The 144,179-nt window shown below is 43.2% G+C and overlaps 1 protein-coding gene and 1 pseudogene across 1 annotated transcript; one reads left to right on the forward strand and one right to left on the reverse strand.

The window, feature by feature from the left end:
* Positions 1–5,579: 5,579 nt before the first annotated feature.
* On the forward strand, positions 5,580–72,205 carry LOC147459579 (uncharacterized; annotated as a pseudogene).
* A 23,695-nt stretch (positions 72,206–95,900) lies between these two features.
* On the reverse strand, positions 95,901–143,900 carry LOC147459580 (uncharacterized). The gene is made up of 3 exons (XM_086510818.1): positions 143,599–143,900; positions 142,753–143,149; positions 95,901–97,761 (listed from the first exon to the last, which is right to left on the reverse strand). Exons 1-3 carry the CDS (start codon positions 143,816–143,818, stop codon positions 96,429–96,431), a joined length of 1,950 nt encoding a protein of 649 aa, XP_086366944.1. The 5' UTR covers positions 143,819–143,900; the 3' UTR covers positions 95,901–96,428.
* Between the last annotated feature and the right edge of the window lie 279 nt (positions 143,901–144,179).

Genomic DNA, 144,179 nt, shown 5'->3' on the forward strand with positions numbered 1-144,179 from the left:
TAGTGTTTCCAAGTATATTTCGAAGTGAAATTATCATTGGATAATTTTTAGCTTTATTAACCCCTTTGTAACATTTTAATTCTTTGTGATGTATGTATGAAAAATAAAGTGATTGCCAACAACAAACCCTCACAACTTACTACAAAAACTTATTCATATGCAACACCATAGTTTTATCTTATAAACTTCAAAATATGGAGTACAAAAAACATGAGTAGCGCACTACAAAAAAGGCTAGCAGTGTTCACAAAATACAAGGATATGTAGGTGTTCACACTCTTGCGAGGGCAGTATGAAGCTCATCTTTTGTTAAAGCAGATTGGTGGACTAGCTTATTGGTTTCCAACTCAAGTTTCAAGTGGCATAAGAAGACACAATAGATGTGTTTACATGGCATGTAGCGTTCTGCTATGCATGATCGACACAGAAAATCATCACATGTACATGACGGAAACACACAAATAGTAACATTGTGTGGAGCTCCTTTTCTCTTTGACCCTTGTGTAGTCAAAATGAACTCAACATATTCCCGTTGCTGAACCACATTTGTTTGCACTACCTGATATTCCATAGACATTGTAGCATCAATTCTTGTTTGCATTTCCTTACTAATTGCTCTTCTAAAGATGAATTTTTGACCCTCTCTGTATTCTGGCCGTGCTCCCTTGTTTGCAATGCTTTGTTTTGGACATGTAGGGGATTTAACAACACATGTCTGTGTTACGCCTTCCAAAATAAATCCTGCTTTTTGAAGACAAAGAATCTCATTAGGATTGAAACATGTTCCAACTGCCACAACCCATTTTTCTAGTGCAAGTGATAGTAACCCATAAATTGCAGCTGTTGGTTCCCAAGTGTGCTCCACACAATCACCACAAAACCATAGCATTTGTGGTTGAATATCGGATTCATCCTTTGAGACATGAATTCTTCCATAGAAAGAAGGGGCAGGGACTCCCTCCTTCCCAACACGCCCCTTTGAATCTATGTATTTTTGACACTTTGCTTTTATGGTTCTAATATATCCCTGACATCGTACCATGCTTCCGGGATTGGTACGTCGTATAGCCCACAATGTTAGACTAACATCCACCTCGCTTATTTGTGTAGTCACTTCATTTTGACTAGCGCTTGCGGCTGGATAAGAGTGCCTTCGGGGCACTGGCTTAGTGATCCTTTGAAACTCTGGCCGATGAGAATCAAACTCATGAGTTGGTGACACAATTGATCTAGGTCTCTTTTTTCTCTCTATTGCAGTATTCTCATATCCAATGTCTGCCTCTTCTCCAACTCCAATTTCCTCTGCAACTTCATTTGTGAGGTCTATTATTTTTCTTTGTGAGTATGATCTTTTAGTCCACATTGCATCTCTTTGTTGCAGCTTACAAAGGCTTGGTCCAGATCCTATGTGTTGCCCTTTCAAAAATGCAGCATGCCTAGCCCCTTGCAAACAAGAGGCTATGAGGTCTGAGAGACATGCTTCATACAAAGACATGTATTTGGCCCCAATGTTTGTAGCCAAACAACTCCCATGAATGGACTCTGACAAGTTACTCCTTGGAACCAAATATCTATCATCTTCCTCCATTGCCTGCAAAAATGTTTACATTGTTAGTGACAACAAGAAGTAATCATGTGTGGATGTACTATTTGTGAATAGAAAATATGTACCTTCAAAATGTATTCTCCCCAATGAAAAACCCTTGCACGCCACCATGAAATCCAAGTCTCAAGCATCCTTTCATTGTTGGGTCTAGCATTACCCATTTCCAACCACTCACAAAGAGAATCTAGTTCATTTTTTGCACTCTCAGCAGTAGGCGATTTTTCCAAGATCTGCACTTAATTTTGAATTTCTCTTGGTTCTCTGGAGAAATGCACTTTCTAGAAATCTTCACCAAGTTGTCCCCCAATGCCACAAACAAGTTCTTTCCTTACCTTCCATAACATTCTGAGGACCTCCATTAAATACTATCCTCACAGCCAACCAATTTTGTTGATCCTCATCAGCCATAAAACCATGGAACTCAGCATCACTAAAACCCTCCTTTTCCATGACCTCAGTCAACAAATTCCAAAATAGTACTTGAGCCTCTGTGTCCTCACTCTTGAACTCCCCAATGGCTATAGTTTGGAGCTCCTGCATAAATGGATTATAGACATGCCAAGCCATGGAGTGCCAATCCCTTATCCTCTTGACATGATCATAGCAAACCAACAATTTCCTAATTCTCCTGATGGCCGCATTTTGTTCACAAGATCTACTCCTGAGCATGGAACCTTGGTTGTCATCTTAAACACGTGACATCTAAGGTAGTTTGTGGATGATAGTTGACCTCAGAAAATAACTCCATGAATAAATTGCAACCTACTTTTGATTTTAGGTTCAAGATTCTCTCTAGTCCATCATTGAGATCCTTATCATCCCTCCTCCATCTTGCAATCCTACAAGAAAAGGAAACAAGCAAGTTTAGAATGAATTAGCAGATTATCAAAAGAAGATATTTTCATACATCAATTCAAGTATCTGATTCTTCAAGTACAAATTTACCTTTTTGATGATAGCACTGGCAAGAGTTTCTCAAACAAAGCATTAAGCTCAATGTTTGTAAGTTGAAGGTTGTTTTCTCGAGATATAATTGCCTCTAGCACCAAGTCTTCTGCCACTTGCTTTTGCAAACTTTTAGGCCTTGAACTTGTGCCTTGTTCCACTATGTTCTGCACCTTCTGCTTTATATCATCAAGTTCCTTTTTTGATGATCCATCACCAACCCTATGCATATGATATCCTAAATGTATTACACACCGGGTTACTGGCTCCATCTCACTATCATGTGGAAGACATAAGTACATCTTGCAGCCACACAAGGCTATACAAAATGGAGGACAGCTGCAATACAGGCACTTCAAAGATCCATTTGTAGTATTTCCAACATTTGGGACCTTCTGTACACGACCTTTCCAATGGCAATCATTCTTTGTACCCATCCTTTGAAGATAATGACATAGTCCATTCTCACACAACAGGTGGCCTGCACATTTTCTTATCCTGACTATCCCTTTGAAGGCTGAAGCTCGTGATGTTACATCTTCACTCCACACATGTCCACTGAACTTTGTTTCCATACCTTTACTTTTTGGTCCATCCACAGAAGGTGGAAACTCAAACAAAATATTTCCATCATATCTTCGTGGTAGCTCAGTAGCCTGTTGATTTGAAGATAGTGACTTAATTGCAATGTTGAGGACATTTTGTGAAGGCAAAAACTTAATAAGGTCAACAATGCTGTGAGGAGAACCTGTGGATAGTGGTTGAGATCCTGATCTAAAAAAAATCTTTCCAAACATAATGTCTAAATGATATTCTCTACCATTAGGACCAGTAGTGCTTTGAACCCCATATTGTAGCTCAGTATCATCACTCTCGTCTGCCTGTTGATGCAGTTCAACTGTGTTTTTAGCAAATTGAAGTATGAAGACAGGTATGAAAGAGAGAGAATAGCGGCACCATTAGTACATTCTATGTTTAGCATTAAACCCTTGGAGTCTTCTATAGTGGCCATAAGACATTCATCCGCCATTCTGTAGTTGGTAATGCAGCCAATCGAGGACAAGGGTTAAATACAAAGATGAATACAACATGCTTTAAGGTTTAGTGGATTTAAATTTAATAAGTTAATCAATTATTAAAGAAAAATGGTTTTAAATTTATTAAGTTAAAAATTTAATTATTAACGTTGAGTGGCTTTAATGTTAATAAAATAATTAATTATTAAAGTTTAAAGGCTTTAATGAGTCAGATATGGTTCAATATCCAACGCGATTCTTAAAATTATGATATGGAGACACATTTTAAGATATACACTTATCTCCGGATATATAAGATATACACTTATATCCAGCGCATAAGGAACACACGCGTTCCTTGTTCTCTCTCTCTATCTCTCTCTCTCTCTCTCTCTCTCTCTCTCTCTCTCTCTCTCTCTCTCTCTCTCTCTCAGCACAACACACACACACACACACAAGTGCCGAGGGAGAGAGATTGAAGAGCCCCTCAGTGAGAGATTGAAGAGGCTGAAGAGGTTAACTCAAAAGACTCCTTGCTATTTCGCCAACGAAATTAATGAGGTATGACAGTCTCCTTCTAGCTTTGCATTTCTTGCTCCCAGGTGCACTAGCCTATTTTGCCAGTGAAATTATGGTGGGTTACCAATCGAACCAGCATTAGCCTGTTGTCAGAGTGGTACTTCCGCTTACAACGCCATACCTCTTTGAACATGGCTATGATATGCAACATGGAGGGGCGCTGCGAGGGGACATCATTCAAGCTATTGTTGCTTGCCCCGGTACCATGCAACATGGGGTCAAGCACCTCCAAGCTATTGTTGCTTGCCACATGAAGCTACACCCATCCTACAAGATTGTTGTCCCCAAGCACGTGTGAAAGAGGATTCAGCGCATAAGTAACACATGCGTCAATCTCTCTCTCTCTCTCTCTCTCTCTCTCTCTCTCTCTCTCTCTCTCTCTCTCTCTCTCTCTCTCTCTCTCTCTCTCTCTCTCATCCACCCTCATCACAACACACACACACACACACACACACACACACACAAGTGCCGAGGGAGAGAGATTGAAGAGCCTCCTTGCTATTTTGCCAACGAAATTAAGGAACACACGCATTCAATCTCTCTCTCATCCACCCTTAGCACAACACACACACACACACAAGTGCCAAGGGAGACAGATTGAAGAGCCTCCTTGCTATTTCACCAACAAAATTAATGAGGTATGAGTCTCCATCTAGCTTTGCGTTCCTTGCTATTTCGCCAGCGAAATTATGAGAGGAGCTGTCTGTCGTGAGCATGTGCGGAGCCTATCTGCTGCTGCAGGCATTGCTACTCTGGTTTTCCCAAATTATTGCCATGTGCTCTTTATTGCCATGTGTATTCATGGTTGTCTTTGTGTTGTTGTATTGATGAAGATTTCTTTCTGAATTTTGTTATCCCTAGGGGTCTTTTCACCCTGGTTTTCTTGTGCTAAATCTAACTGGAAGGAAGAGAGAGAGAGAGAGAGAGAGAGAGAGAGAGAGAGAGAGAGAGAGAGAGAGAGAGAGAGAGAGAGAGAGAGAGAGAGAGAAAGAGAGAGAGAGAGAGAGAGAGAGAGAGAGAGATCCATATCTTGGTTTGGGAAGGTAACCATAGAACTGCATCTTGGATGGAAGTTATTAAGGAGTTCTGGTCAAGAGATAAGGAAAGACATGCTAGAATCAGAACAGAGTTCATTGATCCAGAGCCAAAACATGAAGTCAAACTCTTGGCCACTCTTCAGAGATTTAATATGTAATTTCTAATTTGATTTTATTAAGTGACATATCAAATCTTTTAATCTCTTTTATAGTTGTTAATTCCCTTTTACGTGCATCTAAGGAGAGTGTGGCAGTTCTAGAATCTGACTACATCAATCTTGTATTTGTTGCATTTAAATTTAAAGGCAAGTGTTGTGTTCTGAAGCTCGTCATAGATAATACTTCAATTTGATCAAAGTATTTATTTTTGCCTGATTTTGTATTTTGGTCATTAGAATGACCCGTGCAGGTGGCCACAAAAAGGCAAAACCGGTTGGAAGTTCAAGTTCTCAGCCCAAATCTAAGAAGGCTACAAAATGTGCGACAAGAATAAGTTTAGAGAAAGAGCCTCAACCTCTGGAGGTGACTCCTATGGAACTCGAGGGAGAGACACAAATCCTAGAAGATGTGGAGCATGATGAGAATGAGAACTAGGTTGTGGATCATGATGGAGAATGAGAACCAGGTTGTGGATCATGACATTGAGCAAGAAATAGATGAGCATGTGCCAGCTATCATTGACAAGCCATTGGGATCCGACATTTTAAAAGCTCTTACAATACATAGGGGTAAGGCAGTTCCTGAAGTACCCTTATGTCGTTGTTTAATAAACACCAGGGTTCGGGAGTTGAGACCAGATCTCTCAAATCTGAAAAGAGCTTTCATCCACGAAGGATATGTTCCCATCAAAGGTCTTTTTATTCTATCTCTACATCTTCCTGATGGCACAACTAAACTAGTGGATGCCGATATCCAATCCACATGGGACAAGCATTGGGTTGTTGTCAATGAGGAGTTTGAGAGAGAGATTGTGGAAGACCCAGTCTGGTCGTGTTTGTCTGGAAAGATGTTTTACGTTTGGGAAGGTAACCATAGAACTGCATCTTGGATGGAAGTGATTAAGGAGGTCTGGTCAAGAGTGTAAGGTCTCTGACCCCGATCAAAAAGAGCACCATTGTACCTTGAAATGAACATAATGAAAAAAGTTACTATTTTTAGCAATTTTCCAAATTCTGTCAATACCATGATGTTTAGAATATTTTTAAGCTTCGAAATGTGAATTAAAATAATTTTTGTAAGAAAAATTCCAAAAATAGCAACTTTTTGGTCACATGACCCATCCAGTTTTGACCGTCTCGAAAAACTACACACGTACCCCAAATTTGAAAAATGCAATTTCGGACCCCGGGGGCTGCTAAATATGGCAGGTACTCGAGCCAGTACGCCTTAGTTAGAGCTTGCTATAGCAATTTTCGGCATCAAAATGACCCGTTTTAACGTAGAACCAAATTTTCCCAAAATTGTCCGGGGAGGCATCGGGGGCCCGAGGCTGTGTGGGAACAGGTTCCAGCCCACTCCAGCTCAGCTTTAGCAGCTAGGGGGCGCCTTCTCTCTTTGCGGGAGTCCTAGGAGAGTTTCCAAGCCAGTAACTAAGTGTCAGAGCCAGTTAACCAAGCCAACTGGACACTTGGTGCGTAGGGGAACTTGACTTGCTAATGCAGAGACTCAGTGCTCCCCCAAATGCAAATAGCAAGGCTGGTCGATTTTCAGCCTGTAGGAGCCTATTTAAAGGCCAGTGCACACACACACACACACATGCTCACACACTCACTCAGTACACACACACATACCTACACACACCTTGGGGAGGTGGTGCCAGTACACACATCCTTTGAAGGAGAAGCAAGGAGGGAGGTGTTGTCGAATTCTCACCTCAAGAAGCTTGATTAAATCAAAAAATCAAGAGGGTTATCAGCCCTTAATCACGGTAACCACGGTTTAATTAATGCCTTCTGTAAATTCTTTTCATTACCATCTAAATTCCTCGTCTATTATGCTTATTCCTAGTCGTAGTTCTCTATAATTACTCTCTAATTTCTCCTTAACCATATTCTATTATGTAATCATCACACCATAGCTAAATTATCAGCCATCCATGATCTTTAATTAATGATTAGTGCATGATTAATAGGATTTCTCTCTCTAGGTAGCATAGTAATTAACCAGTAAGCCGGTAATTGTGTAGACTGATGAGAATCACACTCTTTTATCACTCATTAATATTGTAGCTGAATTAGATTCATTTCTCTTATGCATTAAGATATAATTAAGTTAAGATTAATCTGTCATTAAGTCTCTAAGAGGTGGTTTTTCTCACACCTATGCATGCGGTGATTCTGCACCCTCTAATTGCTAGGAAAGAGATTAATCATGCTTAATTCATCTCTCTGGTAATTCCATTAGTGAAATCATATTATTCTTAATCATCTAAGCCGAGTGATTATCTTTAGGGCCGGTTCCCATAGGATTAAATATCATCCATAATCTAAATCTCACATATAGGAGGGATTGTTTAATGTTGCTAATCTATCATTTGGTTTGTTATGACGCTTGCGGACTTAGCTCTTTTCTCCAAGCTAATTATTTAAAGTAGTGAGTAAAATGGCCCCGGTTAAGAGAACTCGCTTCGGTGGTGCCCACGACCGCGAGGCGGGAACAAGCAATGTCAATGGAAAGGGAAAAGCTCCCATGGACGAACAAATACCGGCCATCTCACGGGCCATTGACGAAGGAATGGAAGAGTTAGGTCATAATTTTATTCAAGTCGTTTGAATTGACATTGCACACGTTTAGTTAGGAATGAACATATCCCCAAAACAAGTTGGAGAAATCCGACGGAAACCTTGGCACTAAACTCATTTGTACATTAAAGTCTAAAGTAGGAAAGAAATGGTTGAAGGGCATAGTATGCTGTTTGCAATAGGAAAGAATGTCTGCTAGGGAAAATTTAGCTCGACATGTTCATTTTATTTCCAATGTTGAATCAGTCCTGACCCCCCTACTGATCACAGGGGGCAGAGTTCCACGGTAAGGGTTCTTGAATCCACGACTTGCTTTTTATGTGGTGGATACCCACGACTTGCTTTCTATGCGGTGGGAACCCACGTCTTGCTTTCTATGCGGTGGGAGTGTCCATGTCGTGCTTTCTATGCGGTGGACATACCTAGTTGTATGGGCCTCTAGGCGAGAACGGGAGGAGTAAACTCTCGCTGGAGGGGGGATGTTGTACCTCCAGAACATTGGAATTTTAATGAATAAGTTTGAGTAGAATTTTTACTAGAATACTGTCTTGGTGTTGTTTGCAATACTGGTTGAAGGGCTGCCTTAACGAACAATGTGATTCGAAATTATCAAGGAATGTTTATGTTGAACAATCATTGTGGTAGTAATTAGGTCACACAAGGAAGTGTGAGTGTGGGGGTGGAAAGTGGGGGCTTGGCTCAGGTTGCCAATGCCTATGAGATGGGTGGTCCCAATTGGTCGAGAGCTCTCTGTCCCCATAGTGCTTATTTCGATATTAGTAATACTCATTGGCCCTAGAGCGGTGAAATCTCGAGAGTACGTGCTTCTGAAACATGGGGAAAAAGGCACTCAAGGTTTCTCTCCTCTTGGAAGGTGGGTCTTAGGATCGCTAGATAGTTTAAGTACGCTTCCCCTGTGAGGTGGAGCTAGATCTCCTTGCTAGTAGGCTCGAACTCGATTCACTTTGTGATGAGAGATCGTCCGCTAGTTGAACCCTGAACCACTTTGTTTGCTCCCGTTATAGATCTAGTGGCCACTAGGTTCACCATCAGATCCTCCGTTTGTTACGGTGGGGTGGGGACCTCACAAAGAGATAAGGAAAGACATGTTAGAATCAGAGCAGAGTTCATTGATCCAGAGCCAAAACATGAAGTCAAACTCTTGGCCGCTCTTTAGATATTTAATATGTAAGTTCTACCTTGCTTTTATTAAGTAACATATCAAATCTTTTAATCTCTTTTATAGTTGTTAATTCTTGTGACAGAATGAATGAGAATGCCATTGTACTCACAAGTTTAAGGGACTATCTACAATACACAAGCACTCTTTGCTCTTGTGATGTGGATGATTTTATGGAGGATTTTACACCCATTGAGAAAATGGCTATTGAAAAAGCACGTGTGAAAGAGGCTTCGGGAGGTCGTAAAGTTTGGTATCCTCTTACACAATCCTTGCTCGCTCGGATGGTTTTCTCGGTGAGTGTATATACCACATCATTTGTTATGCATATAAAGTCAAAACGTTTTATCATGTTCTAATGCATTATCTTTTTAACTCTTAGGCAAGCTACAAAAGGAATGTGGAGAAGGATGAGAAGAGGATCCCAAGTAATCTACCCCAAGAAGAACTGGAGCACAAGCTCATGGTCATAAGAAAGGCTGTGACCAAAACATTTGTGCGAAAGATTCATAGAGTGAGTTTTTAAAGCAAGTGCTTTTTAGTGCTTCTGTGTATGACATTTGTAGTACACTTGTATTAATTGAAGTTAATCACTTACTTGCAAATGTTGTGTATCATCATTCCAAGCTTGGGAAAGCCTTGGTTTGATGTGCTTTGGGGATTGCCAATGTTTGATGCCTCTAGGAAGATCATATTGGATAAATTATACCAAGTTTCAATTGCAGCATGCTCTCATGAGAAGAAAATTTCTATGCTTTCTTTGCTTGGTGCTGATGATAATTTGAAAAGCTCTTATGGTATGCTTCGAGGTGACCATGAGTTCATTAGATGGTGTGCAAAAGAGGTATGGATGGATCAGCTTTTGACTGAAGCCTCAAGAATGCTTTCACAAGTGGTGGAGAAAAATATTGGAGGGGAGCTCTTAACTTTGCCAGAGCATCCGACATTGAGCGAGTACTTCAATGATATTCTGTTCTGGTTTAGAGATACCCTTTTTGAGCCTCTTTCAAAGGAAATGACCGTGGCTAGTCCAGCAATAAATCAAGTTGATCTACCAAATGCAGCTCGAAGAGTTGTTTACAGGTATCTATAATTGATCTCTTTTTTAACGTTAGTTGATACTTTGAGAGGCCTTGCCTAATCTCAATTGTTTTAATATATTGTGAAGATTTCTCCTATCAGTGATGAGTAGTAAGAAGATATACACTCTCCCTCATATTTGTAAAGCATGGCCAATGCTTTCACCTCCATTGTTTTGCATGTATACTTCTACTATTTTCAGAGAGGATAAGAAGTCCTCAGGTGCATTTCTTCTTAGTGATTGGGAGAGAAAGCATTGTCCATGGTGGGTTGATATGAAGAAAGTATGTTGTATTGAGGAGGAAAATGAAGCATATGTAAGGCATCAAAAAGGAGAGTGTAGATCTAACTCAGGGTCAATTGGAAATATGAATGAAGATACATTGAGACAGGTGCAAGAACAACAAAGAACTATTTTAGAAGCCGAGAAACTTCAACTAGAAAAGCTGCCTGCAAAGACAGGACGACCAAAGGTTACTCTTGCTGACCCACGAGGTATAGAGACTCACCTTGCATGCATATTTTGTGTTGTACATTGCATAATAGTTTATAATTTGGTCATGTATTGTTTTGTAAATAAATGTAGGGAAAGAAAGTGTTGATGTCGATATTACACATGCTAAGAAGAGAAAGAAGAGCTACACCACTGACATTATATACTTGCCAATTCAATCCTTCTCTCAACTCTCTCATCGTGCATCTAAGGAGAGTGCGGCACTTCTAGAATCTGACTACATCATCTTGGGTAAGGACATTCTTGCGGGAAAGCTAGGTGGGGATTTTGAAAAGATACAGCTGTTGGACGGATACGCCGTGACGGACGTCAACACAACGAGAACTCACCTAACAAGATTTATCAGCTAAGGACGAAGCTCGACCCACAGGCACGTGGAAGCAAGTATAAGGTGTCAACCTACACTCGACGGACTCCTAACTAATTCCTACAGAGGTCTCTACCCAATGTCTAAGTCACAGCCTTCAAGAGTGCATAAGAGGAAACTTCCTACAACGCTTTCTAGAGCCGAACACCCATCAAACAATCTCGAAACACCACAGAACTTGAAGGAGACCCTACTATCACCAATAGGTCACTCTCCCTAAGGTCTATGAACCAAAACCCCAACCCAAAAAACCCGGTGCAAATTCACGTAGGATGTCACTCTCCCTAAGGTCTATGAACCAAAACCCCAACCCAAAACACCAGGTGCAAAATCACGTAGGATGTCTAACCGAAATTTGCAGGTCTTCGTTTCCAAAATCTTAAGTGCCTAATGTGTAGCTCTACTCAATGGGAACGCGTGGATATGCTGCAATGCAAAATCGGACAATGTATGCTCACAGAATCACCATATGAAGCTCGTAGAAGGAGCTCGCAAAACCGGACCGTACGCGCGCAATGTAGGTATCGATGCGTAGCTCTCATCGGGGGAAACACGCTACACTTCTCTGCACTCGATTCCGACCACTGGTGCACACTTAGCGTCAAGATGAAGCTCACACTCTCTCTCGTACACAGTATGCTCACTCACAGACTTCAAAACTTCTTTTAAAAAATGACAAAAGGTTTTTCATTAAGGTCAAAAAGTGGTATATATACCTTACAATTCTCAAACCCTAAAGTTCCAAATCAACCATCTACTCAATCTAACTATCAAAACTGGGATACAATCTGGAAACCTCTGTAAGCCCCAATATTTACAAGGTGAAATGTCGATTTTTCTCAATAAATGAATAATTACAAAATATGATAATCTGCCGAGAAGTCAGTTTCCGTAGGGTGTGTCCAGCTTCTAACACTCCCTCCCTCCTTGCTCATGTCATCCCCGACATGGTCGTTGAGCTGCTTCTTCATCGTATGGTTTCGCGCTGTCAAGAAGTAGGCGGTCTTGCCAGGAAGGCACCGGGCCTCTTGCTGTGAGAGTTCGTGAGGAAGCTCAAGGGTTATGAGGCAGAGCTAAGATGTAGATAACATAGCTTCTAGAGCTAAAGAAGAAATGTAGCCAATGAAGCCGCTCACTTTTCCTTACAAACACACACGTGATGGAGAGAACTCATGAAAGATAGTCAGAGCAAAACAAAAATGAAAACATCGAGATTACGATCATATCGTATCATGGGTAGGATAAAAGGGTTAATGGATGAGTTAATGATATTTAATCTTTGTTGTCCAAATAAGCTGCGGATTGCTCTTTGGAACTGTAGCTTTGTGCTTACTATAATGTATATGTTTTGTCTAGCAATTGGGATAAGTTGTGAGTACAAATCCTCTTGATTCATAATAAAATAACCACATTCACATCAAAAGGGAATTCATAGTCAATAATAGGTAGTATGATGGGATCTGGTGAGAGAAGTATTTCATTGAGCCTTTCAAGAGCAAATAGAAACACTATGCGTTGCTGAAAGTGAATCTTGCGACTAATCCAAATGTTGACTCTGATAGATTGCACTGAATGGAATTGAAATAAATTATCTCTATGTGGATTATGGTTATTCATCAATTATATACTTAGTATGTTCAAAGATAAAGGTGTGAAAGAAGTGAAAGGAGAAGAAGAAGAGAGTTTCTCTCCCAAGCCCTATTGTTGCCCTTAGGCAATAAGGATACTGTCGGGAGAGAAGTACCTGTAGCAAGGAGATTCTAGAGTTTGTGGAAGATAATGAGAACCTTAAGAGAGAGAGATGCTTGTGGAAGATGAAGATATGGTTACTAACCCTGTGCTCATAATTGTTTCCCGCAAGAAGGTTGTACTCATTACATTGACAAGGTTGTTGCTTGAATACCTTCCAATGAAACAATTAGGACACAACAAGAGAGATCAAAGGAGTAGTAAGATAGAATTAGAGATAGATCTAAGTGTGGTGGTGTTATTAAAGATAGATAATGAGAGATAGAGATGGAGTTAGAGACAAGTATTGGATTAGATATGCAAATGAAAGTAAAACTAGCAACATATATCTTACATGAGAGCAATCGCCACCACCTTAATGGAGAGAGAAGATGAGGCAAGACTTCAGCCTTTCTTCAAGAGAAAGTGTGGCACTAAGATGAGTGTGTCACTATGGAATTGAGCTATTCTCACTCACTCATAACTTGCCCCCAATGAAGAGAAGGCTGCCCTTTTTATAGGTGAGGGAGCCATGTTTTACATAATCACTTGATTAGGCTAAAGAGTTAGCCCAAATCAAATGTTCTTTGGATATTTCTTAAAATGGGTAATATTAGGACTCAAAATATCTTGAAATTCAGGATTTTTGGTCGTTGAGGCTCCATGTGGATGCATGATGTATGTGGGCCCCACCTAGGCATCTTCTGTGTGGCTCCAGCAGGGGGTCCCAACTTGTGTGTCTTGTCTTTCAAGCATCTTTGAGGTGTCACATTCACATTCTTGTGTATTTTATCCTCCAAATATATTATTTTATGGAAAAATACCAAGATTACCTCTTTTCACTTGATTCACTTGTTTACCATCTCTTCTTGCAGTGTAGTTGTGATAGGATTTTTCACTGGTTTCCCTGCAACTTTTGACCTGTAACTCGGATTGGCATGCTTCAAAAGGAAAAATTGGCCTACTAAAAGAGCTTGAGTTGGGTTTGGCCTTTTCTCCACGCCCTTAGGTTGGGATTTTCAAATTGGGATAGTCCAAGAAGCTTTGGATCTTCCTTTTCATAAAGTCTTGTAGTAGGTCCTTCCCTCTTGTATGTATCCAAGAAGGTATGCATTATTGAAGGGTTATATTATTAAATAAATCTGAAAAGAAGAAAAGAATTTATATATGGTAGGATATAGCTAAGATATTAGAAGAAATATACAAATGCTTTTTCCCCAGACAAAAAGAGACACAATCATTGATACTTCTCTTGCAGCACTTTCTAATAGTAATGTACATTTATATTACTTCAAAGGTAATACTAAGGTATGGTAGAAAGCTTTTATTTATGCATATGAGTATTATATGAAGTATACTTATACGTCAAAAAGTCACAAGATAAATCGTGTAATGCCCGTTTCCACTATATACGTGCCACAGCACGACATCCACCCCCTCTAAACATGCACATCCTCCGGTATGTGCCATATTGTCTCTTTGTAAGATCAGCCCTCTTGTACATCTTCCTTGCTTTCTTCTTCATTGGATGATTCCAGAGCTTCATGTTCACTTTGATCTTCACCTGTGTTTTGCTCTTCTTTCTCATCAACATCTTCTAGATCATGGTCTCCTCTTCTCTTAAACATTTTGATCCTTTTTCCTGCAATGGGAATCTTTACTTTTGTACCATCTAGTTCAGACAAGCTGTAAGTAGCATTTTCATGCACATGCTTTACAAAATACGGTCCAAACCATCTTTTTGAGAACTTACGCATGACTGTGTGCTGGTTATCAAGGCTACTATCATAGACTAAAACCTAGTCACCTTTGTCAATTGCTTTTCTCCTGAGTCGATGTCGCTTATCAAAGTAGTCCTTGTTTTTCAACCTTGCATTTTTGAGTTGTTCTTTTGCAGCTTTAATGTTTCCAGGTCTTCTCTCTAGTTGCCTTATACGCAGTGCAAGGAGATCTTCCCTGCTAAGCCAATCTTGCCAAGGTAGTACATTCCATGTGGGAATTGTATCTTCAATCGGCATCATTGGATTTTGACCATACATTGGATCCGCAAGCATGTAGCCAGTTATTGAGCTATGTGTTATACGATCAGCCCATAAAGCATATGGTAACAGTTTTGGCCACTCACCAACTCTTCCTTCACAAGCCTTGGCCAAAGCTTTGATGATAGGAGGATGCCCTGTTTCACTCTTTCCATTGCCTTCAGGGTTGTAAGCTGTAGTAAGAGAAATCTTGATTCCTAATCTAGAAAATAACTCCCTTGCTTCTTCGGCATCCAGCTCACCTCTTTCTGCAGTGATCTTTCTCACACAACCATAACGGCAAATCACCTCATCAAGAAGGAATTTGCACACAGCTTCTGTAGTTTTAGCTCTTAATACTCTTCCTTCAGCTTGGTTAGTTAGGTCCTCTCATGCAAGAACCAAGTATCTCATCTGTCAAAGTCCTAAAGGCATTGTGACTAGATCCACAACCCATTTATAGTGCATGGCTAGTGGATATGTAGGGTGCAATCTATCATGATTTCGGACATTTGAATACGTTTGACAAGCTACACACGACTCTACAAACTGAGATACATCTTTATACATACCCTTCCACCAATATTTTTCTTTCAACTTGGAGAAGGTTGCCCACACACCTCTGTGTCCAGCCCATAGACTCTCATGAAACTCTTGCATGAGCTTTACTTGAGTCTCTTTTTTACATATAACCCGTTGTGGTGTAGCACCCTTTTGTTTATGATGCTTCCACAAGTAGCCATCCCTCAAAAAGTACCCATATGTTTTCCTGTGTATCATCTTGAATTCTTGTTCAAACCAATCATCCTGTTTTGTTAGAGTACTCAAGTAGCTTCCAATAAGAAGCCAATCACCTTCATAAAGCTCTTTCAAGAATGATTCAATTAGATTAGTCATGCAGACATTGTTACCTTTGACAAGAGAGATAGAATAGAACTTTGTGCCTACATCATCTCCCTCGTCAATCATTTGTGACTCATCTTCATACCTTGCCCTTGATAGCATATCTGCCACTGTATTGTCTATACTTGCAATGTGCTTAAACTCAGGATTTAAGGACTTAATGTAGGCAATCCACCGCAACATAGCAATGTCTGGCTTTGAGCAGCTTGTAATCATCCCAAGAAGTGGTAGACAATCTGTTTCTACAACCACACATACACCAATTAGGTACTCTTTCCCACTTTTGAAGGCTGTAACCATACCCCATAACTCTGTTTATCTATGGATAGTTTCTTTGGCGAGCACTTAGTACCTTTGCTCCAAATCTTACCACATACCTATGTCCTTCTTTGTCATCTTGCCCTATTGCCCATCCAATCCCTGTAGGACTGGTGTCTATTGTCACAATTTCTGGCCTTTGACACTCATAGTCTACCTTTCTCAAAGTTGTTGCTAACTGGAGCAACTCCTTTAGCTTTTTCATGGATTTTACATGTGCTTCTGTCCATTTAAACTTCTGATTCTTTCTAAGAAGCTGATAAAGAGGATCAGCTACATGTGCATCATGTGGAATCCAAATAACATAGAAGACACATGCTCCCAGAAACCTTCTAAGATCAGTGATGCTAGTGCACGTTTCTTTCATTCTTTGGATGGCATCTACCTTTGTTGGACAAGGTTTCCTACCATATGGCCCGCACATGTGCCCCACAATGAGCACTTAATTGACACCAAACATAGACTTTTTTCCTGACAATGTAAGATTCACTTCTTCCAACCTAGACAAAATTTTATCACATTCATTTATGTGATCTACCACAAACCTACGACATCCCTTGAGATCCAAAGCTTCATCTTTGTCATTTTCTTCACATGCTTTGATAGGCAAATCATCAATGAAAGGCATTGTGATTTGAGGAATAAAGTCACGTAAGACCTTATTCATCCTATTCATCATATGTGCAACCAAGTTGGTTGCTCCCTGTGGCAAGGTACACATCCTTACCAAACCCAAAGGTGTCCTCATGGTTGTCAAGTCTCTGCTTTCGATTGCAAGCTGAAATTGATCTTACCCTGAGTAGAGATCCCCCATTGAGTAGATTGCCCTCCCTGCAAACGCCTCTGCAAACTCATCCACAATTGGACCTGTACCTACATTTCTAATTGTCACCTTGTTTACTGGTTGCATATCTTGGATGAAGCGTAGAGAACCATTCTTCTTTGGAACTGTGAACCACCTGTTTGAGTACGGAGCATAAGAAGGCTCCAAGATTCCCATTTTGATTTTCTCATTCAGTAGCTCTACGAACTTTGGCAAATGAGCCTTTGGAACTGGAATAGGCCGCAGATTCCAAGGCACATGAGGTATTGTGAAAATTACCATAGGAGCTACAATAGAAGGATCAACACATCCTATCTCATGTGGCTCAAATGCAAAAGCCTTACCATGCTTTGAAAGCATTTCTTTGAAGCACTTTGTCTCCTCCTGTGTTAGAAACTCCTCGCAACCAATCTGCAACTCTTGAAAAGACTCCTTTGTGAAGGTATGCCCGATCTTTTTAGGATTCCTCAAACTTGGTTGTAAAGAAGCCTGCTCAATCTTTTCCCTGTTGTTGGGTGGTAAGGGTGAAGCTACTGGTTTCACCTTCTTTGCTACACTCTTGTATTTAGTTTCAACATGGACTTCTGGGCCAACTGTTTGGCTTTCTTTAAAGGCTTCTATTACTTGATACATTTCCATAGAGAAAACTTCCACAACTTCATTTTCAAGATGCAAACTAGACCTCATTATAGCATCAAGCTCACCCATAGTATCTACAAAAGAAACTTGTTCACACAAACCCAAAACATTTTCAGTAGGCTCTAGCAACCCACTCTTTATCATGCCTATTTGTACATTATGCACATATTTCCTCTCACATCTCTTCAAATCTTCAAGTTTTGTAAAACATACTGATCCATTCCTTGTTACCAAGGATCTCGTTGAGAAAGTTTCACCTATTTTTGGATCAGGCGAGACCCTTTTTCTTTCTGTACCACTGCAATCCCGCTTTACAATGGTACTTGGCCAAAACCCATCATTTCTCTATGATCATGAAACTCTTTGCTCACCTTTGGTAGAGGATGTTCTCTGAGGTTGTCACGGTTTCTTTCATGGTTTACACAAACTATGAGAAATTGGACAACTCGTTTACCATCTTTGCTATGTATCCTAGCATATGCTGAACCATCATCCATTACCTGTGTTTCCATTCGAACTCCCACAATGTAGGGTTGTCCAAGGATGAGATGATATGAAGATGTATCCTGTACAAAGAAGTTTTGGTCAATCTTTACATCACCTATTGTCACCTTCACACCTAGACATGCTGCATACAATTCACCGGATGAATTGTTTGCCACTTTCACCATCCAACCATGATCTATGTCCATCGGCCATTTGCACTTGTTGTAGAGACTCTTTGACATTATGTTTATGTCTGAACCATGGTCAATCAAGGCAACAAATGGCTCTTCAAGATCACCTACCTTGACCAAAGTTTTTGTAGTAGCCCTTGCCCAGTGACTTCGTGAATAGTAGCTCCTAGGAATATCTTGAACTTCTTCATCATCATTTGAGAAATGCACTTGCTTCACTCTCCCACTAGATTGGTAGCATCCTACCACAGCTCCATCATCCTCCTTATTTAGCAGCTGCATCCCTTGTGTCTTTGAGGTTTCCCCTTCAACCTGTGGACGAGAAACTTCAGCAAGGGTTTGCCTCTTCCTCTTGATGATGTCAATGATCTCCTCATGGAATTCACGCTTTGAAATGCCAAGAACTTCTCCCATAGTAAACTCAATCTTGCTATTCAAGATCCTTTCCTCCAAGACTTTCTTTAAATCTATAGCAACCTCAATATCAGATTGTAGTTTATAAGTTGGGCCTTTTGTCTTACCTTTTGTTGGCTCTTTCTTCTTTCCTGTTGTAGACTCCTCCATGAGTACTTCAGGTGGAGATGCTCCTTGTGTCGAGGGTTTTTGAGAAGGCATTGAGTCGCTTCTTCCCCCACTTCTAGAAGATCTTTTTGATGGTCCTTCATCAGCATTTTCACGTCTGCGCTTCTCTTCTACAATTGCCTCATTTTGTTGGCATTTTGTAATGTAGGCATGCACTGACAATGAGTCCACTGGATCATTCCATCCTGTTTCTAGACGTATGCAATCACCTGCTTCATGTAGAATATCTTTTGTAAGATTTTCCTTTTTAGCTAATTGCATGACATTTGGCCAAATTTGACCATGATGGTCAATCACCTCTTCATCACAAAAATGCTCAATTTTTACTCCATAAGTAGCTACCTCAACTGAAGAGCTGGCACGGTTAGTTGCCATATCTTCAACTATGGTTTGCATTCCCCCCTTCCCAAAGTTAGTTCTCAAGGGTAGACCTGTCTCTCTTAAGTGGATTTTACCATCCTTAAAAAAGACAACATCTTTTGACAAAGCATCACTAAAATCATGACAATCCCTTCTTACATGGTCTGTACTATCACACCAAATACATCTATTAACAAACCCTTCTTTGGGCTGTTGTCTTTGCCTAGGAAGTGGCCCTGATGGTTGGCCTTTTTCTTCAAGCTTTGCAAGCTTCACCTTCAAGTCACGCATTCCCTTCACAAGTTCATCTAGCATGGACTCATCAAACTTAGGAGCTATATAAGTAGGCTTTACCATTTTGTCAGAACTTGAGGTTGAAGGACTTGTAGTGTTTACTGCCATCTTGTCCCTTCTTCTTTGTCGTTTGGCAAGCAACAAGACAGCACCTTCAACTTCATTCCAGTCGGTCTTTAGTCCTTGCTCAGCATCTTTATCTTCAAGAAGAAGCTCCAAATTTTCTTGAAACTCTTTACCTGCGGCTTGTAAGAAAAGATATGTCTTCTCTGCATCTAGTGTGGCCCTTTCTGTCCTAGTGAGTTGTGCATAGCGCCGCTCAAATTCCCTAAGTAGCTCTGTTATTGATAGTCCTTGCTTTGGCTTGACTACCCATTCTAAGAATGTCCTTTTGGTCACTCTCTCCGAATCCTCCATGAAATATTCCTCATTTAAAGCTACTTTGAGTTCTTTCCAATTTCTCCTATGCCCATATTTAATTGCCCTAACATGCTCCCCAATTTCTGGAGCAACAACTAGCTCAAAGCTTTGAATCATCTCACCTTCTGACACGCGATGCAGCTCCATCTCCTTCACATACTCGCATAAGTACTTGGTTACATCTTTGCCATTGAACTGATCCATTCTGTTGACGACCACTTGTATGGCCTTCGTTGCTAAAATCTCCCTTCTTTCAGTAGCATGTTGTTGTTGCATGAACATTGCAAATGCTTGAAAGATTTGCATTGTTGTTGGGTCAAAATGCATACCCTGCTGCTCAACATGATCACCCATGGTTACCCACAAACTCTCACCCTAGCAGATTTGCATCGGGTTCACCAAAAATATGTCAAGAAGTAGGCGGTCTTGCCAGGAAGGCACCAGGCCTCTTGCTATGAGAGTTTGTGAGGAAGCTCAAGGGTTATGAGGAAGAGCTAAGATGTAGATAACATAGCTTCTAGAGCTAAAGAAGAAATGTAGCCAAAGAAGCCGCTCACTTTTCCTTACAAACACACACGTGATGGAGAGAACTCATGAAAGATAGTCAGAGCAAAACAAAAATGAAAACATCGAGATTACGATCATATCGTATCATGGGTAGGATAAAAGGGTTAATGGATGAGTTAATGATACACTACAAGAGGTTGTGTGCTCTTGTGACGCTCTTAGCGACGGAAATACACTGGGTTTTTATAACCCCCGGCGTCGCTAAAACCGTCGCTAACAGCGTCGCTACGAGAGCGTCGCTATCTGCGTCGCTATCTGCGTCGCTATAGGCGTCGCTATATAGCGACGCTCATAGCGACGCCTATAGCGACGCAGATAGCGACGCTCTCACAGAAGAGTATAGCGACGCATATAGCGACGCTACAGAGCCATAAATAGCGACGCTTATAGCGACGCCTGAGAGAATATTTTTTTGGTGGCAGGGCATTGAATGCCCTGCCACCCATCAACCATATTGTACTTGATTCACTTTTTTAAAAAAGTGCAAAGGTAAATAATAGACCCAAAATAGTCACCGACAAGACGCATTGTTTGCAAAATTGACAATTGTACACATCATAGACAAACTGAATTGATTGGCAAATGTAATAATGACAATTGTACAACATCATAGGCATAAAGAATTGATTGGCAAAAGGAATTGCGGTGACAAATGTAATAATATACATGGTTCAAAAAGACGTATAAAATCCGTCTCATGATACATAAGCTATGAGAAACCCTAAACTAATGCTATCTAGCTACGGCTAAACTGACGACGTCTAATCAGACGTCTCATCGCGTCCAAGCGGCGTATCTGTCGGATTCTGCAAAAGAAGACAATAAGACAGCTTTCAGTAAGTATAAACATATAACGACATTTATAAAACAATACAAAAAATAAAAAAGAGTAAACCCTAATACTAACCATGCCACCGCGAGAACTGAGAATGTCCATCAGGGCGTTTAAGCCCTTCCTGCCTGTGTACTCGCGCTCGTACGGTGTGGGATCACGTCCTGTCATCGACCACTGTCAAAACATACAAAGATTTCATTATGTTAGAACTAAAAAACTCATAAACCCTAAACTATCGAACATGCATAAAGAGCAATGTGAAAAGACTTACAAAATCGGCCTCAAATGATGCCCATCCACCGCTCCCCAAGTGGTGCGAGCTCCCTGCCTCTACTCGCGCTCTGGCTGCATCCTTTTGTTGCTTCCACTTGTCGGGATTCTCGCGCGCTGCTTTCTTCGCATTCTTCCAATCTTCTTTGGCCAGCCAATCTGGCCTATTCCACCCATTCTTGATTGCTTTTTGCACTTCGGAACGCTTGTGTTTGCAGTATTCGCGCATTCGAATCTTCATCAGGTCTTCATTGAAGCGCTGATCCCGTGTTGGAACGGGAAACTCATCATGAAGTATGCTGATGACTCTGTTTTTTAAATCACTTGGTACTTCACTCCATTTGTTTAGTATATAGTGTCTAAACAGCTGAGAGCAAAGACCACGCATGCGCGAGATCACCTTCTTGCCGTCATCATCCATGATGATGCCGCCGCTGATGTCGACGGAGTAAGGCAAGCCCTCTGGCCGGTGACGCGTGAACCTGGGTGTCCCGGCAGGGATCTCTAGCGGCGTGTCGATGGGGGTACGGACGTCAGGTGTCTCCACCGGCGTCTGGGCCCCGAAGCGAGGAGTGTCGAGTGGGGTGGCTCCTGGCGGAGTAGGTAGAGGTGTGTAGCTTCTAGGAACAGTCAGTCGTGCAAAACCTGGCGTAGATGGCGATGCTGTGGCTGGTGTGGGGGCGGGCAAAGAAGGGGAGGGTAAAGAGCCTCGTCGAACACGAGGCGGTGTGGAGGCATCGGTGGCGGAATCCCCACAACAACCGCCACCGCCACCACTAGAGCGCCGGTGTCTAGACGAGTGTGACGCTCGTCTCGTCGACGCCGAAGCTTCGGAGCGCGCCGAATGCTCCGAAAGAGAGGGAGATGCGGATGGTGTAGGAACGCGCGATGATGCGCCAGAGCGATGACGCTCCACGTACCACTGTCTCTGCTGCGGTGACAAAGAAGAAAGAAACTCCTCATCATCCATACCTGCATTAAACACACGAATATTTAAACTTAATATTGAATGAATAGAGTAGACAATGACGCAAAGACCATTAAATACAATGACGTAATGACGCATATAAATACAATGACGCAATGAATCGAGTGGTAGAAGAGGCAAGTCGAAAACTCAGAATTTTCAATCAAAAGATGTGAGCGCGAGTAGAAAAGAGCGTTACACACCATGGAAGCTACTTAGAGAGCCAGAGCTTTTACAGCACGGAGCAAAATTGTTCAAATACAATATTTGTGGCTTTAAGAGATCTCTCTCTCATCCTCGCATAACTCAGCATAACTTCCTATATCTATATAGAGCTCTCCGTTTAAACACATATCCTCTGTTTCATTTTGTAGCTCCTCTGCATGCACCCCATATAGAGTAGTAGCATCTTGATGCTCGTCTGGCACCACCGCAGCGGCTTCTGATTGAGCATCTTCTCTGATCTCCTCCATTGATGTCGTTGTGATTGGCACATGGTAGCCTTCATACGTCCTTGCACTACGAGGGGCTACCTCTATGACGTACCACCAGTTTGATGTAGACTTTGTAGGATGAAATACTACCTGCCAGAGCCACATAACTTACATGAGAGCTTTCAAGCACATAACTTGTAAAAGGGGGATGTTAACTATTTATATACTTACTTGTTCACAATGCTCGGGTAGTACGAAAGTGTCTCTTAGGTCAGTCCATTTCTTAGTAGAATCCACCTCAAGAAAACCAGACTCTCCTCTACGCACAGTAGCGTTTCGACCCTCCATGATTATCTTGAACCATTGCACGTCGAACAAGTCGACAAAAAATCCTCTTTAATCGATCCTCAAAATCTCTTGCAGCGTGCCGAAGTAAGTGAGTTCCGCCACCACGGGATCTGCATCAGAGGAACGTCGTCGACTAGACTGTTCAAATTTTGCCATGATTCCACAATCTTGAGTAAAACGCTTTTTGTCGATTCGTTCCACCCTAAAATGTCGACCTTTACACCATGCTGCTGTGTATGACTTATACTACAACGAACAAAGATTATGAGTGGCCGTTCAAACGTTTATAAATAAAGTCACTTGCTAGTCGTACATTGCAAACTTACCTTGGTCGCGCAACCCCGAGAGTACTCCCACTCTTCTTCAGTCACTTCGTCACCGCATTGTTGTGCGCTTTTCAATTGGTTGTGCAACCATCTTAAGCTCATGAAGGTTGGTAGGCTCTCCAGAACCGCTGGATAGTGCATCGGTGGTCGTCTTCCCCGTCTCCACTCGATTCGTGCCCTTTGTCGCTCTTGCTTTGCATCCTCATATTGTGAAATCCACTTTTGCATCACTGGATTGTGAAGCATGCAAAATCGGTTGATTTTAGCCTCTAGATCTTCCGTCATCTTCTTCTCAACACCGAGATTGCACATGACAATCCCAGATATGCGCTCATCATCTATGGTTCGCCATAGCGTGTCCCGGGATTTATCAAATCCGTCTAGCCACTCTCCAATGTACACTAGGGACTCTGATACCAACCAACCTTCTGCCATGCTACCCTTCGGACGTGCCTTTTGACGCACATATCCCTTAAGCGTTTTCATGAAACGCTCTAAGAAGAACATCCATCTGGAATGAACTGTGCCAGCTATTTCCACCTCATCAACTATGTGAATAAGAAGATGCACCTGAATGGTTAGCATTGTAGTAGGAAAATGTTTCTCAAACATGCACACAAGCTCCGCAGCATTTAGTTTGGCGAATGGTATGGAGTCTACGTCGATCTCCTTTTGTGAGATCCATTGCACCAGCTTTGCAAGTTTGTAGATTGTGTTACGGATGTCGAGAGACAAACATCCCTCAATGGCAACCGGTAAAATAAACTGTAAAGTATGTGCAGCAATGATATTAAAGTCCACATTTTATGCAATGATATTAAAGTCCACTATGAACGTACCTGACACATTTTATGCCAATCGTGTGACTTCAAACCGGTAAGCTTTCCTTCTTTAGTAAAACACGTTCGGAGCGAGTGCATTACGCCAGTGGGGGTCCGCAAAGATCGAATGGCCTCTTTTACTTTGCGTTCTTGGGCTCCTGTGAAAATCCATGGTGCTTTAGGAAGTTTTATCGATCCATCAGACGCTGTTTGCGGCCAATATTGCTCCATACGATCCACATTTCTAAGGTCAACTCTGGCTCCCAAAGTATCTTTCTTGCCGGTCAAATGGTCCCATAGTAGATTACCCACATTCTTGAATATGTGCATTGGATCGAGCAAGTGATTGATCACGAGTCGGGGCCAGTATGGTAACTCGTACCATAGAGATAGTCTCTTCATCCCTGGAGGCAATCCGTCATCGCACATCTCCTTCTGCTCTAACCATGCTTGTGCAGACATCCTTGGTGGCTCTCTTCCCAAAAAGCCGTCGCGTAACACATGATTCTCCGGAAGATACGCTTGATGACCTTCGTAGATTTGCTTCTTCAGTGAGGGTGCCCTACGTGCATTCAGTCTAGGTCCACATGTGACACATGCTCTGTATCCGCTTGTTTGAAGCCCTGCATGTATACACATGATAATAGATCAACTATGGGGAAAAACAAGATTTACAGTGTCTGAGAGAGGAGTGTCAATAGATCACCTGAGCATTCTGTTAGCCCGGGATAGTCATGCATGGTCCACATTAGAATACCTCTGATCAAAGCATTCCGTCGTCCTGTGTGTCGGCTCATATCCACCACCTCTATGCCAATCCACAATTGTTGTAGCTCTTCCAATAGTGGACGAAGATACACATCCATATTCCCCACTTTATATCGCCCTGGCACAATCAAGCTTAGCCATAGGTGCCCCTTCTTCGTAGTCAACCACGGGGGAATGTTGTAGTTGACGATGACAACGGGCCATACACTGTAAGATGTTGATCTTTGACCAAAAGGATTTACGCCATCCATAGCCAGGCCTAAGCGCAAATTTCGAGCTTCCCTGGCAAAATCCGACCATGTTCCATCTATATGTTTCCAGGCTGCGCAATCTGCAGGAATTCGTAGCACACCATCCGAAGATTTATTCTCCTCATGCCATGATGCTAGGGCGGCCATGGACTTACATTCGAAGAAATGCTTGATGCGAGGAAGCAAAGGAAAATGTCGCAAAACCTTTTGTGGAATTTTTGTCCCGTGGAGATCTACTCGATATCTTTCGGAATCACATTTCGGACACTTCTCCATGTCTGTGTATTCCCCTCTGAAAAGAATGCAGTCAGTAGGACAAGCGTGGATAGAATTGTAATCCATCCCCAAGTTTCGCAAAATCTTTCTTGCTTCATCTCGGGAATCTGGCATCACATTGTCAGCTGGTAGAATGTGCTCTTTCAGCAATCTACACAACATAAAAATATGATACAGTCGTGTAAAAATCTATCAGATCATTATACATTTAGAGTTCTATTAAAGTAAACTAATTGTAATAGATCACCTGAAAAGCGCTGTGACGCTAGTGTCACTCCATCCAAACTTTGCCTGCATGTTGAGAAGAACCAGGAGTGCTTTCAATCTAGACATACGTGCTCCATTATACAATGATGTATCGGCTTCACTTTTCATATCATCATAGATAAGCCTTTCTGAATCCATGATCGTCTCGATCATTTCATCAATCTCGGGCTCAAACATTGTCTCGTTGGGAATGTGCTCTGCATGATCATCCCCCGAGCTGTCAGAGGCTACATCTTGTGGCCTCACATATGCTGCTTGACCAAAGCGCCTGCGAATACGTCTATTGGGTTGCAAGATTGCTGCTTGTTGGCCAGCGTCAGAGTCCGACGAGTTATAATTGGCAACAACTCGATCTATAATAGATGGATCGAACTCGCCAAATTCGCGAACGTGCTGCAAAGAAACACGTCTTGTCCGTCGCACAGCATGCTTGCATTGATTACAAGGACATAAGACCCTCGTTGAGAGATAGGTGTTTCGGTTGGACGGTCCCACATCCTCGTCGCTACTCATAATTAGGATAAAAAACTTATAACCTAAACAACAAATTTAATATTCTATTGGCATTCTTCGTCTTATCTCTCTCTCTCTCTCTCTCTCTCTCTCTCTCTCTTTACCTCACATTCTCTAGTCATGTCCAATCCCCGCACACCTCGGTCTAGAGGTGCACGGAGATCAGAACCACCAGGTTATAATCTCGTCTTTATTGGTCAATACCTATATTTGTGGGTACAAGAAATCTAGACACCCACGTCTACATGATACTGCATGTAGTGGACAAAATCCCTTTGCCTCTTCTCTAGCTGTAGCACTTCACTTCATCTTAACATCTTTTCACAGTAGATCTCTTCACTGTTCGTCTAACTCTAAACCCTAAACCGTAAGTAATTCTTGCGTGGACTCGATCTAACGTAAATAAGCGTAAATCTAAATAAACGTAAATCTAACTAAAAATAAAGCTAAATCTAATTTAACGTAAGTCTAATGACTAGAGGTTGTCTAGATGGTCATTGTGTCGGGGATGTAGTGACTCTTGCCGCCCTGAAGATCCACCTTCTTCCCTATCTTCTGAAGACATTTCACCAGTACTTTTGGATCGACGGAGCCCACCATGAGTGAAGGCAGCAATACCCTATATTCCATTGAGGGCTTTCTTCACCCGCTTCATGCAGGCATCGCAGTCTATGGAGACCCGCATCTAATCTAATATAACGTAAATCTAAATCTAACTTAAATAAACGTAAATCTAGTTAAAAATAAACCTAAATCTAATTTAATGTAAGTCTACATATAACCTAATCTTTAACGTCGTTTAAGATAGTTTCCTACGACGTTATAACTCTCTTCTTCCTGTGTGTGTACGCGTGTGTGGATGTGTGTGCCAATAAAAAGAGATAAATGGTATAACCTTTCTATCACCCATGCCAAGTATGATAGATTGATTATGCCATTTCTCTCTTGAATAATAGGTCTTCAGTTCAACTCCTCGTCGGCTAGATCTTTAGGTCTTTTAATTTTAATTAGTTTCCTACGACGCTCCCTTAGTTTCTCTTTCTTTCTCTCTCAATGTGTGTGCGTTTTTTTGGATCATATGCATGTTTTCTTTCTCTTTTCCTCTTTCAATGTGTGCGTTTTTTGTTTATGCATGTTCTCTCTCTCTTTTCCTCTCTCAATGCGTGCGTTTTTTGTTTATGCATGCTCTCTCTCTCTTTTTCTCTCTCAATGTGTGTGTGCATTCTTTGTTTACGTATGTGTGTGCGTTTTTGCACTCTCTCTCGCTCTCTCTCTCTCTCTCTCTCTCTCTCTCTCTCAAAAACACTATGTGTGTGTGTGTATGTGTGTGTGTGAGAGAGAGAGCGAGGGAGAGAGAAATAGGGGAAGGGAACATGAGAATGAGGAGAGGGAAGGAGCATACCTGGCTCTCCTTCCTCTCCTCGTGTGTGTGTGTGTGTGTGTGTGTGTGTAAAAGAAAAAGAGAGAGAGAGAGAGAGAGAAAGAGTGAGGGAGAGCGTTACCTGCTCTTTGCTTGAGGGCGTCGAAAAACTCAGATCTGAGATCTGAGTTTTTGGGCGCGCTCGGTTATTTTTTTTACCCCAGCTGGCGTCGCTATGAGCGTCGCTATGAGCGTCACAAACTTCTTTGTAAATTTGCGACGCTCATAGCGACGCTCATAGCGACGCCGGGATTTTTTTTTTTGAGCGTCGCTGTGTGAGCGTCGCTAATGTGAAGAGTCTCTTGTAGTGATATTTAATCTTTGTTGTCCAAATAAGCTGTGGATTGCTCTTTGGAACTGTAGCTTTGTGCTTACTATAATGTATATGTTTTGTCTAGCGATTGGGATTAGTTGTGAGTACAAATCCTCTTGATTCATAATAAAATAACCACATTCACATCAAAAGAGAATTCATAGTCAATAATAGGTAGTATCATGGGATCTGGTGAGAGAAGTATTTCGTTGAGCCTTTCAAGAGAAAATAGAAACACTATGCGTTGCTGAAAGTGAATCTTGCGACTAATCCAAATGTTGACTCTAATAGATTGCACTGAATGGAATTGAAAGAAATTACCTCTATGTGGATTATGGTTATTCATCAATTATATACTTAGTATGTTCAAAGATAAAGGTGTGAAAGAAGTGAAAGGAGAAGAAGAAGAGAGTTTCTCTCCCAAACCCTATTGTTGCCCTTAGGCAATAAGGATACTGCGGGGAGAGAAGTACCTGTAGCAAGGAGATTCTAGAGTTTGTGGAAGAGAATGAGAACCTTAAGAGAGAGAGAGAGAGAGATGCTTGTGGAAGATGAAGATATGGTTACTAACCTTGTGCTAATAATTGTTTCCCGCAAGAAGGTTGTACTCATTACATTGACAAGGTTGTTGCTTGAATACCTTCCAATGAAACAATTAGGACACAACAAGAGAGATCAAAGGAGGAGTAAGATAGAATTAGAGATAGATCTAAGTGTGGTGGTGGTATTAAAGATAGATAATGAGAGATAGAGATAGAGTTAGAGACAAGTATTGGACTAGATATGCAAATGAAAGTAAAACTAGCAACATATATCTTACATGAGAGCAATCGCCACCACCTTAATGGAGAGAGAAGATGAGGCAAGACTTCAGCCTTTCTTCAAGAGAAAGTGTGGCACTAAGATGAGTGTGTCACTATGGAATTGCGCTATTCTCACTCACTCATAACTTGCCCCCAATGAAGAGAAGGTTGCCCTTTTTATAGGTGAGGGAGCCATGTTTTACATAATCACTTGATTAGGCTAAAGAGTTAGCCCAAATCAAATGTTCTTTGGATATTTCTTAAAATGGGCAATATTAGGACTCAAAATATCTTGAAATTCAGGATTTTTTGTCGTTGAGGCTCCATGTGGATGCATGATGTATGTGGGCCCCACCTAGGCATCTTCTGTGTGGCTCCAGTAGGGGGTCCCAACTTGTGTGTCTTGTCCTTCAAGCATCTTTGAGGTGTCACATTCACATTCTTGTGTATTTTATCCTCCAAATATCTTATTTTATGGAAAAAGACCAAGATTACCTCTTTTCACTTGATTCACGTGTTTACCATCTCTTCTTGCAGTGTAGTTGTGAGAGGATTTTTCATTGGTTTCCCTGTAACTTTTGACCTGTAACTCGGATGGACATGCTTCAAAAGGAAAAATTGGGCTACTAAAATATTTTGACTTGGTTTTGGCCTTTTCTCCACACCCTTAGGTTGGGATTTTCAAATTGGGATGGTCCAAGAAGCTTTGGATCTTCCTTTTCATAAAGTCTTGTAGTAGGCCCTTCCCTCTTGTATGTATCCAAGAAGGTATGCATTATTGAAGGGTTATATTATTAAATAAATGTGAAAAGAAGAAAATAATTTATATATGGTAAGGTATAGTTGAGATATTAGAAGAAATATACAAATGCTTTTTCCCCATACAAAAAGAGACACAATCATTGATACTTCTCTTGCAGTACTTTCTAATAGTAATGTACATTTATATTACTTCAAAGGTAATACTAAGGTATGGTAGAAAGCTTTTATTTATGCATATGAGTATTATATGAAGTATACTTATGCGTCAAAAAGTCAGAAGATAAATCGTTTAATGCCCGTTCCCACTATATACGTGGCACAGCACGACAGCGCATCTTGATCAGTGATTCATATCTTGCATGTAGATTCATCATTGTTGGGCCAAAAATATCATTGTTTATGGTGAAGAAGCCAATTTAGAACGCTTCTTCAAAGGCCTGGAGGTGATAGGATGGCATAAACATTATCCTTTGATACAATGCATGTATCACCTCCTTGGAAGGCTGACCAGACAGATCATATGCACATCTGTAAGTATCTTGGAAGAAGAAGATATTGTCTGTCACCTGGCCTTGCTTGATTGTCTCAAATACTGCTAAAAGAGTTTTGCAAATTTTCTTCATCATGATGCACGTAAGGTCAGGTGAGCCAATGAACAATTTGATGGCGCCCGTTAGGGTTTTCACCATGTATTAGACACTTATTCTCTCACCTGCCTTCAAGCCTGGGAGCTTAGGATAATTCATCCAAGTGGGTGGCTCCTTTGTAATATCTCCTGGGCCTTCCACGTCCTGATCCTTGGTAGAGGAAAAAAGCTTAGGTTGTCTCTGATGTTTTTGGGTGCCTCTACCGAGCCTCTACCAAATGGATTACGTACTGTGGGTACTTCGTCAACCACGCCTTCCTTCATTTGGCTGAGAGTCAACTATTAACCTGGCCCCTTCTGGCTAGGAGATATTTGCGTTGTAGAGTGGCACTTTCGGCTCTTCTCTAATCCTCTTATTGATGGTGGAGGCTTCATACTTTAGCCATGGGAGAGAGGGCTGAAGCCATTCGTGCCTGAAGTTGCTGGCGTCAATCTTCTGGATGGTTATGGATTTGAAAACCCTCTGCTCCCATTCCAAGGCTTCCTTAGTCGTCTCTCTGATCTCCACCTCTATTGCTTTATGTAGCTTTTCTTCCTCTTCCTGTGTCAGATCTTGTGGCTCTTGAGAGGATCCTACTAGGATTTCCTCTTGCATAGGTGTTTCCACAGGATCTGCCACATTTTCTAAATCTATGCCCTCATTGGCTACTGGCCCTATGCCTTCTTGCTCTCCAGCTTGTTTTCCTCTCAGCTCCTCAATCTGCTTTAGGAGTTTCTATTTTTCTGTTTCAGCTTCTTCTCCCATGTTCATTAGGAGGTCGTTCAACTCGGCGTTTATCTTCTCCGCCTCCTCGAGCTTTCTTTTGATACTTTCTAAGTCCTCTTGCATGGCTTTTTGTTCTTCTTTCATTCGTGTTTGCATAACAATTGACCCTTCTGCCATCATCAATCGTTGCTTTTTCTCTAGAGTTAGCTCTGTCTGAAGTTCTTTCATCTGTTCTTCATAAATTTGGATTTCCGTAGTGATGTGAGTCGAGCTAGTAGCTCTGACTCTGGCAGGAGATGCCCGTAGCCTCTGGATGGTTTGATCTTTCACTTTAAGCTTGTCCTTGAGCTCAAGGACCTCATCCTGGCTAGCTTATTGATCTAACTCCGCCTTTTCTTTGGTGTTTCGCATTGCTTCAACTTCTTTGGACTCCTCAGCCAGCTGTAGGGTCAGGTTATCCCTTTCCCTCTCTGGATCTATCAATGATTTACTAAGTTTCTTACACTCCTCTTCGACTCCTTGCATTCTTTGGGCTGCTGCCTAATTTTCTTTTTCCATTTCTTGGCATCTTTGCAATGCCTTTGCTAGACTGGCCTGCAGCTCCGCTTCTCTCTCTTTCTGCCTTTGACTTTGTCTTTGTAAAGAGTCTACTTCCAGCTTTATCTTCACTTCAGTGGCCTTGAGAGTTGCCATATCACTTTCTGAGGCCATGGACTGCTCTCTTAACCTGGTTAACTTTGTCATCACCACATCCCAATCGTTGGAGGGCGGGTGCAGGTCCACTGTATCTGTGGCCATCTCCTTTAGTTCTACTAACCTGATGCTTTGCATTTGCTCTTTAGGCCCTATGCTTGCCAAGTCGAATGCGATTGTGGCAGCCTCCTCTTTTGTGTATCCTACAGCTAGCAGGTCCAAAAATGTGTTGTATGCTTCATGTGGCTTTGGCTTCTCACTCTTGGGTTTAACCTCTTCCCTCTCCTGGCTTTGTTCTTTCTTGGACTCTTCATGGCCTTCGTGTTCGTCTTCCTTCTCTTTATCTTCTTGTGGAGGGCTGCGTGGAGGTGGTGAGGGTGGTGGGCTGGCCAGTAGAGATGTAGGCTTTTTCTTTAAATCTCGGTCTGCCTTTGTCTTCCTTTCTCTTTCTTGGCCCTCCTGCTTGTCTAGCAGTTTCTGTCGTACTTGCTCCACTTCCTCTCCTGTAAAAGGTACATGTGGACTATTTTCTGATGTGGCATCAAGAATCTCAAAATTTTTAATGTAATCTTCGAATTTGTCCCTTTGCACCCTTCGAGATGATCCCGACATTGCTTCTAGAGACGGCTTCCAGAGCTCACTCAAATCGCCTTTAAGGGCCCTATCAGCTCTAAAGCTCTCCATCAGCCGCTCTGGTCTTGCCTCTTTTTGTAATTTTGTCTCTTTTTTCGACACTTGGACAAATTCTTTCTTTCCCTTCTTTTGCTGTGGCTGCTCTTCTTGAACAGGCTCTAGCCGTCTTTTCAATCTTGTGGCAACCCTTGGTGCTTTGGACTGTTCCTCCTCCTTGTCTTCTTTGAGCCTCAGCTAGTCGTTCTATGATGGGGGGTGAGGCCATCTTCCTTTTGCGTGCAATGCCCCATAAATCACCTTAGTGATTAGTTCTCCAGGCACAATATATGTGGGCTTCTTCTTACCCATATTCACTAGGTTGTCATGTATATATGTTGCATAATTGGTTAGCTTTGGACTGCTCTTCATCATTGCCCAAGTGGATGTCGTGGCAATTGCTCCTGGAGGCATTCTGTACTTTTGTGGCCGCTTCGTACACATATGGAAGTATTGTTTGTACAACTGACTCATGATTGCCACTTTTGGGTTGGTAATATCTTCAAAAGTGTAGTTACTTTTCTTCTCAGTGTACACCTTGACATCATCTCTTCTTTTAGTTACACTATCCCCCTTGTTGGAGAGGTCTAGTGCATCTGCTACAACTTTCTCGGTGATGACTATTTATGCTTCTGTCCTGCCTTGCAGATCTGTTACTCTAGCCACTCCATCTTCTTTTATTGTTGTCACAAATTCTCAGACTCTCTTTATGTCAACCCCCACCGGCACTGCTTCAAAGTAATTGTGAAGATCAATCTTCTTCAAGTACCCGGCCATCTTGCTTCTTACGAACTCATTGAGTTCCCGCGGTAGCATTGGCTCGATCACATTCCCTTCAGTGTCTTTTAACACTCCTTGGTAGATCTTTAGGTCGTTGGACTCTAGCAGATCTTCTTGGATCCATGTGCTGGTGGGCTTTAGTGTTCCTTCTGGTATGATGAAGGGCTCCACTTCTTCTAGGTAATCCTTAATGGTCATTCTTTTCTTCTTTGCCGGTGACTTCGCGGCTGCCATAGATCCTGCTCCACTCAGTAGTTCGAAGTTAGCGTATTTTTTCATATTAGCTGAGAAACTGAGTTCTATCTATCCAAATGACTTGAAAATTGAAAATAAAGCTTAAAAGGAACTCTTGAAACTGTGCATGTGCTCACAGTGTAATTCTGGCCAAAAATTTCCATTTAGACATCCTACGCGTAGGATGTCTTTTTTATCAGAATTGGGTGATACTTGACATGCTGGTAGTCCTTGGCCTATGGAACATGGCTATGTACTTGGATATGGATTTGGGCATCAAAAAGTGGATTTTTTGGGCTGTTTCAGGATTTAGGTCACAAATTGGGTAGAAAGTCCATAACAGGTAGCAAGTGATGTCCAAATGGGTTGAAAATTGATATATGGGCTAATTGCACCATGGTATTGGCTCCCATGATGTCACTCTTTGCACAGAAGGTCTAAATTATGCTGGAGACATCCTACGCGTAGGATGTCTATTTCATCAAAATGGCATGGGATTTGTTATGTGAGTAGTCCTTGGCCTATGGAATATGGCCATGCTCTTGGATTTGGATTTGGGCAAGAATTGATGCTTGTAAGAGCCTGTGTAGTGTTTTTGGGCTCAAAAAGTGTATCTTGAAGGTGTTGGGAGTTAAAAATGATTAGAATGGCTTCAAAATTGGTATATGAGCTCTTGAAGGTGATGTGATTGGATCTGAAATGGACAAACATCCTCTGTAGGCCAAAAATGTCAAATAGACATCCTACGCGTAGGATGTCTACTTCATCAATTTTTGCTTCTGACCACACAGATTGGTTGGTTATGTGCTTGTGAATGTGTTGTGCAAGTTTCATGTGATTTGGACAAGATTTGGTAGGTCTATGGCCCATTATTGCCTCTATGCCCTAACTTTACATTTTTCATGCATATGAGGTCAATTTTGGTCCAAATGTGATGAAACTTGGTGGCTAGCATGTAAAGGTCATTCAGAAAATGTGTGTGATGAAAAATGTTGGGATCTGTGCCCAAAAATTCCCTTGAGACATCCTACGCGTAGGATGTCTCGTGATGATTTTTTCATGGATTTTGTCACTAGTGCTTGCCCTTGGTCCCCCTTAGTCCCTTTTAAGCCTAATTTCAACAAAAAAGTCAAATGGATAGAAAGTAACTCCCTATGTGGATTTAGAGCCTCCGATCCATTTTCTGACTTTTGGAGTGCTTTTTGGCGATGAAATTTCTTGATGTTGGTCTCCATAGCTTCCCGATCCCTTGGGGATCCTTGCCGTATGGTTTTTGTCGACTTTGGCTTCACTGGAGCTCCTTTTGGCAATTTGTCGCTCTAGAAGCACCCGTGGTTACGTTTACATATCTTCGATGGTTTGTGGTGGTCTACCACCGTAGGACTTGCTTGTTGATGGTCTAGGAAAGCCGCTCATGAAGTTTGGTGGCAAACGGACATGCGGTTTGGCCGCGAGAGCTTTTTGATGCTTTGTGTGTCTGATGCCGTTTCTGAAGTTTAGTGCCACTTCGGGTCACTTTTTGGTCATGTGGGCCACATAGACTTGTCGAGCATGTCGAGATGCTCCTACCCATGAATTTTGGTAGCATTTGGGCACCTTTTTGCCGATTTCCCATTTGGTGGCCTCTTGCGGGATTCTAGGAATTAGGGTTTTTCCCGATGGTTTTCTACTGCCTTTGGACATCCAAGACTGGTCTCCTATGCTAGGGTAAGCTGCCGATGAAGTCTCGTTACTTTTGGGTTTAGCCGTTAGGTGGCCGCTTCTACTTATAGGTCTCTACCGTCCGCTTTGTGTGTGAACCCTGCGCTAGTTTTCATGACAAAACGACAAACATGCGCGAAAAGCTCAACGTGGTGAGCCTACCTCTCATGTCTGAAGCCCGTCGGGTAGTCGTGCGCGTCGTAGAAGCTGCTAGAAGTTCCGCTCGCTCTAGGTGGTGATAGCCGTTTTTCGGCTTTCCATAATTTCCATAGTAAGCTACCTCACCCTATCAAATCACTCAAACATTTTGGTTATCCCTACTATTTCACTGTACATAGGCGTGTGTGAGTTAGGGGACTTTCCCTATATTTTCTTAAAAACCCTTAATTAGCTAATCACTGGGCTAGTTGAGCCAAAAAATTAAAAAAAATTAAAATTATAAGTATATTATGGCCCATTTGTGTGTAAATATTTCATTGTATATAGGGTCTAAATAAAAGGGTTTTTCATAATTATTTTGGTATTTATTTAAATATTTCTACCTATGGTGTGTTATTTATGCTATGTATATTGACTCACCATTACCATATTTTTTCTTACCATTTTGCATACTCTTTATTCCATATAAAAATAATTTCATGCAAGCTTCTCTTATTTTTGGTGTAACTCCATCCCAACAAAAATCCAAAAAGACTAGTTTATTTATGTGTATATTTTTTCACTATTGTCATTTTTCCTTCCTACATCTATTCTCTATTACTCTCATAAATTAGACCACCAAAAATATTCATCTTTTTATGGTAGACTTATAATGAGAGAGATTTATTTTGGCCCCTTTATATTTTTTCCACCTATATTATTTATATTTGACATATACATATTTTTTTAGACCCCTCAATATTTGATTTTCTTAGTTGTACTATTCACTTATATCATGATCTCAACAATATCTTCAATTATAAACCTAACAAATAAGGTCAAGGATATGTGGCATGCATGCATACATCATGGGGAGCTCACTCTTGGACATATTCAAAAGAATCATCCAAAGAAGGACCTCACAAGGACCTTGTGCAGTGGAAAAAACAGTCGGTTTTACTGAATTTTTAAAGATCACATGCTCCCCAAATTTGAAAAGGTGATACAAACCAAAGTTGTAGCTCGTGAGCTGAACTTTCGCCTCAAATTTTTTCATATTTTTTTGAGCTACGAACTGTGAGCTATGATTTTATTGGTGGACCCCAGTTTGCCCATGCTATGCAGCCACACTCCCTCTTCCACTTTATCATTTTCCTCTTTCACACACACTCCTCCCTCTCCTTCCCACTCTCAAACCTGCAACTCCCATGTCCTAATTCACCCTCTTCACCATTGCCACATCTCTCACACCTCCATAGCCTTCATCCTCCATTTCTACACCCTATGTGTCCCCCTTTCTCTTTACATATATGTCCATATTACCATACTCTCTTCAGCTTTGTAAAGAACTTCAAAAAATCAGCAAAAATCTAAGGATAACCTCTGCAAATGAAGGCTTTTATCATGAATTTTCCAAGGTTTGAAATAACATAGCTTCATCGACACGCGTTACTTCGCCATGCTGACCGCTTCTTCTACCAGTGCTGTAAAGAGGTGAATGTCAACTTCTCCAAGCTTCAACCTTGCTTTACAAGCTTATCCCTTCTCTAACTTTTCTCATCATATATCACACGATTTGGTGAATGATTTTGTAAATATTTTTTAGTGATAATTACTAACTATTAACCACTAACCTTATTGTAAAATGCACCCTCTACTAGAGTAGGCACTCCCAAATTATTCACTCAATCCTCTCTCCTTTCATCCTCAAAAATTCTCTTCCCTTGAGCCCACATCCATGTGACTCAAAGGACAAGAGAGACCCACCCTCATTAAAAAAAAATAAAAATATGCATAATCTTTTATTCCTTCAAATAAACTTGATTAGGCCTAATCCAAATCGGGGCTTCTAAAACCTATAAATAGAGCCCTTCTCTCCCTTGTAAATCATCACATGATCACACTACACCACACCATTCTCAACACATAACACACCACTCTTCAAGCCTAGTTGTGTAGAGTGTATGCATTGTGAGTGCTCTATTCCATCACTACACATAGGTGCATGGAGAAGCTTGAAGTTAGTTATGCCATCTAGAGGAGTGGAGTGATACTATACTCTGCAATCACACTTGTATCCTACTCTTGTCCATAAATAAGATTCATAGTTTTGGGTGCAATTGTATGCTGCAACTACGACTCTTCTCTCCAAATTGACTTGATAAGTTGGCTCATCAGGTGGTTGAAGGTATATTGTCCTTGAAGTTTGTTGTGTCATTTCATGCTTGGTGGTTTGAGGGCTTGTTGAATTGTTTGCCTAAAAGATAAATTGTAAAAGGGTGCTCGGTGAGAGGGCTCCCGTGACCCTAAGACAATTTGTGTATTGGCAACAAGGTCAAATTTTGTGTTGTCTCTCTATTTCTCATCAAGCTTTGTGTGAATCTAGTCTTTAAGGCTAAGAATGAGTTGCTCAAGTTTATTTGTGCTCTTTACCTCTCTCTGGCGTGGTGAATGTTTGTGTTTGGTGTGTGTGGCTATCTTGCATTCCCCTCTCTTTGTGCGTTTGAGTACAAGGAGAAATCACGTGATTCCTAGTTCGCATCTACAACTAGGTGGTGCCCCTTTTCTTGTTTGGTTTCGGGCTATGGGTTGTTGTTGTCTCTGATTGTGCTTGCCCCAGCCCCAATTGAGCAGCACGGGAGCCTCGAAGGGTGTTTAGAGGCCACTCTTCTTGTTGCCCGCCCCGGACCGCCTCAGTGGCAGAAGCTCTCTCTCAAATGTCAATAGTAAAAATGAGGTGAAAATTTCTTATAATGGAGGTCCCCGAACCATTTTTCATGAAATTTGACATGTGCTCTCAACTTGTTGCGAGATGCGGTTAGTCTCAAGAATTTCTTGATTTGGACTCCATTTGCTCTGTTTACCAGAAATTTGGCATTTCGGTCAAAATCTCTCCAAAACACGCTTTCCGCTCCAGTCTCATAATTGCACCCTGTACCATAGGTTGTCCTATAGTACTCACTGATCATCCCCATATTTTTTTTGTTTTTTATTACGACCGTTTTTCACTTGCTTTTTGTATTTTTGAAGTTTTTTGCTGAAAATTAGCAAAATTAAAAGGAAAATAGAAAATCAAACCCAAAAAATCCCCAAAATCATAATAAATCACAAACATCACACCGCCAAACATTATATACACTCACATGCAATTTTTTATGGCCGGATTCCTCCGTTATACCAATATTTTTCCCGAAAAATGGCTATTTCTACTTATATACACACACCTAGGGGCTTGATTTGGCGTTTGGCCCCATATACCTATAGATACATGTTGTATAAGGGCATATGTACTTGGGTTAGTCTAGAAAATTTTGCAATCAAACAACAACCCTTAAAATAGTCGAAAATCATGCCCTTTTTTGCTCTTTCTGCTATTGAGTCCGCATTTGAGAATGCCTCCCCCCCCCCCCCCCCCCCCTAGCCGGAGTCCTCCGGGACGACAAGTTATTTCCGCGGGGTATGTACCGTGCATAGGTTGAAAAATTTGTGCTAATGCTTGGCCGATTTATGTGGCCCTAATTTATGCATACTCGGTGAATGCATGGAAAAATTAATGTTGTGCAAGAGAAGGGAATAAGCAAGATGCTTATTGGCATTCGTCGTCGAGGTTTCCTGTTTTCTTTGCAAGTAATAGCTGTAACTCTATTGCTCTCTGTTTAATTGTCTTTTTTGCAAAAGGCAATCGCTCTGCCGCTACTATTGATATAGCCGTAGTTGTTTCTATGGAGAGGATTGGCTTGGCCGGAATGGCCGTGGACCGTATTTCTTTGCTTTCCATTGGTAGCTTGTTTTTGCCGGTTTTTGTAGGTGTTTTGCTACTTCCTTTGTTGCCAGTGTTTTGTTGCGGATTGGAATCCACATAAGTCGCTTGTCCTTTTTCAAATGCAGTTGTCTGCCTTCCGTTGTTGCTTGTACTGAAGGGAGTTCCTTTTGCTTTTGTTTCGGTATCCAAATGCGAGTAACATTGGGGTTATTTCTGAGCATTTTCTTTGGGATCCATATCTGTTTCATGCCCTTGGTTTTTGGTAGAACTATCTGCTTCGGTTGAATTCTTTCGTTGCATTGTTTTTGGTCTGCCATGTCATTTCTATCCTTCCGCATCCATACTTGTTTCCCTTGTTTTGGTAACCTAGATCTTTGCACTGCGGTCGGCGACTTCGTATGTATGTAGTTAGCATGGTTGGCTTGTACCTGTTTGTTAGCCTTGGGTATCATGTTGTTCTTTGGTCGCATTCTTGCTTTTGGCTCTTTTTCCAGTGATTGCATTGCTGGCAGCTGATTATTCTGGTATTGTTGAGCAAAGGCTATTACCTGTTGTTCTTGTGCATGCTGAATTCTGACTGCATTAGCATTCCAATATATCTGCACATTGTACTCTTTTTGCCAAGGTTGTCCCAATAACATTGGGTGTTGTGTGCATTCATCCTCGACTACATAAAATTTTTGTGGGTAAATATATTGATGTACTTGTACATGCAATGTAGTCCAGCCCAATGTTTTCAACGAGTGTGATGTACTACTTTTCAGTATTTGAGGAGTAGGATGAAGTTGACCTGTGGACTTGAGCTGATGGTATAATCCGTAAGATATCAAATTTTCTTGAGCTCCAAAATCAAGCAATGCCGTTGATTCAACTTTATTGCTCCCTACTTTGACTGCAATTATGGGCTCCATTGTGTCTTCATCCAACTTCGTTAGTCGAATGGCATTGATTCGCAATGGTGCTCCACTTTGTTGTTGTTGTCGGAGAAGTCTTCGTTTTGCAATGCGTTCTTTTGCTTCTGCTTGAGCTTCTTCTCGTACTCTCTGTTTTTCCTTCATTCGTTGTTTTCCTTGATGAATTTGTTGCAGCATATCCTGTGTGAGTGGTAAATGATATTTCTTCAGTCGACATCCACTAATCCAGTTCGGCATTTCTTCACCTGCTAATGTAGCAAGCTTGACAGCTCTGTTTTGTGATAGATCACTAATCACAAAGGGTCCCATCCCTCGCTTTTTAAGTTTCTTGGCATGTTGCTTCAAAGTATAAACAAGTACATAATCACCTGTTTTGAACTCTTTAGTGCGCACATGTCTATCAAAAAACTATTTTTGTCTTCTTTTTTTAGCATAGATTGAAGCTACAGCTCTCAAGCGGAGTTCATCTAGCTTTTCAAGATCATCTATTCTAGAAGAGAGCTCATCCCCTGCCATTCTAAGCGTTTCGCTACTTGTAGAGTTGGAATTAAAAACTATATGGGTAGTATAGCATTTAGGCCAAACACCATGTTGTACGGTGTTATTCCTATCGATGTTTTGTAAGCTACCCTGTATGCCCATAGTGTGGAGTGTAGCTGTTGATCCCAATCTGTTCTTGACTCTGACACAATTTTAGTGAGAACCGTGCATAGTGTTTTATTTGTGGCCTCAGCTTGTCCATTTACCTGTGGATGGTATGGAGCAGATTTTCTATGTATGACCATGAATTCCTCTAGCAGATATCCAATGACTTCATTAAGAAAATGTGTCCCACGATCACTGACAATTTCTATTGATAAACCGTATCGTACAAAAATATTCTCATACAAAAATTGGGCAGTGGTCCGTGCATCTGCTTTTCGCGTTGCCTTGGCTTCCGCCCATTTTGTGAGATAGTCCGTAGCCACAATGATATATTGGGTATGGGTAGGCCACCATATTCCTGCGGTTAAGACAATTTTTGCCGTCTTATCGCCCGAAAAATGGCCTCCACTTATTCCGCTATGTGCATGTTGAGCCAACAGAGGATCACACCCACATTTTTGCTCACACTCATCATTTTTGTAACCATTGATTGTAATAAATGTCTTTCCGACATTGATTTTGATTGGAGCCATTCATTAAGTAACGGGACTCAATTGAGTTTCCAGCTTGTAATTCCGAAGTAATTTCACTTGCTGATGTAATTAGTTAGAGATGTTCTCACCTCCAAGGCTGAAGTATATAAGCCAAAGTTTTGTAACCTAAACATAGAGTTTTATTTTAATCAAAGTGAGTTTTTTGGAGTGCCGTGACTGTGTCTGAGAGAGAGAGAGAGAGAGAGAGAGAGTCTTATCTACTTGCTACGCGAGCTACGAAGCCGCCATTGGAGAAGCGACACCGCCATTGTGTTAGCAACGGCGAGAGCTACGCACAGATACAAAGAGTGCGCGCTATCGGCTTCTATGTGTGGTAAGTTCCTACGAGCTTCAGTGTGAGTTTTCTTCCAACTCGTGTGTCGGAATGGAGCGTGCAGCATATCTATAGAACCACAACGAGTAGAGCTATGCATTAGTACCATCGGGGTCAAGTTTCGGTCACCTGTATTTTTCGGCCTGTCTTCATACGCGTTTACCGCACGGAGTGATTATAGGTTGATTTTGTAGTTCAAGTCTTTAGGGTGTTGTTCTTACCTAGTGTATAGACTTCCCCTTGAGATTGAGATCGATTCAATGATTCTAGATCCTTTTTCGTATAGCATTCGTTCGTAGTACGGATTTCAGTCACTTGCGTATTTTAGAACTTAGATTTGATTTCCTTAGTAGTGATTGTCATTAGAAGGTCAAGTAGGTGATTTGACACCCACCTAGTTGTTTCCATGCGCCTGCGGGTCAAGCTCCATCCTCGTCTGACAAATTCTGTTGTTGGTTGAGTTCTCGCAATTTAGCTTCCGCTAGCGGCATAACCGCCTTAACATTTGGCGCCGCTGCCGGGGACGAGAGGCCTAAGTAGGTGACCTTAGACTAATCCTACGAGGTGAGTCGTATAAACTACTTTGTATACTTTAGTTAGAAAAGATCTAGGAGTGGTGGACTCCGAAGATCTCGAGAGATACTAGGAAGTGGGGTATTCCTGGGTCTTCCGTGTTGACAGTATTTTTAGATTAGCTTAGATTTGTTTGTTGTTTTGTTGGTGTTGAGTAGTTGTTGATAGAAGAAGAATTTGCTAGTCCATGAGTGGCAGTGGATCTCTTTAAAATCACAATTACCAAACCCATTTTATGATTAGGAATAGCTTAGGTAGGACTTCATTTGATCCTGATCTGGAGCTAGTAATCATTGGAGTATTTGCTTGATATGGTTGATTGCATCTTAGATCACTAAACCGTCGAGTTAGTAGTGAAACTTGCAATAAACAAAAGCCAGAGAAATTTTCTGTGTATCTGGGAGTTGCTGAGCACTTGAGAAAGCTTTAGGAAGGATTCTGTGCCAAAAAACTGGAAATCTGCAACTTTAGACATCATACGTGTATGATGTCTAAATGACCAAACAGATACCAAAACAGAAATTTTGACTTTACCAGAGTGTTCAAAAGGGGAGTTATACCCTAATTTCAACTTAAAACAAGAGCATTAACACTCAAAGAAACCCAAAAAGACAAGTCGGAGTCCAAGAAACGCAAAGAATAGGAAATTTTGGATTCAGATCTTGTTTTTACATTCAAACCTGACAAAAACACTTGAAACTCAATTATAAACATTGGAGAAGGCTTAAAACCAAAAATAATCAAAATCTGGGAAAAAAGACATCATACGCGTATAATGTCTTTTAGCACATCCACTGCTTAATTTTGATATCTGACCTGACAAGATTGTTACAAACACTGTAGAAAGCATAAATATCAAGTCTTGACCCAAATTGAGGAAAAAGACATCATACGCGTATGATGTCTTTGACCTAATTTTGGACATATTTTGATACTTTGCCAACACAGATCCATTGTAATAGCTGTCTAGAGGTTATATTTCAAGTTTCATCCCATTTGGATCACAATTGACCCAAAACAAGTCAAAAGCAGAAAATTGCCAAGAAAAGCCTAAATTAGCCATAACTTGCTCAAACAGAGTTCAAACTGAATTTTGTGAGTGGACAGAGCATAAGGGGGCTACTGAGAGTGAGCATAACCAAAATAGTCCAAATCTGTGAAAAAAGACATCATACGCGTATAATGTCTTTTTCAGCATAACTGCAACAAAATTCTCACTTGATGAAACAGAAGTTGTCCAACTGACAAGATTAAACAATTGACCAAGTATCAATCAGTTTGGATCAATTCTGACCACAAAAACTTGGGAACACAAATTGCCGAGACGGAGAAGTTAAAGTCCTTTAGGGGAATTGATGAATTTGAGATCGGGCAGGAATCTCCAGAATAACCAACCAAAACAAGGGGAACAAGCAAGTGTCATATCAACCGAGGGAAGTGTAAACCAAAGTTGGGTGCAACCATTAGGGCCGATCTTTGAAGGAAGTGTTTCTGATACTTCTTCGGAGAGATCTTACGAGATTTTCACCGAACACTTGGAACACTTGAACCTGAACAACAGAGAAAATATGGCAGCAGGATCATCAAACCCTTCCGCCACAATGAAGCTATTGTTCATAAAATACCAGTACGACAATGAGCAAGGTGCCAAGATCTACAAAGATGGAATGGACCGCTATTGTGTAAAGATAGAGGAGAGACCTAGTGAGTTCAAGGACTTAGTGCCTGTGAGCTATAGCGGAGATAGATATCTAGATGACGAGGGTACCATGTACTTGGTAGTCCTAAACCCTAACATTGTGGACAAGTGGGGATTGATGGGCACCAAAGCCAAAGTAGATGAAGAACTTGAGGAGAAAGCACCAATAATGAACTTCCCTGATGCGAGGTTAAGAAGAGAGAATGAAACTACAAGGATCAACACTGATAACATCTATGTGGGGCTATACAAATATAATAATGGGGAGCAAGATCTCTATTATAGATGTGAAGAACCCTACACCGGAGAGTTGACAGACCAAAAAAGACTTTATGTCTTTACCTACACAGAGGGATCGAAAGTGAAAATTGCCGCTTACGACAAGTATGGGAGGCAATACTCAACAATGGGCAAGAAAGAATTAGAAGGATATACATACTTTGGGGGACCACTACATCAGTATTATGTTACTTCTAGCTCACAAAGACTAGCACCAACAAATGGAGGGCAAAACCCAATGATGACAGGAGGACAAAGAACTCAGGCTGCTAACTCTTTCAGTCAACCTCAGTACTCGAAGCCCGGACCAATGGGATCATTACATTCCAGAGAGTCAATGGATACGAATCGAGGTAGTGCAGTTCCAATCCCCACATATACCACTCCAGGTCCAAGGTTCGAAGCGGAACCATCACATTTACCTCCTAGTAGTAGACTCAGGGCAGGGGGGTAACCCATGAAGCCCATGATGCTAGAGAAAGCTTTAGCCGGGACACAGGAGCAATGAGATAGACGTATGAGACCATCTCAAGTAGCCAAGTGTATGCCAAAGAAGTATGGTGATTCAGGAGATCTGTATGCACATGTGTCACTCTTTAAGCAAGTCTTAAGAGCTGAGCAGATAACAGTTTCCATACACAATACGAGGGATTTGGTCTTACTCTAGAAGGTACGGCATTGACATGGTTTCAACCACTGAACATGGGGGGATTCCATGACATTGACCATTTGCTAAGAGAGTTTGCTGAGGAATTCTCAAAACGAGGGATTAAGCACAATACGGTCTCACAAATATATGCTTTTAAACAGAGAGAACACGAAAAAGTGAAGGAAGCTTCACTTCGCTTCAAACAATACATTGAGAGATGTCCAGTACGTGAACGACCACAAGATGACAGACTATCTGTTCTCTTTATTGAGGGACTGAGAAACGACACTCTCAAGAAGGACTTGCACTTGAAAGCTTGTACAAGTTTCGAGCAAGTAACGAGAGAGGCATTGTACTTAGTGGATAACTGTACGGTTTATGGAGAGGTGTCAGCGGATACAGATTTTGCATCCAGTAGCTCCTCCTCCGTAGCGAGCGAGACTACCACTAAAAAGAATGTTCAAACAACAACCATGCCAAATGTAGAGCAAATGATAGAAGATGCTCTAAAAAGGATGGCACCATACCAAAAACCATTGCCAAAAACACTGAAATGGTGTGCTATTGAACAAAAATGGACAAACCATCCAACAGAGGAGTGCTATTACAACAAAGGGTATGTAAGGGAGCGTCAGTATGCACCTCCTACTCAATTAGCACCACCTCAAGTACATCCAGTACCTCGATACCCAACGGGAAATGTACCAGGACCTATGGGGATAGAAAGACCGCAACCAGTATTGGGACAACAACCACCTTTACCAGGAGCAAGACCAGTAGGCATTAGATATGCACCAACCTTAGAGAATCAGGAAGAACAAGCCTTAGTGCCTGTTCAAGCCTATTATGAAGAATCTGGTGCACACATGTCTCCAACTGTGTATTACCCACCAGAAGAACCCAAACAACCAGAACCATGGGGCATGATTGGGAATGTTGGAATACCAACAGTTACAAGTGCTTCTGATGAAGAGAGATACAATTTGGACGCAAGAACATTGATGTTCATAGCTCATGGAGGGTTAACAGGACAAAGACCATCCTATCCACAAAGGACGAATCAAATGGGACCAAGACCAGCACTAGGACCCTGTTACAAGTGTGGAGGTGACCATCTGATGAATGTTTGTCTACATACGGAAATCATTAGAATTAACGCTTATTGCACTGAGTGTGGGGTTACTCACTTCATTGAGGATTGTTCAAAGAATCCAAACAAAGTTCAAAAGACGACATTGAATATGCTAGAAACTATTCCTACCAGCAGTGGGTCTGAAAATGAAACTCTGATACCAACGCAAGTTGTTACTAGAGCTCAAGCTAAGAAAACCACTAGGGAACCTGAGAATGGAAAGTTAGCGACTGAAGTGGTTAGTCAAGGACCGCGGAGTCAGAGAAACACATGGAAAGCTAGAAAAGCACGCATGAAGTTGAGAAAAGAACGTGAAGACGCTATTCTAACTAAGGAACTAAAGCAAACTAAAGCTAGATTAGAAAAACTTGAGAGTCAAAACGGGAAACGAGAGATGAGCCCGGAAAGAACGAAACAAAAGAGTATCAAAGAAACAACGAGCTTAAGCTCAGGGGGATCAGTGCTAGTCGACAAAGTACACGAACCATTGGACGCACTGATGAGAGCTTACGAAGCTAGGTTTAAAGACCAACCAAACACAAGAACAGAGGTGGATGACATACCCAAATGCGGAATTGGAAAAGCAGAGACTTGAAATGTGCCAGAGAATGATCGAGACTGCACAAGCCTTATTAGAACCACCAAAAGAAACAATGAATTGTGGAACGGAAAACCCAATTCAGCAAGAGACTATCGTTTCACGGGTAGCTGAAAAGACTCCCAGTGCACAAAAGCCTGAAAATACACACAAGGATGACCACATAGTATTGAACACAACCGATCACGAGATAGAAAGTTTTCATCCTGTCATACAGAGGTCTTACGGAAGAGATGAGGATTACAATGAATTTTGGAAACAAGTGAGAGGCAAACTTTGCAAACGAGCTAAGTTGCCAAGCTAATCAGACAAATTGGGAAAAGGACATCAGGAATCCTCCCATAGTGGAATTTGAGGCAAGATCTCAAGTGGACTTGGATCTGCAATCTTACTGGGGAGATGGGGGCTCTGTTAGAACAATGGAGAGAAAACCTCACTCACTGAATACCTTACCTTCATACTTAGGAGAGTATGAAGCAAAATCCGAGACTAGAGCACTTCCCTCACGAAGAATCTCATCAGAAAAAGCCATGGACTCGCAAGGATTGATAGAGATCTTGTCAACACCAGTGACATGCACTATCACTCTAGCTGAGCTTTTGAGGCTAAGACCACATATGTGGACCACTGTAGGAAAATGCTTGGAGAAATTTGGGATAAAAGACCCAACATTGAGACTACAAGAGGGTATACAAGAGCTGAGTAAACCACAAAAGAACGCTAAGCCTATACCCTTAAACAAGGTCGGAGAGTATTGCGAAGGTGAAGAGGGGAATACAACCTTACCAGTTGAATTCCAAGGAGTGAACACGATGGCAATACTAGACAGCGGAGCTGGGGTAGCCATTGCTACAAAAGAAATTTGGAAAAAATGGGGGAAACCAGCAATAAGGAAGACTAGGTTGAAACTCCAATTAGCAGATGGACACATGGAGAAACCTATGGGGTTATTAGAGAAAGTCGTAGTGACTTCTTGCGGCATTGAATACGAACATACTTTTGCTATTGTCAATTTTGGCAAGGAGAATAACTATGATATCATACTGGGAAGACCATTCATGAGACAGTTGAAAATGGTCCAGGATTGGGGCTACGATCACATATACCTGAGAAATATGGAAACCACTACACGTGTGAACCTGAAAGACCATAGCTACAAAGATGTGAACCGAACACCGGTAGAGGAGTTTGATTCAACTACTTTGGCGGGATCCGAATTTCCGGCCTGGTTAGGTAAGCCCAAGGAGTTATGGATGTGTGGAGCCTCGAAATGTGGAAGTCTGAGGCGAGAAGAATGTGTTTTAGAAAGGGCTATCGAAGACGAAGATTATATAGGAGAACCCTTTCCAGAGGACACGCTTGAACCATTAGAATGGACACACATTCTAGCAACCCTAGATGTTTGTGCAATTCCGGATGGTCCCACAACGAAATTTTGCGACAAGGACGGGTACGACGTGGTTCCGTACTTCATGTTGAGAACTGTACTCGAAAAAGAAACTGAAAATAACGATACACTGGAAAAGGAAGATGAAGAGGAGGTGTTTCACGACATTCCCGATCATCCTGAGTGGGGAAATGAAGCAGACAACGAGTCAACGGACAATTCAAGCGGAAACGAAGAAACTATAATGGATGTCCGATTTTATGATTTTCCGAACCAAACTAAACAACGCCAGAAACGCTATAGAGCAAAGAGAAAAACAAAGGGGGTTAGAACCAATCCGATGCCTAGAATAAGAGGAAAAAATCAATTCCTAATACTAGTAAAGGCGGAAGATTGTGTTAAGGACAAGATTTCTGGAAGAATGAGAGGCAATAAACAAAAGAGCTTACGAAAAGACAAAAGAGGCTCAAGAAATCAAGTTCAAAGGAATGGAACGAAAACAGAAACAGAAAAATCAGAAAAGAACAAGCGCAACAGAGAACACACGGAGTCCAAGTTAGAACGTAGAAACAAGTACAGAGAGCTCAAGAAAACTCTGAAAGAAGTTTGGACGACAGAATTTGAGAGTGGAGAGGACGAAAACGCCAAAATCAAGGAAAACATGGATGTTCCCTCTCACTATAGGAAATTCACAATAGAGGATAGGAAGGTGGTATTAACCCAACCTATTCGAGAGAGAAGGGAGAACGAATCTTATGACGGACCGGAGGATGCAAAAAAAGTTGATTTAGCAGCTCCAGGTGAGACACCTAGACCGGTGTACATAGCCACAGATTTGTCTCCAGGCGAGGAAGAGAGACTTTTGAGTCTTCTCAGAGAGTATAGGGATGTGTTTGCATGGTCTTATAAGGACTTAAAGGGAGTTGACCCATCGATATGCCAACACACAATCCCACTGAAACAAGACGCAAAGCCTAGCAGACAGAGACCATACACATATAATGATACATTTGCTAAGCGAATCAAAGAAGAGATAGATAAGCTAATGGAAGCTGAATTCATATACGAGATTGAACACACCGATTGGGTATCTCCGATTGTGGTAGTACCCAAGAAGAACGGAAAACTCCGAGTGTGTGTCAACTTAAAGAAAGTGAATGCTGCAACAATCAGGGACAATTATCCCTTGCCGATAACTGATCATGTTCTAGAGCGTGTATCAGGGAAAACAGCATACTCCTTTCTTGATGGTTTTTCAGGATATAACCAGCTAGCCATAGCACTGGAAGATCAACATAAAACAGCTTTTGCAACGGAGTGGGGAATTTATGCTTATCGGGTTATGCCTTTTGGTCTAACCAATGCTCCCGCAACCTTCCAGAGGCTGATGACGCATGCTTTCAAAGAATACTTAAGGTTGTTTCTAGAAATATACATGGATGACTTATGTGTACATTCTCTTCTGAGAGATGAGCATCTAGAACACCTAAGAAAAGTATTTGAGAAATGTAGGACATATCGCATTTGTCTCAATCCTGAGAAATGTGTGTTTATGGTCCGACAGGGCAAATTCTGGGACATATTGTCTCACAAAACGGAATATCCACGGATTTAGAGAAGATAAAAGTTATAGTGGATATGCCTAGACCAACCAATGCGAAACAAGTACAGAGCTTTATGGGACATTGCGGATATTATAGACGATTCATTTACATGTACGCTATAATAGGCCAACCACTTTACAGGCTAATAGTGAACTTTGAATGGACAGAGGAGTGTGAGGAATCGTTCAAGAAATTGAAAGAGGCACTCATTACTGCTCCAATCTTGAAATCACTAGATTGGGAGAAGATATTCCATGTGCATATAGATGCTTCGGCATATGCAATAGGATGCATTCTGGCTCAGCCAGAAGAAGGAAACATGGATTTTCCTATCTGTTACGCCAGTCGACAGCTCAACAATGCAGAGAAGAATTACACCACAACAGAGCGAGAAGGATTAGGAATGATATATGCTGTGAAGAAATTTCGGCATTATCTTCTAGCCAACAAGTTTGTGTTTTTTACGGATCACCAAGCCTTGCTCTACCTAGTGAATAAACCATGCAATACCGGGAGAATAGTGAGATGGTTCATTATCTTACTGGAATTCGACTTCACGGTAGTAGTAAAGAAAGGAAAAACACATCTTAGAGCTGATCATCTTTCGCGATTGACGAATGGAGAAGACCCTATAGGAGTAGATGACGACATGCCAGACGCGTACTTGTTCAACATAGAAATGATACCGAAGTGGTCTCAAAATGTCGTTAACCTATTAACCTATGGAGGAGAGTTCGATAGAAGAGAATACAACCAGAAACATATTGCTATTCAGCAATCCAAGAATCTTCAATTGGTTGCAGGAAGGTTGTATCAATTGGAAATGATCATGTTTTACGACTATGCATCAATCCTGAGGAATATAATATATATCTGCGCGAAGCACATGTTCAGGAATGTGCATTTCATTGTTCAAGAAGGAACACATATAGGAATTTGTTACAATTGGGAGTCTATTGGCCAGGAATGAAAGAAAGCGTACATGAATATGTCACTGTATGTATTGTATGTTCATCAAAACCGCCAGCAGAGTATTCGACATTATATCAGATAATGATCGCTCCAGAATGGAGTCAGTATATTGTTGAATATCTCACAAATAGAACTTTCCCAGAAGGAACGTCAAAAGCTCGTCAGAAATCTGTAGAGACAGAAGCTAGAGATTACGCTTTAATAGGAGATCAACTCTATAAGAGAGGTAAAGACAACCAGCTTAGGATTTGCGCATCAGAGACTGAGTATGTGATAATACTAGAGCAAGCTCATGGAGGAGTAGGTGGAGGCCATTTCTCAGTGATAAGACAGCAAAACTTGTCTTAGCCGCAGGAATATGGTGGCCAACATTACATATGGACGCTGAGGAATACGTTAAACGGTGCGATGACTGTCAGCGGACCAAAGTACCACTTAAAAGAGATGATATGCCGCTTAGACCAATGATGGGGGCAAGAGCTTTTGCAAAATGGGGGATTGATTATGTCGGACCCATTTCACCTCCTGCATATAAGACTCATGCACAATACATCGTTGTGGCTACAGACTATCTAACAAAGTGGGTCGAAGCAAAGGCAACTCAAAAAGCGGATGCCAGGACCACGGCACAATTTCTATATGAATACATCTTTGTACAATATGGATTGCCAATAGAAATTGTGAGTGATCGAGGCACACATTTTATAAATGAAGTGATAGAGATCCTTCTAGATGAATTCTTGGTAATCCATAGGAAATCAGCCCCGTATCATGCACAAGCAAACGGACAAGCTGAAGCAACAAACAAAACCATATGCACGGTCCTCACGAAGATTGCATCTGAGTCGAGAACTGACTGGGACCAGAAGTTGCATTCAACATTATGGGCATATAGGGTAGCATATAAAACATCAATAGGAACAACCCCATATAACATGGTTTTTGGGCTAAATGCTATCTTACCAATAGAATTCTTGATTTCAACCTTAAGGGTGGCTAAGGATCTAGAGTGGACAGGACACGAGCTTTCTGATAGAATAGATGACCTGGAAAAGCTAGACGAGCTTCGCCTAAAAGCAGTAGCTTCTATCTACACTCAAAAAAGGCGACAAAAGGAATTTTTTGATAAGCATGTGCGGACTAAAGAGTTTAAGGTTGGGGACTATGTCCTAGTTTACACTCTGAAACAGCATGCTAAGAAGCTTAAAAAGCGAGGGATGGGACCTCTGGTGATTAAAGATCTATCACCAAGTGGAGCCGTCAAGCTTGCTACATTAGACGGAGAAGAAATGCCCAATTGGATTAGTGGATGCAGAGTGAGAAAGTATCTTTTGCCCCTAACCCAAGACATGCTTCTCAAAATACATCAAGAAAAGCTGCGTGTCCAGAAAAAGAAAATGATTTTGGAGGAAGCGCAAGCCGAGGCGAAGGAAAGAATGGAGAAAAGAAGACTACTACGTCAGAAACAGCGCAATGAAGGAGCAATACGAATAAACGCAGTCAGTATAACAGAAATGGATAATGACAAAGAAGAACCCATCATTGAATGCAAAGTAGGAACCAACCAAATCAAAGCCAGAGCACTATTGGATTCAGGAGCTCAAACTAACCTACTTTCACTCAGTTTGTATAGACAATTGACAAATGACACTAAATTGGAAACTGCCAAGCAAGAGTTAAAGAGTTACTCTGAGAATTCAATCAAACCTGTCGGATGCACAGTTTTACATATACAGATTAACCAGTATGTGTATCCTCATATGTTTTACATGGTTGAAGACCAAGCTACACAACATCCATTATTGCTAGGACAACCATGGCAGAAGCAATACAATGCAATGATTGACTGGAGTTCTAAATCAGTGCTTATCAAATACGAAGGTGAAAGTCAATCAGTTAAGTTCACCAAAGGAGAAGAGCCAACTCCAAAGGACGAATCCAAAGACAAAGGTAAAAAACAACCAGAGAAAAAGAAGAAGCAATGGCAACCAAAAGTTTCTTTACAACCGGATTACTCTTCGACGAGGAATTCTCAACAGTGGATAAAGAAGACAAGCAATAATATAACAGCTCAACCTTGGGAAAAAACGGAGTCAAAGTTGGTATGGAGACCAAAAAAGGTTGTGCCAGAGAACACAAAGGTGGAAAACAGAGTCTTCAATACCAGACAACAGAGTGATTCCAGACAATCAAGGATAGTGAAACAGATCTGGATTCCAAAGAAGTTCACGACGGCACAAAGCTATAGCAAGCAATTTTGGATCCCAAAGATTTGTAAACAGGAACTCCCTTCAGTACAATCAACGGAAACTCCTAGGTATTTCAAGTCGAGGAAATCAACACAAAGAACAAAGCAGGTTTGGGTCGCAAAGAGTTTGTGGCAAGCACAAGTGAAGCGGAAGCAGATTTGGATTGTAAAAAAGAACAACAAAGTAAAGAAGAATCCATCTACTGATTCTACTACCGAAGTGCCAAAACCAACCCAAAACCCGACCACCAATCCTTCAATCAAACAAAGAGCAGCTTTATTGGAAAGACTGTTGTATCATCGCTCTACAATTGCATTGGGAACTTATGACCAAAACAACTACAATGCTTCGCCCACAGACACTTCATAGTCGCCCGGGAGGACTCAGACTAGGAGGGGGGAAGGTATACAGGAGTTACAAAGCAGCTACAAGCGCCAAAAACAAAGAAAAACAAAAATTATATTACAAGGGCAGTGTCTTACATGATTTTGCAATTTTTATGTTTGATTGCGGATATGGATAATATTTATGCCCTTATATACCTTGTTTTGCAACAAGAAGAGATCAAATGATGAATTTGGGTCTCTAGACGTGTAAATATCACTAAATAAGAGTGTTTTTGGAGCTAAAAAGTGAAAAAAAGTGGTAATCCAAGTCCAAAAATCACAAATAATTGTATATTCATATACACAGAGTTACCAGCTATTTATTGTGTATGTTTGGAATTTTTTGGCTTCAATTTGCTATTTTTCTTTATTTTTTATGATTTTCTTAATAAAAGTAAAAGAAAAATAAAAAAGCAGGTGAAACGAGATCAGAAAAAAGAAAAGAATAGATGGTGATGATCCTAATGACAAGGGCAACCCATGGTAAAAATTGAGTACAATTCGGGAAATGTTGCAGAAAGCCCGAAATGACAGAATTTTGGCAAAGTGGACAGATTTCTCAGAAACAGGTCAAACGGAGTCCAAATTGAGAAATTTCAAGTCCTAAAGTGCATTTCACGACGAGATAGGAGCACATGTCAAATTTGGTAACAAGTGATCCGGGAAGTCCGAAGTTAAGTATTTTTCACATCACTTTCAAGCTCATTTCCACTATTACCTTCTTGGAGAGAGCAAAGAGCACACAGGAGCATCCGACCTTCTACAGCCTTCTACGACTGCTACGAGAGCTCAGAGGACACCAGACATGAGAGGTAGACTCGTTGCCATAAGCTTTTGATGCTTATCGTTAACTTTTGTCGCGAAAACTGACCAAAACCAAGAAACAAGAGCAGACGGGGAATGCGGTAGAATGCTAGGTAGTGGCACAACCGCCTAATCAAACCTTGCAAGAACTTATAGGTGGGTTACCCTAGTATAGAAGATGGGTTTCTAACACTCAAAGCTCGAGAAAGAACGACTGGAAAAACCCTAGGTCAACAGAGCCTGCAAGAGGCAAACAGGAAAAAGTTGTCGAAACGACACAAAACTTCTCACGAAGCTTAACAACATCGAGGGCAATGCAACCATGGAGCATCTCCAGGTTTGGACCACCAAAAGTAGGTCGGAACAACCGATTCGGCTGTGGACACACAAAGCGTCATTTTGGCATAACGGCTGAAATTGACGACCGAATGAAATGAAACTTCACAAGCAGTTTCAAATATACATGGATGACTTATGTTTGCAAGCAAAACCCAAAAGAAAGCTGATTCACTTACCGATGGTGAAAAAGACGCTTTCGGGCAACCAAAAGGAGAAAGATGGAGAACGGGAAGCCAAAGTCAAGTTCAACCAAATAGATGGCTTCACAACATATCCAATGAGCTGGAAATGCAACTCTCGAGAAGAAAAGTTGAAGAAATTCAACTCCAAGGCAAAAAGACGACTTCGGAGACTGAAATGCCTATAAGGGGGCTTTTTAGCTAAACTGATGACTTTTTAAGTTGAAAACTAGTTAGCAGGGCTTAGGGCACTAGCACAAAGCATTCTTTGCACAAAAAGACCAACATTTCAAGAAAAGACATCATACGCGTATGATGTCTCACAGCATGAATTTCACATCCATTTCAATAGTTGAGTGCATAGCCTCATTCCACATGTTAATCACATCCTATGAACCAAGTATCATGAGAATTGGAGTTAGAAAACCCAAGGAAAACCAAAAAGACGCAAAGTAGGCCATAAAATTGATTTTTGGTCCTAATTTTGTCAAAATAACTCCAAACTCATTGAAACTTTGTAGGATTGTTGATTAACACATCTACAAGCTATCTGGAACCAAAAAGCACCATTTTGACACAAAAGACATCATACGCATATGATGTCTATTTGCACTTACAGAGCCAAAACTGCTCATTTGTCATCATACATCCATTATATATACCTAATACATGCTACATATGAAATTTGGAACCATTTGGTCAAGAGGATCACCCCATTAGCCCAATTGAAGGAAAATCCTTCACCTAAAGCCTATTTTTGGCCCAAATCCAACATACTCAAGTCCAAACCAAGATTTGAGTAGATATAGTCCTTCACTAGTACATGGGGAGTCCACAGAACCAATCCCATGCAAAATTGATGAAAAAGACATCATACGCGTATGATGTCTCCAGAGCCATTTTTAGCCCAAAATCTATCCAAACTTCATAAATCCACTAAATAAGCCTATCTAAAGCCAAATCCAAGCTTCTAGAGAAATTTGGTCCAAAAATACACTAAAGACATCATACGCGTATGATGTCTCACTATGTGATTTTGCCACCTCAGGGCTTCAACCACCAAACAGAAGTGATCTACATGCCATTTAAAAGTGAACCACCAAGTTTTATCCAATTTGGATCATAAAATCCAAATCCCTTTTAAAATTTTGCGAAGAGCCGGAACTGGACTAAACTGGCCAAAACTTGACCAAATGGGATCCAAACTCAAATCCAAGCATATGATACTCATGTATACACTATCAGCTACAAGCACAACCAATATGAAGTCATTTTGACATAAAAAACATCATACGCGTATGATGTTTTTTGTGTCAAAATGACTTCATATTGGTTGAAGCATGATGTCTCCAGCATGATTTTGAGCCCATTTTGCATATTTTTTCATCTACCTTGCATCCTTAGGCCCTGAATAGCTCATGTTTCAATTTTCAAGTCATTTGGATAGTTAAAAGCTTCATTTCGGCTTTCAGTACTAAAAAGACGCTAACTTCTGAAATTGGAGTTACAGGATCCATGGATTCCGCCAAGTTATCGGCAACGAAGAGAAAAAGACCAACAATCAAAGATGCTCTTGCAGAAGCGGAACCCTTTGACATTCCAGCAAAAACCCTCAAGCCAACCAAAACTTGGGTGGAGGAAGCAGTATTGGAGAAAGAGGGAATAAAGATCTACCAGGGGACTTTCAGAGACCCTCAAGGGCAAGCGGTGGATGTACCGATGATCCCACAGGAATTGGTAGATTATAGCAGGTCAGAAGACATCAGCAGGTACCTGGAAAGGGCAGACTTGCACAGTTTCTTCACCTCGAGAACATCAGGTGTGGATACAAGAAGAGTGTACGAGTTGGCAACATCCATTCAGAAGGATGGGAAAGCCACATTGACAGCCATGGATGGAGAGAAAGTAGAAGTACAGATCACTCCACAGCTCATTGCAGACGCATTGAAGCTGCACAACAAAGGGAGCTCTGTCAGGGAAAGAAGGGAGGCCATAGAGGTCTATGGATCCAAGAAACAGAATGCAACCTATGGAGATATGGCGGACCAAAGAGCGGCAACCCTTTGCCGACTGTACAACCAGTTTCTCCATGTTTGCAGTAAAAGACCGCAAAAGTATACGACACCGCCCCATGCCATTGCGACCACCATCACATGGGCATTAAAGAGCAATATGCCAAAAGAGGTGAATTACGCTCAACACATCCACGAGCAAGTAATTGCCATGCACAACAAGAAGCCAAAGTACATAGGAGGAGCGGAAATTCTGACAAGAATAGCTTATGAAGCTATTGGAGCTAGAGATCAGTGGCCAAAGGGTCCCTCCCAGAATGAGTGGCTTAGAGAAGCCGACGAGGAGGAAGAACAACCCGAAGTATCCAAGAGGGCGTCCACAAGAGCACGCCGGAAACTAGAAATAGTTTCAGAACCTGAAGAGGAGCTAGACGAGCCGCTTATGAAGAAAGTAAAGAAGAAGGTGGCTCCCAAGCAAACCAAAAGTCAGAAAGTGGCAAGAATGGAAAGACTAGTGGAGCAGTTTAGAGCAGAAAGAGCTCTAAAGAGTGACTTTGAAGAAAAGTGGGTGCCAGACCCCACCAAAGTCGGAACTAGCTCAGCCAGGCCACATGTTGATCAATACGATCAATATATTAAAGCTTATGAGGAGTCAGAGGCTATACTAGAGCAGCAACTTGTCGAGCCATACACTGAAGAGGAGGTACAGCTTTTAAAAGCTGAGCTGAAAAAGGACGACAAGGGGAAAGGGAAAGTAGATGAGTCTACTAAATCTCAAGAGAAAGACGGGCAAGCCGACAAGGGGAAAGCCAAGGAAGCTGAGGACAGATACCCCTCTATGACTGATGTACCAAGCCCGAAGAAGACGAAAAATATCTTGGAAGAGACCACAATAGAGATGGACACAGATGATTTGGAAAAGCCGAAGGCCGAGACCAAAGAAAAGGAGATAGATCCAGTTCATCAAAAGAGAAATGATTATGAGGATCTGGTAGCAATAGGATACACTGAAGCAGAGGCCCTTGAGGAAGTTTATGGGATCACCCTACAAAAACAAGATGATCGGAGAGGGACGGAGGAAAAAACAAAGAGTACAAAAGAAAGTGAAGAGAAACTGGTCGAACAGAACGTACTAGAAGAGCCGAAGCCAGTGGAGGTGGTGGCAGAAAGAGCTTTAGAGTTGACAGATGAAGATGAAAAAGACATGCACATGGTGCATGAACTGCTAGGCAAGATCAAAGAAAGATCCACGGCAAAGGAAGTAGAGATTGAGACAGCCAAACAAAGGGAAGCAGAGTTGCAGAGGAAATTAGAGAATGCTATGACTGAATCTGAAAGTTATAAAGCATCACTCTATGACGCGGAAAACGAGAGAGACGGCTTGATACTCCAGCTAGCCGAGGCTTCAAGAGAGGTAACAAGTGCACAAGAAGCAAAGGAGCGGATAGAAGATGAGTTGGAGGCAGCCAAGGATGAGCTCATTGAGCTAAGGGAAAGAGTCGAGCTCCAAGAAAGAACAATCACTAGACTTAGGACTACCCCTAGAGCTAGCAGAGTAGGAACCGAACAAGAAGGAGTTATCATACCAGCTTTGGAAGACCAGGTCCGAAGCTTACAAAGAGAGCTGAGATTAGAGCAAGTGTAAAGGTTGCACATTGCGGAGGGATCATTGGCCTCAGAGGAGAGGCTCACATTAGAAAATCAAACACTACGGACAGAGAATGAGGCCCTCCGCAAACAGCTCCAAGATCTACAAGAGCAACAAAGAAGAGAGACAGAGACACCACACGAAGAATCAGGTGGAGCAGCCATAGAGCTACCAGAAACTGGAGAGGCAACCACAATTGAAGATCCAGCCCCAGCTCATGAGGTGGCCTCGACTTCAGGAATCTCTGAAGAAGAAGAACAAATGCTCCATGACCAAATAGAAAAGTCAGCAGAGGAGAGTGCCAAGGCGGAAATGGAATGGGAGAGGAGACTCCTTATCTCCATTAGACTTCAGGGATTAGACACAAAAGTGCTCCATGAAGAGTGGATGCAACCCAGCCTGCCTTTCCCTTTGATGAAATTTGAAGTGCTAAAGACGAAAAAGAGAATAGAGGAGGAGCAGTATGTCGCTCTTTACGAAGGCGACATCACAAAGGAGGAACAGTCAAAGAAGATAGTAGATTCACAACCTAGATGGAGGAAAGGTTGGCTGAACAAATACCCAGCCTACCTAATCTACTTGGTGGAGGCACCAAAGGAGATTCGGGAGAATGCAACCTTCTGCCCGGTGCCAAGAGTCAGAAACTGGAAAGAGCATGGCAAGATTGCAGAAAAGAAGCCAAATTGGCTTAATTATCCCAGGATGCCAGGACCAAAGGCAGGAGAGAGAATAGGTAAAGCCTACATGGTGAAAACCCTAACGGGCACCATCAAGCTCTTTACTGGCTCTCCTGACCTTTCGTGTCAGATGCTCAAGAAAATCTGCAGGACTCTCTTAGCTTGCATTGAAGTGTTCGCGCCAGATAAAGCCACAACCTCGAGTTTACTATCGACGGCCGACACAGTGACTGATATGATATATGATCTTTCATTGCAGCCTTCTCCAAAAGTGTTGCACCTCCTATACCGAAGGATTATGTTTTTGCCTAGCTTCCACATGCAAACATTCGAAGAAGCTTTCTACACCGGCTTTTTCACCCACGAAAGCAAAATATTCGGCCCAACCTTGACCATCGGCAACCTACGATACGAATCACAATTGCAGATGCTCAAGACGACAGGACTTTATTGACCAAGCATAAAAGTCATGTCAGGGACGACATGAACGCAGAGGGGGGGAGTGTTGAGCCAGCAGAGGATCACACCCACATTTTTGCTCACACTCATCATTTTTGTAACCATTGATTGTAATAAATGTCTTTCCGACATTGATTTTGATTGGAGCCATTCATTAAGTAACGGGACTCAATTGAGTTTCCAGCTTGTAATTCCGAAGTAATTTCACTTGCTCATGTAATTAGTTAGAGATGTTCTCACCTCCAAGGCTGAGGTATATAAGCCAAAGTTTTGTAACCTAAACATAGAGTTTTATTTTAATCAAAGTGAGTTTTTTGGAGCGCCGTGACTGTGTCTGAGAGAGAGAGAGAGAGAGAGTCTTATCTACTTGCTACGCGAGCTACGGAGCCGCCATTGGATAAGAGACACCGCCATTGTGTTAGCAACGGCGAGAGCTACGCACAGATACAAAGAGTGCGCGCTATCGGCTTCTATGTGTGGTAAGTTCCTACGAGCTTCGGTGTGAGTTTTCTTCCAACTCGTGTGTCGGAATGGAGTGTGCAGCATATCTATAGAACCACAACGAGTAGAGCTACGCATTAGTACCATCGGGGTCAAGTTTCGGTCACCTGTATTTTTCGGCCTGTCTTCATACGCATTTACCGCACGGAGTGATTATAGGTTGATTTTGCAGTTCAAGTCTTTAGGGTGTTGTTCTTACCTAGTGTATAGACTTCCCCTTGAGATTGAGATCGATTCAATGATTCTAGATCCTGTTTCGTATAGCATTCGTTCGTAGTACGGATTTCAGTCACTTGCGTATTTTAGAACTTAGATTTGATTTCCTTAGTAGTGATTGTCATTAGAAGGTCGAGTAGGTGATTTGACACCCACCTAGTTGTTTCCATGCGCCTGCGGGTCAAGCTCCGTCCTCGTCTGACAAATTCTGTTGGTGGTTGAGTTCTCGCTATTTAGCTTCCGTTAGCGGCGTAACCGCCTTAACAGTGCATGTTCTAGAATCAATAGGTATTCGCTTTCACTTGCACGGATTCTAAGTTGATTGTCCTTTCCTCGCTTATAGAGTTGGTTCCCAATTAATTGAAAGTCGCGAGCTTCTAGCTCTATAGCTTTTTTTCGTGCTCTTGTTATGTTCTCAGAAAATGTTCTGGTGGTTAATAAATCAATGGTATATTGACTCCATGCAGGTGCAATGTTTACCTGAAACAATGTCGCGTGATCCACTAGTCGTTTGGCACTACATATAGTACAATTGGTAACATAAGAATGTGTGTACGCATACATAGTTGGCCAATAAACCCCTAACTGTTTCAGTCTCTGGTGTGTTTTCACTGTTGAACAATGAAATGCACAATCCTAGACATGTGCTTCTTCAAGGTACCACTCGAATTGTTCCGGATCTATACATAATCGTAGAAGTTGATCCGATCCTAGATGATACAGCCGTCCTGCTATCAACTGGAATTTTTTTGTTTGTCGAATTGTTTGTTGTTTGGATCTGTATTCCGTATTACCAAACCTACTTCCATAGGAAAGAATGCTAATAATTTCCTAAGACCATTTGGGTATCATTTCAATATTGAAATGATAAGCATCTGGTATGTCATCATCTACTCCTTCAGAAGCTTCCCCATTGTGTATCCTTGAAAGATGGTCCACTCGTAGATGGGTTTTACCCTTTTTGACCACCACTGTGAAATCAAACTCTAGCAATATAATAAACCAGCGTACAATTCTCCCTGTACTGCATGGTTTATTTACCAGATACAAAAGAGCTTGATGATCTGTGAAGAACACAAATTTGTTTGCGAGCAAATAATGCCGAAATTTCTTTACACCATAAATTATTCCTAACCCTTCTCGTTCTGTGGTTGTGTAGTTCTTTTCCGCAGTGTTTAACTGTCGGCTTGCATAACAAACTGGAAAATCCATTGTTCCGTCTCCAGGTTGAGCCAGAATACTCCCGATTGCATATGCAGAAGCATCAATGTGAACATGGAATATCTTTTCCCAATCCGGTGCTTTAAGTACAAGTGTTGATATAAGGTTTTCCTTCAGCTTTTGGAATGAAGTTTCACACTCCTTGGTCCAATCGAAATTTACTAGCAAACGATACAAAGGTTGTGCGATGACCGCATACATGTATATGAATCTTCGATAATATCCGCAGTGTCCCATGAAGGATTGCACTTGTTTCGCGTTAGTGGGCCTGGGTAGGTCTACTATGACTTTGACTTTGTCTAGGTCAGTGGTTATGCCATTTCTTGAGACAATGTGTCCTAAGATGCGGCCTTGCTTAACCATAAAGATACACTTTTCCAAGTTAAGACAGATTCGATATGTTCTGCATTTTTCAAAGACCTTTTGCAAATGGTCAATATGTTCCTCTCGTAGTAGAGAGTGTACACAAAGATCATCTATGTATATTTCTATGAATATTCTTAGGTATTCTTTGAACGCATGCATCATTAATCTTTGGAAGGTAGCTGGGGCATTAGTTAGGCCAAACGGCATAACTTGATATGCATAAATTCCCCATTCTATGGCAAACGCTGTTTTGTGTTGATCCTCCCTTGCAATTGCCAGTTGGTTGTATCCTGAAAACCCGTCCAAAAAGGAATAAGCCGTTTTTCGGCCACCCGCTCAAGCACATGTTGTGTGATTGGCAAGGGATAATTATCCCTTATGGTGGCTGCATTTACCTTTTTGAGGTTTACACACACTCGCAGTTTTCTGTTCTTTTTGGGAACTACCACAATGGGTGACACCCAATCTGTAATTTCAATTTCATAGATGAATTCAACTTCCATCAGCTTGTCAATCTCCTCTTTGATTTGTTTAGCAAATGTGTCATTATATGTATAAGGACGTTGTTTGCTAGGTTTTGCATCCGATTTCAAAGGAATTGTATATTGGCATATCGATGGATCAACTCCTTTGAGGTCTTTATAGGACCATGCAAACAAATCTTTATATTTCTTGAGAACTTGTGTTAGCCGTTCTTCTTCTTCGGGCTCTAAATCGTTTGCTATATAGACCGGCTGAGGCTTCTCACCCGGTTCCGCGAGGTCTATCCTTTTTGCATTTTCAGGCCCATCGTAAGATTCTTGGTTTGTTCTTTCCCTGACTGGTGGATTCATGATTATTTTTCTATTCTGGATGGTAAATTTCCGATAGTGTGATGGTACATTCATGTTTCCCTTCTTTGACTCCCCTTTACCATCACTATCTTCTTCTGTAGTCCATATCTAACGTAAAGACTGTTTCAGTTCTTGGCATTTCTGTTTACGCTCCAGTTTGGTCCACTCTTGGTCTTTTGTTGTTTCTTTTTTTTATTTTTGAGATTTTTGTGATTTTGTTTCTGTTTTAGCTTTTCATTCCTGTTTTATTTCTTCTCGCGTTCTTTCCCTTCGATCTTTTGAGAATCTTCTTGATATTTGATCTTTTACACAATCGTCTGCTTTTACAAGCATCAAATAGTGAGTTTTACCTTTTATCCTGGGCATTAGGTTCTTTTTCGCTTTGTTTCCTGCGCGTTTCCTCCTATAGCGTTCCTGGCGTTTAGGGTGCTGATTAGCAAAATCATAAAACTTGATATTCTCGGTTTCCCTTCCACGCTCGCTTGAGGTGTCTGAACACTCATTATCTGCATCATCATTTACTTCCAGATGTTCAGAGGAGTTATAAAACTCTTCTTTTCCTGGTGGTTCCATAGTCTCATCTTCTCCTGGTATAATGCTTACCATATAGTAGGGTAGCACATCATAGCCATCCTTATCGCAAAATTTTGTTGTTGGACTATCTGTAATGGTACAGACATCCAATGTTGCTAGTATGTGTTCCCATTCTAGAGGTTCCAAGGAATCTTCAGGGAAAGGTTCCAGAATATACTCCTTGTCCTCTATCGCTCTTTCTAAGACTCATTCCTCTCTTCTTAAGCTTCCACAATGTGAAGCTCCGCACATCCATAGCTCTTTTTGTTTCCCTAACCATGCTGGGAGTTCTAATCCTGCTACTGTAGCTGAATCAAACTCCTCCATAGGTGTTTGGTTCACATCTTTGTAACTATGGTCTTTCAGGTGGTATTTTAGTTGTTGTCTCGCCATGTCTGAGGTATATGTGGTCGTAAACCCAATCTTGGACCATCTTCAATTGTCGCATGAATGGTCTTCCCAAAATGATCTCATAATTGTTCTTTTTGTCGAAATCGACTATCGCAAATGTATGCTCATACTCGATCCCGCACGAAGTGACAATCACTTTTTCTAAGAGTCCTAGAGGCTTCTCCATGAACCCGTCTGCCAATTGCAATTTCATTCTTGTAGCTCTTAAAGCTGGTTTTCCCCATTTTTTCTAGATTTCCTTGGTGGCGATAGCAACTCCCGCTCCACTGTCAAGAATAACTTTGGAAACTACTCCTTGGAATTCTACTGGTAGCGTGGTGTTTCCATCTTCTCCCTCGCAATACTCTCCAACCTTGTTTAATGGTATTGGCTTAGTGTTTAGTTGAGGTCTGTCCAACTCTCTGATCCCTTCTTGTAGCCTCAAGGTGGGGTCTTTCACTCCAAATTTTTCTAGGCATTTACCCACTGTGGTCCACATGTTTGGTCGTAACCTTAGGAGTTTGGCTAATGTGATTGTGCATGCCACCTGGGTGGACAATAACTCAATCAATCCTTGTGAATCCATCACTTTGTTAGAAGAAAGTCTTTGAGATGGGATTTCTCTCACTTCAAACTTGGCTTCATACTCTCCTAGGTAAGAGGGTAAAGTTTTCAACGAGTTTGGTTGGCTGTGCCCCGAACTAATTGATCCCTGGTCTCCCCCTTGTGAGTGTATCTCAAAGTTCATTTGTGACCTTGCCTCAAATTCTTCAATAGGAGGTAAGATCACATTCTTCTCTTTTCTCGTGCTATTCATGTGGTTACTCATCCTGTTAGCCTCGTTGGCCTCACGGATTTGCTTCCACAGATCGTCTAGACCATTACAGTCCTTACCCATTTTTGTCAATGTTTTAGGCTGGAACCCGTCACTTGTCTCATCTGTTGTATTTGGCACTATGATAGGCTCTCCTCTGGACTCATAGGCATTCGTGAGTCTTTTCTTTGTTTCTCCTTGTTCCTCTAAAGTTGGTTGGATAGGGGTTGGAGCTGGTACTTCATGCCAATTTACAGGTTTACCAAGCGGGTCTTCCATCAATGATTGAGCTGTTTCAATCATCTTTTTACACATTTCCAACCTTTGTTTTTCTATTTTAGCATATGGATAAGTCATCCACCTTTGCTCCTGGGTTTGGTTCTTTTTTAGTTTGGCTTCATAAGCTTTTAGAAGCGCATCCAATTGCTCATTTACCTTGTCTGCCAGTACAGATCCTCCTGATCCTGCACTTTTGGGCTCTGCCATTTCCTCGGGTGTTATAGTTGCCGTGGTGTGTGAACTTAAGATAGCTAGATCCTCTAACCTCTCTAATCTATCCTTTGTATGTTTTAACTCCTCGGATAGAGCTATTTGCTCTTGTTCTTTCCTGGCTTTCATACGTGCCTTTCTAGCGTTCCAAGTGCTTCTCTGATTTTTCATTTCTGAACTTTGGGCATCGGTTTTTGGCTCTTCAATCATGGGTTCGCTCGTCATTCTTTGAGCTTGGGCTCGTGCCACCGCCTGAATAGGTATGATTGTTTCATTTTCTGACCCTCCACTGGAAGGTACTATTTCTAGCATGTTCAAGGTGGTTTTTGCTCCATTGCTCGGGTTTTTAGGGCAATCGGGAATCAAATGAGTAACTCCACACTCGGTGCAATATGCATTGACTCTAATGATTTCATCATGAGGACAGTCTCTTAGCCAATGGTCTCCACCACACTTGTAGCAAGGTCCCTTGGGTTGTTGAGGTGCTCCTTGAGCTCCCCTTTGTTGGTATGCATATCTCTGTCCGCCCATGTCTCCGTTGGCTATGAACAACAATGTTCGTTCATCTAAGCTATATCTTCCTTCTCCTGTTGCATGTGCAGCTGTTGGTGGTCCTGTACTTCCTATCATGCTCCATGGTTCTGGTGTTGAGGGTTCTTCCGATGGATAATAGACAGAGTTTTCCGCATATCCATTGGGATCTTCATAATATGCATGCATAGGCACCAAAGCCTTATCCTCTGATTTGGTTACGGTTGGTGTGTATCTTATACCGACTGGTTGTAATCCTGGTAGGGGTGGTTGTTGCCCCAACACCGGTTGTGGTCTTTCTACACCTACAGGTCCTAGTAGGTTGCCTGCTTGATACCTAGGCATGGGTGGAACTTGAGGAGAAGCTACCTGAGCTTGGGGAGCGTAAGGTCTCTCTCTCACATATCCCTTGTTATAATAACATTCCTCGGTCCCATGGTTTGTCCATTTTTATTCAATAGCACACCACTTGGGCTGTTTAGCCTACGGTTTGGCGTACAAGTTAATCTTTTTTAGCACTTCATCTACAAGCAGCTTTTGGTTTACAGCTACTTCTCCCTTTGGTGTTGTCTTAGAAGACTTGCTTCCACTTTGTTGTGAAGATGAATCATCGTCAAGGTCCTTGAACTCCCCCTCTTTGTAGACCACACAATTGTCCACAAGGTAAAGAGCCTCCTTGGTCAATTCATTCAACGTCGTGATTCTCTTCATATGTAAGTCTTTCTGGAGATCCACATTCCTTAGTCCTTGGATGAATATAAGCATAAGTCTGGATTGAGTTGGCAGTTCTTCCACAGGATAGAACTTAACATATCTTTTTAGTCTTAGGGCTGCCCTTCGTACAGATTCCCCATCTTTCTGTTTGAATTTATGGATTTGTGAGACGGTATTATGAGCTATCCCCCTTTGTGAGAATTCCTCGATAAAATCGTCAAACACTTCCTCCATAGACTCAAAGTCTCTATGCTCTACAGAGTCAAACCAAGTAGCAGCGTCATCCTTTAGGGTTAGTCCAAACCTTGTAAATTAGGTAGGGAAGTCTAACATCTCTTCAGCTCTAATTACACGCACAAAGGCTTCTACAAGATCTCTTCGATCTCTGTTTCCTGTGTATTTCTTGTTTACCCATTTTTGCACTTGAGAAGGTCTAATTCTACGATGGTCTCCAAACCTCATCATTGGATCTCCACGTCCTAATCGATATACCTCCTCAGGTCTTCTGCAGTAGACTAGTTCCTCTCCCAGTGGTGCTCCTAAGCCATAATTTCTAACAGTTCTCGACAGAGATGGTTCATCTCTTCGAACTCGTTCTATGGGTGGTCCTCCAGGCTCTCTTGACCCTTGACTCTTTGGCTTACTCTCTCCTTGATACCTTGAATAGAGTGGTGGTTCGCGCAAATCCCTTAGCCCTCGTGCGGCTTGATAACCATCTTGGTTTTGGTCTTGCTCCATTGTTGTCGACTGTCGAAGCCATGCCTGCAATGATGGCTGGTTTGCTGGTTGGTTTTGATTGTTGAACGTCTGTGGTCGGGTAGAATGTGAGGTGGCATCATAATCTTATGAAAAGGGATTCATCGACTTGCTAGGGGTGTAGGTGGCTCTTGGCACTTCGTCTGGGGCGTATGTTGATGCTCCTGGAACTGTCGCCTTTTCTACCTTCTCTGGGAGAATACGTTGGTATTCTCGCCCGTATCTATTAACAAAAACTATACCCTTCTCCATAGCAGTTTCATAGGAGAATAAGTAAAGAACCTTGTCTTTGCTCAATTCGTTTAAGTATGGTTCTTTGCTGAGAAAGTGAGCGACTATTCCCTCACTCTCATGCTTGTAGATTCCCACGTTCTCATTACAAGTTAAAACCCTGGTTGTTTTCATATCATACATAAAAATAGCTCTAGGCCGATCAATGTTTGGTGGCGGTTCTTGAGCTTCTGAAACCATTTTCCCTTTCGCCACGTTATCTCCATATCTGTTGTAATCTTCAGGGTTACTAACTATCAGATAGTGGTTCCCCTTTTCGTCTCGGAATCTATCTCCATCATCATAGACTCGAATTATCTCCAATCTCTGAGTCGGCCTCTCTTCGATACAAATGCACTTGCATCCTCGATAGTCAGAATAGACTAGGGCTCCCCTCGAGTTTGTTCCCTCTAAGAAGATCACAGTGAGCTTGGAATCATTCAAAGGATTTAGGGAGGTGCTTCCTCCTGGCATTGGTCCATCATAGGTGAAACCTCCTGGCTGTTGACTACCCATTATGAAGAAAGATTTGGCTGAAGAAGTGTCAGTATCACTACCTTCCTCAATAATCGGTGCTAGTGGATCTATGAGTTACACTCTCCTCGGTGGCCCCACTAAGCTACCTTGGTCACCTGCCACCTTATGGTCTCTAAAAATGTATCTTCCTAATCTTAAATTCATCAAACTTATCAATGCAATTTATCACAAATCCAACCACTCACCTCGCAAAGGATCAGTCTACGCACAACTTCTTTCTTTGCTGCTGAATATACCTGTACACAAGCATTTAATTTTGGCAATTGAATCAAAGCATTTATCTGCTAGAGGTTATCTTAATAATGATTGGTATAACTGGAGAGTTAATCTCAACCACTAGTGTATTTTATACATTGTTGATGTTCTGGATTAGGTCTACTAATCTAGAACTGTACTTCCCTCGGATGTTGGTCAATTTATGTGAAAAAATCTGAATTCAGTCTTTGCTCCGTCAAATGGACAAACAAGGTCCAAATTCACTTCTGAAAGAACTTCTGGAACCCTTAAGCCAAATGGAATCTCACTGTCTAAGCCCAGTCAAATTTTCTCTTCAGTAGGCCCCAACAGACATTCTACACATAGGATGTCTCTTGCTTTGTTTTGCCTTGATTTTTGCACTATGGATTCCCCTTGATGTGTTGAGTCCACAGCTGTTTTTACTTTTTGATTTGGACACCTATAAGCTGGTCAATGGATCAGAAATCTGTTTCGACAGCCTGTTGCTGATCTTGATCAGTCTAATCAACTCCAATTTGGACCAAAATTGACTAGGGGGCTTGCCTCGGGCTATACAACACCTTGCTATGCCCACTTTCAGTATCTGGCTTTAATTTCTTACTGTATTTTATACACTGCTGATGTTCTGGATTAGGTCTACTAATCTGGAACTGTACTTCCCTCGGATGTTGGTCAATTTATGTGAAAAAATCTGAATTCGGTCTTTGCTCCGTCAAATGGACAAACAAGGTCCAAATTCACTTCAGAAAGAAGTTTTGGAACCCTTAAGCCAAATGGAATCTCACTGTCTAAGCCCAGTCAAATTTTCTCTTCAGTAGGCCCCAACAGACATCCTACACATAGGATGTCTCTTCCTTTTTTTTACCTGGATTTTTGCACTATGGATTCCCCTTTATATGATGAGTCCACATCTGTTTTTACTTTTTGATTTGGACACCTATAAGCTGGTCAATGGATCAGAAATCTGTTCCGACAGCCTGTTGCTGATCTTGATCAGTCTAATCAACTCCAATTTGGACCAAAATTGACTAGGGGGCTTGCCTCAGGCTATACAACACCTTGCTATGCCCACTGTCAGTATGTGGCTTTAATTTCTTGCTTTAGACATTCTACGCGTAGGATGTCTTTTTCATTAGAATGGCTTCAAATTCAAAACACAGGCTTCCCTTGAGTTTATAATTACTTTGGTATGCTCAAAATTTGGTTTGGAGTGAAAAATCACACAGAAGGCATCCTACGCGTAGGATGTCTTTTTGGCTTGTTTGACCTCAGACTTGACCCACAGCTTCCCCTTGATGTCAGCAACCCAATGGCATGCTTGGATTTTGGTTTGGATTTCAAAAGTCCCCAATTTTAGCTATTCTTGCCTTTTTCAGTCAAAAGTGCTAAAGTCTACTTTGAACCCAATTTTCTCACCCAAATGAGGTGAAACCCCTCTCAGTCACTCAATATATCATGCAAATCATGCTCATACAGCCATCATATGGTTTTGGTCTTAAAATAATGCTTTGGTACAATTTGGGTAGGATGTCTGGCAATTTCAGTCTATCTGGCCTTATCCTCTCAAGAGATGGTCAAATTTCCACTTTCCACTTGAAAATAGGGTAAACCCCACCTTCTGAACACACTGGTCAACTCAAAATCCCAAAATTCCCACCAGATTAGCCTGTAGATACCCTACGCGTAGGATGTCTCCTGGCTTGAAATTAAATTTTTTTCTGACAGAAATGCTCCTAAAGCTCTGCAGCTCTATCAAAAACACTCACAGTAACTTTTGGACTTCACTTCACTTTTCAAACACACTTTTGCGTCATTTACAAACTTGTGATGAATTTACCAAGCAAGTATACATGCATGAAGTGCTCTAGATCCTGAATCATGATGTCCTACTTACTCTACTCCTACTCATCATGTGAAATGGTGATAATGGTGTTTTGGTTTCTTTCTGGCCTCTCTGGACTCTCAAGCTCTCCTCTCACCGCTTCTACCACTCCAACTCCTACTCAAGAACTCAACTAATACCTAAAACTATCTTTGTCTACCTAAATCTACCTAAGTCGAAGGATCTAGGCCAGACACACGCTTCCTAGACTCCCTCTAAGACCTAGAGAGTCCTCCCCCCTCTGATCCTATCTAAATGCAAAACGAGACTCTTGGCAAGCCAAAAATCCCTATCCTCAAGGACTAGTCTCGGTCACCTGCCTAAGGTTTTCGTCCCCGGCAGCGGCGCTAATGTTGGACGTATACGCCGCACGGACGTCAGCAGAGCGAGAACTCACCTAACAAGATTTGTCAACTAAGGACGAAGCTCGACCCACAGGCGCGTGGAAGCAAGTATAAGGTGTCAACCTACACTCGACCAACTCCTAACTAATTCCTACAGAGGTCTCTACCCAATGTCTAAGTCACAACCTTCAAGAGTGCATAAGAGGAAACTTCCTACAATGCTTTCTAGAGCCGAACACCCATCAAACAATCTTGAAACACCACAGAACTTGAAGGAGACCCTACTATTACCAATAGATCGCTCTCCCTAAGGTCTATGAACCAAAACCCCAACCCAAAACACCCGATGCAAAATCACATAGGATGTCTGGCCGAAATTTGCAGATCTCCGTTTTCGAAATCTTAAGTGCCTAATGTGTAGCTCTACTCAATGGGAACGCGTGAATATGCTGCAATGCAAAATCGGACAATGTATGCTCACAGAATCACCAGATGAAGCTTGTAGAAGGAGCTCAAAAAACCGGACCGTACACGTGCAATGTAGGTATCAGTGCGTAGCTTTTGTCGGGGGCAACACGCTGTACTTCTCCGCACTCGATTCCGACCACCGGTGCACATGTAGCGTCAAGATGAAGCTCACACTCTCTCTCGTACACAGTACGCTCACTCACAGACTTCAAAACTTCTTTTTAAAAATGACAAAAGGTTTTTCATTAAGGTCAAAAAGTGGTATATATACCTTACAATTCTCAAATCCTAAAGTTTCAAATCAACCATCTACTCAATCTAACTATCAAAATTGGGATACAATCTGGAAACTTCTGTAAGCCCCAATATTTACAAGGTGAAATGTCGAGTTTTCTCAATAAATGAATAATTACAAAATATGATAATCTGCCGAGAAGTCAGTTTTCGTAGGGTGTGTCCAGCTTCTAACAACTGTCATTGTTTCAAAAGGCTCATGGTGAGAGAAGGCAACGACACAAGAAGACTTGCGCTTGGAGTGTTGATTTATGTGTTGTTGACTTACCACAACTGTATCTATGGTTCCAGGTAATGTTTTTCTTGTTAGGGAGAACTAAATCACGAAGTTGATTGATATTAGTATGCATTCTTGATATGCTTCTTGTATAACCGATTGTAGGGTATGAAGCTATGCCTTCTTGGAATTATATCTATGATGATCATGTACTCTACTTGTTGGGAATTGCGGCAGCTTGTATGGATGACGGTGGATGGACACTTGTTATGTGCTCCACATCCTCTCTCCCCATTGTTGAGCGTATGGTCTCAAAAGTTCACATGGAGGTTCATCTTCGATGGTTGGCTGAGACTACAGAGCCATATGCTTACTCTGGAAAGAGTGATTTTGTGGTGAAGGTGAGTTTGAACAAAAATTGCATAATGTACCTCTTTATAGCGAATATAGATTTTTATACATGTTCCATTTACATTTAATATATTATACATTAAATGATATTTATGTCTTTTTTTTTAAATTTGGCAAGAGAATGCATTTCATGTGCTTCTTTTAAAAAGACCTGGTTGCACACCATTGCTTCATTTTGAAGGAGGCATTGCAATAGGAAAAGAGCTCCAACAAAGTTTGGACTCTTATATCCTTAAACATTTTCTTCCATCATCACAACGCTCTAAACAAGAGGGCAATATTGGAAGTTGGCAAGGAGGAATTGAGAAAAGTCTAGTTTTCATGCTCATGTTTGTAGAGTTTCTAACTACCTCAAATAGCACTGTCTTGGAGCTTGGAGCAGGGACGGGACCAGTTTTAAGAGCATGTCTACATACAAGAAGGTGGTGTCTTGGAATGGAGAATGATCATTCCATTATTGAGAATCATCTTCGACCACTGATAGCTTCTTACTTTGTGGATGTGGGAGCCTCCTCCTCATATGTACCAATGGAGGATGATGATATTGAGCTCTTTGACTTTCAAGTTCCCACAGATTGGTAAGTTCTAACTAAAAACATCATTGAAGTCTCCTTAACAATTCTTTACATGGTTGATATATAGCCTTCGAAATAGGTCTTTGCTATGGCGGCTCTGCGCGACAGAGAAACCCCCTCACCATAGGAGCTCGGCATCGAAGTGGGGCTCGGCCCTGTGTCGAAAAGTGCCCATCTCGGCCATGCGCTCCCATCCAGACCATCTGCGGGCTATTTGGTGGAGGTGAATCTTTTCTCCCTCCCCGTTGCAAGCGGTCCTTCCCACGCTGCTTGGGTCTCGGCCCAGCCTTCCCCGCCTGTCAAGAGGCCGATTCCGCTGCCTACTTGTCGGGCCTTGCCGACAAGGAGTCGGGCCATGCCTTCCTCGCCTATGAAGCTGTCCTTCCCACAGCCTGAGCGCCCTTGAGAGGCCATGTTGAAGTCGATTGAGAGAGAGAGAGGTTGCCTCCTTCTTCAATTGAGAGAGAGAGAGACCTAAAGAGAGAGAACCCTTTCCCCTCCTCCCTGGCTCTCCCCTCCCCCTGAGTATTGATACCAATGTAAGACTAGGGTAACTGAACCTGGGATCCTCCTCCCTACCACCCCTTATATAGGCTAGCTCCTAGCACTTGCCCTAAGCGGACCCCCAGTCCGCACTGGTCTAGCTGACCCTTGGCCTAGGTCCTTGACCCCCTAGGTTGGGCCTTGCCCCGTAGGACCCTTTTCCTGACAGAGAGAAAGAACAACACCATAATATACAAGATCCACGAACAAGAGTATACAAGAATGGAAATAACTCAAGGGGAAAAAATATAGAATGATAAATAGCACCAATGAGTTCATCATCACTAGGACTCATCATCACAATTTTCATTCTCCAGAATGAGCACAAATATCATTGGCAAGATATGTAGCTCCTACTCTACTGCGCACTGCCTCCATGATACTCTCAAGATCATCCGGATGCAAATGCCAATGAGGGGCACTACCTTTCTTTTTGCTGACAATCCTCTCTAGTCATAGCTTCATAGCAAGGACTAGATGGAAGTAGTGTATGGCCACCTTCGGCCACTCATACTGTACAAAATGGATGTAACGCCCACATCCAACCACCTGTTGAAAATAATGCTCTGAAACAACCATACTATGAGCATTATATGCCTCACCATAATCATTCATAGTGGATTCTTGAATCATAAACTTTTCCTTGGTGCATCTAAGAATATAGTAGTCAACTCCCTCCTCATTCGCCTCCTCAGCAATAACTACAAAATTAACTCCCTCTACAAAGCAATCTATAGGTATGAATATTGGTATCATCTCAGTATTGTGTGATGTTTTCTTCAATGTAGCTACTTGATGTGATCATACCTTGTGAGGGTGAAAGAAGTTGGAGTGTCTACGTGACAAACCACTCTGTCATGGTTCAATTTTTCCACTTACCATGTGCGTAGACATCGCAAAAGCATGAGTGGTGCCTAGTAAAGATGGTGGGATCTCTAGCTGGGCAAACGCATGAAATGGTGGTCATTATTTTCTACCTTCCAAGTACTTTCAAGAAAAATGGGCACATGGTAAAATATTTTTTTAAAAGATTAAAAACTATCGAAGATTACATGTGTACATTCCTCTCATCAAGATATTTCTCCTCATATGTGGCACATCATGTACATCTCTATTTTAAACATTTAGTCGAGTGTCCATATGTGTACAAGGTAGTGTCAAAGACACTACTTCTTGACCACCTTTTCATGCTTTCACCCAACTGCGATGCTCTGGATGGTATGCAGCTGGGGTATACTTGGCACAATGTCACAATCCAAGCTAGTGAGAACAATATCTTGGTTATCGACACACCAAAATAACCTCCTCACTAATCTTCCACCGGCTACAGATGAGTCACATGCCATGTGCCACGAGCATCACTCCACAACGTGTTTAGCATCTCTAAATCGACCAATGTCTCGTCAAGGCTGATATCAATAAAGAGCTCATTATCATGCCGTGATACGTGCATAATGTGAAAGTAAAATATCTACCTCACTCTTAATTCTTTTGATATATGGGACCAAATGCTATAATGTACATAGTGTGATATATGCAAAAATGGATGCCACGATTGCAGTTATAAACATACCTTTCTGGGCAGTCAAAACCCTAGACATGGCACTGATGCGTGTTTTATCACATTAAAACATGCCTAATTTTCTTTATAAATGTAAAAATTTCAAGTCTTTGAAAGTGGCTCACTTATTTTTCCTAGAAAGTTCAATATGGGCGATCTCGACGGCCAAAAAAAAGCATGTTCTATGTGTGGCCGTAAAAGACGTGACCAAAGTGTTTGCCAAGTAAAAAAATCAGGTTCAGCATGAAATTTTAGCCTAACAGAACTTTTCCAAAAATTTAGGGATTTTTCCCATCTCGTTTTGGGTATTTTACGGATAATAAGGCATTTTTCAACTGCAATAGCTTCAAGTGGCCATAGAATGGTCAAAATAGCCTAAAAATATCATAAAATAACTCAAAATTCCACGTCAACAATGGTTCCATCCTTGATCAAGCTGAATGTGATGTTTTAGAGCCAAGAATGAGCTCTTTTGTCGACATCTAACAAAGGAGATATGGCAGTTCCAAGCCAAGGTTCTAGTGTAGTCACGTGTTGTTTCCTACATATTTGAGGCTGTGAGGAGGGTTTCCCCTCTTCAAATTATCACTTGGTATTCTCTTTTTAAAAAATTGAAGCTTCCATGAAATGGTCACAACAAAGAATTGAAGCGTTAATCTAGGGTTTTTATCGAGGTGAAAGAGCGCTACATCTATGCAATTGGGAGAGAGGCTACACCAAATCATCACACACACAAGATTTTTGAGTTGATTTTGGTTCTTTTTTAAAGTGAATCTTTCATGGCTAGAGTTTTGGTCCTTTTTAATGTGTCTTTTGATTCAAATCTTCAGCGACTTTCTTGATTTTGTTGTGAACTCTCACCGCCGTCAGAGGCTTGATGCTTTCCTAGCACACTGCGCACTTCTTGACACATTTTTGGTGAACCTGATGTGAAGTAGGCTAGGGTGAGGTCTCAAAAGTTTCATTGAAGGTCTCAATACAGAGCTTTGAAGCTATGGAGCAACAAGAGAAATAGGGGATGCGGTTTGATCAAGTCACGATGCAAATGTTTCAAGCCTTTGTTGTGGTTGATTGTAGTACTTAGCTCAAGTACATTGTCACATCAAGAAGGGAGGAGTATCTCTTGCATGCTTAAGGGATTGAAGTGGTGTTTGCATGCAATTTTACGTATTTTTCTCTACTCTAACTCCAAGGTGTTATATACATTTGCACCGTGATTCATGGCCAGCTACATGTTGAGTTAGTTACACTATGCGTCCAACTATCCATCTTTTATTTCCATGACAAAAGAGTCTTTGTGTTCATGTGTTGCCTTGACTTTCTGGAAAATCCCAACCCTGCAAGGGTTGAGGGTGGAACTAGAGAAGTTTTTACTCTCTATTGATACTTTGGTATACCAAGATATTTATAATACATAAAGAAAATATTCACATGCCAAATTATTCAAGACCATTATTTATGTACTCACATGTATTATTACAAAGGGTCCCGATCTAAAATAGGTGCAACTTGGCGTAACAAGTGTCCATTGTCATAGGTGAAAAATAGGAGCTTTATGACACACATAGCGTCTTAGAGATCGGATTTATATAAAACCAAATGAGAGCCAAACAAAAGAGCTCTTTATGTTTGTGAAAACACCCAATTGTCGCATCACTGGAAAATGTCTAACCTCTTTTTGGTCTTGCACCATACATATCCCCATGCTATTCTTGATCAAATTATCCTATAGTGTCCATGCTTGTGTGTGCATTATCAACGAAATCATTATACATCAATGGTAAATGTTGAAGGAGGGGGTAAATGATTACTTATGTATTCATGTGTGCATAGTCCATATTGTATCATATATTCCCAAGGTATTCACTAAGAGTTACTATATGGTATCACGTACGTACAATAAAGGGGCTTTATAAGTAAAAATAGGCATATTTACAAAGGTGATTCATGTATATAGGGATAAATAAGGTAGCTTTTGTGCACATAGGTGACGTCTCCCTAGTACTACAAGTGAGTCCCAGACACAATAATGTGTGTTTGTATTGATTATCCAACATTAGACTAAATAGTACAATCTAATCAACCATACAATGGAAAAACAAGATAATATATAAAACAATATTTTACTATAGAATAAAATTGCAAAAAAACTTTTGACATAATAACTTTTTTGAATAAGTACAAATCGTTCCCATAACCATACAAAAGAGTTTCATTGTGCTGTCATTAGACACATAACAAACAAAAATTTGCTCGAGCCAATGTGGATCTGATGCTACAGAAGTAGTCTGTAAAGTAATACCAAGGAAAGATCCTCTTACCTATCACCGTCCAAGAAAGAAACACACCAAGCATCCATATCTTGTTAGCATTGTCTTGGGAAGATATGAGTCAACAAGAACTCCTTCCCCTTTTTATCAATGTCGAAGATTATTGCTAAACTAGCACCATGCATACAACTAATAAATATATTTCAATTTAGTTAGTAATACGTATTCCTGGTTTATTCATACGCATGCCCTTTGTATCCGTTTCCATGTTTACTTAAGATGGAATATCTAAAAAAAAATTAATAACTTCTTGTACATATTTGGACCATGTCTTCAAAACTCAAGCTACCTCCATCGAGATCATCAAATGAGATTTCAATCCAACTAACAGAAATTAAACCCAAAAAAAACTCTTATAATCATCAAAGAGAAGGGATATTAATCATGTTCAAGAAGATAGTATTAATGTAGAGACAAGACCAGTCTCATATTATTTAAACAACCTTTCATCACATATACTTCTCCCTTGCTCAAAATAAACCGCTAAATCTTGTTGTATTGAAAAACCAACATTGTAGCTCAACCAACAAGCTTCCATTAACAAATATAAAAGGACTGATCAATTCCTCCACATTAAAAATAAAAATCAAAGTAAGCTAGATCAACATATAATCAAAGTCAGTTCAAACAAATCCGTCCATATGCGTTCAAGGTTTGCACAAGTAGATCAAAATTATCTCCTTTATATGATGCATATCTCCTAAATGTTTTTGATTAACACTCAATGTAACCCGAGGAAAAAATTGTGTTTACATATTATGGTGAAGATTTCAAACAAATAGTAAGATTATAACCTAACAATACTCTCATAGGCATGTCAACAATTCCCTTTTTTTGTTCAAATTATAGTAACCTACTCATGGAAGATTGTAGATATGAGCTATTGAAAAATTGACGAGACTCCCTGAGAAAGCCTCATGTGCATCAAACCCTCAGCATCTATGTGTGTTGAACACTCATTAAGGACGAGTATAATCTTGGAATCTAGGAGCAAATGTGGGCTCAAGGTTTGCGAGAGCAATATAAGGATGTAGGGGAAGGAAGCATGAGAAAAATCCAAGACTTGCAAACAAAGTTGACCAAAGAATCTTTCTCAAGTGTGCATGTTGATAGTACGTCCATGGTTAATTAGGTTTGGGAAGAAGCATGAATCCATATGGGGATTGAATAGGAGTAGCGTAGAGATAGGGAAGAGGAGAATGAATGACCAAGGGGACAAAGAGCGTCGACAGCAGGAAGAGGACCATGACTCGAGATGGGAGTAAAGCATACAAATGGCTTTAATAAGCTATTTTAGAGTGTCCATCTTTGGCTATTAGGTACACCTAAAGGTGCTTAGATTTATAAGGTGTCATCATGTTATAAAAGAAAGATAGAGGAGAAATTCAAAGCTACCACTGGACCAGCATCCCAACTTGAAATAGCCTTGGTGTGGAACATTTATTGTCCACATAGGGGTGTGTGTGTGTGTGTAGGGGGGGGGGGGGGGCTCCCCCACCCCAAAGGAGAGATCCACTTCGTGGAGGATATTCCTCCCACCAAAATGTAACAAATATAACAATATTTATAATTGGAATTGAGAATAATGTCCCGATTTAAAGATCATGATGAAAAGGTGATACTATTATCAAGTATCTAATATAATGTAGCAACAATATTGTACACCACTATTTCTACTTTTACTATGAGTCTAAGCCAAGTACCTTTTTTAACAATCCGAGTATCCACTTAGAAGCATCTATTTAGAATTATTCCACACATTGTGAACAAATATCTATGATCTGTAATGTACCCAACATTTTTTTATAAAAGCATTTTATTTACTTTGCAAATATTTTAGGTTTGCATTTTATTAATTCCAAGAGCATTCTAATGGAACGATCGGATCAAAAATCGGACTTTAGAACTATTAATTGAAAACAATAAGGCTGACGAGAAACTTAAGCCTCAAGACTGTATCTAGAGATAAGAGTTGACTCTTGGGAAAGAAGGAGCAATTTTAGGAAAGGAGGAGTATTTTTAGGAAAGAAAGAAGAGAGAGTTAAGTTTAGAGTTCTTATCTTGGAGCCCAAGCTCCTTCTAAAAGTAGAGAACCGGAATCATGCATCAAAATCCGTGTCCGCAAAAAAAAAGAGCCACGAACGTACTTTCCTTGCTTCTCTCTATTTTTAGCTAGCCTTAAGAGTCTATATAAAGACCCCTCTTCCCTCACTTTCAAGGACACAGACACACACTCTCAGAAGCAGAAGCTCTCTTATCTTGACTTCAGAGTTACCTTCTCTCCCTCAACCTCTCTCCCTCAAGGTCTTACCTTCAAACCATCTCCATCTCCAAGTCTTTCTCTACCATCGTCGTGTTGCCCTTGAAATTCTTGAGTTATCTTTCTCTCTTTTCCTCTTCTCTACATTGATATGATAGCCCTAAAGCGAGTGACTCGAAGCTCAAAGGACGCTCATGTCGCTCCACCTCCAAGGAAGGTGCAGAGGAAGGCATCAACTACTCCAAACGTTGCTCAAGCGGAGGTAGTGGTTGCGAAAGAAGTCGAACTCATCCAACCTCAAACACGGGAGGTAATCAAACATGTCGCTAATGTGGTAATAAAAATTTATAATTCTGCATTGTTATTCATGTTGACTTGGGAAGTTAAGCCTAAGGAACCCCTTAAACTGTCCAAGAAACGTGATTCTATCACAAGAGACAAGCATATGTTTTCACAAATTAGTGAAAGAATTGTTTGATAAATTATCACTGTTTGTTGAATGATTATTGCTTTATTGTTTGATAAGTTATTACTGATTGATATGAAGAATTGGTTTATCATGTTTGAAGAATCATTTAAAGAGAAGAATTGTTGAAAGAATATCTTTTGTTTCTCGCGGGTAGTGAGGTGATTCCACGATTAGTGGAGATTAAGCTGAGGTTATCGACTCTCTTTTGTGCCTCGCGGTTAGCCGGATGCCTGGTGGTTAGCAAGATGCCTCACGATTAGCGGGATGCCTCGCGGGTAGCGAGATGCTTGGCGGTTTACAAGATGCCTCGCAGGTAGAGAGATGCCTCGCGGTTAGCGAGATGGGAAGGTTACGCAATTCACGGTTAACGAATAAATCCTTTGCAAAGGCTTTGTTGGTTAGACAGAGGAAGTCCGCGAGTAGCGGCAAACTTATAAAAAATTAGAAAAGTTCTTTTTGTTGAAATATAGGACTGTCTTCATTAGGCCTTGTTTGAACTGTCTTGGTATTGTTTGAAGGGCTGTATAAAAGAACTTGTGTTTGGAATTAATTAAGGAACACTGTTTGTATATGTAAAATAGTATGGTAGTAATTAGAAAACAAGCTAAAAAGTATGAGTGTGGAGTGGAAAGTGAAAGTTAGCTCAGGTTACCAGTCAAGGATGGGTGGTTTTGATTAGTCGAGAAACTCTCCACTCCCTCTTATTAAGAGAAGTGAAATTGGAGACTCATTGTGCCAAGAGTCGAGATGGCCCAAATCTATGTGACACAAGATTACTATTTAGTTTAGACTAAGTCTCATATCATATTTATGGTTTATGGATGGCGGCCTTGCCTCTTAAACGTGGGAAAAAAGACGTTGTTTAGGATTCTAAATATGTCAATGGGATTTCATCTTTATGTTAGAAAACAGCTTCATTAGAATCCTAGATTTATCAACCTGGCTTGTGGCGTATGACCCTTATAACCACGTAAGGGATGGATAGAGGACTTCCTCTCTTCTGATGCTTGTATCTCTACTTTGTGGAAATAGAGTAGGGTGTCGTCAATGGAAAAGGAGAATAAAGGAAGGCCGTTTATCAAGTTGCTCCAATCTTCGCGGGGTTGGGGACCTCACAATTGGTATCAAAGCTTAGGTTAAAAAGATTTAACTAGCTACTTCAAGCTTCCTCATGTGTATGGTTACTATACCCATTATCCGACTCATAGAGATATTACGCTATGTCGATTGACGTGTATCATAGTTATGATTGAAACCTCTATTATGTTTTCTCATGGAGAGATCTTTTGTAGGCCCCTATATGACGTTTTGATAATTTTACGAATCAAAAAATTGAGTTGTTTTTCTACAAAGAAATTGTTTGACTGGTTAAGCTATGAAAGTGAGCTTCTTTTGTGGATTGAATGAGCCATGACTGGTTAAGTCATGTGATTGGATAACCCATGACTGGTTAAGTCATGTGATTGAGATAATCATGACTGGTTAAGTCATATGATTGAGTTTTGACAGACTGGATAAGTCATGACGACTAGTCCAGTCATGTGACTGAGTTTTGATAGACTGGGTAATTTTAGATTGGTTAAGTCATGTAATTGAGTTCATCGGATAAGTAAGGATTGATTAAGTCATACGATTGAGCTTTTAGTGGTCTGGATAAGTCTAAGTTTAGAAAGTATCCTATTGATTTGAATTATTATAAATATTGATGTACACTCAGGGGATCCTCAAATCACTTCTACATTGAAAAACCCTCAGAACGATGCTTTCTATACGGAGATTCAGGAGCAGAAGTTGTTGCTCAAACAAAGGCAACCACCTTCTTTTAAAGGAGAGGGTGATGATATTGAGAAAGATGCAGAAGTATGGATTGAAGCTATGGATGATTACTTCTCTGCTGCAAGGACCACACCTACAAACCAAGCAATACTAGGGATGTTTCGCCTCTCTGGTGAAGTGAAATTATGGTGGAAACAACATTGTTGTGACATGGGAGTGTTCGAGAACTCCCAGAGTTGGAGGAAAATTAAGCAAGCAGTGAAGGAAAGATATTTATCTCTAGTCCATGAAGCAATAAAGATGAATGAGTTCTTTAGCTTCAAATAATACACTTTATCCTTGGAAGAGTACTACTCAAAGTTTGTAAGACTTAAACGTTACGTACCATCAATGACCATAGAGCAGCAGGTAGCTCGCTTTTGTCAAGGTTTAAGAGAACCAATTAGCTCGCGTTTGGAAGCCATGAAGCTTACCACAATACAAAATGCTTTACTATGAGCTAAACCTTTGATGAAGAAACAAGGGATTACAAGAAGAATTGAACGGAATCAGAGCTTCAAAGATAGTCAGCCACAGAGAGCTTATGCCACTAATGCGCAAGATTCTCAACGCTTGAATGTTCGATGCTTTGAATAGTGGAGAGTTGGGACATTATCAAAACTCTTGTCCACGATTGGCTAATGGAGCAACAGTAGTAGCAAGAGAAGCAGATTAAGGACATCACCCTTTTAAACATAATGATGGTCGCTAGTAATTCGAGTAGGAGTATTCTCGCTTTTTCTCGATATGAGAACATCTCGAATCCCTAAATTGGAAAGATTTTAATGTACCCAAAAAGCATTTTATTTACTTTGCAAATATTTGAGGTTTGCATTTTATTCAATCCAAGAGTATTCTAATGGAACGATCAGATCAAAAATCGAACTTTAGAACTATTAATTATGACCCTTATTCACTTGAAAACAATAAGGTTGATGAGAAACTTAAGGCTCAAGACTGTATCTAGAAATAAGAGTTGACTCTTGGGAAAGAAGGAGCAATTTTAGGAAAGGAGGAGTATTTTTAGAAAAGAAAGAAGAGAGAGTTAAGTTTAGAGTTCTTGTTTTGGAGCCCAAGATTCTTCTAAAATTAGAGAACCGAAATTGTGCATCGGAATCCGTGTCTGCAAAAAAAAAGAGCCGCGAACGTACGCGAACTTATCTTTTCTTGCTTCTCTCTATTCTTAGCTGGCCTTAAGAGCCTATATTAAACCCCTCTCCCCTCACTTTCAAGGACACGGACACACACACTCAGAAGCGGAAGCTCTCTTTCCTTGACTTCGGAGTTACCTTCTCTCCCTCAACCTCTCTCCCTCGAGCTCTTACCTTCAAACCATCTCCATCTCCAAGTCTTTCTCTACCATCGTCGTGTTTCCCTTGAAATTCTTGAGTTCTCCTTCTTTCTTTTCCTCTTCTCTACATCGATACGATGGCCCCGAAGCGAGTGATTCGAAGCTCGAAGAACGCTCATGTCACTCCACCTCCAAGGAAGGTGCAAAGGAAGGCATCAACTACTCCAAATGTTGCTCAAGCGGAGGTATTGGTTGCGAAAGAAGTCGAAGTCGTCCAGCCTCAAATATAGAAGGTAATCAAACATGTCGCTAATCTTGTAAGACAAATTTATAATTCTGTATTGTTATTCATGTTGACTTGGGAAGCTAAGCATAGGGAGCCCCTTAAACCGTCCAAGAAACGTGATTCTATCACACAAGAGACAAGTATATATTTTCACAAATTAGTGAAAGAATTGTTTAATAAATTGTCACTGTTTGTTGAATGATTATTGCTTTATTGTTTGATAAGTTGTTACTGATTGATATGAAGAATTGGTTGATCATGTTTAAAGAATCATTTAAAGAGAAGAATTGTTGAGAATATCTTTTGTTTATCGCGGGTAGCGAGGTGAGTCCGCGGTTAGCGAAGATTAAGCTGAGGTTATCGGCTCTCTTTTGTGCCTCGTGGTTAGCGGGATGGCTCGCGGTTACCGGATGCCTCGTGGGTAGCGGGATGCCTCGCGGTTAGCGAGATGGAAAGGTTGCGCAATTCGCGGTTAGCAAATAAATCCTTTGCAAAGGCTCTGTTGATTAAATAGAGGAAGTCCGCGGGTAGTGGCAAACTGATAAGAAATTGAAAAAGTTTTTTTGTTGAAATATAGGATTGTCTTCATTAGGCCTTGTTTGAACTGTTTTGGTATGTTTGAAGGGCTATAAAAGAACTTGTGTTTGGAATTAATTAAGGAACATTGTTTGTATATATAAAATAGTGTGATAGTAATTAAAAAACAAGCTAAAAAGTGTGAGTGTGTGGTAGAAAGTGGGGGTTGGCTCAGGTTGCCAGTCAAGGATGGGTGGTTTCGATTAGTCGAGAAACTCTCCACTCCCTGTTATTAAGCGAAGTGAAATTAGAGACTCATTGTGCCAAGAGTCGAGATGGCCCAAATCTATGTGACACAATACTACGATTTAGTTTAAACTAAGTCTCATATCATATTTATGGTTTATGGCTGGCGGCCGTGCCTCTTAAACGTGGGAAAAAAGACGTTGTTTATGGATGCTAAATATGTCAATGGGATTTCAGCTTTATGTTAAGAAACAGCTTCGTTAGAATCCTAGATTTATCGACCTGGCTTGTGGTGTATGACCCGCATAACAACGTAAACGATGGATAGAGGACTTCCTCTTTTCTGTTGCTCGTATCTCTACTTTGTGGAAACAGAGCAGGGTGTCGTCAATGAAAAAGGAGAATAAAAGAAGGCAATCTATCAAGTCACCCTAATCTTCGCGGGGTTGGGGACCTCACATGATCTATGTACAAGTATGTAATCTAATGTAACAACAAGTATCTAAACTAATGTAACAATAGGTGAACACCACTATTTCTACTTTACTATAACTCTAAGCCAAGTACCTTTTCAAACAATCCAAGTATCCACTTAGAAGCATCTAGCTAGAAGTATTTCACATATACAAGGTCATACCAACCCTTAACCAAAAGGTTTTAGTCGAGTTTTGGAGAAAATGAAGCTACATAAAGTAGGCCTAGGCACAATAGTTGTGTCCAAACAGACCCCAAAATCCTTTTGCAAGACCAAAACTATCATGGTATGACAACAATTAACGGGTACTAAGTAGTATATGCATGTCTAAGGACAACAAGGCATACCAAATCTATTCAACAATTTTTCAAGTATCAAATAAGATGTAACACTAGGTAAACACCACCAAGTAAAGGGTAATGGCAGAAACATAGTAAGCCTAAGCCAAAGAAGGTATCTTGTTAATAACGTAGAGTGTAATTAATAAAGTGATCAACCACATCAATGTATCTTGTACAACCTAGAGTTCAAAATTTTAGATTAACCTTGGTCAAAAGTGTGAAAAAACTAGAGAAAAAGCTATCTTCTACTTATTTGCTATAAATTTTCTCTAGACTGAGTGAGTATTCAAGTATTTGGTTAGTATAGAATACAATCTCCATCATAAGAAGCAAAAGGAATATCTTGTGAAGGAAAACTTACACCTTTACCTAATCAAGATCCATCAAAGAATCCCCCAACCATTAGGTGTAGGAAAATGAGAAACCAAAGGGGGTCTAGGTTTACAAAAAAGATGCATTCATAGCTCTTTGAAAAAATCACCATACTTATTGTAGAAGAGTACCATTTATTTTGAAAATATCTATTAAGGGAGTTATGTAATCTATGTCAAAATATCAACAAAATTTAATGGGCATACCCATAGTGAGCATGAGACGTAGAGGAGGATGGAGAATACTAGAGAGAGAGAGAGAGAGAGAGAGAGAGAGAGAGAGAGAGAGAGAAGAAAATTGGAATAAATTTTCTATTGCATGTGAAAGGGTTAGGGTTAAGGTAGCATAATTAGGGTAGCATTCATAGTAAGAGATTGGAGGGAGCAATTGGACAATGCAAAATGTAGAAAACCAATAATAATACTTGATTGTGAAATGAGAAATCAACACTAGCAAGTGTGTACAATGTGTGGCTACTTAAGTAGTAGTAGCATGTGGCTAGGTGCACCTCTCAAGGGTCACTAGCACCTTTCCCAATGATCAAGGGGGTATCTTCCAAAAGCCAAAAGTGGCTCAATAATAAGGGGGTTAATTTCTAGCAAGTGGGGATGACTAGGAAGATCTTTGGACTCTTGTGCAACTCACCATGCTATGTGTGTTGGGCCATGTGCTCTCACTTGCTCACAGAATAACTAAATCGTTTAATGTACAAGAGGTACTATCCATAGAGATAAGAGAGGTCTAGGCCAAAGGCCAAATTCCCAAGAATCCTCCCCTTGGACTTTGAACTATACTAAAACAATTTCGATTAAGTCTCAATGCCACACAAGCTAGTAATCATAGAGACTGAAGTAGTCACACAAGCTGGAGTAGCCACAAAGACTAGAAGGTGGTTTCAACTAATATGGTGCCACATACACTAAACTATCCTCCCCTCAAAAACAAAGAAGGTGGAAGACCATCCATATCCTCTACAAAACATCAATAAAGTTACTATAATAATCAGAGGTAGTATAAACATAGAAACAAGGCTCCTCCTCTTTACCCTCATTTTCATCTTCATACTCTACAAGATTGACTCTACCTTTGTCTTTATTGTTGTTGCTGCTACTGTGACATTTTATTTTTTTGGTGGATAACCTTAGATGTTGCATTTGCTACAAAACTGGTCCTTATAACAATCTTTAGAAAATTTCCATGTTGTGCCACGCTCATAATACTTCTTGGGAAATTGTTCGAAAATGCAAATCTACATGGATTCAATTATAGGGATTATTTTATTCCATATTTTCTCACCTTTTTACTTACAAAAAGGTGTTGAAATAAATGAACTTGAGAAAAATTTACAGATTGAATAGGAAAAGGGTCTTTTTTATTGGTGAAAATTTCATAGAGCTAAAGGATTTGATAAATAGTCCTTGAACGCACGCAATATATAAGTTTTACGTATAGTGACCCCTCTGAGAGTGAAAGTGAAGGTGTGGGTTTTTCTACCCTAGAATTGTGACAATATTGTCATAGCTCTCAAGTAGAGCATTCAAAAGTATAGCTACTTTGTCTACTTCAGGAATCATGTGCTAGATACATCCTCGCCTTGAGCCATAGTTAGCTTATGAAGATTTTTCTTTAAGCTTAATCTTAGATTGCTTTTGTTTAGCACCAAAGTTTTCCTATAGAATTGTTAATGCTGAAGTGCGCGTAACTGTCATGTAAGGACGTGATGATTATACCTAAATCTTTTTTATCTTTTGCATGTACTTAATCAACTTGGGGAGTCTAATGAGTGTACCTTCAGAGGTGGTGGTTCAGTTACCCTAAGTCTAACAATGCTTCATAATTGTTCCGTCGTTAAATAACCCCGTAGCTTCGTTTATTGCATGAGTTGGCATCCACCCGCATTCCCAAGACTAAAATTAAGCCTTTGAACTCACGACCAAGTGAGTTCAAAGGTGAGCACCCTATCTTTAGTGGCCTAAACAAGTGGCTAAACCACATTGCTTGTGAAGGATCCCAAATAAAGATGTTTTATCCTCGGCTTAGACAATGACTTTCACACAAGAAAAACTCATATACACACCTAAAGGTAGAAAGAAAATTGACAATGGTGGTGAAGAGGTTCCTCACAACCTCGGAATGCAAAGCTTGAAGGCTCATAGAAAGCTGATGTAGAGGGCTTTTTTCATAGATGAAAACTAAAAAGGAGAGCTTCAAGATTGGAGTCACAAAATGTGCAAAATCAATAATCGATATGCGTACTAATATGGTCGAAAATTGACTGAATTGATCAAAGATGGAGAGAGAGCTTCCAATCAATCTAGCTTGAGAAAAATTGCTCAATGAAAACACTAAATGCTACATATATGATATTTACAACTCTTCAATCAACTCTAATTCAACTATGGAGGATAGTGGCTCAGTGGACTTCACCAAAAACACACCCACGCATAGAAGATAAAGATGTTGATTAAGGAGTCATTAAACTAATGGATCTAATGTGTTAGTAGAAAATATTAACCAATATATGGCTCTAATACCAATTGAAGGGTTAGGGTTAAAGTAAAAATTAGGGTAGCATTCATAATGTGAGATTGGAGAGAACATTTGGAATATGCACAAAGTAGAATACCGATAACAATACTTGACTATGAAATGAACAATCAACACGCAATTGTGTACAATGTGTGGCTACTTAAGTAGTAGCAACATGTGGTTTCAATGCACCTCTCAAGAGTCACTAACACCTTTCCCAAGGGTCAAGGGTTATCTCCCATAGGCCAAAAGTGTCTCCACAATAAAGGGATCGATTTCTAACAAGTGGGGATGACATCTTGTGCAACTCACCATACCATGTGTGTTAAGCCATGTGCCCTGACATGCTCACAGGATGACTAAACTATTGATTGTACAAGAGGTAGTACCCATAGATGTAGGAGAGGTCTAGGCCAAAGGCCATAATTTCAACAACGTATGTGGTAGATTGGTTATCCTTGTAACATAGATGTTGGGTTCGATAGAGCTAAATGAGGTCTCTTGGATTATTTCCTTCTTGGGTTTGAGACTTGTCGCACAAATAGAAGAGAAAACTGAAATAGTCTTTCTATCACCCAAGTGTTTTATGCTAGCTCCCTTGAGAATTACATCCTTGAGCTCAGCACTCGTCAAATAGATCTTTAAGGTCTCAAGGGATGTTTCTACATAGATAAAACCTCTCCCCCCCTTCCCCCCCCAACCCCAAGTGGATCTTCACACAATCTTCTTTGTCATATGCTATCAAAACAAGTGCATGACTTGCTTTTATCATAAAAATGGCTAAGTTAATCACATGTGCAATTTTCGACATGATTACACATAAATGTTGTATCATTAGAAATGTGCATGCATTCACAATTTCCTGAAGGTCTTCATAAAATCCACAAGTTTACTAATATGGGTGCGTTGTTAATTACTTGAATATTTTCATAATAACAATTAGTGTGTTACATATTTAACGCAATGCATGGACGTGCAAATTTGTAGGGGCGAATGGGAAGGGCGAACAACTAAGTGAGAATGTCTATGGAAACGAATTCATGTGGCCTTTTGATTTTCAAGTCACGAAGAGAAAGATTTGGTATTTGGTAGCCCCGTTGACAGATTTGGTATTTGGTAGCCTGGTCAAGGGGGGCCTAAAATTGACACCTGTTTTTCTTGTCAAGGGCTATTTTGCCTTTTTCTTGTCAAGGGCTATTTTGCCTGTCAAAACAGGTACTTCAAAAAACCTCCCGTCATTTAACATATTGCCCTCACTTACTGGCTCGCTAATTAAAAAAACCCACTTTTTACAAAGATACCCTGAGAGAGAGAGAGAGAGAGAGCACTGTTTACTCCACCTGACGACACACCTCAGTAACCCTTCTCTGAGAGCTCTCTGTTGCACTCGCTGCAGGCCCTTTTATAGAGAAAGAGGTCGGCCAATAACCGCCAATCACCATACTGGTTTCCAGAGAGAGCGTTTGAGAGAGTTTGAGACATGGAGAGAGAAAGAGATAGCCGCCCGCTGCATTTTCAAACAGAGAACGTCTTCTTTCCTGCTTCGCTTGCCACCACTTGGAAAGCATCATCTCCAGATTCTGGATTTTAACCATTTTTTTCAAAAACGAGCACGCATACTAGAATCTCAACATTGTCTGTCATTTTTTTTGTGTTTATACCCTTAAGGTTACGTTATATATGACAAATTATGTAAGTTGAACGCATTACACAACATATGAAAGGGGGCTTGGAAAATTGCCCGTCAAAAGAAATTTATACTATGCCTGTCAATTTTAGGCCTTGCTGGTCAATAAGTTAGTTTTCCCAAGCGGGGTTTGAACAAAGTGTGAAACGATAGCTTCGTTCAAAACAAAATTATTATATTCTGTTCAACTATAGTACACACATGCATGTGCGTTATGTACTTGGTGGGGTGTATCATGTATGTGCGTGCCCATACAAATACAAATGAGCTTTCCTTGACACGTGAATGTACTCATATATGCATGATTACTAGGTCTCCGTAGGGTAGGGCCTTTCCCTCTCCCTGTCTCAGCTCCATGCATGCATCGCTAGCGTCTGCTTGGAATCTACACCCTGCATAACGAGGCCCTGCATACTTTCGAGTGCTTTCCAAGTACACCAAAGGCCTTTTCAACACACACACATACATACGCAAAAGCCTCACACGACATCTCAAAAAATCATTGCACTGAAAGTATGTGACACCGCCGCTATATAATTTTTTTTAAAAGCCGGAAGAGGTGAATCTACATAGATTGCAGTTCGTTAACACCTCAAAAATTGGCGCTGTAATGGGTCTCTCTCTCTCTCATTTCTCTCATGCATAAGTATGCTCAGCCTGCCCAGAAAGGTGTTGTGCTTGGAGCTAGTGTAGAGAATACTCGAGGATGAGATTGCTAGGGAGAGGCTGTTGGATCTTTGCGCTTCTTTCAGCGATTGCAAATTAGCTGGGAAAGAAGAGCTGCTTCCACCATAAGCAAAGGGCTGGCCGCCTTGCGCACAACGCTGATATGGGCTGTCATCAGAGAATTCATGCCTTTGGGGGTGGGGGGAGGTATCTACGTCTTCTCATCGGAATCCGGGACGGAAGCTGGAGGATGCCATCTTTTATAAACCAGTAGGAAGCCACCAAGTCACGAGAGCTCTCAAATCCTCGCAACTGGGCACACCCACATGCTTTTCTGACTCTTGGCGTTAAGTTTCATGGATGGAATGATGTGGAAAGAAAGAATTTCCTTTATGATTTAGAAGCGTCTAATCACCACGATTTGGTTTCTAGTGATGTACAGAAAGCCAGGACATTCTTCGTTCAAAAGCTCACAGTTGTATTGAGGCATCAAGAAATAGCTTCAGAAAAGTAACTGCAAAGCATCCGTTTTAACTTTTCTAGGTAGTGAGTGGTTCACTAAACGAGGATGTATGGATCTATGAAAAAGCGAGTTCTTTCCAATGAAAAGGATTTGAGATTATAATCGGTAAGTCTAGCATCATCACTATTGCTTTTGAGGCTTGCACAATGGGTTTTTTTGCAAAGATGCAAAGCTTTTCACTCTCTCTTGCATCTACTTGATTAGCTTTACTTAGAAAGCCAGTCCCCCCCCCCACCCCCCCATAGACCTTAAAGGGTGATTTTGTAGGGCCTGCGGTGCCCCATACCCTTCCCTAGATTTGTGGCACCCTCATCCAAAGAAATAGGAGACACACTCCTTCAACTACTACTTAGGGCTCCCCCATAGACCCCTTAAAAGAGCGGTTTTGTAAGCCCTCTGGAAAGTTTGGGGTGCCCTGTACCCTTCCCTAGATTTGTGGCAAACATTCAAACTGTTAAAACCTTAAAATAAACCAAGAGAGTTTCTTTCTCTCTCTCTCACTAACTTGCCTAAATCTGCCAAAAGCTGACGCTGATTTCCACGCAAAACTGCCTTGCTTTTTTCCGTACTCTGCTGCCATGTCAGCATGCCACGTCAGCCGGTCAGCCTGTCACGTCAGGGTTCCCGCGGGTGTTGTTTTCAGCAGAAGGCAGAGGCAGCCACGTCATCATTTCGCGGGAGGGGGCGAGGCGGTAGAATCGAGCAGCTTCACCACCCAGAAGGCGGAGCGAACGCAGCGAGCAGGTGACACGGGCAGCAGACAGGAGACGCGGGCGGCAAACGCACAGCAAGCAACGAGCAGGTTAGGGATTCGGGAAGCGGGCAGCGGATGGGCAACGCAATTAGGGTTCCGAAAGCGCCATTAGGGTTCTCTCTCTCTCTCTCTCTCTCTCTCTCTCTCTCTCTCTCTCTCTCTCTCTCTCTCTCTCACACACACACACACACACACACTTTTTTTGTAAATCAGATTTGATTAATTTACAAGTGGGAAACCTCAAACCAAGGAAAACCCACGGAAAAGAAGAGATACAAAAAGCGGTGCACTAGAGGCTCCTAGGGCTAGAAACAGTCAAAGTAAATCTTGTATGCATCAAGAGTAATGTCCCTAGCATCATAAGCAAAATACAGTGCTTGGCCAAGCGACATTTTAAAGTAGGGGAACAAGGCAACCTCAATGCCTTCAAACATCAGGAAATTGCGATGTTACCAGATGGCCCACAGAACCCAAAATTTGACCCAAGCAAAAAAGACTGCAAACTGAGACTGCAGAGCCTAAAGCATCGCAAAAAGCCAAAACCGTATGTCGACATCTGTCGAATGAAGGATCTGGAGCAACAACAATCCCACAATAAGTGTGGCACAGTCTCCTCAGTTGCGTGACATCTGAAACAACGAGAAGGCGCAATATGCCGTGCATGCAAAGTGCTACTAACAGGTAAAGCTCCCACCAAGCAGTGCCACAAGAAAATACGTTCCTTCAAAAGGGAGATGACTCTACCAAATGCTAGACAATGTGCGCCTCCACCATAAGGACGACTTGGAGAGCGACCATAGCTGATTACCATGACGCATTATCCACGCATCCGATTGTAGAAGAGCGTAGACCATAGTTACCCAGAACGCGGAACGGGAACGGCGACGGGCCTCCTTGCGAAATGGGGGAACAACAAGGGGTCGAGAACGGGAATGGCACGAAACGGGAGGCATAAAAGACACCCAAATAATGAAATTTTTAGCGTTTTGTGTTTGAATTCAAGTAGTGACTGATGCAATGGGACTAGAGTTCTTTGACTCTATTTGAAGACCATTCAACCTTATTATGACTTGATTGTGATGTGTGGCGCCGCGGTCATAGTACATAAAATGTAAACAACATACACAATGCCCATACACACTAACACGTGCAAGTACAAATTAGAGCTCTCAAATAATTGCAAGGGGTAGAAAAAGAGGCCATGGATTATCCGAAAAATAGAGAGAGAGCTTGATCCTTGAGGGCTTGAGAGAGAGGCTTGACTCCTTGAGAGCTTGAGAGAGTGGCTTCACTTCTGGAGACCAAGGGAGAGAGAGCTTGAGGGCAAGCCCAAGGGAGAGAGCTTGGAGAGCTTGAGGGTAGAGCTTGAGAACAAGGGAGACAGAGCTTGAGGGTAGAGCTTGAGAGCAAGGGAGAGAGAGAGCCTTAATGCTTGTTGCAATTGTGAAGGAAAGGGGTGAGGGGGTAGCATTTCATAAGGGTTGCCAAGAAACAAAACCCCCCAGAATCTGCCCCTTTGTGACCATTGGAGCTTAGGGAAATCTGCCCATTTTCTGCCGTTCTAGCCCGTTCCGGTCCAAACGTTCTAGTACCAGTTTGTCATCCGGAACGCTATGCCATTCCGGGACATTCCCTGCAACTCTAACCGGCCGGAACGCCGGAACCGGCGTTCCAAACCCGTGGGAACACGTTCCTTGGTAACTATGGCGTAGACACTACCAGCTGAAATACATTCCAGGCTGACATTGGCAAGATTCCAATCCAAACAACGGGAGTCTCCATTCAAAGGAGGAATAGGTGAGAGATCAGCAAGCATGCTGCGAATTTCTCGCCAAAGAGGAGAATAATGATATCCCAGTTCAAAACGAGACTGCGCAGCAGAGAACGACAGAGCATGACCCGTGGCATCCACCACCTGATGCAGCTGGCATATCCCTTTTCGAGGAAGAAAGTATGCTTGACGAGGAGAGCACTGGACCAAAGTGGAGGAGAAAGCCTTGCTCCAATGCAGGCTCTCCAATCACAAGGAATTGCCAAGAAAGGATTGCTGGCCATGCCATTCCAAATGCAGCGTAATAGCCTTCCAATCAACAATGAGGGAAGAAGTAGACATCCAAGAATGAGCCCATCAAGCTTGCCAAAAATGACCTCCCAATATGTTGGTTGCCACTAACCAAAGGACGGTGTGACAATATGCTCACACAAATGTGATACCATAGGTGTCCAAGGTTGTCGTTGTGCCACCAAGACCGGCAATAGGGTAGCTTTCCGAGGCAGCCCTCTCTCTCTCTCTCTCTCTCTCTCTCTCTGAGAGAGTCCCAGAGACAGATTACAGATTTCTTTTCACTAGATATGGGACAGCCATCATAGCAGAGCTCGCGGCCCACACTCATTCGACCACTACCGGCACTCTCATCGACCGAGCAATGAAGCTACCGAGATCTAGATGGCCACGATTGAGGAGAGGGGCTACACAACATCGACGGAGACTACAGCAAAGGATTTGAGCCATACTCTCTCGACATCCAGAGTGCAGATGAGGATGGATTCTAGTAGTAGTATCTTTGGTCTAGTTCTTTTGTACCCAGACAAGGTATTAGATTCACTATTTTGTAACAGATTGGTCACATAGGTCATTTTGGCCTTTTGAAGACGTTAATATAACATTTCATCTCTCTCTCTCTCTCTCTCTCTCTCTCTCTCTCTCTCTCTCTCTTCGGATCGAGAGAAGCAGGAATGGAAGGAGAAGCAAGAGGCCAGCAGCGAGCACAAAGGAGTACCCACATTCATACCAAAGGCACCCTCATTGACAAGGCGATTGAGCTTAGGAAATCGAGACGACCACGACCGAGATGCAGAAGCACACTTCACCGGAGGAGACTACAACAACGGATTAGAAGCATTCTAGCCACACCCAAAATGCTCCTAAGAAGTTTATCTAATACTTTGTATTTAGTTTTTCGCATTTATTTTAATTTTTCACACTTTCACACTTTTCAGACATTGTAACAGATTCACGACTTTTGTATCAGTTTGGTCTCATAGGTCACTCTGGCCTTTTGAAGACGTTAATATAACATTTCATCTCTCTCTCTCTCTCTCTCTCTCTCTCTCTCTCTCTCTCTCTCTCTCTGAGAAGAGAGAGAGAGAGAGAGAGAGAGAGAGAGAGAGAGAGAGAGATTCCACGTAACAATTTGTGGAAAAGGATGGAAGAATTCCAAGTGCTAAGTGAGTTTATACTTGCGGTTTCTCGAATCTATGAGAAGGTGATTTGTCAATTGCGCATGGGAAGAGAAATTTCAGAAATTTTTGTAAGCACTATTGGGGTTAAACAAGGATGTCCATTGTCACCAACTCTCTTTGGTCTATGCATCGATCAATTGGAACAAATGGTACTTGACTTTATGCAAGAAGAAGGCATTGAAGAGGTCACTATTTGCAATGCGGTAATCATGCTTTTGTTGTATGCGGATGATGTAGTGCTTCTAGCACACACTTTAGAAGATGCACAAAAGCTTATGGTTGTCCTTGAGAACTTTTGCTTGCATAGTGGGCTGATTGTAAATGAATCCAAAACAAAGGTTATGCTTGTGAAAACCAACCATAAGGAGAAGCCATGCATTGTGTACAACAACGAGACACTTGAAGTTGTTGAGAGCTTTAAGTACCTTGGCCTTGAGGTTCCATCCAATCACAAGTGGCATGAATGTGCTATGCGTCGTTTGGAAGAGGGAAAGAGAGCATATTATGCATTTGAGAACATGTGTAATGCGGGAAACATCAAGTGTTGGGTTCTCAAGAAGTATCTTTTTGATGCATTGGTGACACCGGTTCTTCTTTATGGAGTTGAAGTGTGGGGCGGGAGCATCTCAAAGTCTACTTGGAAAGAGTTTGAGAATGTCCAAAAGCGTTTTCTTACAAACTTTCTACAAGTTAAGACACAAACACCATATATGCTCCTACTTCTTGAGTCGGGATCTCTTCCAATTGAGGTTATGGGCATGGAAAGGGTTGTGGAGTACATGATAAAGATGTGTCAAAACCCCTCACATCGACTTCCTACAATTGCATGGGAAGCAAGCAAAAAAGTTCAAAAGACGCATAAAAGCAAGATCTTGAGCACGGGATGGATGCAAGACATAAAGAAGTGGTTTGGGAGATGGGATGCATTACACTTGCTACATGATGCTTCAATTGACTCTCAAGTGAATGAAGCTTTTCTACAACGCCAATGTATTACGGCTTGGGAGAAATCCGGTGGGTCACGCTTCATACATTACACCACCTATATTGCCCCCAACTACAAAACCATGTTCTTCGCTGAGAGAAGAAACCGTACTCACACTTACATGCTTGAGCCTATTCCCTTGTCCGCGATACGCACTATCGCAGCAATTCGGCTTAGCTCCCATTTCCTTCGATGCGAGAGGGCGTTGGGGCAATGGAGAAGAGTCAAATCGATTGTGCACATTATGCTCACTCCAAGTTCGAGAGTCTTGAGTACCACACACTACTAGAGTGCTCAGCTTTTGATCACATCCGAACTTGCTTCTCTCACATTTTCAGCCATAACTTAGACCTACACACTTTCCTCTCCCAGCCAAAGTGTGGGCTCTCCATTGCGACTCTCATCACTACAATTTTGGAGCATCGAGTCACTCATCAGCCATACACATACTACATCACATGTAACTTTGGTCCCATAGGTCATATTTGACCTCCGAGGACGATAATAAAATCTATCTATCTCTCTCTCTCTCTCTCTCTCTCTCTCTCTCTCTCTCTCTCTCTCTCTCTCTCTCTCTCTCGCACACACACACACACACACACACACACACACACACACACACACTAACTGTAAATCTCACTAGAAAGAATGGTACAAAAAAGTAAACTGACTGGAAATACACACAATTTAAAAAGAGGAGTGCAGACACAACCTGCAAAAATGTCCAATCTTGATAGGGTTGGCGTTCACGAAGGACGAAGTCCTCATGTATTAATACTCAATTCTTAAACCTTGGCACTCCTTCCATGTCAAAGCGCTCTCAGAACCTCAAAACTACTGTTCATCACTATAGTTGAGATGGCTTTTCCATAACAGGAACGTTCTGCAAACATGGCGAATACGAGAAAATGGCAAGTAAACTTTGTGGCTCACCCCAACTTGTGCCCTGTATGGATCAAATAACTACCGCAACTTCTACCAACCTCTCATACACAACAAGAACAATGCAAATAAAAGCTAAATACCGTTACATGCAAGAAACGTCATCATTCCTGCATCATAATGGAGTGAAAATTTAGCAAGAAGGGGTCTACTAGTTCAGCACCACACCTTGGTAAGAAGCGAGCAAAGAACCATAAGAAAACTAAGCAATTTATACACAGTGGAAGAGAGCAATAAACCATAGGAGAAGTACGCAATTTCGAGAGAGTCTAATGATCGACAAATCAAATAATTACTTTACCATCTCTAATCACAACACAGTCTCACTTGAACATGTGCTTTTGCTTCTGGGGACTGCAGGAGATCATCACCTTCAATCTTAAAATGAGAAGGTGAATGCTGACACCGTATCTCAGCCCGTAAATAATAACATAAAAGAGGGCCATATACTGACACATAACTATCTCATGGGCACATAAGATACACTGTCGTTGACTCTAGATCAGTATCTGGAGTTCACACGCCATTGACCAAATTGTGGATGATGCATGCAGAATCCAATCACACTGTTGCGATGATAAATGTGCCCGTTTCATAGAAAAGCAGGCCTTCAAACATCAAGAACATAAGTATCTCATGGGCACATAAGATGCACATCGTTGACTCTAGATCAGTATCTGGAGTTGACACGCCATTGACCAAATTGTGAATGATGCAGGCAGAATCCAATCACACTGTTGCGATGATAAACTCGCCCGTTTCATAGAAAGGCGAGCCTTCAAACATCAAGAATCACGTCCTCCATAGAGCCGCTCTGGCTTTACACCTGCACCCAGCATATCGTTATTGCACTCATCCTTTTGAAAAGAACCATGATCTCCAACACCTAGAAAGTCCAATGTCATTCTGTTCATTTCTACTCTTTGAGACCCTTCGAGCTCAGCACATGTGATATTATTTTGACTTTTACGCCTAGAACCTTCATGTATACGGTCAGAATGCCCCACTGTTTCACAATGCTTGTTGCCATCAAGCAAGAAAACACCTGTCATGCATGAAGAAGAGGAAGATGGAGCAAGTGAAGCTCCAGAAGGGTCCCTGAACTCTTGTGCACGTTCTTGCCCACCATATGAAGTTGAAGAAAAACATCCTGCTTTCATCGCTCCAAATCCAGAACCAAAATGTGATTCAAGACCCTCAGTTGCTGGCTGCATACTCAAAGAGTGCCAAGAGCTTGATGGTGAGCTCGTTACTCCTGTCCATGAATCATGCTGTCTTGACTCTCCTGGGGACGCTGAGCCTGTATGTCCCAGATTCCGAAACAAGAATGAGTTGCTTTTTGTTACACCCATAATGGCAGCTTTTTGCAGCAACGTTGTAGCAGGCAGTTGAGCACTTCCTGTGTGTTGTCGCTGATGTTTTGGCATGAAAAGACCATTACTGGAATAGGTTGAATTGGCAAACTGGGAAATCCCCGACGTTTCAGTTACAGGACTGATTCCCAAAAATAATTGAGCATCACCAATCCTGCTGTGCACCTCCTTTCCACATTCCTGCAAATCTGAATCACCATTTGCTGCTGCTAGCATGCTTGTAAAAATGCCAGCACTCGCCAAAGGCGGGGGCCATCGAATTTTATCTTCCCTCCCTGGATGGACATCCACCAGCTTGTTCATCTGATCGGACAAGGGTGCAACTACAGTTCGCGATGATAAGGAGCCAATGAGCTCTGAAGGACGAGGAGGACCAGGTCCAAGACCTGTACCCAAGGACAGTGCTAAACCTGGACCTATCATTGGATTGCTTGGCATCAGTGCCAGCCCACCTTGCAAACCTTTAAGTCCCCTGCACTCACTGACTTCCGAGTTGACCTCCAAGGAGTCTCTACTACCAAGAGGCTCCAAGATCTCAGAACTGGGTCTTTCACTGGTGGCTTGTTGTCGAAAGGATGAAGGTGAGGCCTCCATGGCACTTGACAGCTCCCTAGCTGGGCTTCTTATAGCATTCCCACCTGTATCAGATGATTGCTGGGCTTTGACCGGCCTGTGTGCAGACACCTTTGCATTCTCTTGAGCCAAAGCATCACAAAAAGCTCGATGTGTGATGAAACTGTCCCTCCTGCTTCATACAATCTCTCTCTCTCTCTCTCTCTCTCTCTCTCTCTCTCTCTCTCTCTCTCTCTCTCTCTCTCTCTCTCTCTCTCTCTCTCTCTATAGCCTTTTGGATACTGATGTATATGTATATGATGCCTCGTTGTGGAGGGCGTATGTGGGGCGGTTGCGGCCGGTCTACCTTCGTGCGCTGCGCACAGAAAACTGTGCTTACCTTCTTTTTGCTGCACATCGGAGAGGTCGCTCTCTACCGAACGTGGGTGAGAAGTAGCACGTCGCATGCACATGCAACCCGCTTTTCCCCTTTCCCAAAAAAAGCTCAGATACCAATGAAAGGGCGGTGGTAATGCATGTGCTAGTCTCCACCCAACCGTGCTATCTTATAGCCTCCCCCTATCATACACATTGTCCGGCCGTGCCGGTGGCCTTGCCCATAGGACCCATGTCCTTACATTGGACTTACTAATTAAAGCCTTCTTACCGACTAGAAAAAGACTGTTTTTAGGATTCCAAGGGCCTTAAGTAACCAAATTGGGGGCTGTAAAGCACGACACATCCCTCCAACCAAGACGCTCGTTTTGAGCTATCACATGCCAATTTCGTGGCTCGACTGTTAGAGAGCTCCATTGTATCAACTCACCCTTTGTATTCCCTTTGTATCAACTTCCCCCACCCCACCCCTACCCACTATTTACTTTTCAGTTCTTTGTACTTTTTGTACCGAGACTTGGTATTAGATTCACCACATGTAACCGTTTGGTCTCATAGGTCATTTTGGGCCTTTGAAGACGTTAATATTACATTTTCTCTCTCTCTCTCTCTCTCTCTCTCTCTCTCTCTCTCTCTCTCTCAGGACGGCTTTGTGACGAGACCCCGATACATGGACACCCACTTGTCTCATGGGATTCGATGTGCTATTGGCCAGATACACACATCTTCATGACGGAGGACAGCTTTGTGACGAGATCCAGATACATGGACACCCACTTGTCTCCTGGGATTCGATGTGCTATTGGCCAGATACACACATCTTCACGCCAGCTTCGGGTCAAGACTCGGAGATACAAGGGAGTACTAGCAGAGACCAGGACATGCCCCCTGCGTCACATGGAGCCTGAGACAGAGTAGCACTACACATGCCACTGCCCAGTCTACTATGAGATACGAGGCCGCTTCCCTTGCTTGTTCAGAGAGGGCTTTGGACCACTCTCCAGAGTCATGGGATACGAGGACCAGAGATACTTGGGTTTGTTTCTGCTCGAGCTGCGCAGACACAGAGAGAGCCTGATGAGAGGAGAGACTAGCCAGTCTCAGAGACGGATCACGGACTTCTTTAGAGCAGACATTGGGCAACCAGAGGAGCTACTACCACAGCAAAGCCCACATTTCCCTCATACCAGAGGCATGTTGATCGACCGAGCGGCCGAACTAGGGAGATCTAAATGCCCCAGATTGTGGAGGACTACAGAGCATCGAAGGAAGCTGTACTTCGGATCACTTTGGCCCAACATGCACGACGCCCAGTCAAACTACTGACCATGGAGGAGATTGATGAGATTTGCCAACGACCGATGCTAGATCTCCTGTGATTTAACTCTTTCTGCGGATACACCCACATTGTGTTGTATTAGCTCCCCGTTTGCTTCACAAACCTGCCCCTCACTCATATCCTACACAATCCCAGCTAGCTGCTTAGTTCACATCTAGCAGCTTCGTATTCCAAAGTATTTTTTATTTTGTTACTCAGACTATGTATCAGATCCACCAGATTGTAACTTTATGGTCTCATAGATTACTTTGGCCTTTTGAAGACATTAATATGACATTTCATTTCATATCTCTCTCTCTCTCTCTCTCTCTCTCTCTCTCTCTCTCTCTCTCTCTCTCTCCACACATACCCGATACAGTTTTACTTCGGGGATTGATTCTGTCTACATTGATGGTATCTACATACAGTTATGTACCGAGGATTCGAAGAGACCTCTAGGGGATATCACATATATTTTGACAAAGACGCTGCAGGATGCACCAGCAGAGGCATACCCACAAATTGGGCCTAGGCAACGACGACATTCTGGGAGCATACCCCAGAATAGCTAGTATGATGAGTGCAGAGAGATCAGAGCCCGACTTCAAAGGGAGGTACTCCTAGGAGTCATTACTCACAAGCAGTCACGGATTGCTTCTGGGCGTTTGGTACGATGGAAGAAGAGGGCGTTTCTAGCTCGATAGAGCAGGATTTATGTCAATTGTTTTTGAGCCAGGATTCACACAAGGCATGGCGACTCTTCCATGAACACTCTCCCCCACCAGTCTCTACACAGTCTCGAGGCAACCACCTCTTCTAGATCCCCAAAGCCATGCCCACACATATGTGCTTTCTTTACCGTGGAGATGGTAAAGAAAGCCATTGACAAGATGAAGGCCAAGAGAGCATACGATCAAGATGGCTTGGTAGCATAGCATTTTATACATGCCAGAGATCTGCTTGCAGAGATTCTAGCAGTCATGTTCAACCGTGCCATGTGTGAGGCCCTACCAAATACTTGGAGTTTTTCCACTATCGTACATATCTTCAAGTCAGGGGATCCTATGGAGCTTGGGAACTACCGCACTATCATGATTGGACACACATTGGCACGGTTGTACACATCCATCCTTGAGCAACAGTTAAGTAGATGGGCAGAGAGAGGATGTACGCGTAGTAGGACAAGCGGATTTCAAGAGAGGCTTCTCTACTCTTGATCATATTCTGACACTCGGAGCCATTATTGAGGAGGGGAGATCACGTGAGTGTTGCTTTGTAGATTTCCGCAAAGCCTTCTATACAGTGCCCAGAGCTAGATTGATACGCAGACTGCAGGAGATGGGGGTACCCAAAGAGTTGATTTGGGGGATCATGGCTCTATACAAGTCAATAGTGGGGTATGCACACAATCCAAGAGGAGATTTCTGATTTGGTTCACTCCACTATTGGGGTGAAACAAGGCTCCCCACTATCTCCTACACTATTTAGTATGTATGTGGATGAGGCTGCTAGCTACATTGAGAGGGATGGTGATAGAGGAGCGCAATTGGCAGGGACATAAATCCCACTATTGTTATATGCTGATGATATTGTGTTGATTTTTGACTTCTTGGAGGGGATGCAACGTCATTTAGATGCTTTGCACACATTTGCCCATGATAGTGGACTGTCTATTATCTTGGGGAAAACCAAGGTTATGGTGTTTAACACCACACCACAGCTGGTCAGGAGTTTCATATGGCCAAGAGACGGTGGAGTATACACATGCATACACCTATCTTGGGGTAGTCTTCAGTGGACCGGTGTTTTCATTGAGGAGAGCAATAGAAACTAGATTGACGAGAGCTTATGCAGCCTTGGGAGGATTGGAGAAGATGCGTTCAAAGGTTTAATTTCAAGAACCTCGAACAAAGTTGTGGCTTTTCAACACTCTAGTAGCTTCAGCTATGCTTTATGGGGTTCAGATTTGGGGACCCTCGGTGGACCACCATGGCAGATGTGGTAGCATTGATGGATGGAGATGTATGGAGAGGCCTCTAGTCTCTATGATCTCTCGGATGATTCGGGCTAAGGCCTCAGTGTCACATGAGATTATTCGAGCCGAGCTAGCCCCCTCCCCCTCGTGGTTGAGACCCTTACTAGATCAGTATCCTTCATGCATAATTTATGGGACCTCCCCAGATACAGATATGCTCGGCTAGCCCTCGAGTCATCTCAACAGCTAGCACTACAGGGGGACACACCATGCTGGTATGAACAGATGACTTCATGGTTTCATTCACATGGCTTTAGCATGGATAGACTGCCTCCGTTCTAGTACTCCTTGGATGTACCTTCCCTATCTCTCACACGGACAGAGACCACTAGACTCATACATCAGGATTTGATTCTGCTAGATACCAGGAGCACACGGATACAGCCGTCTTCTCCAACTAATAGAAGATGGATATGTGATCAGACAGGCCTATATGGACACTCATTTATCCAATGGGATACGATGTGCTATTGGTCAGATACGCACATCATCACATCAGCTAGAGATTGAGACTGGTAAATTTAGGAGAGTACCAACAGAGGCTAGGATATGCCGGTTGTGTCATATAGAGCCAGAGACAGTTACATTACATTTGTCATTGTCCGATATACTATGAGATACGATGTCACATGCGCACTTCACTTGCGCCACATAGACATGCTTCTGCCATAGTCTAGCGTCAATCTTAATGTAGGACCTAGCTTGGCACCTTGTGAGCCTCTAGCAGTGTCACGTGACACATCCAACCCTATGTGTCCGTGGACAAGCTCCAGCATGAACAGGGTTCAGTCAATCCAGTCAGTCTAGATTTAGCAGTGATCTGGCACTTTTGTGAGTCTGTTCGCAGACCGTGCATGTCCAGACACTTAGTGTAGATGCATATCCTCTGGTTGCACACAGCATGACCATCAGATTCCCATCATAATCCATTAGAATCCTTCAGGGGAATTTTCCAGTGCATTTAAGCCTATTTTCCCTATTTTTGACATTTGTCACTTATTATTTTTAAGTGACTTTTGTTGGAAAGTAGGTAGGGCAAATTGAGTATGTTTGTATATAAGCAAACCTAGACTAGCACTAATTGGCAGAAGAGGCAGAAGGAGCATTCGCTCAACAGGCAACTTCTCAGCAGAACCCCCAAGCCCTAGCGTTTTTGCTCCACAGCAACCACCTAACATTTTTGGACCAGATCAGCCAGCGTTTTTGCTTTTGCAGATCCCTAGCGACAGAAGACTCAACAAGAAGCCTAGCGTTTTGCATTTGCAGAACAAACGGCGGCAGATTGCAGATTTTCATCACCCAGCGTTTTGCAGATTCACCGCAACGGAACATCAAGAATCATCAGCGTTTTCAGTTTTCAGCCTTAGCACTCACAGAAGAACCCCCCGAACCTCGCAGATCTCACCTTCCCGCAGCAATTCCTCGCCGCACGATCAGTTTCCGCAAGGTTTACAGTTTCAGCCCGGAAAACACAGATTTCAGTATCTGCGTTTTCAGCGTGTCGTCGTTGCATCATCGTCATCGACATAAGAGTCAGAATTCAGCAGATAAAGATTTGCAGATTTCAGCCATTAGCATTATCAGATTTCAGCCCGTCTCGTCGTCGTCCTCATCGTCGTCGACATCGTCAGCAAGTCCAAGCATTGTAGAGATTTGTGCAATCATAAGTAGACCGCTCTCGCCATAGAGAGTGGGGCCTTCGGAGGAGGGTTTTACAACGTCTCTAGTGTCGTATTCTCTTCTCTATCTCTCCATCTCATGCACTTCCATTCACTTTGTTTGTGTCCATTGCACTCTCTCATTAAGAACGGAAGGCTCTCCCTTCCATAAGTAAAAAGAACCTTGAGCACAGTTCGGAGCACTCATCTTGAGCAAAGCACAAACATTCATTCTGCTGCACCTTACAAGCAAGACGTGCATGCCCAGGCTGATCACCTTCTCTTGCACAGTACAGTCATTTCAACATCAACATTTCCAGAGCGTAGAACCCCTTTTTCCAAAGTACAAATTTTTCATTTATTTATTAATAAGTGACTTTTGTTGGAAAAGTAGGTAGGGAAAATTGGTAAAGAGCTATAAAAGGAACCCATTGGGCACTCAGTAGAAGCAGAGGAGGCAGCAAAAGGTGGTGCACCAAGTGTTGCACCCGGTAGATGGTCTCTCTCTCAGTTGTACCCAAGCAACACTAGCGTTTTTGGAGCAGATTTCAGCCATCAACGTATTTGCAACAGTACCATCCCTTTAGCCTCGTCACATCCCCGATTCCATTCCCAGTAGCAGATCCTCACCGGAAAGTCATCCATCGCGACAGATTTCAGTTTTCAGCCTTAGCGATTTCAACCTTGACGCCGTCGTCGTCGACACCCAATGTCAGGTGCAACGCACACAGAGCTCTAATACCAATGTCAGGTGCAACAGAAGAGAATAAGGACTTTGCTCGGATCTAGTACTCTGCACACAAACACAAGGGACACTTTATTTCACTTGAAAGAACTGAATTGAAATGAAAGAAAGAGAGAGAAAAGAGATGACAAAGGGATGTCGGGTACCAACCCTCAAGGGCTCCCTCGCTCTGTTGCCAAAGCGAGTACTTTCTTTATTCTTGCACAATGCTGATACAATGACTAAATGCTGAGATGCTGATGCTAATGGATACTGACGCTATTGATGCTGGTTACTGATATTGAGAGACTGCTGGGTCTATGTCGACGACGGGTACTGCTGGTCTACGTCGAAGACAATGATGTCGACGACGACGACCGTCATGGACACGACGATGTCGCCGTGACGACGATGACGACGCGACGCTAGTATTGAGAGACTGCTGGGTCTATGTCGACGACGGGTACTGCTGGTCTACGTCGAAGACAATGATGTCGACGACGACGACCGTCATGGACACGACGATGTCGCCGTGACGACGATGACGACGATGACGACGCGACGCTAGGGCTGAAATCTGAAAACACTAGGGCTGAAAACTGAGATTGCTAGGAATTTGTTGCCATCGTGTATTGTGCCGATGACGACGATTGCTCTTCTAAGGGCTGAAAACTAAAAACGTTGGCTGATTTGTAAGGCTAGAACTGGCGTTGATGTAAGGGCAGAAAATGTGGTACTGTGTCGTGGCGATGACAATGACGACCATAGGACTATGACGATGACCACGATGGGTCGTCGTCAAGTTCGCGACCTGCGATGACGATGTCGGTGTCGACGACGACGGCATCAAGGCTGAAAAACGCTAAGGCTAAAAACTAAAATCTGTCGCGATGGATGGCTTTCCGACGAGGATCTACTGCCGGGAATGGAAACAAGGATGCGACGAGGCTAAAGGGATGGTACTGTTGCAAAAACGCTGATGGCTAAAATCTACTCCAAAAACGCTAGTGTTGTTGGGGTACTGCTGAGAGAGAGACCACCGACCGGATGCAACACTTGGTGCACCACCTTTTGCTGCCTCTACTGAGTGCCCAATGGGTTGCTTTTATAGCTCTTTAGTAATTTGCCCTGCCTACTTTTCCAACAAAAGTCACTTATTAATAAATAAGTGGAAAATGTGTACTTTGAAAAAAAGGGTTCTATGCTCTGAAAAATGCTCATGCTGAAATAATTGTATTATGCAAGAGAGGGTATGCAACTATGAACGGCCTGGGCATGCACATCCTGCTAGAGGCTCACAAGGTGCCAGGCTAGGTCCTACGCTAAGATTGACGCTAGACTATGGCAGAAGCATGTCCACGTGGCGCAAGTGAAGTGCACACGAGACATCCCCCCTATTAAAAGTGAGGCTGCCAAACTTCTATCTGTACTTTTGATGCTGACCAATGAATGCTTCTGATGCTATGGATGCATCACCAATGAAAATTCCTCCAAACAGATGGATACTACGGATGTAGGTACTACTCAGATGTAAACACCGACCGACCATACGAGTTACTAGGTAACCTTACTACTATCGCAAAATACCAACCTTCGTGCTGACTCTGCCTACAAGCAAGCACTACCACCCGAATAATCCTGTCGTGAAAACATTGCGGGTGAAGATGAAAGGTAAGGGTGCTCAGAGAAAAATCCAAGGGTTTCTTGTCGACAGAAGTGGATGCACACTACATGCGAATGCAAATGCAGAAGAGGTTAGGGATCCTTTCTCCAACTCCTTCCATATCGGCATAAGACGCTAGTAGATCTTGGTACTCAAGATCTGGGTTCTCGAGTATCCGATGTCGATCTTCCTTCAAAGACATGGCAATGAAGATGGGATTTGGTAAGTCCATGTCGAGACTCAAAGATTCTTCAATAAAAAAAATTTGGAAGAGGTTCTTTGGGTTCTTGGGTTCTTGATGGTTCTTCTTGGGTTCTTGGGGTTCTTGGTACTTGAGGTTCTTCGTACTTGATGATTCTTCCCTTGAGTTCGCGAAGCCGAAGCACACACAGAGCTCTGATAACAATGTCAAGTGCAACTGAAGAGAATAAGGATTTTGCTCGGATCTAGTACTTCGCACACAAACACAAGGGACACTTTACTTCACTTGAAAGAACTGGACTAAACTGAAAGAAAGAGAGAGAAAAGAGACGACACAAGGATGTGGGGTCCCGACCCTCAAGGGCCCCCTTGCTCTCTTGCCAAAGCAAGTACTTTCTTTATTCTTACACAATGCTGATACAATGACTAAAAGTTGAGATGTTGATGCTAATGGATACTAACACTATTGATGTTGATTACTGGTACTGCGGTACTGTTGGGTCTATGTCAACGAAGAGTACTGCTGGTCTATGTCGAAGACGATGATGTTGACGACGAGGACGATCGTCACGGCCACGATTATGTCGCTGTGACGAAGCGAGGCTAGGGCTGAAATCTGAAAATGCTAGGGCTGAAAACTGAGATCGCTGGGAATCTGCTGCAATCGGGTACTGTGCAGATGACGCCGACGATGACAACAACGACTGTTGTTCTAAGGGCTGAAAACTGAAACGCTGGTTGATCTGTAAGGTTGAGAACTGGCATTGATGAAAGGGCTGAAAATGTGGTACTGTGTCGTAACGATGTTGACAACGACGATGGTGTCAACGACGACGGCATCAAGGCTAAAAAACGCTAAGGCTGAAAACTGAAATCTATCGCGATGGATGGCTTTCCGGCGAGGACCTGCTGTCGGGAATGGAATCGGGGATGCAACGAGGCTAAAGGGATGGTACTGTTGCAAAAACGTCGATGGCTGAAATCTGCTCCAAAAACGCTAGTGCTCTTGGGGTACTGCTAAGAGAGAGACCACCTACTGGGTGCAACACTTGGTGCCCTCTGCCTCTATTGAGTGCCCAATGGGTTTCTTTTATAGATCTTTAGCAATTTACCCTACCTACTTTTCCAACAAAAGTCACTTATTGATAAATAAGTGAAAAATGTGTACTTTGGAAAAAAGGGCTCTATGCTCTTGGAAAATGCTCATGCTGAAATGATTGTACTGTGCAAGAGAGGGTATGCAACTATGACCAGCCTGGGCATGTACGTCCTGCTAGAGGCTCACAAGGTGCCAAGCTAGGTCTTACGCTAAGACTGACGCCAGACTATGGCAGAAGCATGTCCACGTGGCGCAAGTGAAGTGCACACGTGACATACAAGGCCGCTTTCACTGTCTATTCAGAGAGAGCTTTGGACCATTGGCTAGAGTCATGAGATATCAGGATCAGAGATACCTCGGGTTGTTTTTGCTAGAGCTACGCAGACACAGGGAGAGTCTCTTGAGGAGATCAAGCAATGGGAGTGTCACAAGACAGGTAGCACGTGCCAACGGAAAAGAACAGACTTTTAGCACTTCAATAACAACTGAACTGAAAGAGAGAGAGAGAGAGAGAGAGACGACACGCGACACGGAGTGGCGAAATTCCACCCCAGAGAGTATTGGCCCCAAACCTTGCGCCCCTTTCGGTATTTCTTTATATTGCATCATCAAAGTACAAGCCGGTACTCCATCCTCTACACCTTCGTCTAGAAGCATGCCCGAGAATGAGCTCATGGCCTCATATTTAAAGGCCCTAGGCCCAAAAGCAGTTTACATGAAAAGCCTTCAAACTCAGAAGCATTTGGTCTAAAAGCAATGCCCAAAAGCTGCCAGCGTGATTTACGGAAATCCGTACAACTGCCACATCAGCAATGCAAATCGTGGAAATCCATACAGGCTGCCACGTCAGCATGTCAACGCAATTTTCGGGTTGTCCGTACAGCTGCCACATCATCGGTTTCTCCACTATCTTTTTGTGTGTGTGTGTGTGAAGGTCCAACTTTATTTTAATTCCTTTATCACTTGGGCCCCATCGGACGGGGTCCCATAAGTTGGTAGGACTTCTTCTTCTGCTGTTGCTTGTTCTTAGGGTTTAGGCCCTGGCCGGTGATCTAAAGGTTGGCTCTGCTCTTCAATGACTTGACACGTCACCAGTTTGTGACAGGGAGACATTCACAGAGGGAGATTAGTAACTTCTTTAGAGCAAGGACTAAGCAGCCAGATGAGCATGCCTCATAATAGACTTCAAAGAGCACTTATACCAGAGGTATTTTAGTTGACAAAGCGATTGAGCTCAAGAGAGCTAGACGCCCACAACTACGAGGGCGACCATGACATCGACGGAGGCTCCATCAGAGGATCAGGACTATTCTAGCACGACATGGGAGACGCCCAATACGACTGTTTACAGAGGTGGACATTGACGAAGCTCATTAGTGACCGATGTAGTACTTTCTCAGACAATGCTCGATGCCACACATCCTCGGGCACTGATAATGAGGATGATGATTTTAGTCTTTACTTTCACTGCACTTTACTTTTGTACCTAGACATTGGATTAGATCCACCAAGTTGTATCAGTTTGGTCTCATAGGTCATTTTGGCCTTTTGAAGACGTTTAATATGACATTTCATTTCATCATCTCTCTCTCTCTCTCTCTCTCCCTCTCTCTCTCTCTCTCTCTCTCTCTCTCTCTCTCTCTCTCTCTCTCTCTCTCTCAAAGTGGAGCTTTGACCCTTCGCATTACATAAAAACCGACTATTGATCCATACACTAGAAATATGGGAAAAACCCTAATGAATGGACAATGAGAACCTGACGAAAAATCCCAGAACAACTACACAAAACATCCAGGGATAAAGATACTTTTACCAGGTGGTGAAGTGAAGCTATCTGGATAGTGATCAAGTCTACACAAATCTGCCCAAATCTTTGTCCACTTCGAGCGATGTAGAGAAAACCACCGAGTCCAATGCTATTTATCTGACTTATATAAAGCATCCGTTGTATAAGACTCCGATAGCTGCTCACAAAAGCTATGAAGCCCCTAGCCCGTGCCTCAAAAATCATACATCCATTCTAACATTTCCTGATGATGTACTCCAAAAAAGGATGCAGATCTACAGCACAATCAAACTGTAAGAGAGGCAGGGGGACCCACTCACTGTCCACCTCAAAGGCCAAGGGAAGGTACGATGATGCAGATATCTCTGACCAAACCAACTTCCGTAAGGCCTCTCTAAACTGGCTCTCAAATAAATCTCCAAATTGTCTGATACCCATAAAGTAATTGGCCTCTTACCATTGTCTGCTCCTATACGGTATCATAGATAGCCTCTTTTGACCAGGAGGAGTCATCGTGTAAAACCAATACTCTAAATCTAATCATGGGTGCTTCCTCTCAACCCAGAAGAATGTCACGTGTTTCTGATAACTGCAAGAAAAGCATATCGACACATAGTGGTCCACTCCTCAAAGAAACATCTCTATTATCTGTTGGGTTAAAAAATTTGCAAAAAAAGCATATCTATTATCTGTTGGGTTAAAGGCCTAAATAACCCCTTTTTGTACATTTTTATACTTTGTCCAGGTTCATATTGAACCTGGACACATTTTTTAAAAGTCACTTATAATAAAAGTGAGAAAACCAAAAACTCACTTATTGAGTTTTCCCCAAAAAACGTGAGCTCTCTCTCTCTCCCTCTTTGTTCTGCTAGCGCTTCCTCTCTTGCTGGCTTTCGCCACCCCTCTCTGCACACACACTGCACTTCCTCGCGTGCTCTTTCACTTGCACACACCGCCGCGCGCTCAACAACTGGTATCAGAGCCAGATTAGGGTTTCAGAAGCTTTGCGCAGGTGGCTGGATAGCAGGCAAAAGGCTTCTCTCGCGTCAAATTTCCGCTTTCATCGCGAAGCTCCTTGCTTCCGGTGTCACCTAGGGTGATTAGGGTTCCCAAAACAGCCTAAAACGGGTTGAAATTAGGTCAAAACAAGTAAAAACCAGAAAATTACAGGTCAAAACAGCAAAACGCAAGTGTTCTAAATCGATTCCCGTGAATGCCCCTTGCTTTTCCCACTCAAAACAGGACCATTTGATGCAAATTGATGCGCCAAAGCAGTAAATTTGCAGAAAATTCAGCATTGGATTGTTTTTATGTACACAAATTGAGGTTTATGTACGCCTTTTGTGGGTTTATGCAAGTACGCATTGGGGATACTTGTTAATTGCTGAAATTTTCAGCACATTGTATGCAACGTGCGGTACATTGTGATCACTGAAAATTTTCAGATTTTGTGTAGACACTTTTTGCTGCATTTTTATCCGTGCAAATGGCCTCTACTTCCTCGTCGTCTGATGCCAAGAGCTTGATGGAAATCAAGCGATTTGACGGTACAGGTTTCGACCTATGGCAGGACAAGATGCAAGGGATTTTGTTCCTCAAGGATTGTGAGGACGTCCTTTTGGCTGTAAAGCCTGTGGATATGTCGGATGAGGATTGGGCCAAGCTTAACAAGAGGGCAAAGGCCTATATCAAAATGGCTGTGACCGATGACATTCTGGTGTACATAAAGGGCTTGGACACTGCACATGCAATTTGGCATAAGTTGAAGGCCACTTATGAGAATGCCACCCCTGTGAATCAGGTGCATTTGATGCACAAACTGGTGAACATGATGCTTGACGAAGCCAAGTCGGCTTCTGAGCACTTAAGTGCTTTCACCAGTGTTATGAGTCAGCTACAAGATACTGGGCTTCAACCTTTTGATGCCAAGTTGAAAGCCATATTTTTGTTGATGACTTTGCCAGACTCTTGGGAAACGCTTGTGGTTTCTTTGAGTAATAGCCCCAACCTCACATATGATGGAGTGCGAGGCTCCATCTTAAATGAGGAAATTAGACACAAGTATAGTGGTGGGGAAGGTGACAATTCTGCTTACAATGCGAGAGGCAGAAATCAGAAGCAAAATACAGGTACCAAGACTCAAAACAGGAGCAAAAGCAAGTCTAGGGATAAGGATGTGACTTGTTACAAGTGTGGCAGAAAAGGCCATAAGAAGCCAGATTGCAGGTATTTCAAGAAAGAGCAGGAAAGAAAGAAGGAATCACAAGAGAAGAAGAAGACAGAGGATAAGAAAGGGGAAAAATCAGCAGATACCTCCTCCAAGGATTCGGAGACTGTCAATGTATCCTCTAGTGTGGTTATCACAGAGTTATCCGACAGTGAGGAGATCTTGGTTGCAGCTTCATGCCCCTCAGATTTTGTTGTAGCAAATGCAGAAGACATGCTTATCTCACGTAGAGATGTCATTGATGCATTGCTAAGTGCAAATGATGGCCTTACACAGTCTTGGATAGTAGACTCGGGTGCCTCATTTCATGTGACTCCATCTGTGGAGTGTTTTCCTTCTTATCATGCAAGCAAGTATGGCAAGGTTTACCTTGGGGATAACCATGTTTGTGACATTGAAGGAAACAAAAACCAAGAGTTTATGCTTAAAGATGTAAGGTATGTACCAGGCATCAAGAAGAGTCTATTGTCTGTTGGCCAAATGGATGCACAGGGTTATACAACCATTTTTGCTGGGGGTTCATGGAAGTTGCTTAAGGGATCAATGCTCATTGTCAAGGGATGCAAGAGTGGTACATTGTACTATTTACATGGCAAAGCTTTGCCTGGCAAGTTTCTTGCAGTGGCCGAAGTTGCTTCTCATTTGGAGTTGTGGCACAAAAGACTTGGCCATATGAGCCAGAAGGGACTTGATGTGCTCTCCTCTTTAAAGAGGGTTGATGTAAAGGGCACCAAGTTAGATTTTTGTAATGACTGTTTGTATGGTAAACAAAAGAAGTCTTCTTATTATTCTGGTGTCTTGCGCAAAGCTAATGCTCTTGATTTAATTCACTCCGATGTATGTTCAATGCCTGTTAAGTCTTTTGGTGGTGCATTATACTTTGTTACATTCATTGTGATTACACTAGGAAAGACTGGGCATATTTATTAAAGAATAAGAGCGAGACATTTAATGCATTTAAGAGGTTTCATGCTTTTGTGACCACGCAAAAGGGTAGTAAGCTTAAATGTCCGAGATCTGACAATGGGGGGGAGTACACATCTACTGAATTTCAGCGTTATCGCGAAGAATATGGGATTAAAAGGGAGTTGACAGTCCCTTATAATCCATCTTCTAATGGTGTGGCTGAGAGGTATAACCGTACTTTATGTGAGAGAGTGCGTTGCATGTTGTCCACGGCTAACCTCCCTCATGGGTTTTGGGAAGAGGCTTTGAAAACTGCAGTTCATGTATGCAATCGCTCTCCTAACAGTACGCTAAAAAATGACATTCCAGAGGAGGTTTGGTCTGGCAAACCTGCCTCTTATGATCATTTGAGAGTGTTTGGCTGCGAGGCTTTTGTCCATGTTCGTAATGACTTGAGGACAAAGCTAGATGCCAAGTCCATCCAATGACTCTTCCTAGGTTATGGGGAAGAGGGTGAAATGGGCTACAGGATATGGTTGCCTCAGTTTAAGAGGGTAGTACGCAGCCGAGATGTAGTGTTCAATGAGGCTAAATTGCTGAAAAATGCTCCATCTTCTGAAATTGACAAGAAATCGGTCAAATTTCAGCCTCTTGCCACCTATTGATGTTGAAAAAGAGCCTCAGGATGCATTACCGCAAACTGAAATTGATAATCAGCCGGTTAACCTTGAGCCAGAAGAGGTAGGACATGATTTAGATGCTCCAAATGAGGATGGACAGCCACCTGTCATGGCTGAAAATGATTTTCAGCAGCATGAGCATGTTCAAAATGAGTTGCCTCCTGATGTAGAACCTGTGCCTGAGAATGTAGATCATTGGGTACGCAGGTCTAGTCGTGTCAAAAGGTTGATACAGCACTTTGACCCCTCTTTGCATCATGTTATGTTGACAAATGAGGGAGAGCCTCTTACATATAAAGAGGCAAAATCATGTGAGTTAAGCAGTAAGTGGGAGCTTGCGATGCAAGAGGAAATCAAATCTTTGCATGCAAACAATACTTGGGATCTTGTGCCATTGCCTAAAGGAAGAAAGGCTCTTCCTAACAAATGGGTTTACAAGGTCAAATGTGTTGATGGAAAGCCCAAGTTTAAAGGAAGGTTAGTTGCCAAAGGGTATGCACAAAAAGAGGGGATTGACTTTCAAGAGATCTTTTCTCCTGTTGTAAAGCTTACGACATTGCGTGTCCTTTTTGCTCTCGCTGCAGTGCTTGACTTAGAATTGAATCAAATGGATGTAAAAACAGCTTTTCTTCATGGTGACATTGATGAGATATCTACATGAAGCAACCTGAGGGTTTTGTTCCTGATAGAAAGGAACTTGTATGCAAACTAAGAAGGGCACTGTATGGTTTGAGGCAGTCGTCACGTCAGTGGTACAAAAAGTTTGATACTTTTATGTTGTCTCAAGGCTTTAAACGCAGCCATTCAGACCATTGTTTGTATACAAAGAAGGATAATGATGGAAGTGCTATAATCCTTGTGCTGTATGTAGATGATATGTTGATTGTTGGGAAGTATAAGTCTACCATTGATGCTCTTAAACGTCGGCTGAATTCAGCTTTTGCAATGAAGATTTAGGCGATGCTGAGCACATCTTGGGCATGAGAATCAAGAGAGATAGAAAGCTGAAATTGCTCTTCTTATCTCAAGAAAAGTACATTGCTAAAGTACTTGACAGGTTTAACATGGCTGAAGCTAAGTCACTTGGAGTACCTTTACCTCCACACACAAAACTTAGCAAAGCCGATTGCCCAAAGGATGACGTGGCAATGAATGTTATGAAGGGAATCCCTTATGCATCAGCTTGTGGTTCTCTTATGTATGCTATGGTTGCCACTCGTCCTGACATTGCCCATGCGGTGGGAGTTGTTAGTAGATACATGTCCAATCCCGGCAAGGCACATTGGGAAGCTGTGAAATGCATTCTAAGATACTTGTCAGGTACACAATCTAGGTGTATATGCTATGGCAAAAGTAACCTGAAGTTGCAGGGCTATTGTGATGCAGATATGGCAGGTGACTTGGATTAGTGGCTATGTGTTTGCTATTGTTGTTGGTGCTGTCTCTTGGTGTTCACGACTGCAGAAAATTGTGGCATTGAGTACTACTGAGGCTAGAATGCCATGTTTCATGCACGGACAAAGCACATTGATGTGCGATACCACTTCATACGACAGGTATTGGAGGATGGTCTAGTCACCTTGACTAAGATTCACACACAGGATAACCCTGCAGATGTTCTCACCAAGAGTCTTGCTAAGGCTCAACATGAGCATTGCATACAGCTGGTGGGAGTTGGTTAACTTAAAGGCGTCATTTATGCCTTTAAGTGGGAGGTTGTTGGGTTAAAGTCCTAAATAACCCCTTTTTGTACATTTTTATACTTTGTCCAGGTTCAATATGAACCTGCACACATTTTTTAAAGGTCGCTTATAATAAAAGTGGGAAAACCCAAAACTCACTTATTGAGTTTTCCCCAAAAAACGTGAGCTCTCTCTCTCTCTCTCTCTCTCTCTCTCTCTCTCTCTCTCTCTCTCTCTCTCTCTCCGTTCTGCTAGCGCTTCCTCTCCTGCTGGCTTTCGCCACCCCTCTCTGCACACACTGCACTTCCTCGCGTGCTCTTTCACTTGCACACATCGCCGCGCGCTCAACATTATCGACACGTAGTGGCCCACTCCTCCATTTGAAGATCTCTATGGACCAACCCCGAAGAATTGAGCTGGTAGGATCTCAGAAAGTGGGACATCTACTAGAGATGCGAAGCCTGCTGAATAGTCAAAATCCTCAACAAAATGCGAAGACTCACTACCCTCATGCTCCCCCTGAACAAGGCCTACTATGAGAGGCACCTGCAACTAAAGCTCCAAGAGATCCAAGGTCTGTTGGACTGGTCTATCCTAGGGCAATTCAGGCTGCTCTTGAGCTGCCATCAAAGCTGATCCTCCTCGATCTCTCTGTCCAACTACTCTAGTACCTCCTCTCAATCCTGGTCTGGTCACCTCTCCTCTAGAGGTCTGTCTGAGGGCTGCTCTGTCTCTGCCAACCTCACTACCCTTCTCTATACAAGGATAGGTTGTGCCTGAATCTGTCTTGTTAGGTGCAGCGGAATGAATGTTGTATTTTCTCAAGATTAGTGATCTTTATTGCTCAAGGTTCCTTTTAGTTCTTAGGGAAGGAGAGAGCCTTCCGTCTTGTAGAGTGTTGTGATCACGAACAAAGTGAGTGGATATTGTGCGTGCAAGTGAATGAGACTGAGAGAAGGAGAGAGAAGAGATACGACACCCGAGAGGTTGTAAAACCCTCCTCCGAAGGCCCCACTCTCGTCGGCGAGAGTGGTCTACTTTGATTGCACAAAGGTGTACAATGCGAATGCAATGGACTGATGCAATGGGACTATGCCGATGACGACGACGGCGACTTGACAGCTGAAATCTGAGATCTTCTAATCGCTGAATTTCGGGACTGTTTCGGTGGCTGAAAATGATTGTTTTGGCTGCGTTTTCTTTGGCTAAAGATGGGGGAACTTTTGCAACCGATCTGGGATGTATCTGCTAACTTGCTAAAGGCTGAAAATGCTGTGTATCTGCGGCAGGTTGGGGCTGAAAGTCAAAGCGCTGCAGCAAGGCAAAAACGCTAGCTTGGCTGAAATTGTTGATGTCAAAACGCTGATTCTGCTGATGCTTTGCAATCCCAAAAACGCTGGGCTTTGGGGGCTGCCTGAAGGGGTCACAAACGCCAGGAAATGGGCTGATCTGGCGATGGCTGATTCGGGACAAAAACGCCAAGAGGAGTGGGAGGTATGGCGATGAGGGGTCATGAGGGGGGGTACTGCTGAGAAGTTGCCTGTTGAGCGGGAAGCTCCTGCTGCCTCTTCTGCTAGAAAGTGTAAACTTTGGTTTGCTTATATATTAACTTAGCAAAACTGCCCTACCTACTTCTGTAGGAAAGTCACTTAAAAATAATAAGTGAAAATCCCAATAAATAGGAAAATAGGCTAAATGCACTGGAAAATTCCCCTAACTGATGCTAATGGATTCTTATGGGAATTCCGATGATCATGCTGTGTGCAACCGGAGGATATGCGTCTATGCTAAGTGACTGGGCATGCACGGTCTACGAATAGACTCACAAAAGTGCCAGATCACTGCTAATCTAACTTGATCGGACTGACTGAACCCTGCTGTGGTGTAGCTTGTCCACGGACACACAGGGTTGGGATGTGTCACGTGACATGTCTACCTCTCTGTCTTTGTCTCTGTGTCTGCTCTCCACTGTGCTGATGATGAGCACTCTGCTGTTGTTGCCTTTGTGCGGAGTCCTGCTGTTGTGCAAAACTCTGTTGAGGCTGTGAGGGTGGACGACTCCTCCGACTAGTCTCTCTATTGTCGCACTTTAAGGCAACCCCTCACCAAGTGTCCCTATCTTGTGACATCTGAGACACTCGTTCGGTCTACCCGTGACCACAGTCCTTTGTGAGTGCAGTACCCCTTTCCACTCAAAGCTGGAAAAACTGTGGAAGGGATAGTAGCCACCTTTATAGATAGCACAGATGTTTGGATCTGCATTGAGCGTACAAATGATATGCCAAAGATCGAACCCATTTGCCTCAACATGTCTGGCAACGCTGGCAACTCACGGAAAAATATTTTAATTGGGTACTTCGGAACCTGACATCTATCCTCAAAAGCAACTAAAGAAAAATCATCATACCACGGGTGCAAAAAAAACAATCTCTCTCTCTCTCTCTCTCTCTCTCTCTCTCTCTCTCTCTCTCTCTCTCTCTCTCTCTCTCTCTCTCTCTCTTTTTGGAAAAATCAGGGCTGTATATTACTGAGTACAATATAATCCCCAACGGATGCCAAAATAGCCTATCACGTGGGGTGTACAAGCTAAATGTAAGGGTGAGAGACACTATAGTGACAACTCAACTAGAACAATCTCATGGTGGTCTGTGTGATGAGTGGAGGAGAAACCACCGAGGGGGTGCATAATGCCATGTAATCTGTCAACCTGTAAGTGTGAAGAAGTGGAGATCGGGCCCAACACCGAAGGAAGTCAAATCGACGAGCCTCGGCTGCTCTAGATGTACCTGAGGAAGAATCCCACTGCCAAATGAGGGTGTGAATGATGTCCAGCCAAATGGCAGTGAGGGTATCCGGAAGGAGCTGTGGAGCCGCACTGAGAATGTGAAGACAACGAGCTCTCCAAACATTCCATAGTGCAATGCTAGTGATGACTGAAAAGATTTCATCACGTGTCTGAGGATCCCCCTGCCAAGCAATCTGTGGTAACATAGCCAAAGTCCCTCGCCGATAACCAGTCGAGGTAAGCATAAGAGCTGGATCTGTGTTTGAGCCCTCATAGAAAAGATGCGGTCCGGGAATCGGCATCAACCAGGAGACAGATCCCCAAGTGAGAAATCCATGCTGAACACCGGCTCTGCTAAGTAAAAAGCAAACTGCTAGCCACACTACGTGAGAAGACGAGCATGACCAAGGACAGTGTGCAGGTGACTCAAGTAGTCGTAAAGGACAGCGAGTACATAACGGATCATGACCCATAGTAGCTAGCCAAGTCCCAATTGGGAGTCCTGCATGTGCAATCATCCACATGAAAAAAGAAATACGACGAGCCGCATGTAAATCCCATATGGCTGACCAGAACTGCTGTAGATAGGCATGGGAGGGACCTGAATGTAACCAGAAACGCATACGAGTGGGCTGCTCTGGGTGTTGTCTCATCAATGCTAATCTTCCAATTCTGACAGTGTACTCAAAGAATGATACAGGTGCACCGGTGGGGTTAGAGTGAGGCCAATGCCACTCTCCTGGGTCCCAATAAAGCTGAGATAGGGCACGACCCTCCCACACCCAAAGCCTCCAAAGTGCAGCATCAGCGGAAGCGAAATGGGGGTCAACACAACGACGCTTCCCGCGGGAGCCAACTACTCGTATGGCCTCCCATCGAGCGCCGGGGTAGACAAGGTGCGGAGAGGTGGTATCATATGTCAATCTAGCATGCATCCCTTGAGAGTAGTCAGTATCAACTATGAACAGCATGGTGTCTAAACGAACTAATAAGAGAGTGCTCTGAGCAAAGAGGCCTTCCCAGCCACTATGTGGAGGCATCTGAACCGTGCCTCGCACGACTGCGTCCCATTGTGAAGGAATGGCGGAGTCAATCTCAAGCAGTCTGTCTGTTACCCCGCGACCAATGTCATAATGTTCTGCCACAACATCTGCATCCAGCATACGTGTCTCATGAAACAACCGCATAGAGGCAGCAGGGCCAGTGTCCCAAGCAGCCCAATCAATGTGAGTCCTCTCTCCAAGCTGATGGGGTGGATTAACCGAAGAATCAAGAACTGCATCATTCCAAATGAGAGGCTGGCGCTCAATCTCCTCACGGCATGAGGGAGGTAAGCGTATGATAGCCCGTCGCATGGATACCCAAATCTGAAGGAGCGATCGGATGAAGGGTGAGAGAGTGCTGGTGAACAAGGGGACATCCGTAAAGAGAAAACGATACCCTGTATGCCAAGTATGACCATCTCTAGTGCCGAGGCGTGGAGTCGTTGTGGAAAGAGCGGCCTGAAGAAGCATCTTCCAAGGTTCTTGGCCGGGAAAAAGACCCCGAACAATAAGCTTGGTAAGAAGGGCGCGGCTCTGTAATTCTGGATCAATAATGCCAAGGCCGCCCGCTGACCTAGGACGAATAATCGTGGACCAACGAACTCGAGCACGAGTATCAGTAGTCCCATCTGTGCCACTCCATAAAAAGTTCCGCACTAGTCTACGGAACTGAGCTATCACACCAGAATGTAGCATCCAACAAGAGGCCGTATACCATACTGTAGCCAGAATGACCTGGTTGGCGACCAATGCACGGCCAGCCAACGACAGATGACGTGAATACCATAGTAACAGGGAATGGCCGTTTTCAGGTCTCCGTTCCCCGTTCCCATTCCAAGTTCCCGTTCCGAATCCCCGTTCCGTGTTTCAAACGCGAGTACCCGTAACAGGGAATGGCATTTTGTTCCGCGTTCCTGTTCCCCGTTCCCGTTCCGGTTTCCCGTTCCTGGTAACTATGGTGAATACCAATGACATAGCTTCCTGCGAATAGACTGTAATACGGGTGCAAACTGCTGCTGTGAGGAAACGTCAAATCCAACCTGAAAGCCCAGATATCTGCATGTCTGACCCGACTGCAGCCATGTGAAACCATCAGTTACCCCCCAAGTAGGTATGTCATCACTGCCAACTAGTAACCCATAGGATTTAGGCCAGTTAATGCGTGCACCACTGGCAATGCAAAAAACCTCCAGGGCCTCCCACATGGCATCAAGAGCTGCTAGCAAATAGCGCAAACTCTCTCTCTCTCTCTCTCTCTCTCTCTCTCTCTCTCTCTCTCTCTCTCTCTCTCTCTCTCTCTCTCTCTCTCTCTCTCTCTCTCTCTCTCTCTCTCTCTCTCTCTCTCTCTCTCTCTCATTTTACTTTGTACCCAGACATTGTATTAGATACACAAGGATTGTATCAATATGGTCTCATAGGTCATTTTGGCCTTTTGAAGACGATATAACATTCCATTTCTCTTGGGATAGTTTCCTACGACGTTAAAACTCTCTTTTTCTCAGGTGTGGGTGTGGGTGTGTGTGCGCGCTAATAAAAAGAGGAAAATGGTATCACCTTTCTATCACCCAAGTGTGGTAGATTGGTTATGCCATTTCCCTCTTAAATAAGAGGTCTTGAGTTCAACTCCTCATTGGCTAGATCTTTTAAGGTCTCTTTGGATAGTTTCCTACGACGTTAAAACTCTCTTCTTCTTCTTCATCTTCTTTTTCCTTGCAAAAAAAGGGCCCATCTTCTGTGTACATGAGAGACCTCCAGAGATGCTCAATGGCCTATCACCCAGAGGAAGTACAAAAAGAGGAGTGACAATGTGTAGGCTATGTAAACATCAAGGTGGTCTGTACAATGAATGTAAAATGAACCACTCTGGGGGTGCATAATGCCATGTGATGTGACGCTGATCCCAACGGAAAAGAACTGACGGCCACGCCCGTGTGTGAAGGAAAACGCATCGACGTTGCTCCATTGCCCTGGAGGATCCGATTGAAGAGTCCCACTGACTACGAAGAGTATATAGCAACTCGATACAGATGGTTGTCAAAATGGTGGACGTCACGGAGGACTATGAGCCTTCCACATGGTCCACAGTGTGATGCAGCATATCATGGTGAAAACTGTCTCGACGGCAGAAATCCAACTGGTGACTTGCATCTGGGATCATTTGTAGAGTGCCCAGTAAATAACCCAAGGGAGTAAGCAGGAAGACCAAATCTGTCGACAAGCCCTTAAAAAGGTGTGTGGCCCCAGAAATTGCAAAAGCCATGCAACTGCTACCCACGTCACGAACCCATCATGGATACCCACTCTAATCAACAAACAACAAACTGCCATCTACATTGGTTGCACATAAGGACAAACCCAGAAACAGTGTCTCAAAGCTCTGAAGTACATCTCAACAACCCAAAAACCTAAACCGAAAAACAAGAAAATGAAGAAACAAAACAAAAGGAAGGAAACCGCAAAGAGAAAACAAACCCAAAAACAGAGTCTCAAAGACTCAAGCTTTGAAGTACATCTCAGCAACCCAAAAACCTAAACCGAAAAACAAGAAAATGAAGAAACAAAACAAAAGGAAGGAAATGGCAAAGAGAAAACAAAAACTCTCAAGACAAATTTCACCCAACTCACGCACCCACCCACACTAAGACACAAATACCCACTCAAACCCCCAAAATCTAGTCATGAGGGTACAAAGAAGACAAGACACACAAAAACTTACTCCACTCATACAACCTACACACGCACACATACACTAGAGTAAGAAATTGTGAATAACAAACAATAAAGGAAGACAAACAGCACGCGAAAAGACGAAAAGGTGAGACCAAAAGAAACGTCCCACCCAAGAGCCAGCACCTAGGAGCTATCGAGTCCAGCATCGTCTGAAAGACCGAGAAGATCACCAAGCTTGTCGGGATGTAGCGCCCCTTTGCTTGCAAGGTTCGTTCTAGGCTTGGCAAAAGCAAAATTGGGGATTCCCAACTCTACCCTGTGTCCCGACCTCAACTCTGACTATGGTTGCATCGCCGTGTCACCATTGTTCGCCGACCACAACCCACGCTATGATGACCTTGCCTACACTTAGCCCACTGCATGGCAGGTTTCTGCTTGGACATTTGGCGCCTTCGGCTGAATTTGATGGCCTCAATTGCTCCTAGTGCGGTAGCTCTCTCTCTCTCTCTCTCTCTCTCTCTCTCTCTCTCTCTCTCTCTCTCTCTCTCTCTCTCTCTCTCTCTCTCTCTCTCTCTCTCTCTCTCTCTCTCTCTCTCTCTCTCTCTCTCTCTCTCTCTCAGAAAAGCATAGTTGACATTCTATTACTTGACCCCCCTTGGAGCGCCCAAATTGGTGTTTACCATTAGGGGGAGTAAAATCTGTTACATGAGAAGCCCATAGGCAATTAACATATGACCCACAACATAAATACTGAAAATAGATGTCACGTGCACATGGCTCTATGAGCCACGTGGACATGCTTCATTGACTTCTAGAGCCAGTTTTCCCTTCTTCCTAGATAAGGGTGTCTAGAATCCTAGGAGGATTAGTACCGGCAATTTTGTGAGCCTATTCATAGGAGCAGCGTGTCCGAACTAGGCCATTAGATCAGGTTTTCCAATTTTGGAACCCTCTTGCATAAATGGTTGTACACGCATTTTGACAGATGTTATTACACTACGGTGGGCATCTAGCATGACATGCATATAGTTCTAGGTTAGAGAAATAAAATGAGCCATGCCTTGCGTCAATCAAATTTTCGGGTGGAAAGATGTGCGACAATTTCACCCAAACTAACCCCCTCGACCTAAATTTTTAATAAATCATTTTAATGATTTATTTGTTGGGTGTGGTGGACGGATTGCCCTACCTAATTCGTGACAAGTATAGTGAAGGTTTTGTCAAGGTCAATTTCATACTTACCTAGGATCATCATTCCCCTACACAACATCCCCATCGACCTCTGGACATTGTATTCTACCAATTGCATGACGCGAAAAATGTACGTAAATTTTTCTCTCAACCGGATAAAGAGAAGCCAAAACCAGCTGACTTCGCCCTCCCAAGGTACGGTCTTTTGGGTTACCGATTCTCTTTGCTCGTAAGAAACCAAACTCATTTCAGTTTTGTGTGGATTTCAGGGCACTCAAGACAAGGATGGTCAAATTCCAAAAGCCAAGACCTCACATGGCCATTCCTTTGCAGCGTTTACGGGAGGCACAGAAGTTTCCAAAAGTGAACCTGTCGAGTTGCCGTCACAGGGGTGGACTTCCAAGGAGCAATCCAAAAGAGACACCGAAGATCATTGTCACCAAGCCGAAGCGTTTTCCAATGCTTCAACTTCAATTTGGCATAAGGAGGAAGCGAAGCAACATTTCCTCAAATTCAAGGATCGACATACACGTGAAGATGCTTTGGACGAGGAATTTTTCACAGACTACCCGGATTTGCTAGCCTCATAAAAGGAGGCCATGCAGATCAAACCGGTACCTCACCTTAAGCAGGAAAGGATGTCACATTTACATGGCTCTGTGTGCCACATGGACAAGCTTCATCGACTTCCAGAGCCAGTTTTCTCCTTCTTCCTAGATAGGAGTGTCTAGAATCCTAGGAGGATTAGTATCGACAATTTTGTGAGCCTGTTTGTAGGACTTGCATGTCCGGACGAGTCCATTAGATTAGGTTTCTTAGTTTTGGGACCCTCTTGCATAAATTGTTATACACGCGTTTTGACAGATGTTATTACACTAAGACGGGCATCTAGCATGACGTGCATATAGTTCTAGGTTAGAGGAATCCAACGAGCCATTCCTCGCGTCAATCCGATTTTCGTGTGGACATATGTGCGACAGTTTCACCCAAACTCACCCCTCCCTCGACCTAACTTTGTAATAAATCATTTTAATGATTTATTTCTTGGGTGTGGTGGACGGATTGCCCCAGGAGCCTAGCCTTTGAAATCAGATTGAGATAGTGCTAGTGAAGAGCAGAGCCAGTCCCGGTGTTTTGCAAGATTCAGCCCTAGCATTTTCAGCCAGTAGCAACGTTTTGGTGTTTCCTCGCCAAATCGGCCCTCGCTCTGCAAGTTCCAGCAGATCCGCCAGTGTGGTTTCAAGTTTTCAGCCCGTTCCATTGCCAGAACACGGCTCAGAACTGCATTCGCATGCTTCCCGTTGCGGTCCACTACTTCGATAGCCCATTGAGCCTCCCCTCGGCCATTCCCTCGCCGGCATCGAGTGCTCACATTGCTGTCCATCATCACTGTCATCGAGATCTGGGTTTTCAGCCTTGCTTTATGCAAGAGATCTGCTGCGTTTTACGTCGCAGCTCTGTGTTTTTGCAGCCAGCTTTCAGCCCTTCATTCCTCTCACATCGAGAGCGCAATGTAAGGTGCAACAGAATGAATGTTGAACTTTGCTCAAGATGAGTGCTCCGAACTGTGCTCAAGGTTTCTTTTACTTATGGAAAGGGAGAGCCTTCCGTTCTTTAATGAGAGAGTTCAATGGACACAAACAAAGTGAATGGACACTGTGAATGGAAGTGCATGAGACTGACGTAAAACCCACCTCCAAGGGCCCCACTCTCGTCGGCGAGAGTGGTGGTCTACTATTGATTGCACAAACTGGTACAAACTGAATGCATGTGGCTGATGCAAGTCGAGGCTAGATTGATTACGACGACGGTGATGGCGACACCGATCTATGGCTGAAAACTGACGCCTTTGTGCTGTTGTCCAAAGACGCAAATGGCTGAAATCTGACGCTTCTTAGCTGCTGTCCAAAAACGCTGATAGGCTGAATTCTTAATGGCTGAATTTCTGCTGGTCTTTATGGCTGAAATCTGCTGGTCTTTAGGGCTGAATTCTGCTAGTCTTTATGGTGGTAAAGGCTGAAAATTACTGATGCTTGTCTGCTGAAAACGCCATGCACAGAGAGGGCGATGGAGGTTTAGAAAACGCTAGGCTGCACTTTCGTCCTGGAGGAAAAACGCTAGCAAGAAGTAGGTGCTATGGCAATGAATGCTTGCTGGAAATGCCAATGGCTGAGGTCTTCACGCGATGGGTATCTGCTGAGGAAACAGGCGATGGTTATCTGCTGAGGAAACAGGTGATGGGTATCTGCTGAGGAAAACGCCAAGGCTGATGTTGACGAAAAACGCTAGGGACTGAGACTGTCTCGCTTGGAGGGAAAAACGCCACCAAAGGAGGTTGCTGAGAAGTTGTCTGTTGAGCACTGGTGCTCCTGCTGCCCCTTCTGCCAATTAGTGCTAGCCTAGGTTTGCTTATATACAAACTTACTCAATTTGCCCTACCTACTTTCCAACAAAAGTCACTTAAAAATAATAAGTGAAAAATGTCAAAAATAGGGAAAATAGGCTAAATGCACTGGAAAATTCCCTGATGGATTTTGACGGGAATGCTTATGATCATACTGTGTGCACGAGAGGATATGCATCTACACTAAGTATCTGGACATGCACGGTCTACGAACAGACTCACAAAAGTGCCAGAACACTTCTAACTCTAGACTGACTAGATTGATTGAACCCTTGTCGTGTTGTAGCTTGTCCACGGACACATAGGGTTGGATGTGTCACGTGACACGCAAATCAGCCCTTGATCTACCCCTTGGTGGCAATCCGCAATAGATCAATCTTTTAGCATGAATGCTCAATTGAGGAGACACGAGAAGCTCCACATTCATATTTATTTGAACGATCATGATGCTTACTATGATCTGAGAGGTTTGAAATGCTATATGTGGAGAACGGTAACAAAGTGGAAAGCTCATAGCTATCATGATAGAGAAGAATGCCAACTACCTTGTCATCAAAATATAATACAAGTTCTGAGCAGGGTCCCAGTGTATGTAATCCCTAAGGCATTCACAATCCCTAAGGCATATGTGAATGGAAGTCCCCATATTAGAAAGATTGACTACAATGAACTCACAAAGCTTGGGACTCCAGCGAGAAATTTTATTGGGAAACCGACCTGCCTACAAATGTATGAATGCAGTCAAAGATGAGATGAAGTCAACCCCTCAAACACTGCACATTGCTAGAAAGATTCTCAATCATAGAGTGGCTACTTTACTGGAGAAAAACGCATAAGTTGTAGAGGCAAGATTACACTACGAGAACAGTCTAGGGGAGGAGGAATGCAAATGGTGGGAAAAGTCTCCTCGAAGATGTCCCATACTAAGGTGTTGCAACAGTTCCTCACGAGCTCATGAAGTGGATGACTTCTCGAATTGACAGTGCTATGGAGGCTGAGTGGACGAGAGAGCGGAGAGGATGAGAAAAATAAGAGAGATTATATTATGTTTTCTTAGCCTTTACATAGGCTTACATCTTGTTCACACACAATGATGGTTGATCAAGTTGGGCTGACCTAACAATCCCCCCCATTCAGCCAAACTTGGTGTACATTAAAATGGAAATTATCTCACCCCCAAAAAAGCATGTCGTATGCCTATGCTAGGATCACTTGATTCATCAGGTGGTTCCCACCGAATTCATCACCTGGTTCAATTGGATACAACTGGCACTGTTGTCTAGGTTCACGTGATACATCAGGGAGGTTCTTTGCTAGATTCATCACCCCGGTTCAATTGGATAGATCTAGCAGACTCGAGCATCATATCATAATCATGGGGAAGGTCTTACCTCCACTCATTCTCATGCCAAGGTAGTGTCTAATCTCGTTTCATTGTTCATCACAGTTATGTTCATGATTACAATTACAATAATGGGGGGTTTCTTCAAGAAAACTTATATCACTTTATAGCAATGCATTCTTCATCAATGAGATTCAACATACATTCCTTAACAGTAGTATGAACATCCTCTTGAGTAAATAAGGCCATAATTATTTTGATTTGATATAAGAAAAGCTTAATGAAAACAATTGAAAACTGGGCGTGCAGTCGTGGGAATCTGACATCAGTGATTACGTTATTGTGTGTGTGTGTACGTGCGCCCACCGTTGCTGCCAACACCGTCGGCGCTGCTCTGTGATGGGCTTGACCGCCTGAGACGCCACCGTATGTGCGTGCTCCTTTGCCACCAACGGGCTGAACTTCTTGTTCGTGCCTCTTTGTTCACCGCCCTGAGGGGCTATATAAGCTGATGTTGCGTTCTTGACACGCAAATTGGAGCTCTAGAAGCAAACCTGCAGAGGCGTGAAGTCCAAGAAGGGCCATAGCTTGCAACTCGAGTCTTCCTTTGTCCTCTGGAAATCCTGCGTGTAGTAGTCACACATACGAGCAACCAGGGCCATATACACGTACAGATTTCAAGGGGGGGCAGCTCAACAAAACATCAAGTATCACCTCCTCCTTGCAGGCTCTATCCGGCTCTGCTTTTAAGGTGCAGCGGAAGTGAATGTTGAACTTTGCTCAAGATGAGTGCTCCGAACTGTGCTCAAGGGTTCCTTTTACTAAAGGAAGGGAGAGCCTTCCGTTCCTTTAGTGAGAGAGTGCAATGGACAGAAACAAAGTAAATGGACACTGTGAGTGAAGGTGCTAAGACTGAAAGATAGAGAGAGAAGAGATTACGACACCAAAGATGTTGTCAAACTCTCCTCCAAAGGCCCCACTCTCTATGGCGAGAGCGGTCTACTTATGATTGCACAAATCTCTACAATGCTTGGGACTTGCCGACGATGTTGACGACGATGATGAATTCTGACTCTATGTCGGTGACGATGTCGATGACGACGATGCGCTGAAAACGCAGATGCTGAAATCTGCGTTTTCCGGGCTGAAACTGCAAACTTCGCGGGATCTGACCATGCAACGAGGATCTGCTACGGGAAGGTGAGATCTGCGAGGTTCGGGACTTCTACTGCGGAGTCTGATTGCTGAAAACTGAAAACGCTGGTACTTGTGGAGATTCCATCGCGAAGATCTGCAAAAACGCTGAAAGGCCTTGTAGATGCAAAAAACGCTGAAAGGCCTTGTAGACATAGTTACCAGGAACGGGAAACCGGAACGGGAACGGGGAACAGGAACGCGGAACAAAATGCCATTCCCTGTTACGGGTACTCGCGTTTGAAACATGGAACGGGGATTCGGAACGGGAACTTGGAATGGGAACGGGGAACGGAGACCTGAAAACGGCCATTCCCTGTTACTATGCTTATAGATGCAAAAACGCTAGGGCTGAAAATCCTCCTACTGCTGCCGGATGTCCTGCAAATGCAAAACGCTAGGCTTCTTGTCTTGTCTTGCTGCTTCCGGGGCTGATCTGCTGTGCACAAAACGCCAGGCTGCCTGTGGATGAAAACGCTAGGTCCTTGCAGATGCAAAAACGCTAGCCCTGCTGATGTGGGGGTCTTGCTGAGAAGGTGCCTGTTGAACACAGTGGTTCCTGCTGCCTCTTCTGCCAGAAAGTGCTAGCTCTGGTTTGCTTATACATAATCTTAGCAAAATTGCCCAACCTACTTTCCAACAAAAGTCACTTACTAAATAAGTGAAAAATCTATGACATTGATTGGAAACGCTAGGCCCGCTACTGCTGCTCGCCCCCCCCCCCCCCCCCCCCCCCCTTTGTTGTTGCGCCATCGCTCTCCTCCCCCCCCCTCCCTCCCCCCGCTGCCCCTTCGCTGCCCCCCCACCCCCTTCAGCCCCTGCGCACTGCCTCTCAACCCACCCGCTGCCCCCCCCTATCTGCGCGCGCTGCCCCATTAGCTGCCGCAGCCCGCTGCCCCCCCCCTGTCTGCGCGCTGCCCCTTAGCTGCCACAACCCGCTGCCCTCCTCTCGCTCTGCCTTCCCCGCTCCATCCCCCCCGCTCGCTACTGCTTGTGCACCCGCACATTGCACGGCTGCCCTCTTCGCCCTCGTTGTCTCCTCATCACCCCCCCCCCCCCCCCCCCCCCCCAATCCTCTTCGCCCCGAAGGCCCTCTACACCTGGCTCGGTAGCACTTTCTCTTCGGAAAAGTGCCTGGCTGACTTGTTTGCAGGTATCTTCTTCGCCGCCCGCTTCTTCGACTCAGCAGTAGACACAGATGGAGGCTCCAGCTTCACCTCAGAGGGACTCGCCTGAAGCCCCCTCGCCCGACCCCGCTGAGCCCACCATTCGACTTGCTCTTACGCCGGCAGAGCAAGCGAGCCTTGCCACAGAGGTAGAACGCTTGCAGGCGACTTCTGTCATCTGCAAGGTTCTCGGCACTCGTCCCAGCAGAGGAGAGCTGCGAGACCTTCTCCAGGCCCGCCTCCTCGCAGAGGTGGGCAAGATCTTGGATGTCCAGATTCTCGAACGGGGGTACTACCAGATTGAGTTCGAGACTTCCGAGATGGCCTCCAAGGTCATAGCTATGAGTCCATTGGCCATCCGAGCATCACGCGCCCACTTTCGACAGTGGCGACATGGTTTTGACCCGTCTTCGGATGTGCTAGTAGAGGAGGCAGACATCCCCATCTCAGTCTGCTTTCCAGGTTTACGGAGGGAGTACCTTCCACTTCTCTCCAGGATTGGCTCCGCCATCGGAACTGTCCTGGAGACACCTCGTACGGCAGCATCAGTAGCTGCCAAGGCGGCTGGCATCCCTTCAGTTCGAGTTTTGGTCAGAGATACCCACACGCTCCCGAAGGTCATCCTTCTGCCTCGGGTGAGTGGGGGTTGGTTTAGACAGAGTGTGGAGTACTCGGGTCTCCCGAACCAGTGCTTCATTTGCAGACAGATGGGCCACCTAGCGAAGGCCTGCCCACGGAGGAGACCACGACCCACACCCCAGCCTCAGCCTCAGCCTCAGCCCCAGCCTGCCAAGGCTGGGCCGTAGCCACAGCCAACGACACAGAGCACAGATTCAACGCCACCCTCCGAGCCTGGGGCTCCAGCGGAGGAGGGGTGGCAGCAGGCCCGTGGCCGTCGACGCCAAGGGCCACAGCGACAACCTGGCACTCAGAGTGGCCCCCAGGTGCCTACTCAGCAGCAGTGGATTCCCACGGGGAGCCGCTTTGGTCCTCTTGAGCCAGCCACCACCTCCGCTTCACCCTCGCCAGCCGCTCCGCCTTCCGATCTCCCCTCCTCCTCCTCATGCCCTCCCCCGCCCTTTGCTACCGCTCACTCCCCACCTCGCCCCCCCCATGTCTCTGCCGCCCCACCCCGCTTCTCCTCTCCCCCGCCCCCCCCAGCCCCTTCTCCCCCTCCTCCTGCTTCAGTACCACAGTCGGCTCAGGAGACTGGACCCTCGCCGTCGGCTAGGAGATCTCTTGGCAGCGCCTTCGCCACGAGTCGCCTAGCGAGAGAGGGTCAGCCCTTCATGCGGCCCCCTCTGCAAATTCAGACATCTCCTCTTGCAGCTATCCCTCGTGGTTTGACGAGCATTGACCTCCGACGCCGCTGGGATTTCTTCGATTACGGGTTTACTCGTTTTCTTGGCGATTCCGCAGCAGACCACGAGGCAGCCTGCTTCAGAGTCCACGCTTTGTTCCTCGCCGCTAGGGGGACAGAGGCCTTGGACTCAGCAGTTGGTTTCTCCTTCCCCCTCTGTGGCAGGACTGAGACAGAGTGGTCCCTCGACTCAGTGGTGGGATGGTTGCATACACAGGTTCTCGAGTTCTCTCACCACATGGGAGAACTTGGCATTACAGATTTGCTGCAGACTTTGTGGCCACTGGCTAAGTTTGCGGTGACACCCCCAGATTCAGCAGGATGTAGACACATTGTGGTGTACTTTTTTCCTGATACGCAGTGTTTGCCTTGCTATGTATTCATTCATGAGGACTCCTGGACAGAGGAGGTTGCTTTACGCACGGCTCGCTCTACTTGGGCTTGGACCAGGCACTCACTGCAGTCTCGCCTATCTAGAGGACGCTCGGATGCGGATTACTCCCCATCCAAGCCTGCTTCGAAGATAGCTCGTCTTCCTGCTGCGGCAACATCTGTTCTCTCTCGCTCCCCATGAGGATCGTCTCGTGGAACGTGCAGGGACTAGGTGGACCCCAGTTTCAGCGACAACGGGGCCGATTGCGTCAAGAGCTTCAGCGTTGCCTTGTGGGAGGAGAGATTGATCTCCTTATGCTTCAGGAGCACCATTTGTCTGAGAGCCGCATTCGGTGATGTGGTCAGATTTTGCGTAGACGCTATGATACCTTTTGGTCAGCTGCTTTTGGACCTGGAGGCATCCAGGGTGGGTTATGTATGACTATTGCGGACTCATTACAACAGGCCATTGTGGGCAGAGGGATTATTGTACCAGGCAGGGCTCAGTGGATTACTATGCAGGTTCAGGGTAGCCTTGTGGGTTTCCTGAACATCTATGCGCCCAATGTGGCGAGTGCTCGTACAGAGTTTTGGTCACAGATTGTTGAGTCTTTGCCACAGGTTGACCAGTGGTGTGTAGGAGGGGACTTCAACATGTTGGAGGACCCTTCTGACAGGATCGGAGGCAGCCATGCTACTTTGCATGGAGTCGAGTTAGCAGCTTGGGAGAGGTTATGTATGACGTTGAGGGTCTCGGATACATGGCAGCATTCTGGCTTTGTGAGGCCTCCAGAGAGTCTTGCCTTCTCTAGATCGGACCGCAGAGTGGGAGGAGTGAATCTATCGCGCATAGATCGCTTCTACACTAGTGACCACTTCAGTGACTTGGGGGGATCAGTGGGCATCCTGGCAGGGACATCCTTCTCGGACCATGCACCAGTGATCCTCACAGTGGCAGACAGGCAGAGGAGTGGGAGCACGATGCTTCGCATCCCAGAGCGGGTCTTGTTGGACTCAGCACTCAGAGAGAGGGTCGAGGCTCTATGGAAAGAGGGCATGGACAGCCAGGCTCCACCTGCAGACAGAGTGGCCTCAGGCCTAGCTCAGCTTAGCCACTTCTTTCTCCAGGAGTCTCTGGCTCGACGGGCTGCAGCGAGAGAGGAGGAGCAGCGTCTCAGACGAGGCATTGCTTCACTACAGAGGATGCAGGAGCAGCATCCAGACAGTCCATGGTTGGAGGAGCAGTTACAGCAGGCTCGACAGGAGCTTGCTTGCACAGAGGAGAGGCGCCATGAGTTTGCCTTTCACCGACAGGCATCTCAGTGGACTCAGGTGGGTGACAGAGTGACAGGTGCTTTTTTTGAGGCAGTAGGACCTCGGCACTCGCATGCCAAGGTCAATCAGTTGAGGAGACCCGATGGGTCAGTTGTTTGTGAGCCAGAGGATATGCGTGCAGTTGCTACTGACTTTTACCGTGAGCTACTGTCGGCTGAGCCCGAGTCAGAGAGACAGGATGCATGCAGGGAGCAGGTTTGGGCACAGATGCCTTGTCTTGTGACTGAGGAGATGCGGCAGAGGCTTGAGTTACCTCTTCAGCTTGAGGAGCTGCACACGGCTCTTAGGGCCCTCCCTCGTGGTAGCTGTCCAGGTGAGGATGGGCTGACTTTCAGCTTCTTCTTGGAGTACTGGGACCTGCTTGGCCCAGATCTTTGTAGTGCCTTTCAGTACATTCTGCACACAGGAGTGATGCCGGATAGCATGAGTGAGGGCCTGATTTACCTCATTCCAAAGGAGGGTGGCTCCTTGGATGAGATTCGACAGTGGCGCCCCATCACCATTCTCAACTCAGCCTACAAAATTCTTGCCAAGGCTCTGAGTTTGAGGATTCAACCACTTTTGGAGAGCCTTATACATGGGACTCATACAGGTTTTGTCAAGGAACGCAGTATCCTTGACAACATCTTCACTTTTTGGGAGGCTTCTGTCCTTGCACGGCTCCGTGGGGAGGACCTTGTGATTCTTCTTCTTGATTTTGAGAAGGCATACGACAGAGTTGACTGGGACTTTCTAGAGGGCACGCTACGCAGGATGGGCTTCTCAGAGGCTTGGATCAGAGGGGTGTCAGCTTTGTACAGACACGCTCACAGTCAGGTGCTTTTGGCAGGAGGTAGAGGTGAGCGCTTCATGCTCACACGATCCGTCAGACAGGGTTGTCCTCTTGCCCCTTTTCTCTTTCTATTCTGTGCGGAGGCGATGAGCAGATTTTTGGTGTCACAGCAGGTTGATTTGAGGGGCTTAGCACTCCCTATACGGGGAGATGAGCTTCTGGACGCTGAGTTTGCCGACGACTCAGCCTTGTACTTAGAGGGCCAGGAGGCCAATTTACACAGATGTGGGCAGGCTTTGGAGACCTTCTGCTGTGCATCGGGCGCACTGATCAACTAGAGAAAGACAGTGGCTTTCTCAGTTGGTAGTGCTCCTGTGCCAGATTGGATGCCAGGAGAGGGTTTCAGGTGGATTCCTCCAGGGACTGCAATTCGGTACTTGGGTTGTCAGGTTGGTTTGGATTTGTCCCCCGAGCAGCAGATTGCTCCTCTTCTCCTGTCCATCAGGAGAAAGCTGTTACATTGGAGCTCAGCACGACTTTCGCTGGCTGGTAGAGTAGTAGTTGCCAACCAGGTGTTGTTGGCGACTATGTGGTACATCACTTCTTGCTGGATCTTCTCGAGTTCTTGCATCAGCCTGGTAGAGAGGCTGATCAGGAACTTCCTTTGGTCAGGTCGCGACACTCAGATTGCCCGAGCCAAGGTGGCTTGGTCGGTCATCACACTTCCTTGTTCTCAGGGAGGGCTTGGGATCATTGATCCAGCACAGCAGAGCAGAGCCCTTCTTGGGAAGTTCGTCGTCAGAGGACTTCTTCCAGGCGAGGAGCCCTGGAAGGAGTTCTTGTTGCAGAGGCTTCGTGCCAGGGTGCCTCAGTCAGGAGGCCCTTGGCAACCTTCGACCAGATGGATCTTTACAGAGTTGCGCCGAGTTGGTTTGAGCAGGAGACTGGAGGACCGATTCGCTGTGAGTTTGCTTCGTTCTTGGGAGCTATTGCGGCGTGGCCTAGAGCAGCGACAGCCGACGTGCACGGAGGAGCGCCTACAGCAGCCCCTCGTCTGGAACCCCATGGTTAGCACGCAGAGAGGCCACTTGGTTGGGAGTAGGCCTCATGTTTCTTGGGGTCCCATGGCAGCAGGTCCAGCGCGCTCTCTAGGTGACTGGCTAGAGTTCACAGGTTTGTCAGAGGAGGTGCAGGTTGTCCAGCTACAGGGCATGAGAGGGGTTCAGAGCATGTGTCAGGACATCTCAGAGTCAGTTCCAGCTGATTGGCTCACGCCTCTCGAGCCAGTAGCACCCCGGTGGATGGGAGCCTTCACACGACTGGAGGTTCTCATTTCAGTCAGGGCTTGCTCAGAGACTGTCCCAGCCCTGTTCTTCGAGCTTCAGGGTGGGGGACGATTACAGAGAGTTGCAGTAGAGGCCCCGCAGGTAGCAGAGTGTTGTTTCCAGAGGATCCGAGTTGTGGGCATCTGTGGGAGGACTTGCGTCATAGACCCTGACCCAGCAGCTCTTGAGACAGGACACTGGAGGCTATGGGCTTGGGAGTGCTGTCCATTGGCACGAGTACAGTGGGATCCTGGTGAGTGGCTTTGGAGGGACCCATTCTCTTCTGCAGACCGCCCAGGAGTCCCTTTCTTTCAGTACACTGTTCGGCTTGGACGTCATATACTTGCAGCACAGAGAGAGGCCCGCCCCGCTACAGCACGTCATTGGCAGGAGGAGGGTCTCAGTTGAGTTCTTGGCAGCTTTTTGGCAGAGGCTGTGGGACTCCAGACAGCCGAGGCGCGTCACCTTGTTCCAGTGGTTGGTTGCACACAGAGCCACAGCAGTAGGGAGCTGGCTTGTACATAGTGGTCTCTCGGCCGCATGTACAGCCTGTGACCAGTTGGTGGAGAGTCAACGACACTGTCTTTGGGATTGTCCCTCGGCCCAGCAGGTGTGGCTACGAGTTCTTCGGCTGATGCCTGCCCTCTCTACGGCTCGACAGTACACTTGGGGGGCGGCGGCTTGGTCCACCCTCACGGACCCGGCACTTCAGTTTGAGCTATCTTCCACCAGCAGGATGATAGTGATACAGGGGGGTCGACCTACACTCCAGCCTGCTACAGACCTTACTCCACAGGAGTGGAGCAGTGAGAGAGCGGAGTGTTAGGAGCTCATCAGCGGCCTAGCTCTCTGGTTCATCTGGCGGGCCCGTTGTTTCCGCATCTTTGAGGCTCGCCTTGTACCACCAGCAGAGATTGTTCGTGACTTTTGGCTAGAGCTGATCCATACTCTCACCAGAGGACAGCTTGAGGGACTACAGGGCAGCTCCGACCGCATGCGGGAGCGCCGCGAGGCTTTCCTTCGACTCTGGCGCCCTGGGTCGTTTTACTCCATGGTCCAGGGGGTGCTCAGATGGCACTACTGTCCACCTGTGTGGCTTTTCCCTCCTCCCATCTCTTAATTTAGCCCCATTGTATATATGCTGTTTTTTCATTGGGAGTGTCTCCCCATCATGCTTGTTGTAGCCCTCTCTTGCAGAGGTGGATGTAGCCCTATGGGCAGCTTTCATTAACTAATAGAAGGATCTTTTTCTCGGAAAAAAAAATAAATAAGTGAAAAATGTCAAAAGTAGTAAAAATAGGTTAAATGCACTCGAAAATTTTCCTGATGGATTCTGATGGATTCTGATGGAAATGCTTATGATCATGTTGTGCGCAACCGGAGGATATGCATCTAATCTAAGTGACTAGTCATGCACGATCTGCGAGCAGACTCACAAAAGTGCCAGATCACTTCCTATTCTAGACTGACTTGCTTGACTGAACCCTGGTCGTGCTGTAGATTGTCCACGGACACAAGGTTGGATGTGTCACGTGACATCCCCTCCTTTTCAAAGTGAGGTACTGGTACTGAACTGTATGGCGTCGAGGAAGATCGCCAATAGCATCCGGAATCCTGGAAAGGACTCTTCGCGGCCCACTCTGATGTGTGGGTCGTGCAATACTAGAACTTCATAAAGGTTTGCAACGCTTGCTTCTTTGGGCCGCACCGAAAGCGACACAGTCTTCTGAGTCTCCTTCCTTGCTTCAACTTCGTCTATAGACGTAGGTCCACCTTCTTCAAGAATCTCCAAGGCTGAAAATTCCTGAAACCACTTCCAACACAAAAACATGAACATACCTATTCCATGTAAAGTGACTGGAAAAAATCTTGTCTTCCTCAAAGACTGTGCATGCAATGTAGATGAATAAAGAGATGGAGTGCCAAACCGTTCACCACACACACGCAAACAATGAGATCGAATCTTGTCGTGCTGATCTAAATCAATCAACTGTGGCAAAACACAATGGAAATGCCCATGCTTGGTGCTCATACTTTCTTGTGCACTTTCTACAACTGTGTCATGCCAAGGAAGAGACATGGAATGTGACTTCTCCTTGAATGCATACTTTTCAGCTTTTCATGAGTAATCTACATACATCCGTGCTCATTCATGAGTAAAACGAGCGTCGTACAATATGTCATGCCTAAAAAAAGGGATCACATAAAGACGTTGACTAAAAATACAAGAAACGATCACGAATGAAACACTCAAACAATGCGTGCTGACGAATCATTCGAACACAGTACTTCCTATAAGGGTTCTTTGGACCTAGGCTCGAGAGCCAAGATTGGTTCATCGTGTTTGATCGAATCTGCCTTGGGGGGGGGGGGGGGGGGGGGTGCTGTGGACCTCGACTCGAAAGCCAAGATCGATTCTTCGTGATTGATCGTCTCTGCAATGAGATTAGCTTCACTAGAGAAAGTATCAACGAAACCATCAACCTCGTGAACAATCACATCATCATGCTCGTGAATAATCACATCATCTTCCTGCAAATCATCATGCGTGTGAGAAATCACATCTTGATCATGTAAATCATTATGCTTGTCAGTATCATCCAAATCATCATGCTCATCATTATCATTCAAATCATCATGCAAATCATGTAGTTCCTGTGTGTCATGCTTTGGAGACGAAGAGACTAAGAGAGTGTCCTTTTCCCAAATCTCTTGTATCTGTGCTTGCACTTGAGAAGAGGGTCGCAACATCTCTTTCATGTGTCGGTCGTTCATGGCTTTTCTTGCTTTGTTCTCGCGATCCATTTTTGCTTTTCTTTTTGCGCATTCACGATCAAATTCTACCATTCTTTCTGCTCTTCTTGCTTCGCGTTCTAACTTCCTGTCCATCATCATCATGTCGAAAGCCTCCACAAGAGTTAGTGCAATCGTTGATGGAAAAGGGAGAGTGTCGGAAAAACCTCTTGGTGGGAAAAATTATTCTTCGCCTCTCTCATGCTCATCATTTCCAAGCGAAGTATCCATTCCGCTTCGAGTGATGACCATCCACTGAAGTCGTGGGTTCTTGTGGTCTTGGGTTCTTAAGTTCACGAGGAACTTGGGTTCTTACGGGTCTTGGTTCTTGAGTTCTTGAGGTTCTTGAGGGTCTTGAGATTCTTGAGTTCTTGCGGTTCTTGAAATTCTTGCGGTTCTTCTTTCTCTTCCAATCTGTGTGAGAGAAGAATCTTCTCTTCACCCGAGTTCTGCTCTTTTCTGCGGGCGCACCACTTGCCTTGCGCTCACACCAAGGTTGCTTTTTCCCACCTCACGTCGATTGGCCGGCCACTAAGTGCACGGTCTGCTCTCAATGAGTGAAAAGAGGCACAAGGGGAGGCTGGACAAGCCCTTCTTTCTTGGGTTTCCTGTCACTCTTCAAAAACACGATTAAGAATTGACACGCACTAGAAGACTTGGCTTATGTGCGACCGCAACAAGCAAAAAAATTTATGTGGTTCCTTCCTTGAGTGATATAAAACACTGCCAAAGCTCTGATACCAATTTAAGGTGCAACGGAATGAATGTTGAACTTTGCTCAAGATGAGTGCTCCGAACTATGCTCAAGGATTCCTTTTACTTATGGAAGGCTTCCTTTAGTGAGAGAGTGCAATGGACACAAACAAAGTGAATGGACACTGTGAGTGAAGGTGCTGAGATTGACAGATAGAGAGAGAAGAGATTACAACACCAAAGATGTTGTCAAACCCTCCGCCGAAGGCCCCACTCTCTATGGCGAGAGTAGTCTACTTATGATTGCACAAATCTCTACAATGCTTGGACTTGCCGACGATGTCAACGACGATGAGGACGACGATGAGATGGGCTGAAATCTGCAAATCTTTATCTGCTGAATTCTGACTCTATGTCGGTGACGATGTCGATGCGACGACGATGTGCCGAAAACGGAGATGCTGAAATCTGCGTTTTCCGGGCTGAAACTGCGGGATCTGACCATGCGATGAGGATCTGCTGCGGGAAGGTGAGATCTGCGAGGTTCGGGACTTCTACTGCGGAGTCTGACTGCTGAAAACTGAAAACGCTGGTACTTGTGGAGATTCCGTCGCGAAGATCTGCAAAAACGCTGAAAGGCCTTGCAGATGCAAAAACGCTAGGGCTGAAAATCCTCCTCCTGCTGCCGGATGTCCTACAAATGCAAAACGCTAGGCTTCTTGTTCTGTCTTGCTGTTGCCGGGGCTGATCTGCTGTGCACAAAACGCCAGGCTGCCTGTGGATGAAAACGCTAGGTCCTTGCAGATGCAAAAACGCTAGCCCTGCTGATGTGGGGGTCTTGCTGAGAAGGTGCCTGTTGAACACACTGGTTCCTACTGCCTCTTCTGCCAGAAAGTGCTAGCTCTGGTTTGCTTATATATTATCTTAGCAAAATTGCCCTACCTACTTTCCAACAAAAGTCACTGAATAAATAAGTGAAAAATGTCAAAAATAGGAAAAATAGGTTAAATGCACTAGAAAATTTCCCTGATGGATTCTGATGGGAATGCTTATGATCATGCTGTGTGCAACCGGAGGATATGCATCTAATCTAAGTGATTGGTCATGCATGGTCTGCGAGCAGACTCACAAAAGTGTCAGATCACTTCCTATTCTAGACTGACTTGACTGATTGACTGACTTGACTGATTGAACCCTGGTCGTGTTGTAGCTTGTCCACGGACACATAGGGTTGGATGTGTCACGTGACACTGCATGGGGTTGTTGCTCGGGCTGAAGACCCGGTTGCTACCGGTTGTCTCTCGTAGCACCCTCCTTGGCTGAGCTCCTCATTCCAACTGCTCCCAAGTATCTCTATCCGAGCTGCCTTCTCCTTCTCGAGTTTCTTCTCGACTTCCTCAACTGTTGCAATCCAAGAAAAGTCCTCTGCTCTGATACCACTTGATGAGCTCGCGAAGCGGATGGCTTCTCGGATTGACATGGCTATGGAGATTGAGCGGACGAGAAAGCGGAGAGGATGAGATATCGCTCTAATGGAGCAAAACTAAGAGAGATTATATTAGGTTTTCTTAGCCTTTAAATAGGCTTTACATCTTGCTCACACACAATGACGGTTGCCCAAGTTGGGCTGACCCAACAATTCCATACTATACGCAGGGTGAAACAATCAGAGACTAATGGAGACGCCTATAAATAGGACCCATTAATCTCATTTTGAAACTCTTACAAGACCATATGACAGATCTTAGGAGAGGCTATTGTTAATCATTTGAGCCATTGATCAATCTTATTCAAAGTAGTCTTGAATCTAAATATGAACCAATTTGTATCCAGTTGTAATATAATTCATATTTTAAGTTGTATTTTATTCAGTGACTCTGTAATCCGAACTTTCCAGTCAATCGGTTCATTCAGTTTGTCTCTTTTGAGGTTCTATAATCTGATCATTAGTTCCATTTGTCTAAAGTCTAGTGCCAGACTTAAAAAATTTGTTTATCCAATAGCTGAGTCTTTGCCTTATCCAATTTTATGTCATCTGGTCATCAAAGTTTTGTACCATTAATCGAACATTACCAGCTCATTAGGTACTCAAATTTCCTATCCAATAACTCTTGAGTCTTAACTTTGGAAAAGATGTCAAGCTCTAGCTCTTTCCAAGACTTGCCAGCCACATCATCATATTTTCACCTTTAATGACTAGGGTTTAGACCCCTCAGCCACATTCTAGTATCTACAAGTTGAGAGGGTTAGGTTTAAAACCCTCTTCCTTGCCACGTCATTAACTTGTGACAAACAACCTTGCTTTTGATGTTAAGTGGATGGAGGAAGACTTGGCAGATACTCTTGTAAGAGCTTTCCCTTGAGACTTTGATTTGTGGCTATGATAACAAGTTGAGTCCGATAGAACAATAGATTGAGATAGAGCCAACCATTTTGTCTTTGACATTTTGGGGGTTGATGAGCTCACACTCTACCTCGTGATTGCTATATGATATGCACATAGTTTACCATGATATGTGATGTTATCCTTGAAATTCCAAAATGGGAGATTGAAGTGTTCAAACGAATGATAAGTTTGTTCAAGTATACACGAGATGGAATGTCTACATATACCACCAATAGGGGGGATATTGATGAAAAAAAACATGTATTCAGTGCACCGAGGTTTGAGACGTGTGAAAGGTTGGAGAGGCCTAGATGTGATGACTAAATGATTCATTGTGATCATACTTTGCATATGAGGTCTCGACAATGACTAAGATGTAAACGTGATTGTTGATTGTTATGTGTTCTTTGTGCTAGTGCATGGTTTCACTTGTACTATCTTGTGAGTGATGGTCAAATGCACGTCTGCATGAAGTCTGTGTCTACTGAATCTTGGTTTGTTGTAAATTTGCAAGCGTAATCAAGGGCAGTTACTCTTCTTTCAAGTGGGGATATGTCACAAAGTGATGACGTGGCACTACCTCACCCGACCAAAAGAGACGAGAAAGAGTCGAGCTAGAGTTGGGAATCGAAAGAGTAAGCGTAGATCCAAATTGGGCCTCACAAGAAACATAGCGAAAATCCTAGCTGGGATTCGCGGCACGAATCGCGCGCATGATGACGTGGCATTCGTACAAGGTGGTGACTTAGCAAGGCAAGACACGGTTACCTTGCGGCTAGTTATGATAGCATCTGCATTTGGGTTCTAACTTTGGTAACAACTGCTTTTGGGCCCGTTCCTTTCAATATGGGCCTTGGGAAAGCCACTCATCAGTTGCAAAGTTGGCTCTCCTCGGCTATTACTCTATGAGGATGGCTATTATTCTATGAGGATCTATTAATAAGGAAGTACTAGAAGCCACCGCATCTAAGGAGGGAACTCCACCCCACTGTGTCTCGTCTCTAGTTTGCAATTCTCTTTCAATTTCAAATGTTGGTTATTTTGGCTCCGTTCATGTTTGTGTTGTATGTTTGCCACCTTGTCGGTAAGTTGTAGTGGAATCAATGTCACTATCCTCATCAAGCTTGCCTTGCCTGTTTCTCTATCCTTAGTAGAGCCGTTGTCTCTGCCTTTGAATTTGCAATCCCAAGACAAATGGCCTTCCTTTAATAATAGTAACAACGGCTACCAAAGTAGCATGTGCCGATTCATCACCTTTTGAAACTCATATCTTACCTTGGGAGAGTAGACGGCTTCCTATTCAATGATAAAAGAGCTGAAAACATCAAAGTTCAGCTTTTCTTTTGTAATCTGCAGCCGCAAATTGCAATGCCTTTGCGGCCATCTCGTACTCCTCAAGCAACATCATAAGTACCAAGGCAACTAACTAAGCACTAGTCTATATAGCCTTGAGTTTATCATGAATAACCTTTGCCTAATGACTACATAGATGTTCACGCTTCAAACTTGAGGGTGAATATTGTTAGTGGTCTGCAACTATTGGTGGGAGCAGGAGCCCTCTCTACACTAGCATGCCACTCATTGACCTAAGTAGTGAGATCACACTCATCCTCTCTAAAGCTATGTAAACTCTAGTCTCATTGGACATCACCATCTTCTCATTCACTCATTATAAATTGATATTAGCATTGTTATCTTGGTGTATTGTCTTCTATCTCTTTTCTACTCGTATTTTCAACATGGTATCAAACCCATGGTTAGTGTTTACAGATTTCAAGTGTCACTACCACTAATCTTTTTTTATTCTACTCATTACATGTGAAGCTCTCTTAGTTTTTCATTAGTTAAAACTCCTTAGTGAGTTAATTACTATTAACAAGTATATACCTTAGCTAGAATAATGGCTCATTATAACTATGGATAAGCTTTCTAGTGTGGGTTAATCCAAGAGAGATTCTCTCATTTCTTTCGACACTTCAAGAAGAGAAGTACTACCCAATCTTCTCCTCAAATTGAGAAAGGGAATGATTCTCCTTGTACTTTAAGGGAGGACTATTTTTAAAGGTGGCTACTCTTGGTAGCTTGTTTATCTTATACTGTAGTAGCTTGCGTTCAAAATCCAAGCACCATGTTTCCATTTCATTCAGCCTCACGCTTGCGCTCATAACCTAAGCAGCTCATAGGCAATCTCAACCCCATTCACAAGCTTAATACGCTACCAATACTCGCGCTCAATTGGCAGACCCATCAACGCCCAACAGGCAGGCTATCTTCTAATCATGTCATCCGTATAGTTTTACCCATCAATCTGGTGATACTCCTTAAAAACACAATTGGTCTTAAGTCTGTTGGTTCAACAATTAGCTACTCTAGAGTGTTCTGATGATGATGATGACAAGAGGGTAGTGCTTTCCTTGCTAAGGAAGACGATTTTTTGGAGAGTTTCACTGCACTTAAAGTTGGTCAGGAAGTGATCTACGAGGTAATGGCAGCAGTTCTAATGGAGCGAAATAGGAAAAAGAGCACTACACTTTCACAAGATTTCATGACTTAAGCTCTTCTTACGAAAGATGGGGTTGAGGGTGCATATATACAAGGGTTAAGTATTTGCCCTGGAACTTCTGATAAATGTCTTCATTTAATATATATTAAGTTAAAAATAAGCCTATGAATGTTCATCTGATATGCTCTAAAATTCGATAATTCTTTTGTCACATGTGTACATATATGTATACTTATACATAAATATGAATGCATACACGTGTCTGTGTGTGTGTGTGCGTGTGCACGCGCGTGAGCGTGCGCCGTGCACACCTGTGGTGTGTATACACACACACACACACACACACATTATATATATATATATATATATATATATATATATATATATATATATATATATATATATATATATATATATATATATATATATATACACACACACACACACACACACACACACACACACACGTAGATAAGAGAAAAAGAAAAGCCAAAGTCATCTGTAAGAAAAGAGATGGTTTGAACTATAACCTGATGGTCTTCATCAGAGGACTGTACTTATCAAATTTATCCAAGTAACATGAAATCAAACTTAATCTATGAAGGGGTCCTAAAAGACATGCCTGTCTTTGTGCATGGCTGTTTTTCAAGCACACTTCCTTAGGAAGAACTTGTTACATGACCCACCCATCATTCGAAAATCTTGACCATCAGGTGCAGGGTAAAATCTCAATTCTCAAAGGGAGAGTGGGAAGGCTTGCAAATTTCAGCCCTATCGAGAACTACTTTGAGATAATAATACTGAAAATGCTTGATAATATCACTGCAGACAAAATCAGGGGTTCCTATTGCCAAAGAGCAGATTTCAATCAGAAACAACTGTCACAAGAATGACAATATTCTCTTGTTGGCTTTCTAAAATACAAACTTGACACACTGTCTGGACAAGAACTTTGCAAGGCAACACTGAAACAAGGCCTTGCTTCAGGGGAAGGAGGATTTGTTGCAGTGGCTGTATCCATTAGCAATATCCACCTCCCATTTGGCTTTTGCTGGCACCTTTCCTTGATAAATGTGGCGTAAGGGTCTACCATAATTTAGTCTAGATAATGACAGTCTCTTTCCATACGAAAACATAAATGAATGATCGCAAGCCCCTTCAGTTTATTTCTCTGCATGCCTTAATGTTTGGGTTATAACTTAAAGGTAGGGTTGATCTGGCTTACTAATGGGGCCCCACAGGTATACCCATGCATTTGCAGACGAGCTTGCAAACATGGGTTCTCAGTGAAGATGAACTTGGTTGTCGCCTTTCTTCAGTAAAGTGTTAGAGATAGATGTGGAGCTGGCAAGCCTGAACTATAATATATGGCTCAACATGACATGTAATTAATAAAAACCCGACAAAAATTGAAGAGCTCATCATCCGTCATTGACTATATTTTGTCTGTGTAATCTCAAACATTTTGTACTAACCTTGAGAACAAGGTACCACAGTCACAACGATACTCACGGGTTCCGCAGACTTTCTGGTGAGCTTTCCAATCAGACTGGACAGCATATTGCTTAGAGCATTTTTCACACTTCCATTTCTTCTCCCCATGCTTTCGAGAGAAGTGCTTCTTGATGCCAGTGAGGTCCCCGAGGGCTCTTGAAGGGTCATGATGTATGCATGAAGCCTCCGGGCACACATAAACTCTCCTTTTGACCTCTTGCCCATCTCTCTGTTTTAGCTTCCACGGCAAATTATGACCTCTCCTGTGCAGCTGCAAGTTTTGGTCCCTTTGAAAGCCCTTGCCGCACACCTCGCACAGAAACCTATTTGTTGCCATTAATGTCTTTGGTGAAAGAGCAATCACTTCAGCTTCGGGGTCTGGAAAATATGCATCTCATTTAGAAGGGAAAAGACGCTGCATGGACTTATGCTAGTGCGTAGACGACACGAGTACCAAAACCCAAAGAAAACGAACAGCCCATTTCTGGACAAAGGATCAAGAACTAAAAGAAACTGTAAGCTCAGTTGTGACAAAACACATACACAAGCGCGTGCACTCGCAGTGAATTCGCTCGCATGCAATGGTGAAAAACCAATCGTTAACGCCTCTCTCCCTCACACACACACACACACACACACGCACACACACACACGCACGCACGCACTCGCACCCATGTGCTTAAGACACGCACACACATACCCACATACACTGCAGTTCAAGATGTTACAATATCAACACAGCCCACTTCATTCAGTTTGCTGCGCTCTCTCTCTCTCTCTCTCTCTCTCTCTCTCTCTCATGCTCACACACAGACGATATCCGTTACCTGGAGTACCAGGCAGGTTTCTCTTCCTCTTGACAGCAGCTTTCGGGTCTTCAACGCCATCATCAGCCATGGTTGCTGCGGCATTCCTGGGGGGAGAAGAAGACATAGGGGGGAGAGAGAGAGAGAGAGAGAGAGAGAGATGGTAAACCTCCAATGGGAAACTCAGAAACTTACAACAGCCACTTATCCCCCTCCCATTGACCACTTTTCCCACCATCATTATTTGGTTAGCATTTCAATTAATTAAGGGTTTTTTTTTCACCCCCCACAATGCCCACATCCTTAATTATTGGCCTCCCCAAAGATCTCTCCTTGCCCAAAAGTCCCTTTGCTTGATTGATTTCACTATATCTGCAATGATGATATGGAAAGGTTCAAGGAGGGAAGAGGTGGTTTATGTCCCTTTCATCGAAGAAGAAGAAGTAATTGCCAAGTACCACTTTCACACTTGTCATAGGTCTTGTTCACATGCGCAAGCATATGGATACAATTACGCACTTTGCAAAGTTGCACGAAAAATGCCGATGCGCCATTCTTGGTTTTTGACAATTGCCCTACATGTCTTTACTGGCCTAGAATGC

Source organism: Adiantum capillus-veneris, chromosome 4, assembly GCF_014529385.1.
Source record: "Adiantum capillus-veneris isolate H3 chromosome 4, ASM1452938v2, whole genome shotgun sequence".
Lineage (NCBI taxonomy): Eukaryota > Viridiplantae > Streptophyta > Polypodiopsida > Polypodiales > Pteridaceae > Adiantum > Adiantum capillus-veneris.

Bases quoted from the DNA above. Each gene is read 5' to 3' on its own strand.
- LOC147459580 (XM_086510818.1), bottom strand. From the start codon at position 143,818: ATGATGGTGGGAAAAGTGGTCAATGGGAGGGGGATAAGTGGCTGTTGT. The intron at 143,150-143,598 runs GTAACGGATATC...CATATTTTCCAG, and splicing joins AAACCTGCCTGGTACTCCAG to ACCCCGAAGCTGAAGTGATT. The intron at 97,762-142,752 runs GTTAGTACAAAA...TGTATGAAGCAG, and splicing joins TGTGGTACCTTGTTCTCAAG to GAGGGACAGTTTCATCACAC.